At 39.0% G+C, this 144,179-nt stretch overlaps 2 protein-coding genes and 3 pseudogenes across 2 annotated transcripts; all 5 read left to right on the top strand.

Annotated features, from left to right (window-relative positions):
- Nucleotides 1–35,419: 35,419 nt before the first annotated feature.
- On the top strand, nt 35,420–37,070 carry LOC145114325 (receptor like protein 21-like). The gene is made up of 2 exons (XM_079050322.1): nt 35,420–35,861; nt 36,961–37,070. The coding sequence occupies exons 1-2, from the start codon at nt 35,420–35,422 to the stop codon at nt 37,068–37,070; spliced, it is 552 nt and encodes a 183-aa protein (XP_078906448.1).
- A 14,506-nt stretch (nt 37,071–51,576) lies between these two features.
- Nucleotides 51,577–62,558, top strand: LOC145114320 (receptor-like protein 1; annotated as a pseudogene).
- Nucleotides 62,559–63,500: 942 nt separating this feature from the next.
- Nucleotides 63,501–65,103, top strand: LOC145114312 (putative UPF0481 protein At3g02645). Its single transcript, XM_079050312.1, has one exon. The coding sequence runs from the start codon at nt 63,508–63,510 to the stop codon at nt 65,101–65,103; it is 1,596 nt and encodes a 531-aa protein (XP_078906438.1). The 5' UTR covers nt 63,501–63,507.
- A 21,831-nt stretch (nt 65,104–86,934) lies between these two features.
- On the top strand, nt 86,935–88,875 carry LOC145114305 (putative UPF0481 protein At3g02645 pseudogene; annotated as a pseudogene).
- A 21,781-nt stretch (nt 88,876–110,656) lies between these two features.
- On the top strand, nt 110,657–112,542 carry LOC145114300 (putative UPF0481 protein At3g02645 pseudogene; annotated as a pseudogene).
- The last annotated feature ends 31,637 nt before the right edge of the window (nt 112,543–144,179 follow it).

Raw genomic sequence — 144,179 nt, 5'->3', positions numbered from 1 at the left:
GACTATTCGTCATGATTTACTAAAGTTTAGTAAATATGGTTATACTTACTAGTTTAAGTATAATTCTGAAGCATTGGAAAAGTCTCGATGCATGGCAGAACGAATGAGAAGAATCAAATTAGGCAGAAAGATAAAAGTTTCTCAAATCTGAAAAGATGGGAGAATACTTTAGTATCATGTTTTGTGATCATCTTAATGATTAAAGAACCATATCACAATTGGTCTTCTAAGGACATCTTAGTGCATTTTTTATGGCTAAGAAGAGGAGTCATGAATTGTTGAAATGGTTAAATCAGGAAGATGAGTCATACTTCGTTCCAAAACAATTCTTAGAGTCATACTCCAAGGTTATAACTTGAGTGACACATCTTAAAGAAGGTTAAAACACTTGTCAAATTTAAGAGTAAAAGTGTCCTACTCTTGTACATTTGAAATTGGTAAGTTGTGATGTTTTGGATAAAACAAAGACCAACTTAGGCCAATTGTGTGAAGTGTTTGTCTTGATAAAGAATCTGCACTATCCCTTGAATATTTGACAAGAGAGTCTTATATGTCAAGAGGACAGTGGGAGTCTTAAAGGTCTTGAAAGCCTCAAGATCTAATCAAGAATAAAAACCTGTAAGTTTGACACTAGCACACGACGTGAGGTTTATAAACCTTTCGTGTTGACATATTTCTATGCCCATTCCAGTTAAAGTTGGCTTTGCATAGGAGTTCTGAAAGTTCTCAATTGGTTGCATAACAACTTGGAAGCAATGGCAGGCCCTGTACTGCCAGGTGGCAAGAAGTTAAAATTGCATAAGTTCAGTCCATATGAGTTTGGATTTGTCATTATCCTTGTCTTGTGACTATGGTTTTGACGATTCACATGGATAAGAACACATACACCATAAAATCTAAGGGTCATAAGGTTTCTCTCCGATTCATGAAAATGATGGTGAGGAAACACTTCCACCAAGTAGATTTGAAGCAGATGGCAAAAGGTCTAAACAATTGAGACTATGATTACGACATCCCTTTTCATAGTTCTGAAATTGTTTAGACACACATGCATGCTATCTAAGGAAAGGTGTATGATTTTGATAAAGTTTTATCAAAGCATCTCGTATCAGAAATCTGAACTTTGGTAAGAAAGTCAATAAAGTATTGATTTCTAGAAGTCAGCTGATTTCTGAATACATGTCAAAGCTAGTGGGAGCATAAGTGTTATGCTAATAATCATCATGTTAGTGGGAGCATGATAATTATTGTTAGTGTTGCAAGTTAGCAATGTTAATTATAGAAAACAAAAGTTTCAATTCGTGGAGTTACAGGGGTTGAAAAGTTGTTTTGCTATAATTAAGGGAGAGGAAATTATACTTCATGTCAATTCTAAAAGGCTTAGAGTGAGATTTTAAGCTTAGATTGAGATTTTAATCATCTTTAGTCAAGAATATATATATGAATTTCATGTTGAATTGGTTCAACTTAAGGAAATTCTATATATTGCGTTCTCAAAATTCGATTATGATTACGGCATCCCTCTTCATAGTCAAATTTTGAAAACATGGCAAATAGAAATATTGTAGCAAAAGGACTGGTCTAGTATCCTGTCTTTATGTGAGACATCATGAATCATGTCCCATATGCTTCAGATATAGGATCGATTGCATGTGCTATAATATTCATCCTTTCTAAAATTTTCCAAATGTCTGAGGCATTAAGAAGGGAAAAGGTCTAGAATTGGATATGACTAAAATGATTAAGCAATTGTCGAGGACAATCTGAGGTTTACCAAAGATTGGTTGCTCAGGGACAGTTGGAAGTATAGTGCTAATTTTGGAAGGACCATATTGACATATTCTGAAAAGAGGCATCTCTTGTTCAGAAGTGATAGTCAAAATGAGAATATGGAGTTGTCTCCATAGGTGGAAGTTATCTGTGTAAGATTAGAAAACTTAATGCAAGAAGCATGTTCAAAGCAATGTACTTTGAATATGAGACTTAGTTTCCATGGAGTTGATCTCCATTGGAATACCTTATAATGACTGTTGACAAGTCTTTGTGACTTTGTACATATTCATTACAGGAGGGTCAGTGCATATAAGTTTAAAATCTAAACAGATTTCGATAAATGATAGGAATTTGAAATTCTCATATTTTTCGATAAGGATTTGGGATTGTGAAATTAGAATCATTGAAATTATGTTCAATTGGTTTATTTCACAAAGTAAGGATCATTGGACAAACATAGAGTGCATACTTGGTGTATGGCAAAGCTATTGTTTAGAAAAACATAGTGTACATGCTTGGAGCATGGGACAACTAGTGTTTTTAATTAAGGTATAAAGTTGATAAAACCGAAACAATGAAATAATGAGTAATCAGTATGGTGATAAATAAAAGTGGTCTATTTATATTCATAGGGTTTGATACCATATTTGATTCATTTATTCTTGTGTTTCATTTTGCATGTTTTGACTTCCAGAATAAACTAGGTCATTCTTCCTGAATGACTAAGTTATTCAAACTATCCACAGTCAGTCATATGTTGGAAGTAGATATGAATTAAGAATGTCATGGGTTGGCTTGTAGAGGTCTAAGATGTTGGACAAAGCGGTGCTACAACACTCATGAGTGCTCATAAGTTCTGAGTATTGGATTCAACCCACGCTCATTTGAATCACTTCATGGATTTTATCACGAGTGATCATGAGATGATAATATCTTATATTCTTCAAACCTAGAGATATGAGTTGTTACTATAAGTTGGTTATACATTGATTGCGCGAAAACGCATTGGTAACTCGATGTTATAAAATGTGCCTTTGTGTATGATTCAATAAGTAGTAGAACAAGCCATATGAGTCGAAGTTTATCCATTCCTTTTACCTTTGGGATAAAAGCGATATTTGTGGGCCCCTCGATGATTTAGTGATGACACATGTGAGTGCTTGGCCAAGCCAGGACTGATCTGATTTGTTCAATCAGTCAGTCATCATAAATCGGAAATCGGGAAACAACAAATGGACAGAGAGAATGATTGATAATCCATGTCTCAGTCCATATGATATCAATACTAATTAAATAATCTTATTAATATATTATAACTTACAATATATTAACAAACCTTAAGTGTTATTTCTCTCATTATAGTCTATCCAAATGCATGATGCCATGCAACCCAAATGGACCATGCCGGGTCGGGTCAAGTCTTACCAATTATAGTTATGGACTTAGACATTAATCCAACAGTCTCCCACTTGGATAAGTCTAAAACTATTATTGCGTATGACTTCAAGAACCGACTAGCAATCGTACCTCTCAAAAGCTTCCGACTAGCAATTAGTATTGATAAGGGATCATATATTCCTCCATTCTAGATATCATATGGACTGACACATGGATTATAATCATTCTCTCCGTCCATTTGTTGTTTCCCGATTTTCGATTTATGATGACTGACTGATTGAACAAATCAAATCAGTCCTGGCTTGGCCAAGCACTCACATGTGTCATCGCTAAATCATCGAGGGGCCCACAAATATCGCTTTTATCCCGAAGGTAAAAGGAATGGATAAACTTCGACTCATATGGCTTGTTCTACTACTTGTTGAATCATACACGAAGGCACGTTTTATAACATCGAGTTACCAAATGCGTTTTCATGCAATCAATGTATAACCAACTCATAGTAACAACTCATATCTCTAGGTTTGAAGAATATAAGATATTATCGTCTCATGATCACTCGTGATAAAATCCATGAAGTGATTCAAATGAGCGCAGGTTGAATCCAAAACTCAAAACTTATGAGCACTCATGAGTGTTGTAGCACCACTTTGTCCACCAACTTGGACCTCTACAAACCAACCCATGACAGTCTTGATTCATATCTACTTCCAACATATGACCGACTGTGGATGGTTTGAATAACTTAATCATTCAGGAAGAGCGACTTAGTTATTCTGGAAGTCAAAACATGCAAAGTGAAACACAAGTATAAATGAATCAAATATGGTATCAAACCCTATGAATATAAATAAACACTTTTATTTATCACCATACTGATTACTCATTATTCATTGTTTTGGTTTTATCAACTTTATACTTGAATTAAAAACACTAGTTGTCCCATGCTCCAAGCATGTACACTATGTTTTTCTTAAACAATAGCTTTTCCATACACCAAGTATGCACTCTATGTTTGTCTATGATCCTTACTTTGTGAAATAAACCAATTGAAAATAATTTCAATGATTCTAATTTCACACTCCCAAATCCTTATCGAAAAATGTGAGAATTTCAAATTCTTATCATTTATCGAAATCTGTTTAGATTTTAAACTTATATGCACTGACCCTCCTATAATGAATATGTACAAAGTCACAAAGACTTGTCAACAGTCATTATAAGGTATTCCAATGGAGATCAACTCCATGGAAACTAAGTCTCATATTCAAAGTACATTGCTTTGAACATGCTTCTTGCATTAAGTTTTCTAATCTTACACAGATAACTTCCACCTATGGAGACAACTCCATATTCTCATTTTGACTATCACTTCTGAACAAGAGATGCCTCTTTTCAGAATATGTCAATATGGTCCTTCCAAAATTAGCACTATACTTCCAACTGTCCCTGAGCAACCAATCTTTGGTAAACCTCAGATTGTCCTCGACAATTGCTTAATCATTTTAGTCATATCCAATTCTAGACCTTTTCCCTTCTTAATGCCTCTGGGCATTTGAAAAAATTTAGAAATGACAAATATTATAGCACATGCAATCGATCCTGTACCCAAAGCAAATGGTACACGATTCATGATGTCTCACATAAAGACATGATTCTAGACCAGTCTTTTGCTACAATATTTTTATTTGCCATGTTTTCAAAATTTGACTATGGAGAGGGATGCCGTAATCATAATCGAATTTTGAGAACGCAATATATAGAATTTCCTTAAGTTGAACCAATCCAACATGAAATTCCTATATATATTCTTGACTAAAGATGATTAAGGTCTCAATCTAAGCCTTTAGAACTGAAATGAAGTATATCCTCTCCCTTAATTATAGCAAAACAACTTTTTTCAATCCCTGCAGCCTCACGAATTGAAACTTTTGTTTTCTATAATTAACATTGATAACTTGCAACACTAACAATAATTATCATGCTCCCACTAACATGATGATTATTAGCATAACACTTATGCTCCCACTAGCTTTTGACATGTATTCAGAAATCAGCTGGACTTCTAGAAATCAATACTTTATTGACTTTCTTACCAAAGTTCAGATTTCTGATACGAGATGCTTTGATAAAACTTTATCAAAATCATACACCTTTCCTTAGATAGCATGCATGTGTGTCTAAACAATTTCAGAACTATGAAAAGGGATGCCGTAATCATAGTCTCAATTGTTTAGACCTTTTGCCATCTGCTTCAAATCTACTTGGTGGAAGTGTTTCCTCACCATCATTTTCATGAATCGGAGAGAAACCTTATGACCCTTAGATTTTATGGTGTATGTGTCCTTATCCATGTGAATCGTCAAAACCATAGTCACAAGACAAGGATAATGACAAATCCAAACTCATATGGACTGAACTTATGCAATCTTAACTTCTGGCCACCTGGCAGTACAGGGCCTGCCATTGCTTCCAAGTTGTTATGCAACCAATTGAGAACTTTCAGAACTCCTATGCAAAGCCAACTTTAACTGGAATGGGCACAGAATATGTCAACACGATAGGTTATAAACCTCAAGTCGTGTGCTAGTGAAGAACCTCAGGTTTTATTCTTGATTAGTTCTTGAAATTCTTTTTAGGATCTTTAAGACTCCCACTATCCTCTTGACATATAAGATTATCTTGCCAAATATTTAAGAGATAGTGCGGATTCTTTATCAAGACAAACACTTCACATAATTGGCCTTAGTTGGTCTTTGTTTTATCCAAAACATCACAACTTACCAATTTCAAATGTACAAGAGTAGGACACTTTTACTCTTACATTTGACAAGTGTTTTAAACCTTTCTTTAAGATATGTCACTCAAGTTACAATCTTGGAGTATGACTCTAAGAATTGTTTTGGAACGAAGTATGACTCATCTTCCTGATCTAACCATTTCAACAATTCATGACTCCTCTTCTTAGTCATAAGAATGCACTAAGATGACCTTTAGAGGACTAATTGTGATATGATTTCTAAATCATTAAGATGATCACAAACATGATACTAAAGTACTCTCCCGTCTTTTCAGATTTGAGACACTTTTATCTTTCTGCCTAATTTGATTCTTCCCATTCGTTCTGCCATACATTGAGACTTTTCCAATGTTTCAGAATTATACATAAACTTGTAAGTATAACCATATTTACTAAACTTTAGTAAATCAAATAGTCTTAACGAGCTTTGTGGTGGACATGACCAGTGCACAAGAATGTGTACTCGATCCCTTTAGTCCTTCACTTGACTCACACATCCATGTGAACAAGTAATTAGTCTTGATTTTCCAATACTTGAAAGTTCTCATTCATCATACTATTCAACTTGCATGATTCCAAGTTTCGGTCCAATTGAAACTTGGGTGATGAGGAACTTTCCTGATTTGGTAAATTTAGACACTACCACAAATGAAAGAATCAAATCCATTTTCCAATATTGCTGTCAGTGGAATCATATAAGCAACAATTTTCCACAAATGCCATTATAAGGATACTTCAAATAAATAAAATTAAACAATTTTCTTTTATTTTAAAACTTTGCGGAAAAACTTATCCTTACAATCCACATGGAAAATTGTTGTTATCTATTCCTTAGCAATATATCATAAGTTCTTAAGCAACTGCTCATTCTGATGCGATCGAAATCCACCTTCGCGATCAGAATCAGCATATACTTCCTTTAAGATTTCTCTCTATTCTTTGATTCTTAAAACATCAACATGTGACCCAGTCACATCATGTAATGAGGATCTCAGAATAGAACTTAACAGAGTTAGATAATGGGTTCTACCTGATGTAGAGTCAAACTTATTGACTTTAACATCGTTAGGTAAATTTGGCAGCTTTGCAATCAACGCCCCTTCCTTTGGCAAAATAAACATATGGACCCTTTGGTAATGGGACTATCTCAGACTTAGCCTTTCTCTTTACCATTTGGTCAATCGGGTTGACTATGGCCAATCCCTTTCCATTGGGAAGAGAATGCTTTTTCTGGATTTCCAGTGTCACCATTGTCACTGTCCATAAAGTTTTTTGGAAGTTGATCTTCTAATCAAATTTGTTTTACTATCGTTCCAAATCATTGCTGATTCAGCAGCACCAAGCAAATAGATATGATCATTAAGGTTCATGTCATAGTCTGTTTCATAGTAGTCCCAAAGGAACTCACTATGTGACTTAGAAAGTGATTGAACATCCAACTTTCTCAAGACTTTGACACCCAACTCTCCCGGCTTGTCAATATGTGACTTCATATCTAAGATGTGATCACACATAGACCTTGCTTGCCATTAGGGCTTGAGTGACCTTGAACTTGTGGGTTAGGGAGAATAATTGGAGGAGGTGGAGAAAAAGAAGTATGACTTCCATGAGCCAAACTCGGGAAGTCATATTCATTAGGAAAGCTTGGTTTGGGAAGATCATTGTTGTCTAAACCAGACATCAACAATGGGAGAAATTCACGTAAAGTTGATTTAAGTCCTTAATATAACACCCAATATGATATATTAAGGCTAGGACCCAACAAACTATTTTATAACTTGGAAGAGGGATGCCGTAATCCAAGCTATAAAATATTTGAAGGTAGGTGAATGACGATTCACCAATTTCCACCAAGATAAACGAAATGTATTAGGTTTTAATTGGTTTTGAAACTCCTAGATTCTTTTGAGATTCATTGAACTTTTCAATGGCATGTTTCAATCTCGAGTGTGCCCTTCAGGTTTTGTGACTGGGATGCCGAGGATCACAAAACAAGGTGTGAAGTAACCATGCAAATATACTTGGTACCCTTAATATTTACCCCTCAATCGATGTGCCGGTTAACCACACACGCTCCAACGATACTATGATAAACATTAAGTTACCCTTTGCCTACCTTGTTAAGTCCAGGTCAGTGTGCCGGTTAACCACACACGCTCCACTAACCGCTTAAACAAAGTGCAAAGTGTAATTTTATGGATTAGCACCTTATTCACATTTTCCTAAATAACTAAGATTGGGAATTTATAAGTGTTTAGTTACTTAGTAGTTATCATTATACTTATAATGAAGGGAGAATTATAGTCCTTGTCCTACCTGTTCGGCTAACAACCCTCCACCGGTCAAGGAAGCGGTGAGTGAGAGTGGACACCCATTAAACTGCCATTTTATAGGCAGTAACCTTATACCCCCTTATAGACCGGCTTCGTGAATGAGGCCTACTAATGGTAAGACGACTTGCTCTTATACATATAATATATTAAACTTTTAATATTATAATAGTATAAGGGTGTATTTTAGACATTTAAAATACTTGGTGGTTTAATCTATTAATTAAACTAGACTTTTAATTTAATTAAATTCAAACCATATATTTATGGATTAATAATACTCTTTTAATTAAACGCTTTAATTAACTATTAATAAAGTTTATAAGAGTTAATTTGAACTATTCAACAAAACATCATAATTCCAATTATTAAACTCAAAATTAAAACCATTTAATTAATTGTTTAAGTTATGAACCCAAGAGTTTTAGAATGCAATTCTTTTTTCATAAAAAACTTTTCTCAAATTCCAAAACTTGAGGGCAAGTATTGTAATTCTTAAAAACCTTTGGATTCCATAACTTATGGAATTAATGGTGTTTTATGATGAAACTTTCCATGTTCCATAACTTAAGAACAAGTTTTGGAATTCTTTAAAACATTAACACCAAATTTTGTAACTACATAAAAACTTTGAATCAAATTTTTTTTTTTTAAAAAAAAACTTTCATATCCATAACTTATGGAAGTTTCAAAAACCCTTAAGATCACAACTTTAAAAAAAACTTTTGAGCTCCAAAATTTTATGACAAAATATGTAGCTCCTTAAAACGTTTAGATCAAACTTTTAAAACTAATAAAATAATCATATCATTTTATCTTTTACTAAATTTGACCTAATTCAACTCATATAACAAATGATTCAAATTTTACAAATAATTCGTTTTTCACAAAACAAGTAATTATCTTAAAATTTGACAAATGTCATGTTTTTTTTCCTTTTTTTTCAACTTGAAAATAAAACATTTGCATCAATATAACAGAAAACAACCCATGGCTCTGATACCACTGTTGGGTTTTGAGCATTCTAACACTCCTATGGTGTACATGCAACCCTATAAACCTTGGATCTATGTTTTCTCTATTATACATGCAAATATTAACTATTCCAAGGTTTCATCCTAACTAGCATATTATGAAGCACCTATACTACAAAGTTCTAGTTAGATGACGTACCTTTTGATGTAGCTTGATGTCTTCAAGCTTTAAGAGCTTAGCCCCAATAGTGTGGAAGCCTCAAATGGAATCACAAATCACCAAAACGCCTTGGAAGAACTTGAGAGAATATGTATGCACACTAAAATCGGCCCACTCTTATTTTCACACACTTGTACCAATTTTGTGAGCCAAAGACCCCTTTATATATTATAGAGGATTAGGGTTACATCCATGTAAACCCTAATACCCATGACCTTTCATTTACATAGGATCCATGGGTTAAAAGCTCCATGGACCATCAATGAAAGCTTAGCCCAACCTAAATGAACTTGGCCCATTCCATATATATAAGAGTCCATATTTAATTAGTTCTTTTTGATCACTTAATTAATTCTAAATTAATTCTTGATCAATACTAATTAAATAATATGATTCCATATTAATATATTAGAACTTATAATATATTAATATAAATCATAAATATACTATTCTCAAAAGACTATCCATATAAATTGTGCCGGTGAAGTGCAACCCAAATGGACCATGCCGGGTCGGGTCAATTACATACCAAATATAGTTATGGACTTAGACATTAATCCAACAATATCTTCATATGAATCAATGTTATTATGCTAGTTAGGATGAATACCTTGGAAAGTTCATATTTGCATGTATAATAGAGAAAACATAGATCCAAGGTATTTAGGGTTGCATGTACACTTAGGAGTGTTAGAATGCTCAAAACCCAACAGCATCTTGGTTTTCCAAGATAGATTTGAGGTCTGGGTATCATCAGGTCCGAGTCAAAAAGGAGGACGTGGAGAAGACCGCGTTTCGGACCCGTTATGGACATTACGAGTTCGTGGTGATGTCATTTACGCTCACCAACGCGCCAGCAGTATTTATGGACCTGATGAATCGGGTTTGCAGACCAATGCTTGATCGCACTGTTATCGTGTTTATAGATGATATCTTGGTGTATTCCAAGACCCGAGAACAGCACGAGGAGCACCTTAGGGAGTTATTAGGAGTTCTGAGACGAGAACGGATTTATGCCAAGTTCTCGAAGTGTAAGTTTTGGTTACGAGAGGTCCAGTTCCTCGGACATCTCGTTAACCAAGACGGGATTTTGGTCGACCCGGCCAAAATCGAGGCAGTCATGTAGTGGGAGGTGCCGAGATCTCCTTCAGACATCAGGAGTTTTCTAAGATTAGCAGGGTACTACCGGAGATTCATAAGAAATTTCTCCAAGATTGCAGTACCCCACACTCGTCTGACGAGGAAGGGGATGGATTTCCGGTGGGGCCCTGAGCAGCAGAGGGCGTTTAAGACCCTCCGACAGCGTTTATGCGAGGCTCCAGTTTTGACTCTCTCGAAGGGAGTTGAGGGTTTTGTGGTGTTCTGTGATGCATCCATCACATGTTTGGGAGCGGTCCTCATACAGAGAGGACGAGTGATAGCCTATCAATCGCGGCAGCTGAAGCCGCATGAGACGAGATACCCCACGCATGATATGGAGTTGGGGGCGGTGGTATTCGCTCTCAAGATTTGGAGGCATTACCTATATGGGGTCCGTTGTACCATATACACGGATCACAAGAGCTTGAGACATATCATGGATCAGCCGAACCTGAACATGAGGCAGCGGAGGTGGCTGGATGTAGTCAAGGGCTATGATTACGAGATATGTGGTGGTGGACGCTTTGAGCCGCAAGTCGGCTGGGTCTTCCACCCCAGCGATATGTATGAGGATAGCGGCGGATTCTCCGCTTGTGAGTTTGATCAGAGATGCTGAGGTCGAGGGCATGCGACCAGAGAACTGGAAGCTGGAGAGGATCAGGGTTGAGAACACCCGGTTTGTGCAGGATAGTCGGGGATTATTGACCCGATGCAGTCGGGTATGGGTTCCGATGTCTGGTGGGGTCAGATAGATATGATGAGTTTTGAGCAATTCTAACACTCCTAAGTGTACATGCAACCCTAGAAAACCTTGGATCTATGTTTGTCTAAGATACATGCAAAATACTTTCCAAGGTTCATAAACCTATCTAGCATACATGGGGAACTTTATAATATATAAGATAGCTAGAAATACATACCTTGTAGTTGTTATGATTCCTTGAAACCTTGAGAGCCTAGCACCCCAAGTGTGATGCCTCAAATGCTTCACACAACACCAAATGCTTTGGAATAACTTTGAGAGAATGTGTAACACTCTAAAAATCGGCCAAGCCCTCTTATATCTTTTTGTGTAGCCGATTTTGGTGAGTATGATGTTCTTTATATAGTGTGTCACATCTAGGGTTACACCATGTAAACCCTAATGTGACATGACTCTTCATTTCCATGACCCATGGGTTTGTAACTCCCATGGAGCCTCCAATGGGTTTAATCCAACTTGATTATCCATGGAGCCTTTTAGCCCACTATATAAGTTATGGATGATTTACATAATCAACCCATATATTTAATTAGTCATCTTTTGATCACTTAATTAATCCTAGATTAATTCTTGATCAATACTAATTAAATAATACTATTAATATATTAGAACTTATAATATATTAATACACCACAAGTGTTATTTCTCTCATTTAGTCTATCCAAATGCATGATGCCATGCAACCCAAATGGACCATGTCGGGTTGGGTCAAGTACATACCAGAAATAGTTATGGACTTAGACACCTTATCCAACAAGACAGTCATGGAGGAGGCTCATAAGTCTCACTTCTCTATTCACCCGGGGGCCACCAAGATGTACAGAGACCTGAGTTTGAGTTACTGGTGGCCATGTATGAAGCGAGAGATCGCTTGGTACGTCGAGAGGTGCTTGACCTGAGGCTCCTACTCGTCGAGTGCACGAACCTACTCGACGAGTAGGATGAGTTTTCACATGAACTAGGCGAGTCCCCCCATGGACTCGGCGAGTTCATCATGCAGACAGCAAAAAATCGACTTTTTTCACAATTTTGCATCAAGTATCAAACAAGCAAGCCTAGGCTCTGATACCACTGATGGGTTTTGAGCAATTCTAACACTCCTAAGTGTACATGCAACCCTAGAAAACCTTGGATCTATGTTTGTCTAAGATACATGCAAAATACTTTCCAAGGTTCATAAACCTATCTAGCATACATGGGGAACTTTATAATATAAAAGATAGCTAGAAATACATACCTTGTAGTTGTTATGATTCCTTGAAACCTTGAGAGCCTAGCACCCCAAGTGTGATGCCTCAAATGCTTCACACAACACCAAATGCTTTGGAATAACTTTGAGAGAATGTGTAACACTCTAAAAATCGGCCAAGCCCTCTTATATCTTTTTGTGTAGCCGATTTTGGTGAGTATGATGTTCTTTATATAGTGTGTCACATCTAGGGTTACACCATGTAAACCCTAATGTGACATGACTCTTCATTTCCATGACCCATGGGTTTGTAACTCCCATGGAGCCTCCATGGAGCATCCAATGGGTTTAATCCAACTTGATTATCCATGGAGCCTTTTAGCCCACTATATAAGTTATGGATGATTTACATAATCAACCCATATATTTAATTAGTCATCTTTTGATCACTTAATTAATCCTACATTAATTCTTGATCAATACTAATTAAATAATACTATTAATATATTAGAACTTATAATATATTAATACACCACAAGTGTTATTTCTCTCATTTAGTCTATCCAAATGCATGATGCCATGCAACCCAAATGGACCATGTCGGGTCGGGTCAAGTACATACCAGAAATAGTTATGGACTTAGACACCTTATCCAACAGTCTCCCACTTGGATAAGTCTAATAACTATAACTGCAAGTATGACTTCAGGAACCGATCAGCAATCGTAGCTCTTTTCAAGGTTTCTCGGAACTGAGAAGATGATGATATGTCATTTCAGATAAGTGATCATATAATCCTCTGTTCTAGATATCAGCCGGACAAATACATGGAACAATGTCTTACTTTTGTCCAGCAGTTTGTTTCCCGATTTCCGATTTGTTTGACATAGAACTTAATTGAACACATCAACTTAGTTCTGACCGGGCCCGGTACATGGGTTAAAACAAAATCATCAAGGGGCCCAGATATCACTTCTAATCCAAGAAGGAACAGATAAACTTTGACTCATACGCTTGTTCTACTACTTGTTAAATCACACACAATTGCACGTTCTATAACATCGAGTTACCAATGCGTTTTCGCACGATCAATGCATAACTAACTCATAGTTAACAAGTCATATCTCTAGGTTTGAAGACTTATATGATATTACCGTCTCGCGATCACTTGAGATAAATTCCATGAAGTGATACCAGCGAGCATGGGTTGAATCCAATACTCAGAACTTATGAGCACTCATGAGTGTTGAGGCCATGTCCAACATCTTAGACCTCTACAACCAACCCATGACAGTCTTACTTCATATCTACTTCCAACATATGACTGACTGTGGATAATTTGAATAATATGTAAACTCAACATAAATATTCTGGAAGTCAAAAATGCAAAAGAAATAATAGTAAACGATTGACAAAGGATAGCAACACTTTACTCATAAATAAACACAACTTTTATTCATCATCAAATGTCAATTACACTTTACATATTTCAAAATTATCTAACTACTAAAAACTAATATCATCCTTCAGCCCTATGCTCCTTGCATGCTGGAGATACTTAACCCTACCCAGTCCCTTCGTGAGGGGATCTGCCGGGTTCACATCCGATGATACCCTCTTTGCCATGAGGAGTCCTTCTTCTATACGATGTCTGATGAAATGGTATTTTCTGTCAATGTGTCTGGATCTCCCGTGATCCCTTGGTTCCTTTGCTAAGGCAACTGCACTTTCACTATCACAGAAAATCTCTATGGGCTCCGTTATAGCTGGTACAACTCCAAGGTCTCCAATGAAGTTCTTTAGCCATATAGCCTCCTTTGCTGCCTCGCTTGCCGCTATATACTCTGATTCACAAGTTGAATCAGCCACTGTCTCCTGCTTGGAACTTTTCCAAGAAATTACTCCTCCATTTAAGGTAAAGACCCAGCCCGACTGAGAGCGGAAATTATCCCTATCAGTCTGGAAGCTAGCATCACTATACCCTACAACTCTCAAGTCATCACTCCCACCAAGGGTAAGGACCCAATCCTTAGTCCTCCGCAGGTACTTGAGAATATTCTTTACCGCTGTCCAGTGAGCCTTACCAGGGTTCCCCTGATACCTGCTAACCATGCTTAAAGCAAAGGCTACATCAGGACGAGTGCAGGTCATAGCATACATGATCGAGCCTACTGTAGAAGCATAAGGTACTCGACTCATTTCTGCTATCTCAACCTCTGTACTCGGGCTCTAAGTCTTACTCAGTCTAGCGTTACTCTGGATGGGTAACTCTCCTTTCTTGGAATCTTGCATGCTGAACCTCTTCAGCACCTTCTCCAAGTATGTACTCTGACTAAGCCCAATTAGTCTTTTACTCCGGTCTCTCAGAATCCTTATCCCTAGAATATAGGCAGCTTCTCCAAGGTCCTTCATAGCGAAACACTTCCCAAGCCAGGACTTAACTTCCTGCAAGGTTGGGATGTCATTTCCTATGAGTAGTATGTCATCCACATACAATACCAAAAAGCTAACTATACTCCCACTAGCCTTGACATATACACAAGATTCATCTTCACTCCTCGAAAAGCCAAACTCTTTGACTTTCTCATCAAAGCAAAGATTCCATCTGCGAGGTGCTTGCTTTAATCCATAGATGGATTTCTCAAGCTTACACACTCTATTAGGGTACTCTGTGCTGACAAAACCCTCTGACTGGTTCATGTAAACATCTTCAACCAATTTCCCATTGAGGAAAGCGGTTTTGACATCCATTTGCCATATTTCATAGTCATGAAATGCAGCTATGGCTAACAATACTCTAATAGACTTAATCTTGGCCACTGGTGAAAAGGTCTCATCATAATCAACTCCTGGAGTTTGAGAAAAACCCTTTGCAACCAGTCGTGCCTTATAAGTGTGTACATTACCATCCATGTCGGTCTTCTTCTTGAAGATCCACTTGCACGCAACTGTCTTACGACCTGGTACATTGTCAACCAAGTCCCAGACCTGATTGTCATACATGGACTGTATCTCGCTGTCCATTTCCTCTTTCCATTTAGCAGACTCAGGGCCTGCCATGGCTTCCGCATAGCTGTTAGGTTCATCCAGACTTACCAATGTCCCATCACTGATAAGTGTCTCACCTTCCGCAGTAATATGGAACCATAGTAATGCTCAGGTACATTCCTAACCCTTGTGGAACGCCTCAGAGGTACAATTGGAGGTATAATTGGATCACCAGGAGTCTCCTCCTCAAGTCGACTGCTAGGGTTTGAGGTCCCTTCACCACTTGACTCTTGAATTTCTTTAAGGTCAATTTGCCTCCCACTGTTTCCTTGGCCTATGAACTCTCTCTCTCGAAAGACAACCCTCCTTGCTACAAAGACCACATTCTCACTAGGTCTGTAGAAGAGGTAACCAAAGGATTTTTGTGGGTAACCGATGAAAATACACCTCTCACTTCGAGGTTCGAGCTTGTCGTGAGTCTCGCGTCTCATGAAAGCCTCGCAACCCCAAATCTTGATGTGGGCTAGACTAGGAACTTTTCCAGTCCACATCTCGTGAGGTGTTTTGGCAACCTTCTTTGTAGGGACCAGATTAAGGATATGGGCAGCAGTCTCTAAGGCATACCCCCAAAATGAGATTGGTAGCGAAGCTCGACTCATCATGGAACGAACCATGTCCAACAAGTTTCGATTACGCCTCTCATCCACACCATTCAACTGCGGTGTCCTGGTAGGTGTCAATTGCGAGACAATCCCACATTCCCTAAGATAGTCGAGGAACTCTGAACTAAGATACTCACCACCACGATCGGATCGAAGCATCTTAATGTTCATGCCCAATTGATTCTCGACTTCCTGTTTAAACTCTTTAAACCTTTCAAAAGTCTCTGACTTATGCTTGATTAAGTAGACATATCCATATCTACGGTAATCATCAGTAAAAGTCAGATAATAACGATTAGCATCCCTTATGGCATGTTTTAAGGGTCCACACACATCCGTGTGTACAAGATCCAACAAACCTTCACCCCTAGCACAAGAACCTGTGAAGGGTGACTTTGTCATTTTTCCAAGTAAGCATGATTCACAACTATCATCTGACTTTAGGTCAAATGATTCCAAAACTCCATCCTTTTGGAGTTGGCCTATGCGTTTCTTGCTTACATGTCCAAGACGACAATTCCATAAAGATGCTTTATCCAAGTTTTTATCATTTGTAGAATCAATACACAACACATTATTTCCTAAATCATCTACAACAGACACAGCTTCATACACACCATCACAAGGTAATGCTTTAAAATACAACACAGTATTAAAGAAAGCATTTATTCCACCAATTTCATTATCAAAAGAAAAGGTAAAACCTTTTTTGTACAAAGCATGAAAGGAAATAACATTTCTTGCCATTTCTGGCGAATAACAACATTTATTCAAATCTAAAGTAAACCCACTACTTAGCAACAAAGTATAAACTCCAATCTTGGTGACAGGTGAAACTTTCCTATTTCCCATGATCAAGTTTATATTTCCATGCTCCACATTCTCACTTCTTCTTAGTCCCTGTAAATCAGAACAAATATGAATACCACAACCGGTATCAAGAACCCAAGAGTTAGAATAGAGTGAATTATTAGATAAGATAGTGTAAGTACCTGCATGGTTGGGTTTCACTTTCCTATCCTTCAAATCTTGTTGGTACTTTGGGCAGTTCCGCTTCCAGTGCGCCTTTTCATGGCAGTAGAAACATTCAGCCTCTTTGGGATCAGAAGAAGGTGTAACGAAACCTTTCTTGGCTCCACTTGAAGAGGAGCCATCAAGGGTCTTACCCTTGGTACCCTTCGAAGGGGTCTTCCTCTTCTTACCTTTCCCTTTCCCGATTGCCAGGACAGTTGTGGAGTTTGGAGTAGGAGTAGAAGTGGTAACAACCGACTTACCTTTAAGACCTGATTCTGCGGTCTTAAGGAGTCCCTGAAGTTTGCTGAGGGTGACTTCTTCCTTGTTCATGTGGTATGTCATGCGGAATTGATCATAACACGATGGTAAGGAGTGCAAAATGATATCTATTGCTAACTCCTCTGGGAAGTTCACATTCAGCTTCATCAGACGGTCCACATACCTTTGCATTTTCTGCATGTGGCCAGCGATGGGTTCACCATCTTTCATTCGGGTTGTTATCATGGAGGAGATGATTTCATATCGCTCTTGACGAGCACTCTGATGGTAGCGGTCCATCAAATCCTGGTGCATCTCAAAAGGATAGTAGTCCTCATAGGATTTTTGGAGCTCGGCTGTCATAGTGGCCATCATGATGCATGCCACTTTGGTAGCATCTCTTTCATGTGCCTCATATTCAGCAAACTCCTCAGGAGTAGCAGGTGGCTCAGGCACCTTAAGCTCCTTGTCAAGAACATATTCCTTGTTCTCGTATCGAGTGACCATCCTGATGTTTCTGATCCAGTCAGTGAAGTTGGTGTTGGATTAGATGTCTAAGCCCATAACTATTATTGGTATGTACTTGACCCGAGAGTAGCATGGTCCATTTGGGTTGCATATCATCAGGACAATTTGTTAGGATGGACTTTTGAGAGAAGGTTATTTATGGTTTATTAATATATTATAAGTTATAATATATTAATATGAAATCATATGTTTTAATTAGTATTGATCAAGAATTAATTTGGAATTAATTTAGTGATCAAAAGAGACTAATTAAATCTATGGGGACTAATTATGTTAATTAGTTATATTTATATGTGTTGGGCTTATGATCCATGTTGGACTAACTTTATGTATGGATACATAAAGAGTTGGGCCACATGAACCATGGATCATAAGACCCATGGGTATGGATTGGGTTATATCCATGACCCTAGAAATCCCACATATAAATACATACTTCATTGTCCAAAATAACTACCGGTGTGTTCTTGGAGTTCATGGTGGTTTTGGATGCATGGAGATTCTCTCTCAAGTTCATCTTTTGTCCATGGTGTGTTGTGATTCCACTTGAGGCTTCCACACTATTGGGGCTAAGCTCTTAAGGCTAGATACATCAAGACTTCAAGCTCCACCATAAGGTATGTTATCCTAACTAGATTCTATGACAATTGTATGCTAGTTATAGGTTTAATACCTTGGAAACACCATTGCATGTATAATTAGTGAAAACATAGATCCAAGGTATTTAGGGTTGCATGAACACCTTAGGAGTGTTAGAATGCTCAAAACCCAACAGTGGTATCAGAGCGTAGGCTTGTTTTCAATTATACTTGATGCAAACTGATTTTTCGAAGCCAAGAATCTGTCAGGACCTGAAACTCGACGAGTTCTGGAGGAAAACTCAACGAGTTCATGTATTAGAGCATGAACTCGACGAGTTCCATGAAGAACTCGACGAGTTTGTCTTCCAGAATGCATATATTTGAGTTTTTTGGCTGGAATTGGACTAGGAACATTACCATAAGCTGTTTTTGAACCTATAAACTTGTTTTTGATGTGGTAATGATCATTCTAATCCAATTCAAAAGATAATTGTCAAAAGTTTCATGTTTTGTATTAGTTTAATGTTTAGGCTAATTACATGAAAATTGTTTGATTTGAATTGTCAATGTTCATATGAGTTTAATCAAGATTATGAATATTGCTAGATATGATTGTGATAGTTGTTTTCAATCCAAATTAATCTATAATTTATTCATAAAATGTGTTTTTGTAACTTGTCCTCAAGTTACATGAAAAGTCTCATTAATGAATTTTATTAAAAACATAGGTTATGAACTTGAAAAGTCTTTTCTCCATAAATTGTTTTGTGACCTCCATAACTTGTCCTCAAGTTATGGATTTTCAAGTGTCACTTCATTAAAAGTTTTAAAAACCTATATTAAACTCATATATTATGAAATTGAAGAGTTTTGAAAAGTTTCAAAACTTGCCCTCAAGTTTTGGAATTTGGAAAGTCACCCCCATGTACACTTTAATTCCAAACCCTAGAATTTTAAAAGTTAAAAGTTCAAACTTTATGGACTTCATTAAATTAATTAAAGTGTTTAATTAAAAGAGTTAATAATTCCATAAGGACATGGTTTAAGTTTAATTAAATTAATAGTATAGTTTAATTAATAGATTAAACCACCAAGTATTTTAAATGTTTAAAATACACCCTTATACTATTATTATAATTTTAATTATATAGATATGTATAAGATAAAGTCAGTCTTACCATTAGTAGGCCTCATTCACGAAGCCGGTCTATAAGGGGGGTATAAGGTTACTGCCTATAAAATGGCAGTTTAATGGGTGTCCACTCTCACCCACCGCTTCCTTGACTGGTGGAGGGTCGTTAGCCGAACGGGTAGGAAATGACTCTAATTCTTCTTTCATTAAAAGTATAATGATAAATACTAAGTAACTAAACATTTATAAATTCCCAATCTTAGTTACTTAGGAAAATGTGAAATGGTGCTAACCCATGAAATTACACTTTGCACCTTTGTTAAGTCGTTAGTGGAGCGTGTGTGGTTAACCGGCACACTAACATGGGACTGACAATGTGTGGCAAAGGGTGACTTAAGTTTTACCATAGATCGGTGGAGCGTGTGTGGTTAACCGGCACATCGATGAGGTGATAAAATTAAGGGTACCAAGTCAATTTGCATGGTTATTCACACCTTGTTTGTGATCCTCGGCATCCCAGTCACAAACTTGAGAGGGCACAATCGAGATTCAAACATGCCATTGAAAGTTCAATGTATCTCAACGGATCTAGGAGTTTCAAATCCAATTAAAACTTAATTATATTTCGTTTTTCATGGTGGAAATTGGTAAATCGTCATTTACCTACCTTCAAATATTCTATAGCTTGGATTACGACATCCCTCTTCCAAGTTATAAAATAGTTTGTTGGGTCCTAGCCTTAATATTTCATATTGGGTGTTATGTTAAGGACTTTAAATCAACTAAACTTGAATTTCTCCCATTATAGATGTCTTGTTAAGACATCTGTGGTCTTCCCAAATCCTTAGAAACAAGCTTTCCTAATGAAGATGATATCCCAAATGGCAATCAAGGTGAAAGATCAATCCCTTTGTTGTGCATTAATGGGACTGGAAAATCATGCTTCACTTCCTCCACCTCCTCCTATTATTCTCCTTATCCCACAAGTTCAAATACTTGAAAAATTCTAAGTCACTCAATCCCTATTGGCAAGCCGGGAGAGTCGGGTGTCAAAGTCTCGAGGCAGCTGACTGTTGACTTGGTTCTTCAGTCACTCCCTGATGACAGATCATGACATGACCCTTAGTGACCTTACCTATTTGCTTGATAATGCTAAATCAGCAATGATTTGGGGCATTAATAAAGTAAATTAGATTGGAAGATCTACTTCTCGAACCCAGTTGGACATTGACAATGGTGACATTGGAAGTCCAGAAAAGCTTTCTCTTCCCAATGGAAAGGGATCAGCCATGGTCAAGTCACTTGACCTAATGGTAAAGAGAATGGCTAATTCTGGACAATCAAGTGTACCATTTCGAAAGAGTCCATATTTTCTATTGCCAAGATAAAGGGACATTGGTTGAGAAGCTGCCAATTTTACCTGAAAGATCATAAGGATGGTAAAGTCAAAAAGGGTTTGACTATACTTCAGGTAAAATCCACTATCTAACTCTATTAAGTTCTTATTTGGAGATTCTTAATACATGATGTAATGTAATTACATTTTGATGTTTTATAGAATCAAAGAAAAAGTAAGGAAGCTTAAAGAAAGAATAAGTTGATTCTGATCGCGAATAGATGGATTTCGATCGCATGGTTCGGTGATCAGAATTTTGAGCTGCTGCTTAAAGAGTTATGATAGATTGCTTAGGAATAGATAACAACATGGTTTTCATATGTATTTGCATTGTAAGGATAAATTTTCCGCAAGTTTTAAAATAAAAGAAAAGTTTTGATTTTATTTATTTTAAGTATCCTTACAATGGCATTTGTGAAAAATTATTGTTTATATGATTCCATTTGATAGCAATATTGGAAAATGAATTTGATTTTTCCATTTGTGGTAGTGTCATAATTTACCAAATAAGGAAAGGTTCTCATCACCCAAGTTTCAGTTGGATAGAAACGTAGAATCATGCAAGTTGTACTGTGTGATGAATGAGAATTTTCATCTCTGGGAAATCAAGACTAAGACCTTGTTCACATGTATGTGTGAGTCGGGTGAAGGACTAAAGGATTGGGTACACTTGGTTGTGCGCTAATCAGGTTCACCACAAAGGTCAATACGATTATTCCTTATGATTTACTAAAGTTTAGTAAATATGGTTATGCTTACAAGTTTAAGTGTAATTCTGAATCATTGGAAGAGTTACAATGATAGGCAGAACGAATGAGAAGAATCAAATTTGGCAGAAAGATAAAAGTTTCCCCAATCTGAAGAGATGGGAGAGTACTTGTGTATCTTGTTTTATGATTATCTTAGTGATTATGGAACCATATCACAATTGATCCTCTAAGGACACCTTAGTGTATTTGTTGTCTACGCAGAGGAATCGTGGATTGTGGAAATGGTTAAATCAAAAGATAAATCATACTTCGTTCCAAAATCAAATCTTAGAGTCATACTCCAAGATTAAGCCTTAAGTGACTTAATCTTTAGAAAGTTCATAACACTTGTCAAATGTAGAGTAAGATGTTTCCTATTCTTGTACATTTGAGATTGGTAAGTTGTGATGTTTTGGATAAAAACAAAGACCAACTAAGACCAATGTTGAGAACTGTTTAACTTGGTAAGAATCCGCACTAACTCTTGAATATTTGTTTTGTCAAGGAATGGTTCTTGACAAAAAGAATCTTATATGTCAAGAGGACAGTGGAAATATTGAGATATTTTCAAGAACTAATCAAGAGTTTTGTTAATCACTAGCCCCACGACTTGGGGTTTGTAACCTATTGTGTTGACACATTCTTATTTCTGTGACCATTCCAGTTAAAGTTGTCCATGCATGTGAGTTCTAAGAGTTCTCAGTTGTTTGCATAACAACCTGGAAGCAATGGTAGGCCCTTGTGCTGCCAGATGGCAAGAAATTAAGATTGAACAAGTTCAGTCCATATGAGTTTGGATTTGTCACTAATCTTGTCTTGTGATTAAGGTTATGACAAATTCACATGGATAGGAACACTTACACCATAAAATCTAAGTGTCATAAGGTTTCTCTTCGATTCATGAAAATGATGGTAAGGAAACTCTTTCACTAAGTAGATTTTGAGTAGATAGCAATTGTGAGAATGACAAAAGGTCTAAACATTATGATTACGGCATCTCTCTTCATAATTGTTTAGACACACATGTGAGCTATCTAAGGAAAGGTGTATGTTTTTGATAAAGTCTTATCAAAGCATCTCGTATCAGAAATCTGAACTTTGGTAAGAAAGTCATTAAAGTATTGATTTCTAGAAGTCCAGTTGATTTCTGGGTACATGTCAAAGCTAGTGGGAGCATAAGTGTTATGCTAGTAAGATAATAATCATTATGCTAGTGGGAGCATGATTATTATGTTAAGAATTGCAAGTTAGCAATGTTAATTATAGAAAACAAAAGGTTCAATTCGCTTTGAAAAGTTGTTTTACTATAATTAAGGGAGAGGATTTTATACTTCATTCCAATTCTACAAGTTTAGATTGAGATTTTAATCAACTTCAGTCAAGGATATATATGAATGTTATGTTGGAATGGTTCGACATAAGGAAGTTCTATATATGTTGTATTCTCAAAATTCGTTTATGACTACGGCATCCCTCTTCATAGTTCGAATTTTGAGAACATGGCAAATAAAAATTTTATAGCACGAATCGTGTCCCATATGCTTCGGGTATAGGATCGATTACATATGCTATGATATTCGTCCATTCTAAATTTTCCAAATGCTTAGGGCATTAAGAGGGAAAAAGGAATAGAACTGGATATGACTAAAATGATTAAGCAATTGTCGAGGACAATCTGAGGTTTACCAAAGATTGGTTTCTCATGGACAATTGGAAGTATAGAGATAGGACCATATTGACACATTTTGAAAATAGGCAACTCTTTTACAGAAGTGATGGTCAAAATAGGAATATGGAATTGTTTCCATAGGTGGAAGTTATTCTTTGAATCTGTGTAAGATTAGAGAACTTAATGCAAGAATTTGAGACTTCGTTGCCATGGAATTGATCTCCATTGGAATAGTTTGTAACGTTTGTTGCCAAGTCTTTGTGATTTGGGCATAGTCATTACAAGAGGATCATTGCATATAAGTTTAGAATCTAACAGATTACTGTAAATGACAAGAGTTTGGCATTCTTACATTTACAATAACGATTTGGGTTTGTGAAATATAATCATTGGAATTATGTTCAATTGATCTATTTCACAAAGTAAAGATCATAGACAAACATAGTATGCATACTTGGTGTATGGCATGACTATTGTTTGGACAAACATAGTGGGCATGCTTGGAGCATGACATGACTATTGTTTTCAATTCAAGTATAAAGTTGATAAATCGAAACATAAATAATGAGTAATCCATATGGTGCTTAGATAAAAGGTGTTTTTATTTACACTCAAAGTGTTGGGGCCATATAAGATTAGTATTATTCTTATGTTTCACTTTGCATGTTTTGACTTCCAGAATAATTGGGTCATTCTTCCCGAATGACTGAGTTATTCAAACCATCCACAGTCAGTCATATATTGGAAGTAGGTATGAATCAAGACTGTCATGAATTTGGCTTGTACGATTTGTCTAAGGTGCATTAGACATTGCAATGGTTGCTGCAACGTTCATGAGTGCTCCTGGAATAAGATTCGAGTATTGGATTAAACCCACGCTCATTTGAGTCACTTCATGGATTTTATCACGAGTGAATCATGAGACGATAATATCTTATATTCTTCAAACCTAGAGATATGAGTTGTTACTATGAGTTGGTTATACATTGATTGCACAAAAACGCATTCGGTAACTCGATGTTATAAAACATGCCTTTATGTATGATTCAACAAGTAGTAGAACAAGCCATATGAGTCGAAGTTTATTCATTCCTTTTACCTTCAGGATAAAAGCGATATGTGTGGGCCCCTCGATGATTTAGTGATGACACCCCTAAGTGCTTGGCCAAGCCTGGACTGATTTGATTTGTTCAATTAGTCGGTCGTCATAAATCAGAAATCGGGAAGCAACAAATGGACAGAGAGAATGATTTTAATCTATGTCTCAGTCCATATGATATCTAGTCTGGAGGAATATATGATCACTTATCTAATGGACGCGTCATTTGATTTGTTCAGAGTTCGACAGCGGCTTTAAGAGCTACAATTGCTAGTCGGGTTATGAAGTCGTGCTTGCAATAATAGTTTTAGACTTATCCAAGTGGGAGACTGTTGGATTAGATGTCTAAGCCCATAACTATTATTGGTATGTACTTGACCCGAGAGTAGCATGGTCCATTTGGGTTGCATATCATCAGGACAATTTGTTAGGGTGGACTTTTGAGAGAAGGTTATTTATGGTTTATTAATATATTATAAGTTATAATATATTAATATGAAATCATATGTTTTAATTAGTATTGATCAAGAATTAATTTGGAATTAATTTAGTGATCAAAAGAGACTAATTAAATCTATGGGGACTAATTATGTTAATTAGTTATATTTATATGTGTTGGGCTTATAATCCATGTTGGACTAACTTTATGTATGGATACATAAAGAGTTGGGCCACATGAACCATGGATCATAAGACCCATGGGTATGGATTTGGGTTATATCCATGACCCTAGAAATCCCACATATAAATACATACTTCATTGCCCAAAATAACTATCGGTGTGTTCTTGGAGTTCATGGTGGTTTTGGATGCATGGAGATTCTCTCTCAAGTTCATCTTTTGTCCATGGTGTGTTGTGATTCCACTTGAGGCTTCCACACTATTGGGGCTAAGCTCTTAAGGCTAGATACATCAAGACTTCAAGCTCCACCATAAGGTATGTTATCCTAACTAGATTCTATGACAATTGTATGCTAGTTATAGGTTTAATACCTTGGAAACACCATTGCATGTATAATTAGTGAAAACATAGATCCAAGGTATTTAGGGTTGCATGAACACCTTAGGAGTGTTAGAATGCTCAAAACTCAACAGTTGCATCCATCAAAGACGACTCTCCCACAAAGGTTCATGAGAGAGAAGGAGCCAGTAGGGTTCGAGCCAGGAGTAGCATTGTTGGAAGACATCTGAAAAGAAGAAAACAAGTTTAGTTTAGATATAGAAATAGTCCTTAATAAAACACCCAAATGTAATATTAAGGCTAGGATCCAATCACAATATATTATAACTTAGAAGAGGGATGCCGTAATCCAAGCTATAACATATTTGAAAGGTAGGTGAATGACGATTCACCAATTTCCACCATGAAAACGAAATATAAATTATTAGGTTTTATTTGGTTTTTAGAAATTCCTAGATTCTTTTGAGATTCATTGAACTTTTCAATGGCATGTTTCAATCTTGAGTGTGCCCTTCATGTTTTGTGACTAGGATACCGAGGATCACAAAACAAGGTGTGAAGTAACCATGCAAATTACTTGGTACCCTTAATGTTTTTCACTTAATCGATGTGCCGGTAAACCACACGCGCTCCACCGACCCTATGAAAAACCTTAAGTCACGCTTTGCCTACCTTGTTAAGTCCAAGTTAGTGTGCTGGTAAACCACACACGCTCCACCAACGACTTAAACAAAGTGCAAAGTGTAATTTCATGGATTAGCACCTTATTCACATTTTTTTCCTATAGTAACTAAGATTGGGAATTTATAAAACATTTAGTTACTTTATAATAATCATTATACTTTTTAATGAGAATTTTAAGTCACTGTCCTACCCGTTCGGCTAACGACCCTCCACCAGTCAAGGAAGCGGTGGGTGAGAGTGGACACCCATTAAGCTGCCATTTTATAGGCAACAACCTTATACCCCCCTTATACACCGGCTTCGTGAATGAGGTCTACTAACGGTAAAACGACTTGATCTTATACATATATACATATATATATATATATATATATATATATATATATATATATATATATTATTAAACTTATAATATTATAAAGTATAACGATTGAATTTTAACATTTAAAATTCTAGGGGTTGGAACTAAAGTTAATTAGGTGACTTTACATGTTCCAAAACTTGAGGGCAAGTTTTGTAACTTAACAAAACTCTTCAATTCATAACTTATGAGTTGTTAAATGAAGACTCTTCATTTTTGTAACTTGTGTGTTCTTTTAATGGTATTAACACAAAGAGACTTTTGGTTATCCATAACTTGAGGACAAGTTATGGATCCCATTAAAACACATAAAGATCATGAATTCAACATTAAACAAATTTAACATGTAATTCCTATGATCTAACAAGAACTCATAAGAACATGAATTAATCATATCAAAATTTCAAGAACATATGAACACATATAATCATGTAATTTTGATATTAGCCATTGTAAATGGATTAGAACAAACATTACACCATCTAAAACATGTTTAATAACACCAAAACAGTTTAGGGTAATGTTTCTAGTCCATTTCCAGCAGCAAAAGTCGAAAATCTGCATTCTGAGGCTCCTACTCGTCGAGTGCACGAACCTACTCGACGAGTAGGATGAGTTTTCACATGAACTAGGCGAGTCCCCCCATGGACTCGGCGAGTTCATCATGCAGACAGCAAAAAATCGACTTTTTTCACAATTTTGCATCAAGTATCAAACAAGCAAGCCTAGGCTCTGATACCACTGATGGGTTTTGAGCAATTCTAACACTCCTAAGTGTACATGCAACCCTAGAAAACCTTGGATCTATGTTTGTCTAAGATACATGCAAAATACTTTCCAAGGTTCATAAACCTATCTAGCATACATGGGGAACTTTATAATATAAAAGATAGCTAGAAATACATACCTTGTAGTTGTTATGATTCCTTGAAACCTTGAGAGCCTAGCACCCCAAGTGTGATGCCTCAAATGCTTCACACAACACCAAATGCTTTGGAATAACTTTGAGAGAATGTGTAACACTCTAAAAATCGGCCAAGCCCTCTTATATCTTTTTGTGTAGCCGATTTTGGTGAGTATGATGTTCTTTATATAGTGTGTCACATCTAGGGTTACACCATGTAAACCCTAATGTGACATGACTCTTCATTTCCATGACCCATGGGTTTGTAACTCCCATGGAGCCTCCAATGGGTTTAATCCAACTTGATTATCCATGGAGCCTTTTAGCCCACTATATAAGTTATGGATGATTTACATAATCAACCCATATATTTAATTAGTCATCTTTTGATCACTTAATTAATCCTACATTAATTCTTGATCAATACTAATTAAATAATACTATTAATATATTAGAACTTATAATATATTAATACACCACAAGTGTTATTTCTCTCATTTAGTCTATCCAAATGCATGATGCCATGCAACCCAAATGGACCATGTCGGGTTGGGTCAAGTACATACCAGAAATAGTTATGGACTTAGACACCTTATCCAACAAGACAGTCATGGAGGAGGCTCATAAGTCTCACTTCTCTATTCACCCGGGGGCCACCAAGATGTACAGAGACCTGAGTTTGAGTTACTGGTGGCCATGTATGAAGCGAGAGATCGCTTGGTACGTCGAGAGGTGCTTGACCTGTAGGATGGTCAAGGCTGAGCATCAGAGGCCGCATGGTATGCTGCAGCCCGTGGAGATTCCCATGTGGAAATGGGAACATATCACGATGGATTTCATTACCAAGATGTCGAGGACGACGAAGGGGTTTGATACTATATGGGTCATCGTGGATCGATTGACCAAGAGTGCCCATTTCGTAGCTATATGGGAGAGTTCATCGGCCAAGAAATTGGCCGACGTGTATGTTTGCGAGATCGTCTCTCGCCATGGGGTTCCGGTCTCCATTGTTTCCGACCGAGATGTTAGATTTACCTCCCGTTTCTGGCAGAAGTTCTACAAGAAACTGGGCACGCGGCTGCATTTTAGCACAACATTTCATCTGCAGACCGACGGTCAGAGCGAGCGGACCATTCAGACCCTCGAGGATATATTGAGGGCGTGTGTCATAGACTTCGGTGGGAGCTGGGATTCCCACCCACCCCTTGCAGAGTTCGCCTACAACAACATCTATCATTCCAGCATTGGCGCCCCGCCTTTCGAGCTGTTGTATGGTCGGAGATGTCGCACCCCGGTTTGTTGGGGTGACGTCGGACATAGGGTGATGGGGCGGACGGAGGTAGTCTTGCAGACTACCAAGAAGATTCAGCAGATCAGGCAGCGGCTGCAGACCGCTCAGAGTCGGCAGAAGAGTTACGCCAACAGACGTCGATATGAGTTAGAGTTCCAGGTCGGTGACATGGTACTCCAGAAGGTCTCGCCCTGGAAGGGTGTGATCCGCTTCAGGAAGAGGGGGGAATTGGGTCCCCGATACATTGGCCTGTTCAGGATCGTTGCCCGGGTTGGCAAGGTGGCATACAGGTTAGATCTACCGGAGGAGCTCAGTCGGGTCCACAATACCTTTCACGTTTCGTGATTGCGGAAGTGCATTTTGGATGAGGAGGCAGTAGTATCATTGGATGACATTCAGGTCGATGAATTCCTGAATTATGTTAAGAGGCCCGTGGCCATTCTGGAGAGGAAGGGGAAGGTTCTGTGGAACAAAGAGATGCCTTTGGTAAAGATGTAGTGGGAGCACTGAAGAGGGCCCGAGTGGACGTGGGAGCCGGAGGCGGAAATGCGGGAGCACTATCCAGGGTTGGTCACTGTAGCAGACTCCGAGGACGAAGTATAGTTCAAGTGGCGGAGAATTGTAACGCCCTGACTCTTAGGTGATAATTTTATGGATTTAATTTTCATAATTTCAAGGTCTACTCGACGAGTTGGATGCCCTGACTCGTCGAGTAGAAGCGGATTGGGCCACGTGTTTAAGTGATCTACTCGCCTAGTCCAAGATAGGACTCGACGAGTAGGAGTTGGAGGATGAAACCCAAATTTTAGGGGTTTTGCACCCTATTTAAAGGATCATAAGTCTCCTTTAGCCCCCTTACAGCCTCTTGAGAGTCCAACAAACCCTAATCCTTGTGTGTGCTTCATTCTTGTGTGTTTTAAGCTTTGGAAGGTGGATCTTAGTGAGAAGAGCTTGGAGAGCAAGTAGCTAGAAGCAAAGAACGTGTGAGGATCTGATATCTACCTCAGTTAGCATCTTTTGAAAGGTATCAAGTCGTTACCTTGACCTCATTTCCTTCTAGATCTCATTTGGTTAAAGATTAGGGCTTTTCTAGCATATTATGAAGCTATTCTTGGGTATGAGCTAAGATCTGAAGTTGTAACTTCAGATTTGAACTCTCTTTGGTCTCTAAGTCCATAAAGCTTTCAGCTTTAGCAAGTATAAACCTCTCTTTAAGTGTAAAACTCCATTACAAGCTTGGTTTTGACATTATAATACTTTAGAGCCTTGCATGCACGTAAAGTTTGCAACTTTACGTGATAAACATGCCTTGGGAAGCTGGATCTGCAATATGGAACCTTAAAATGGCTTAATAAGCATCTGAATGGATAATGGACTGAAGGGACTCGGCGAGTTGCATGGTCAACTCGGCTAGTCCGATGAAGATTGTCGTGCATGGACTTCTGCTTGGACTCGGCGAGTCAGTGGGGTGACTTGGCTAGTCAATCGGGGTTTTCCCGACTTTTGGACACGCATGGACTCAGCGAGTTGTAGGGAAAACTCAACGAGTCAGTGGGGGGATTTCACGACTACTCGAGTTTTGGAAGGACTCGACGATTCAGTGACTACTCGACGAGTCAGGTCAACATGGATTGTTGACTTTGACTTTGACCAAGGGTTGACTATTTGACTTCTGGGGCATTTTGGGAAATTAGAAACTTATGGGTATGGTTCTATGGTGAATATAGGTGGTGGAGTTTGTGGCGGTGATCCGAGAGTTTGAGCTTATCTTTCGAGTCGACAGTTGTGAGGTGAGTTATCCTCACTATACTAAAGGGTCTAAGGCACCAAGGCCGGCCCATTGGATATGATAACCAAGCAGTTGGTATTATGTTGAGTATGAGTTAGTGTTGTATGTTAGTTGTTATGCCAGTTAGGTAGATCTGTAGGACTACCTGTAGTATTATGTGATTATCTGTATGTGCATTAGTTGTGTTATATGTCGACATATTGTGTGGGATGGGTTGAGGTGATACTGCTCCGTGCGGTAACCAACAAACCTGGGAGCATTCCAGATACGAGCTGAGGGAGACTCGTACTGTGGGCTCGATGGCAATCCAGATGTGAGCTGTGGGCCCGGAAGGCAATCCAAACTCACACTGTGGGCCCAGGGGTAATCAGACTGTAAAGCTATGGACCAGTACATGGTGTTATTTGTATATGTATTTATCTGCAGTGTATCGGTATTTTGGGGGAACTCACTAAGCTTTCGGTCTTACAGTTTTCAGTTTATTGTTTCAGGTACATCAGGGGATCGCGGCAAGGCAAAGGCGTGATCGTACAGCTCCTCCTGTTTTGTTTATGTTTCTAGGAAAACTCTGATATTATACATTTTGAAAACAAAGTTTGTAATGACTTATACCCCTGTCATACATACCGGGGTGTCCGACCTACCCCTCCAGTTTATCTCAACCGGTTACGGGGACTATTTCACCCCCTACTACTACCACATAGAAACATAACATAATCATATTGTCAGACACACCGGCGTGTCTGGCCTACCCCTTGGCCCTATCGACCAGATATGGGGACTATTCCCCCTACTACCACTATCACATAACATCATATCATGAACATACTGCTAGGCATGCATGGGTACTGACTACCCCTTCGGTATCTTTCAACCGGCATCTGGGGACTATTCCACCCACTACTACTAATACATATATCAGAGCATCCTAGCACATAGAGCATATCAGATAGTTGCAAACCAGACAATTATCACAAAGACAGTTATCTCATACATAATCACCTACTGGTGGGCCGGTATTGGTGCCGTAGACCCACCTCTACTGGAAGGTAACTCACCTCACACTACTGAAGTCCCGTAGACACAATCCCAGCTGCTGGATGACAGATTCCCGAACTGTCAATATCAAAACATTACCCAATTAATAATTGGGTCCCAACACATAACCATAAGTTCTTGGAGTAACAGGCTACATTGACCCATCTTGGCTTGATTCAAGCCCAAGGCCCAATCCAAAGGCCCAAAAGCCAAACTAGGAATCAAAGCCCAACATATGGCCCAATTTTCCAAATTGGGCCCAAACCTTTACATGGTCTTATTCAAAGGCCCAACCATTTAGTCCAGTCCAAACATTTGACATTTCTAATGGTCCAATATCTCATAATCATAAAGGCCCAAACTATGGCCCATTTATGGCCCAATTTTCCAAATTGGGCCCAAACCTTCATATAGGCATTACTCTAAAGCCCATCAACATAATCTAGTCCATATGATTATTTTTGGATGGCCCATTAATAATCCAATTACCAAAGCCCAATGGAAAGGCCCAACTCAAGGCATAAGTGAAATTAGGGTTTTCACATAAAATGATGATTAGGGTTAAGTTTTCCTACTTAACCCATTAAGGACTTAATCCATTAAGTCCAATATTGACTTAGGTTGATTGTAAATGATTATTAATTAATATATTAAGTTTAGTGAATAATTCAAGTGTGGGTCCCGATTAAATTCCTAAAGTTAGGGTTTCACATAAAATGACAATTAAGGTTAAGTGTTTCTCACTTAACCCATTAAGGACTTAATCCATTAAGTCCATCACTCTACTAGATAAGTCATATGGTGTGATTGGGTGTAATTCATAATTCTATTCTAATGGCCCAAATGTGGGTCCCGATAAGTCCAAGGCCCATATATCCAAAATTAGGGTTTTCTAAACCCTAATTAGGGTTTCCAAACCAATCATAGTCTAATAGGCTCAATAACTAGGTCTTTTGATCAATTAGGGTTCATTAGGCCCATTAGGGTTTCATTAGTCCCATTAGGGTTTCGCTAGTCGGGCACCACCCACTAACACCTCGGGTAGTGGTGGTCAATGGCGGCTTACGACGGCGGCCACCACCTCACGGTGGTGGTTAGGGTTTCTAGTCCATTTTGTCCAAGCATCCAAAAAATCAACTACACGCAAGCAAAAGCACACTGCCACCCAACACGACGGTTGGTGGCGGCAGGAGGCGGCAGCCACCACTTCATGGTGGTGGTTTCGAGTTTTCTTATTATTATTCTGGCACCGGTTACAATATTACAATGAAAAATACCAAGTGGGCACACACACACTCACTAAAATACACACACACACGGTAGTACATGGTGGCAACCACCATGGCTGGCGGCCATGGTAGTCATCTTCTCAGTTTTTCTGCCATCAAACACCATGTACAACACTCTATCGGAATTAAACACGCACATAACATCAGAATATGTATATGCATCGCTAACAACGCACCACTCTCGGCCACCCCCCCCCCCCCCGCGTGGTGGCGTGAGGCAATCGAACAGAAAAGTGGCTGAGACTCACGAAGGCAGCAGTAGCGATATTTATTAAATAAACGGGGTGTTATAGATACATGCATGGAAGATCAAGATGTGGCTCTTGGCACTTGTTTGTAAGACTCGGATTTTTGCCCCGGCTTGGCAAGGAAAAACCATGTGACGGTTCATGGCATAATGGGAATTGTGAGACTATGGATAACACATAGCAATCTCTATTGTATGTATGGTATGTGGTAGTTTGGGGAACTCACTAAGCTTTGTGCTTATGGTTTTATGTTTATGGTTTCAGGTACTTCCGGTACGAAAGGGAAAGGTCCGGCGTGACTGCACATCATCCCTAGAGTTTTCACAGTGACTATTTGTGATTTTTACTCTGATGTTTAAATAATATATTCACTTTGATCGGTCTTGGAACAACTCGTTTGGATGGTTTATCTTTTTAAAAACAAAAAAAATACTATGAATTTTTGGGATGTTACACTAATGCTTGAACTTGTTGCATTCTATAGCAATTATTTTACAAATTTATAAAGTTGGAAAGTTTATCCATTTAGACCATAGTATGGACCAGATATGAGCTTTGGAGCTCTTGGAATCGTAGAAAACAACTTAATTCATCAAGTTGTTGGAATCTCAGATCCTACGGCGTGGTCATAGGTCTCCATGGCGTGGCAACTGAGCACTTCCCATATGTTTGATCACATGAGGCCACAACGTGGCCAAGGGAGGCCACAACGTGGCCAAGGAAGGCCACGACGTGGCAGTTGACTAAAGTCAACATTAGTCACTGACTTTTGGCATGGGTTGAGTTTTGGTTAAATTTCTATTTTTAGAAGGTAAACTTATGGTTTACCATGTGTGGATTGATAGGAGGTGTTTAACACCCATCTTTTGGCGGTGAGAGTTGTTAGCTGCGGTCGATGCGACATTGAGCTGGGTTTTTAGTCGGCTTTGTGGTTCAGGTGAGTCTCCTCACTGTACTTGGGGGTCAAAGGCACCATTGCCGACCCATTGGTATATGTTACATAGGAAGACCAGGGGTGGCCCCTAGAAATTGTATGAAAGACTTGGAGGTGGCTCCCGACAAATTGTATGCAAGACCAGGATTTGGACTTCTGGCAGTTATATGTAGTATGCTAGTTGTCTTTGTGATACATGCATGGAAGACCAAGATATGGCTCTTGGCACTTGCATGTAAGACTTGGGTTTTTGCCCCGGCTTGGCAAGGAAAGACCATGTTACGACTCATGGCATAATGGCAATTATGAGACTATGGATGACACATATCAATCTCTATTATATGTATATCATGTGGTATTTTGGGGAACTCACTAAGCTTTGTGCTTACGGTTTTATGTTTATGGTTTCAGGTACTTTCGGTACGAAAGAGAAATGTCCGGTTTGACTTTACATCATCCCTAGAGTTTTCGCAGTGACTATTTGTGATTTTTTACTCTGATGTTTAAATAATATATTCACTTTGATTGGTGTTGGAACAACTTGTTTGTATGGTTTATCTTTTTAAAAACAAACAAAAAAAATACTATGAATTTTTGGGATGTTACACTAATGCTTGAACTTGTTGCATTCTATAACAATTATTTTACAAATTTACAAATTTTCTTTTGTAAAAATTTTGTTTAAAACTTTTTTTTATTGTTCTTTTTTTAAAAACTTGTTTAAAACATTTTTTTAACAAAGTGTAATAAAAAAAAATACGTTAAACAGCAAAAATTGTGAGTGAAAAAGGTCGAAATAATTGTACAAATGTATAAGAAAGATATTTTTAAAAATTGTAGTTCAAGTTTAAAAGACAATAAAGACTATAAAACGTTACATAGAAGTGTAAAGAAAAATTTAAAAAGAGATTATAATACAAGTTTAAAAAGGTTGTAAAAGAAATTCAAAATAGTCTAAAAATTCAAAAATGCCTTTAAAAAGTCAACAAATGCCATGTCTTAAATGTTTAGTTAAAGGAGTGGGTGACAATGGAATAGATGGAATAGAGTTTTGTGTTGAATTTTTACCATGGACTTGATGACTTATGTGTGATAATTGACCATTAACTTGATGGCTGGCGGAGAATTATGCAATTAATATTCATACATATTCATTTCATTATTTATCAAATGTTTTCCAAGCAAAGCTAAGCAAACTAAACCTAACAGGAAGTTTAATATTGTGAGTGTCTCTACAAAGCCACCATTAGCTACTAAAATGGAATGTTGGGCTTGTAGTAAGCGTAAATCATTGCAATATTCATTGTTGATGTTGATGATGATACATATTCTAGTAGCTGGGCATACACAAGGGGATTGTGTAGAAGAGGAGAGAAAGGTACTACTGGAAATCAAAGCCTCCCATATGAAGTCTTATGATTCTGAAATTGACCATTTTCTCCCTACCTGTGTTGATTATGGCAGTAGTACACCTGGGGATGGTGGCAACAACTGTTGTGATTGGGAGACGATCAACTGCAGCACAACAACGGGGCATGTGACAGAACTCTCTTTGTACAACTTAAGAGGGGTGAAAGACGTCTACATGGATGATGAGAGCAAGTTGTGGCCATTGAATGTTTCCTTGTTTCTTCATTTTAAAGAGTTGACAAGTCTCAATTTGTCATTTGATTTTCTTGATAAAGAGATTATGAAGAAAGGTACAACGCGATTAATTGCTTTAGTATTTCTTTCACCTGGTTCCAATGCCATATTTATTCGAGTGAGCACTAATTTATGAACACAACATCCAACTAATTTATGTACACTCAAAGACGCTTCTTAGGTAACTTAGTAGCTGGATAATATTTTTCTATTTATAAAAGACTGAACACAAGTTTTTATGTGTACTTCATATCCTGCAATTCATGCTACAACTTTTTAGTATTTATCGATGTTGCTCAAAAGGTTGTCCTTTCAATATCAAAAGACTAGGATGCATGTGTTAAAAAATTTCTCTTTTGGCGGACTTGAAAGGTTGTCGAGTTTGAAGAAGTTGGAGGTACTAGACCTTAGTGGGAATCATGATATCGATAACGACATCATTCCATCATTGAGGACACTCACTTCACTCAAAATCTTGGATCTTAGCCACACTAGCTTCAATGGATACTTCTCTACCATTGGTAGGTTTGCGTCTTATTCGTTTTTCTTTATTTAGGTTATCATCATATCATGCACAAATTCTTGTTTTAAAGATACTTTTCAAATGAATTTCAGAATTTGCTGCTTTAGAGAACTTCGAGATGTTGGATCTAAGCTATGTGAGTGTAAACCTACTTAGGTGTGAACCTGCCATGAGTAGCTGCACCACCCTCTTTTGTTGACAAATGAATGCCTCCTTTGTTGACAATAACAACTAGAATTGACAGCTTCTTTATTTCACACGGTGAACACAATAAATTGTCACAGTACTTATAGTGGCTAGCTTTAGTATAAATAGAAGTTGTAATATCAGTTATAAGATACCACAAACAGAGAGTGTAGTGTGTAATACTTAGAGTGAGTATTAGAGGGTTGTTTCTTTTTCTTGTAATATTGAGTGTGTAAGCTCTTCTCTTTTGTTCTAGTTCTGAATAAAAGTGTGTTTCAACCCCAACAAGTGGTATCAGAGCTTGGTTAAGCTCCGGGGGAAGCATTCTTTGTTTTTTGGTCGAAATTTTTTTGTCTCAAAAACAATTTCGGAGTACACCGTTAGAAAGGTCTCGTTCTGAGGATTCCGAAAATATATTTTTTTTTAAATTTTTTGACCACCGGAAGGCCTCCAAATCACCGGTCAAAGTTGGTCAAATCTGCCGGAAAAGTCGCCGGAAAAACCAGGGTTCGCCGGAGAAGACGACACTGTAGCAGGTACTGTAGCAGCACTGTAGCAGTGACATCAGCAGTGACGTCAGCAGCTGACCAAAGTTCTGGAAATTGCAGTTTAGCCCCTGTTCTTCCGGAAAGTGCAATTTGGCCCCTGTTTTTCAGAAAAATTGCAATTTTGGTCCCGTTTTTCAGAAAAATTTCAATTTAGCCCCTGTTTTACTTCTGTAAAAGTTCTGTTTGCCCCCTGAACTTCTGAAAAGTTCATATTGGTCCCCATACTTCAAAATATATATATATATATATATATATATATATATATATATATATATATATATATATATATATATATATATATATATATATATATATATATATATTCTTACTCATGTATGCCCAAGTATATGCCAAGAATGACTACACCAACCTCGTCATCTTCTCAAGCCGGAGTTGAAAGTTTTCAAAGGACCGGGAAAGACGGTAGCGTTACGTTACACTATCCAATGCTCACGAAGATGAACTACGCGGTGTGGGCCATAAAAATGCGAGTGAATTTACAAGCACAAGGAGTATGGGATGTAATTAAAAATGCAGAAACGGACGAACGTAAAGATCGGATGGCTCTTGCGGCTATTTATCAAGCAATTCCAGAGGACGTACTTCTGATGTTAGCTGAGAAGGACACAGCTAAAGAAGCATGGGAAACGCTCAAGATGATGCACATGGGAGCCGATCGGGTCAAGGAGGCTAAAGCTCAAACCTTGAGAAGTGACTTCGAGATGATCCGGATGAAAGACAGTGAATCGGTAGATGATTTTTCCATGAGATTGAATACTATCGTAACTGGTATTCGATCTCTAGGTGAAAAGATTGAAGAAATTAAGGTTGTGAAGAAGTTTTTGCGAGCTGTACCGATACGATTTATACAAATCGTAACATCGATCGAGCAATTCGGAGATTTGAAGAATATAACGGTGGAAGAAGTTGTGGGTCGTCTTAAGACCCATGAAGAGAGACTTCGAAGCTATGGAGAAAAAGAAGAAGGACCTTCTCTATTGCTTACACATGCCGAGTGGGCATCTCGTTCGAAGCAAACTGGCGAGAGAAACTCGTCAAACACTTCAAGAGGACGAGGAGGACATGGTAACCGAGGCCGGGGATGAGGCCGAGGTCGTGGACGTGGCCAAGGAGGTGGACGCGAGTACAATACAAATCGGAATGACCATAATCCTTCTCGAAAGGATAAAAGTAAAATCAAATGCTTTACTTGTGAACAATTTGGTCATTATGCTTCGGAGTGTCCAAACAAGAATCGAGGTGAGGAGGCAAACCTCACTCAAGCCAATGAAGAAGAGCCTATTTTAATGATGGAAACCTCACAAGAATATGCACACAAAAAAGTGTCTCTAAGAGAGAAGATTTGTGTTAATCTTCTTGCATCGGGAGAAAGTCGAATCGAGTCTGAGGTATGGTATCTCGACAACGGTGCTAGCAATCACATGACTGGAGACCGCTCAAAGTTTCGCGAACTAGATGAGCACGTTACGGGCCATGTGAAATTTGGGGATGGTTCGACCGTCGCTATTTTGGGAAAAGGGTCGATTTTATTCGATAGCAAAAATGGCGACCAAAGACTCCTTAATGAGGTATATTTCATTCCAAGTCTAAAAAACAATATTATTAGTCTTGGAAAAATGACGGAGGAAGGGAGTCGGGTCATAATGGATGGGTCGGATCTGACATTGTTTGACAGAAACAAAACTCTACTTTTGAGAGTTAAACGATCCCCAAACCGGTTATATAAAACTCCTTTAAGGACCGGTAGACCGACTTGTCTTTTAGCAACAAAAGACGAACCAGCTTGGATATGGCATTCTAGACTCGGTCATGTTAACTTTCTCGCCTTAAAGAAGTTGTCCGAAAAGAATATGGCAATCGGAGTCCCAAAGATTGAGCACCCAAACCAAGTATGTGAAGGGTGCGTTCTTTCCAAACAAACCCGAATTCCTTTCCCGGATCATGCAGTTTTTCGGGCTCAAAAACCTCTACAACTTGTTCATGCGGACTTATGTGGTCCGATCACACCTACGTCTGTTGGAGGGAGTAAATATTTTCTCCTTTTAGTAGACGATTTTAGCCGGTGGATGTGGGTTTACATGCTATCGGAGAAGTCTCAAGCCTTGAGCGCTTTCAAACGGCTCAAGTTGATGGTTAAAAAGAATTCGGGTTATAAAATAAAGACACTTCGAACGGACCGAGGGGGAGAGTTCACTTCAAAAGAATTCTCATTATTTTGTGAAGAAAATGGTATTCAAAGGCATCTTACGACACCATATTCGCCTCAACAGAACGGAGTTGTAGAAAGGCGAAATCGGACCGTTATGGACATGGCAAGAAGTCTGCTCAAAGGTAGAAATTTTCCGGGAGAGTTTTGGGGAGAAGCGGTTAGACATGCAGTTTATCTTCTCAACCGCCTGCCAACAAAAGTACTTCCCGACAAGACGCCTTATGAAACGTGGTTTGGCAAAAAGCCCAACCTTGAACATCTAAAAGTTTTTGGTTGTGTTTCTTTTGCTAAACTTGTAGGTGGTCACTTGAAGAAGCTTGATGATCAAAGTAAGAAGATGGTGTATTTAGGTGTGGAAGATGGAACTAAAGGCAATCGTTTGTTTGATCCGCAAGACCGAAAGTTGCGAGTTAGTCGCGATGTTGTTTTTGACGAAAAAGAAGAATGGAATTGGTACAAAAACAAAGAAGAAGAGATGGCGACTCCTAAGACCTTTAACATAATTGAACCACAACCCCAAATACACCTCGAAACACCTCAAAATGACCCCGAAATCAATCTGGAACAACCAAACAGTCCAGGAATCGATGCTATCCAAGTTGGACAACCATATGCTGAATTTGACGAGCCTGAACCAGCTCCACATACTCCTGTCTCAGCCCCATTTTCTTCAACCTCGCCTCATATGGAAAGCCCTTCTAGTGAGATTGGGCCAAGGGGATTGCGTCCGTTAACCGATATTTATTCTGAAACCGAAAATGTGTTCCTTGAACCTGGAGAATTGTTGATGATTGCAGCGGATCAACCCTTGAATTTTAAAGAGGCGGTAACCTCTAAGGCATGGCAGGAGGCTATGCAAACAGAGTTGGATGCAATCGAGAAGAACAAGACATGGAAACTTACCGATTTGCCACCCGGACACAAAGCAATCGGTTTGAAATGGGTGTTTAAAGTGAAGAAAGACAACTTGGGAAAAGTGGTGAAGCATAAAGCTCGACTTGTAGCAAAAGGATTTGTACAAAAGGAAGGAGTCGACTTTGATGAAGTTTTTGCACCGGTAGCATGACTTGACACCGTAAGGCTCATTCTTGCCTTAGCAGCTCAACATGGGTGGGTTGTCCACCATCTCGATGTCAAATCGGCATTTCTCAATGGAGATATCAAAGAGGAGGTTTATGTCACCCAACCAGAAGGATATGTTGATAAAGCAAACAGTCACAAGGTGTTCAAGCTTCATAAAGCTCTTTATGGTCTACGACAAGCTCCTCGAGCTTGGAACATTCGTTTGGATAAAAGCTTAAAAAGGCTTGGTTTTACAAAAAGTTCACAAGACCCAGCTGTTTACAAAAGGAACTCAAAAGACAAAATTCTTATTGATGGTGTCTATGTTGATGACTTGATCATTACCGGGTCGAACACTAATGATGTTGTCGAATTCAAAGAACAAATGAAGAAAGAATTCGAAATGAGTGACTTGGGATTACTTTCTTACTACCTTGGAATCGAAGTTTCGCAAAAGAAGTGGGGAATATCTTTGCGACAAACGGCTTATGCAAAGAAGATTTTAGAGCAATTTGGGTTGCTGGATTGCAATCCGACAACGTCACCAATGGAACCTAAGTTGAAGGTTAAGAAGGATGAAGATGGTGAAAAAGTTGATCCAACTGAATATAGGCGAGTGGTAGGTTGTTTGAGGTACTTGACTCACACTCGACCAGACCTGTCATTTTCGGTTGGAATTGCAAGTCGTTTCATGGAGGAACCAACCACTTTGCATTTCCAAGTTGTGAAACACATCTTGCGATACGTAAAAGGAACTGTTGATTATGGAATCAACTATGGAAAAGGTCGTGAAATTGAAGATTTGGTTGGTTTTACCGATAGTGATCTTGGAGGTGACCCTGTTGATAGCAAGAGCACAAGTGGAATGATTTTCTATCTGGGAAGGAATGCGATAACTTGGCAATCCCAAAAGCAAAAGACTGTTGCTTTGTCCACGTGTGAAGCCGAGTTCATGGCAGCTACAACAGCAGCATGTCAAGCCATTTGGCTTGCTAATCTCGTGAAGGAGCTCACGGGACATCATATTATGCCTATCACCTTATATGTCGATAACAAGTCAGCAATCGCATTGATGAAAAATCCTGTGTTTCATGGTCGAAGCAAACACATTGACATTCGTTATCACTTCATACGAGAATGTGTTGAACGTGGGCAAATTATAGTGGAATATGTCAACTCGAAGGATCAACGGGCGGACATCTTTATAAAGGCTTTAGCATACGTGAAACATGGTGAAATGCGAAACATGATCGGAGTGACGAATCTCGAGCCAAGTTAGGTTTAAGGGGGAGAATGTGAGTGTAAACCTACTTGGGTGTGAACCTGCCATGAGTAGCCGCACCACCCTCTTTTGTTGACAAATGAATGCCTCCTTTGTTGACAACAACAACTAGAATTGACAGCTTCTTTATTTCACACAATGAACACAATAAATTGTCACAGTACTTATAGTGGCTAGCTTTAGTATAAATAGAAGTTGTAATATCAGTTATAAGATACCACAAACAGAGAGTGTAGTGTGTAATACTTAGAGTGAGTATTAGAGGGTTGTTTCTTTTTCTTGTAATATTGAGTGTGTAAGCTCTTCTCTTTTGTTCTAGTTCTGAATAAAAGTGTGTTTCAACCCCAACAAGCTACTGTGGCTTCAATGGTACCTTTGAGATTCCAGGTAATCAGTATCATCATAAAACCATCATGCCAATATAATATCTGTATTAGTGATAGTAACTACTACAATACACTACAATCAAGTCACTTCGTCAGATATGATAATAATTCTTGTAAGGGAAGCATAACAATATTAGAAAAATAGATATATATATATATATATATATATATATATATATATATATATATATATATATATATATATATATATATATACTCCTAAACAGCTTTGTTGTTCTATCAACCTAGAGCTTATAAATTCAACTGCTACAACTCCTAAATGTAGGTTCTGAGAGGGTTTTCGTATTGAAGAAGTTGAAAACTTTAAATCTTGCGGGCAACAGATTTAATGAAAGCGTTGTAACATCTTTAAATACCCTTTCATCGCTTACAAGCTTGGATCTTAGCAACAGTCTAATGTCAGGACCATTTCCAGCTCGAGGTATGTGCTATTCCTGTATATAGCTCTTTCCAAAGTTGTCGGGGTATCATTTGTAGACCATATGAACTTAATTGATTTTATCTTGTTTCCAATTTGGTACGATGCATGAGAACCTATATTTATAGAGTGTTTGTGGTACTGATATGAAAATTCCTGCAGAAAGAGGGACAAAGTCCAAGAAATTTAGTATACATGTCTCAATGTATATGTAATTGTAGATATCATTTTTTATCTAACAGAAGACAGAAATATTATCTTATGGTCCAAGGAGATCATCTGGTGTGGGGTCGTGCCTGTTATTTATGCCAGTGGTCATCTATGGAAGTAGTCCTTCTATCCTTAGGCAGGGGTTGCCTGCATCTTACCTTCCATTTACCTGATTCTTATGATACATGGGTATTGATATTGATATTGATCGATACATAATTGCCTATGAAATAATTTTTCATGGTCTTGGGTAGATGTTTATAATATATTAATATCACTAGTTCTATTATCTATTAAATTTACATTTAAAAAACACCAAAGTGGATGTTGATTAAACATATTGAATGTGCAATTTGATAGTAAAACATTCCTGCATCCTATACTTATATTTTCTATTAACAATTACATATATCTATCTTTCTAGCTTTTTCAGTTGTATATACTTTATGAAACTTGTAAAATAAAATATAATGTTTTATGTTTTTGATGTCAAATAAGCAGTTACTTTTCCATAACTTGGCGTCACAAAAATAGTTACACTAAAAAAATTTGGTATGTGGTAATCACATTCACTACAAAAATTGACATCACAAAAGGAAGACACATTTTGAAAATGCGTAGTTCTTGAAATTCAGTCACATTTTAAACTTAACATCATAAAACGTATTTACATTCATATATAAATTTGTTACTTCTAACTGCATCTAAGGGAAAAAAATTTAAATGCATATATGCAATTGGAAAAATATGAAAATATAGGCTACGTAGAAATCCTAATGGGCTGTGCTAAAGTAGGGGTGACATCAGGACCGAGTACTTGGAGCCAGTCCGGACACAAACCAATCTCACTGAGGATTGGCCCGGTTCCAAATATTGGGAGCCGATTGGAGTTTGGTTGGCATCTGGTTCTTGATCTTTTTCCAAGGAAACATGTTAATTTGGGGTTGTTAGTCTAGTATCATGCTGGACTTGGTGTATATTTATAATATTTAAATGTAAATTGTTGGTGTGAACTTCTAATGGAGTAATGGTTGTAATCGTCGGTTTAACTAGATACAATTTGTAAAAAAAGGTGTTAGAGTTGGAGATATTAGTCACATTAGCCTGAATGATAGTTCCCTAGCAGTGGCATGTTTTCGTCTTTTCATGCCTTCTTTTAAGTTATCATGCACAAATGTCTGTTTCAAAGATACTTACACCCTTTTCAAATGAATTTCAGAATTTGCTGCTTTAGAGAACTTGGAGACGTTGGATCTAAGCTACTGTGGCTTCGATGATACCTTTGAGATTCCAGGTAATCAGTATCATCATAAAACCATCATGCCAATATAGTCGCTTTGAATTTATACACAAATTTCCTTTTTGCAACATTACGAGACCATACATAGCAGAGGACTCTTTCATGTGTTGAAGTTTGAAATATGACCCGTTTCTTTTCTTGGGACAAAGAAAATTTGCAGTGAGGACTTGATACTTGAAAGCTAAACATTATTAAAATTAGATATGAATATATACTTGTGTATGTTCTCCTAACCTGATTTGTCTTATCAAACTAAAGCTTACAAATTCACTACTTCAATGTCTAAATGTAGGTTCTGAGAGGGTTGTCATATTGAGGAAGTTGAAAACTCTAAATCTTGCTTACAACGGATTTAATGAAAGCGTTATAACATCTCTAAGTATCCTTTCATCGCTTACAAACTTGGATCTTAGCTACAATCAAATGTCGGGATCATTTCCAGCTCAAGGTACGTGCAATGATTATAGTTTATTTGATTTAGTACAGGAGTCGGTGATGATTTTGGTGAAGGGATCTGATTTTTAATTTTGGTTTAGGGATTTAGGGTTTTGAGGAAGAAGTGAGATACACCTAAATAAGAGAATTGGCATATTTTGTTGGACCGATATTATACTCTAAGGCTACCTGTTTAGAGTGGTGTAGAAAGACTAATGAACATATAATGCTCCAAACTATATTCAAAATTGTACATCTGAAAATAACATGCATAATACATGATATGTGTTTTTCTTTCGTATTACAGAATTATCACATCTCACTAACCTGGAGGAGCTGGATTTAAGTGAAACAGGGCTCAACGGCGCACCAAATATCCAAGGTAAATGAATTCTCTTTTCTACAGCCTGTTAGAGCTTATCCTAGCCATGGTATGTTAACTTGTGAATAGTGATGAGGTTCCTGAATGTTAATGAATCCTAATTTCTTTCATAATTACAAACTTTACAAGACCATGCATGGTTTCTCTAAGATTTACCTTCCTTTAATTTTGCAGCTTGTAAGACCCTATCGAAATTGAAAAGGCTGAAGAGTATAAATCTTTCTGGAAACAATTTCAACAACAGCATCATATCATGCCTAAGTGCCTTCCCATCCCTCAAGATTCTTGATCTTACATCTTCTTTTTCATGGGGAAGTTCCTTTCCTGTCCAAGGCATGTTTATCTTAAAAGAGTCATCAATAAAGAAATCCAATACAAATATTATTTATTAGTTTCCATTTTTGCTAATTGTTTTATCAAACTGATTGATACGTCTCTGTAATTCAGAAATCTTTACTTTGCCTGATTTGGAAGTCCTCTTCTTGAGAGATAATGGTTTCAATGGAACAATACCAATGGAAGGTAATGTTCTTTCGTCGTTACTTAATTAACAACATTATTATTGGTTTAAGAAGTCATCTGAAGATGAAAGGTTAATGAGGTGGGTGGGTAAGTGGCCCAATACCTTATCTAGCTTCAACCATCAATCATATATGACTTGTAACATATCCTTTTTCATGGTTTTTGTTGAAAATTAACTGTAAATTAGTTGTGTATTAGGCTGTCAATTAGGAGTAAATCAAGGTGTATAATTTCCATGTTTAAATAGTTGCCTAGATTAATGAGATAGGCTCTAGTATAAATTAAGGCCCTATACTTCTTTATTCTGTGTGAAATACAGATCACAATCTTCTTCTGGTATCAGAGCGGTGTTATTATTCCTGCTGTGTTTCTTTTTTCTTTTCAGGCCTCTAGGGTTTTTGTGTTTCTTACCAGACCCCGGTCACCATATACTCCAAATCCTTTCGTCTTTGCTGATAAGTTATTTTCGGTTATCATACTCCTGTTACAGGCATTTCTTTTATTCTGTTTTGTTAAAACAATGTCCGGAACAAACAATATGTTCAATCTTTCTTCCTCTCCGGTTCTCTCTGCTGAAAAATTGACATGTTCTTATAATTATATGACCTGGTCATCTACTGTGGAGTTATGGTTTATTGGTCAAGGTCTTGATGATCACTTGACAAAGCAACTGAACAACATTGATGTCAAAGACCAACCCAAGTGGAAGCTGATTGACGCCTTCCTTTGTAATGCCCTCTGGAATCCTATAGATCGGACGATTGTTGCTCAATACCGATCGTATCGCTCTTGCTACGAGGTTTGGCAGAAAGCAAAGAAACTTTACTCGAATGATATCAATCGTTTATACACATTGGTCTCTAATATGAAGAAAATCATGCAACAAGAACAGGATATGCAGACCAATCTTGGGAATATAGAGACTATACGACAAGAGTTCGATGAGCTGATGCCATCCTCTACCAATCTCGAATTGCAAGAAGAGCAACATGGAAAATTCTTTGTGGTTCTTGCACTTGCAGGGTTACGTCCAGATCTTGAGTCTGTTCGTAACCAAATCTTAGCTACTCCCGGGATTCTAAATTTTGATAATGTTTTTGAGCAGCTAGTTCATATTTCAGCACCAACAAACATCACTACTGGCTCCAGCATCACTGATTCTGCAATTCTTGTTGCATCTAAGTGTAACACCGTAATTTTTCAAACAAAATTTTCATTTTAAAATCGCATACTTTTCGTAACATATTGTATAGAAATCTTGTTTATTCAAATTGCAAAACACAACTCCATTAATAAGCCAGGATCCTCAAAACATGACTCTTTCTCTGGTGTGTACAATCAAGCCGGTGCCGTCCCGCGATCCTGAGAAAACCTGAAACACATAACACATAACACTGTAAGCACAAAGCTTAGTGAGTTCCCCAAAATACCACATATAACACATATTAGCCACTCGAGGCTATAACTCTGTGGGCCCTCTGGCCCAAACTCTGTGGACCCTCTGGTCCTAACAGTGTGGACCTTCCGGTCCCAACTCTGGAATACACACAACATAAATCACATAGAAATAATGCAGTGCAACACATCACATACATAGCATACAAGATACTCTGTCACATAACTCTAACTACCACTCAAGGTAAAGTATAGTGAGAAGACTCATCTGACGAGCAGCAAGTAAAGACCCCGCTCATGAATCTCGAACTAGCCTCCACCTACACAAGGGATGAATATCTCTAAGTGATACTCTAATCACAACTCTAATGACCGAAGGCTATTCTTCCTCTCTTTCACTCTGTGAAGTGGGTAAAAGACCATTTTACCCCTCCATGGTCTCTATTACTTATGTTGATCAAAGCCCCAAAGTCAACAGAAGTCAAACTCGAGTCAACAGTCCATGTTTGACCCGACTCGCCGAGTGCACCCTTACGACTCGTCGAGTCCACCTACTTTCCTCAGAAATCTCGTGACAGTCCAGCTCAGCTCGTCAAGTTGACCCCCAACTCGTCGAGCTATCGCCTGATTCGGTTCCTCGGGACAAACCCTAACCAACTCGTCGAGTCGGCTCATCGACTCGGCGAGTTCATTCAGACTAATTGCTCATTCAGACGATTTAAGGCAGATCCATCACCCCAAACACTAGATCTACCATCCTGAGGGTCGATTGTCACGTAAAGCTGCAAGCTTTACGTTTAAACATGGCATATAAAGCTCATAATGCCAATATAACTCTAACAAGGATGATTAACCACAATAACCCTTCTATGGTTAACTAAAGCTATAATCTTTGGACTCTCTGGACCTCACAAGGTCCAGATCTGAAGCCTAGGCCTCATGAGAGACCTTATGCATACAAAGTCCCAATAATGGTGGAAGAAACCCTAATCTTCCATATCTACAAGATCTAAGCTAAATAACAAGAAAGGTGCAAGCTTTTACCTCTTACTCAAGCCCTTGCACGAAGTTACACCAGATCCACTGATTCTCTAGCTCCCTTGATGGGTGATCTCCTCTTCTCCTCAAGAGATGCACTAGTTTACTCCAAGTTTTAGCTTCTAAGACTCTCATGGCTCTCCATACCCGTTTAGGGTTTGCTCTCAAGGAAGGGTAGCCACAAATGAGGCTATAAGTTCCTTTAAATAGGTCTCAAACCCGGGAAATTAGGGTTTCTCTGCCCAGCACCTACTCGGCGAGTCCCTCCTCTGACTCGTCGAGTCCATTCATTAAAACCACGCGGAAATCTCGACTCGACTCGGCGATTCGGTTCCTCTACTCGTCGAGTCCCTCCTCAAATCTCAAGATTAACATACACCATCATGTCTCTGGAAATCCGGATGTTACACTAAGGAGGGAGGCAACCGTGGTCGAGGGAATAGAAACCGGCCCCGATGTAGTCACTGCAATAATATTGGTCATACAGTTGACCGATGCTTTCAGCTTAAGCCACCTAAGATAGCTAGTGTTTCACATGAGGGAACCATGCCAGGCAATGTGTCTATCTCTGCTGCTGATTATGAAGAACTCCTGAAACTACGAGAAGATAAACAATCTCCCATTGCTTGCATATCTCAATTATCCCCAATGGGTCATTGGGTGATTGATTCAGGTGCTACTGAACATGTGTCTGGTAACACAAATTTATTCTCTAACATTACATACTCAAATACATTGTCCCAGATTACCATGTTTAATGGCTCACAGACTAAAGCTACGGGCATTGGACAAGCCCAACCTGTGCCTTCATCATCTCTTGATGTCCTTTTTTGTACCTGGTTGTCCATTCAACCTTATTTCTGTTAGTAAACTAGCTAAAACCCCACCATATAAAGTTACATTTTTGGATGATTTGTTTCTTGTGCAGGATCGAAACACTGGGAGGACGATTGGTGTAGGATGTGAGTACCATGGGCTATACTACCTCACACCACCATCTTCACCCATAGCATGTATTGCAACTGATTCTCCTGCCATTATTCATCATCGTTTGGGACATCCTAGCCTTTCAAAGTTACAAAAATTGATACCCAGTCTTGCAAAGTTGTCTTCATTAGAGTGTGATTCTTGTCAGTTGGGAAAGCATACTCGTAATTCATTTCCTAGTCGAGTCAATAAACAGTCTGAATCTCCTTTTTCTTTAGTTCATTCAAATGTGTGGGGTCCTAGTCGTGTTACATCACATTTGGGTTTTAATTATTTTGTCACCTTCATTGATGATTACTCAAGGTGTACCTGGTTATTCTTAATGAAAAATAGATATGAATTATTTTCTATCTTGAAGTCTTTTTGTTCTGAAATTAAAACTCAATTAGGTATTCCAATACGTATCCTATGCAGTGACAATGCAAAAGAGTACTTTTCAACTCCTTTTCAATCATTCATGACCTCCGAGGGTATGCTTCATCAATCCTCATGTGCGCATACCCCACAACAAAATGGAGTGGCTGAACGGAAAATCAGACACCTGATCGAAACAACACGCACTCTCCTTCATAACAATGTTCCGCTGTATTTTTGGGGAGATGCCGTTCTCACAGCATGCTACCTAATTAATCGCATGCCTTCTTCAGTGTTAAAAAATCAAATCCCTCATTCTTTATTATTTCCTACTCAACCAATGTTTTCCCTTCCACCTCGTGTCTTTGGTTGCACATGTTTTGTCCATGATCTCACACCCGAAAAAGATAAACTACACGCAAAATCTCTCAAATGTATCTTCTTGGGTTATTCTCGAACACAAAAAGGTTACAAATGTTTCTCTCCTGATCTTGGACGACATCTCATTTGTGCTGATGTAACCTTCTTTGAAACTACCCCATTCTTCAGTCATATCGACCGTAGTAAGTGCTCTCTTGATTTTGTCCCTGAAGACGATCCACAGAACCCACCAAACTTCCACTTTGAGGATCCGATCACAAATCCAATAAATGATTCGTCACAGGGCTGGTCCATTGGTATTTCATGCTCGGGGCGAGATGAAAAAATGAATGCCCCTACATTTGTAGGGTACCTACATTTGTAGGGTACAATACACCAAACGAATATACATCATAAATGTATAAAACAGAAGTGAAATATATATTTTTTTTCATATATAACAGCCAAAATCTTGTAAAAATCACCTAAAACAACAAACTCATACACATCATAAATGAATAAAACAACAAACTCAACAGTGGCAGTAGCAGTAGCATCAAAGCAGCAGCAAAATCACACATCTATTTTGAAAAAGGTTTTGTACTTTACGGGGATAACACATAAAGGCAATGCACTTTGCATCAAAATTCCAACAGCAACAGAAATGTTATGGCCCTCCAACAATTATGAAACCACAAATAAAGGCTTTAGAAAATACCAGATCATCCTTAACTTCAGACTTTCATTAAAGCAATCCACAACAATACCAACTTGGGGAAAATAGCAACAATGGATTAGACCTTAGAGATATCATGGGCATTTTAGACAATAAGGTCATTATCTACAGGAGGAGTGATTTAATGAAAACATAAATTAAAAAAGACTCTTGTCTTCAAAAATCAAAAAATAATAAATATAAATAGTTAAATAATAAACATTAACATATTTTATATAAAAGAAGTCTTTTTCCCAATGACAATAAATAACAAAAAAAAAAAGTTTTAGTTAGTGGTTGGACAACAGTACAGATACAACTAAAGTGATAACTACAACAATTTAAATTGAATAAAAAATAGCAACATTGAGTTTCAAGAGTAAGCCAACCATATCATTATACATCCAACAATATGCATTCAACGATAGAACAACATCAAATCCAAATTTCATTATAAACCACAAAATTTCCCACAATACCCCTAACTTAGAAAACCTCCCAAAATACATAAACCTCCTGACATAAGTTGGAAACAGAGATACAAGAAGAAGGAATTGTAATCTGACTTTTTTGTTCTCTAAGATCAGTGCAACCTCAAACCTCAATCCACGAATGAAAGAAAGAATCAGAAAACCTTGGTGACTTTCATTCAACAAAGAAGAGAAGAAATAAAATAAACATCAGAAGAACCAAAAAATTTCAGAAAAAAAATAAATCGATAGAAATTAAAATCATAAGAAGGATGTTCTGGGAATAGGAGAAAAGTAAATACAACTGTTATCGTCACTACTTGTTGTGATGTCTCTCGGTATCTCGTCTCCTCGTTTTCTCCCTGTCTCTTCCTTTTCTTTGTGTGCGGCTGTGTTTTATTTTGTCTCACTATCGCTTCTTTTTTTCATACGCAAAATGGATCAAACTTAGGGCCCAAAATAATAATAGATCCTTACGAATATTCGAAGATTGATGCCCCCATGCTATACGATGCCTTGGGCCATGGCCCAGGTCGCCCTACCCACCTACCCTTGGGCCGGCCCTGATTCGTCACAACCCGTGGATCCTATCACAAGTACGCCGCCACCTTTGCGTACTTACCATCGACGTCGACCGGCCCAACTGACTGACTCTTTTTCTGATGAACATTCTTCTGAGCAGATGGCTTCACCCACAACAGAACTTGTGAGTGAGCCTGATGATACTACAAGCCTACCGGACTCACCTCCTATGCCGATCACGCCTTATGTGTTGGATCCTGATCTAGATCGTCCCGTAGCTGACTCGTAATCCTTATCCAATTTATAATTTCTTGAGCTACCATCGTTTATCTCCTTCCTATACTGCCTTTGTATCGTCTTTGTCTTCTGTTTCCACTCCTAAAAACCAAAGGGAGGCTCTTACAGACCAGTGATGGAGACAAGCAATGGTCGATGAGATGAATGCATTGCACTCTACAGGTACGTGGGATTTGGTTCCGCTTCCTCCTAGAAAATCGACAGTCGGTTGTCGTTGGGTTTATACCGTCAAAGTCAATCCTTATGGAAATATAGACCGGTTAAAAGCACGGTTGGTTGCTAAAGGCTATACGCAAGTTTATGGACTTGATTATAGTGACACGTTCTCACCGGTTGCTAAAATGGCTTCAATACGGATTTTTCTTTCCATGGCTGCCATTCATCAATGGCCTCTCTATCAGTTGGACATAAAAAATGCTTTCTTACATGGGGAGTTGCAAGAAGAGGTTTATATGGAGCAACCTCCCAGATTTGTTGCTCAGGGGAAGTCTAAATTGGTATGTCGATTGAGGCGTTCTCTCTATGGGCTTAAACAATCCCCACGAGCATGGTTTGGTCGCTTTAGCTCGGTCCTTCAAAAATTTGGTATGAAGTGGAGCGAGACTGATCATTTTGTCTTCTATCGTTGCTCATCTAACCATTGCATATATTTGGTTGTTTATGTGGATGACATCGTGATTACTGGAAATAATCAGGATGGAATTCAGAAGCTCAAGCAACATCTATTCCAACACTTTGAGACAAAAGATTTGGGAAAACTCAAGTACTTATTGGGAATAGAAGTGGCACAATCCCAACAGGGCGTCTTTATCTCCCAACGAAAGTATGCATTGGATATTTTGAAAGAAACCGATACCAAACCATACCGAATTTAAAAAAATGGTACGGTACTTGGTACTCCAAATACATGCAATTCGGGAATCGGTACCACCGGTACCGGTACTAGTACCGAAAACCGATACCATTCCCGGTACCGGTACCGGTATTATTAATTCGGTTCGGTACTCGGGATTGACTTTCAACCAAATTTGGTTTTCGGGAAATCGGGAACGGTACGGGTTGGTACCGGTTCCGTCCCACGCTCATCCCTATCAACCATAGGGTATTGCGTTTTATTGGGGGTAATCTTGTTTCATGGAAAAGCAAGAAACAATCTGTGGTTGCTTTATCAACTGCCGAAGCCGAATATCGAGCCATGGCAAAAGCAACATGTGAGCTTATATGGACGAAGCATTTCCTTGAAGAGTTGAAACTTATAAAGGTTCAACTGATGTAGTTGATATGCGACAATCAAGCTGCTCTTCATATTGCATCAAATCCGGTCTTTCATGAACGAACCAAGCACATAGAGATTGACTGCCATTTTATTCGACATAAAATTCTTTCACGGGAGATTGCTACAAGTTTTGTCAAGTCAAATGATCAACTAGCTGACATATTCACAAAGTCTCTTGCAAGGCCAAGGATTAATTATATTTGTAACAAGTTTGGAACATACAATTTGTACGCTCCAGCTTGAGGAGGAGTGTTGAAAATTAACTGTAAATCTCTAAATATTATTAAAAGAGAACCCTTAATTCACCAATGAAGCAATCAAGGCCCTTGATTGTATTTCAATCATATGATTTCCACCCTTAGATCAAATTGATGACATCATTTTTTCCAAATAGAATTCAAACGTTTAATTATAGAATCTTTAAATTTACCAATTACATTTCAAACACAATTACATTAAATTATAGAATCTTTAATTATAGAATCTATTCATATTTAATTATAGAATCTATTCATAATTTCTAAAATATATTTCACAATTCGGGCACAATTACATTTAATTATAGAATCTTTAAAATTAGTAATTATATTATTAATTGAAGCATATCATTCTATTTATATATGAGGCATCAGTTTCTCCATTTAATTATAGCCGCCCCCATCTTTCTCCTCTATTTTTTTTCTTAAACCAGAATTCCCTAATCCTCTTCTTCCTCATGTCAATGGTTGTGCTTCAATTGATGCTTTGTGTGTTTATAACAGAATGTAGCACCATGAGGTGGTTCCTTTTTGCTCATGTATTCTTCGAATTTGTGTATTACCTCTTCCTTGCATTTCCAATTATCACACCTCTGTTTTGGCTTCACACAAATCCCTACAAACTGAAGCAAGCATCTCCTTCAAGACATCTTTTGACGATCTATGCCATCATTAACCCTAATTAATATTGTTCATAATTTAATTCAATTATTTATAGTTTTTGGCTTCAAAATTCAAATCTGCTTAGTTTTTTCTTTTTAAAAAAACTCATTAAATAAACATATAAATAATTATGTTATCTTTAATATATATTAAAACAAAAATCTTATGATATCATCTGAAACAATCTGGGTCATTGATTGTATTTCAATCTTATGTTTTCCACCCTTAGATCAAATTGGTGACATCATCTTTCCCAAATGGAATGTATTTAATTCCAATAAAAGCTTTCCAATTGTCAAACAAAATTAGCTTAAATCCATTGAAATATAATGTATTTAATTTTAATTAAATTTTTTCATATTTTAAATCTTGAATTTCCGGTTATAAAGGTTTTAAAATAGTCAACTTTAAAAACATATTACTGAAAACCATTTCAATTAAGGCATTAAATATCAACCATTAATATAAATTCGTTTATATTAGCAAACCATTAATATAAAATCCATTTTATTAGGAAACCATTGATACCAAAAAATCAGATTCAAATTATCACATACATATACGATTCATCATTGAATTTGCGGCTCACATTTATTTTCGATCGTTGCTTTTCTTCAAACCTTGTCCTACAACATCATTCTTATTGTTTATCACTTCCATCATCATTCTCTGCTTCAAACCTTTATTGTTGTGCACTAGAAGGTCAGTACCTTCTTTCGCTTTTTTATATTTTTTTCGATTATTTTTTGTTCCTGTATCAAATATATGTATTCATATATATTTTGATATTCTTTGTCACAGCTTACATGAAATCGATTAACTACTTTTCTGAAACTTTTCAAAGAAATAAGAAAATATATTACGTACCTTTAATCTAGAAAAAAAAAATGTACTCTGATGGAAACCAGTTAAAACACAATATAGCAAAGTACTTTGATAGAATGGCAAATGCACCCTACCCATTTTCCTGTTTATGGTAATCAATTTTTTTGTGTATTCGTTTAGCATGATACTTCCATTTTTTATCCGAAGGGTAAATCATTAATTTAGTATGTATAATGTTCATCAGAGGGGTAAATCAGTAATTTAATTTAAACATTGATCAAATTGTGAGCTGCTACTATTTCTGTTTGTTTAATAATCTCAACCTGGTTACTGTTTTTGATTGTATATAATATCTTAAATTGTTGGCTGAATTACAGGGATTGCAATCTTGATATAGAACTCATATAATCTATTAAGATAAATATATGGTAATATCGAATGGAAAATGGAGGATAAGTATATAATAGGAATAAAGAGATATTTTTTTAGTGTTTGAATGTAAATTAATATCCTAATATGATGGTTGAATTACAACATTTCTAACTTTAAATTGAAATCATAACCGAAGGTTATTGATATTCTTGGATGGATTTTTTTAAAATGTTAAGTACGATTTTAAGGTTTAGGGGCAGAAAGGTATATTTATTTGTGATAGAATAAAGAAGGAATATTCGAATTTACCTTTTTGAAGGTATCAATAAACTCCTAAAATTATGTGATTTATTTTAATTTAATTGCAAATTAGATGCAGAAAACCTTTAAGTAAGGAAACATAAGGGCAAAAGGGTAATTCAACTTAGGAAACTAGAAAAGCATTGGGCTGGAAAAGAAATTCAACACTAGATATTGAGATGACACGTATATTAAAATGATTCTTTTAGCATGATACTTCCATTTTTTATCTGAAGGCTAAATCATTAATTTAGTATGGACTATGTTCATCAGAAGGGTAAATTGGTAATTTAATTTAAAAATGGATCGAATCAGTTGTTGCTACTATTTATGTTTGTTTGATTATCTCAACTTAGTTACTGTTTCTGACCTTATTGTCGAATATAATAACTTCATATTATACCATTTTTAGGAATGTACGTGTAAAGTACATTACGATAACAATTTTAACAGTAACTTGTTGTGATTTTTTCGTGTTGTAAATGCCTTTTAATTTATCTTTTATTCACTATTAAGGAGATAGATTTTATAAACAATTTAATCCAGAAAGGGTTAAACTATAATTATTCTAATTTGTATATGTTTCTGTACAGTAAATACAAATTTCAAAGATTGTTTTCTATGACTAACAAAATTATGTTTCTATTTTTGGAATCTCATATAACATCATTCAGTCTAGATTAAGTCAAAGAAAACAAAAATGTATAATTTTTCATATTAAATTCTTAACCTATTAACTTGGACTTGATACTCAACAACCTCTACAAACTGCAATAGTTATATGATTTTTTACAATTTATAGCAACATACTTACCATGAAAAAAGAACTTTTAATTTAAACTACAACTTAGTTTTTTATCGGTAACAATAATATACAACACTTAATATCAACATCCTTGCCAACCGGTTTCTCTAAATATTAATACATGAACCATATCAAAAGTATGCTAAGAAGTTAGAATCTAAACTAGGAATGATCTTATTTCCTTGAATATCATATTTACGGTATTATAGAATTTTTTTATGACAAAATTGCAAAAATGGTTCTTGTGGTATGCATTTTTTTGGGGTTTTAGTCCAAACCCCGACTTTTTTGGATTGATAGTCCTTTTGGACTAGTTTGTATGTAAAAATGGTCCCTGTGAAAATTGAAATGACTAAATTGCCCTCTAGATATATTTTTTTATATTTTTTCTATTTAATTTAATGTTTTATTAATAATAACATGGGCCTCTCTCTCTCTCTCTCTCCCTCTCTCTCTCTCTGGGTTTGTTTTGATAACACTCAAGAACATCATCATAGAGCACTCAAGAATATCTTCATGAACTCAAGAACATATTCCACCACCACCACCATTCGACCACCGTCCGCCATCACCACCATCCGCAACTACCACCCACCTCCATCTCCACCTAAAAGTCATCCCTGAAACAAAAAAACTATACACAACGTCTGGGTTTGTTCTTGGGTTCTCCCCTAAAACTCATTGCCAGATCTAAAGCCTCATCAAGATTTCCAGAACACACACACTTACATTCAAGAACACATTCATGAACCCCATATCTAATGAACATAAACACACACGAAATCAGATCTGATGAACAAACACACACACGAAATCTAATCCAATGTACACACACATGAAATCAGATACACTATCACACACTTACGAAATCAAATCTGATAAACACACACACACACACGAAATCAGATCCGATGAACACACTCACACACACACACATGAAATCAAATCTGATGAATACAAACACATGAAAAAAAAATCTGATGAACACACACACGATCAGATCTGATGAAGGGTTTTCAGATCGAGTTAAAGGGTTCTCGGGTTCATGTCTCTGATATCCTCGTCAGAAGACGATGAGCTCCTCCTCAGATGAGTTGCCTTCAAGTCACACACGATGGAGTCGGAGCCGTCTGTTAAAGCAAGCCCTAGCATTGCCAGAGAAATGTTTGTCTTCAAAATCTGGTCACGTCTCCGATCTCATCCCTGAAAATGAAGAATTTTTTTATGTGTTTTTGTGTGTGTTTGGAGGGGACAAAGAAGAAAAAAGGAGAAATGCTTGTCTCGAATGTTGATTTTGAGAGAGAGAGAGAGAGAGAGAGAGGTCCATTATTATTTTTTAATTGTTAAAATAATTAAATAAATAGTATTAGATTTTAAAATAATGAAAGAAAATGAAAAATAAATATCCCAAGGGTATTATAGTCATTTCAATTTTCACAGGGACTATTTTCACATACAAACTAGTCCAAAAGGACCACTAATCTAAAAAGTCGAGGTTTGAACTAAAACCCACAAAAAATGCATACCACAGGGACCATTTTTGCAGTTTTGTCTTTTTTTATTTGATTGTAGAATTAAATTGCATAATTACAATTAACATTTTTTTATTTAACTTTGTATGTAGGTATGAAACAAAATAAGTATATTTTTGAAGGAACATTGTTCAAAATAATTTGTATAATCTAAAATACATGTTAATTTAGTTCATTTCTATACTTTCCTGTAACATTGGATTTTTTTGTCATGTTACATTCAAAATATGGGTTATTAGAACAGACGCCTTAGGTGTTTGACGAAATGTCTCAAAGAATCTCACACAAGTTCTCTACGCTCACCTCACAACCAGGTATAAATTTTGGTTTTTTTTTTCTAGATTTTTAGCATCATGTGTTTTTTATGTTTGCAACTTTGTAGTGTTACATTTTTTTTTGTCTCATCCTCAGGTTTTTCTATCTCTGATAGGGCTTCATTTTTTATATTTATTGTAAACTATCGATTCAATCTATGTCACTTTGTTATGAATTTTATCAGCGTGATAAGATTCTAATAAATTGTCAATTTCTTGATCTTTTAGAAAAAGATGTTCTAACTTGATTATCATCTACGACGGTGGTATTCTATTTTGTTGATGAAGCGATCTATGATTTGGCAATGATGGTTTTTACGGATTATGTTTGGACTGATAATTGTTCTTGTCATCAAAAAAATACATCCAACAAAAAGTGAAAGACAATTTTTTAAATTAATACCATAATCTAACTTTAAAGGATCTTTTTTCAACTTTGATGGCATGTAATAGAGTTTTGGCTGAAAATTTCAATTTTGTCGGCATATAACAGGTTATGACTTAAATAATGATATTAGATATCTGGGCAATCAGGTTTTCTTCGGTTCTTAAATTATTTTGCAGAAAGTGGTCCAATTTGGTATTATTGATCTCACAAAAGGCAAGTCTCATGTCTCTTTTAGCATATCCATTGAGTTTAATAGTTTATTGTCCATATTTGTTTTAAAAAAATGTTAAATCTTGATTTAGTGAATGCAAATCAGTAGGAAGTAAAGGTGCAAGAAGAGAAAAATATTAAATATGGGATGATCATGGTTATTTCAAGCCAAAATAAAATTCTAAAGTAATAAATGCTAAATTTAAAAGATAAACACTTGTAATGCAAAATACATATTATACTTCCCAAATAAATAACCAAAAACTAACCTCATCCCCAAATAAATTACATATTAACTAACATCAATAAATTATGATTATAGTGTCTTGATTTTTAATTATACATGATAGAGAGTCGGTTAATATGTAGTCATTATTTTTATATTCGTATCGGTTCTGAACTACAAAAACTATATTCAAATAATAAAAATGAAATGTAACATATACGATGGTAATAATGCAAAAATAACCTTCGAATTTGGTTTCATACAAAAAATAGTCTAAAACTTATTTCTAAAAGCAACAAGAAATAACAATGAACTTTCAAAAAGAAATGAGAAATTGCAACGAACTTTTAAAAACTATCAAGAATGTATAATATAGGATGATAATAATGCTTAAAAACACCGAGTTTGATCTAATGCGAAAAAAGTAATTTTATATGAAAGTAGGATTGCGGTAATACTAAAAGAACCTATATGTTTTTTATCTGATGCAAAAATGGTCGAAACATACTTCTAAATTGGCAAGAAATAGCAATGAACTTTTAATTCATCTTGAATAACCATTTAATAGCTATATGTGAAAGATATGAATACTCGGCAGTTAAGACCATAGACCTTACTCAAACGTCCGCAAATGTCTTGAAGTAAGCATTCATTTTTCCATTATTTTATCATTGTCATAAAATAAAAATAAAAAATCATCATGTGTTTAAATTGTTTAATTCGTCTCATAATAACAAGTAAGTTGTGTGTCAATTATGTATTTTGACATTTTCAATAAGTCATGGGCAATATCTAAATCGAGCAAACATAAATATTTTTATATTTCTTTGTTAGAGTTTTTTTATATTTAATATTGGGGAGGGGGGGGGGGTATGTGGTTCATTTCAAATAAACATAAATAAGTTGTCAAACGTTTGATTATACTTGTGTAGATCCGTTTTTGCGCATGGTTAACTATATGTAGTTGTTTCCGGTGTCACAAGTAAAAAAGGTTTGAAGGTACTTTGTGGCGATGAAGGTCGTTCAACTAATAAAACAAAAAATGTTGTCTACAAAGAAGCCCTTCAACGACTATATATATTTACCAACCTCGGTGTATTTTATACACATTTCAATAATTCCAATAACTTTGATTTTTTTATAATTATTTTGCAATATCTATATACATTTCTATTTTATTTATGCGTTCCCCGCGTTTAACGCGGGTCATAATCTAGTTAGTTGTATATTAGGCTGTCAATTAGGAGTAAATCAAGGTGTATAATTTCCATGTTTAAATAGTTGCCTAGATTAGTGAGATAGGCTCTAGTATAAATTAAGGCCCTGTACTTCTTTATTCTGTGTGAAATACGGATCACAATCTTCTTCAGTTTTATTTAGTAACCAACATTTCTCTTGTTTCAATCCAGCTTTTGCATCTTTCCACCATCTGGAGGTTTTAGATTTGAGTGGCAACAGTTTTGTTGGGATCGTCCCATCAGCAGCATTATCTTCCTTAAGAGCTGTCTCATTCGCTTACAATTATCTTAATGGATCATTATCAGATCATGGTAAGTTATCTAAAGTATGAACATTTCAGTGTTATGATTATTTTGCAACATTACCTTTCCTCGATGGTTGATCTTTTTGAAGGCGTATAACCATGCAAATGAAAGTCATATATATTTTTGGAAGGTTAATCTTTTGTAACTTACCCTTTGAGTTTCATGGCTTACGCAGAACATTTTTTTTCTCTTGTTTGACAGGGTTATGTGAGTTGAAGAACCTCCATGAGTTGGATCTTAGTGGCAACATGCTCCATCGAACTCTGCCTCAGTGTTTGAAAATCTATCATCTCTTAAGTTGTTGGATATTTCTTCAAATCGATTATCGGGGATAATTGTGCCATCACTTGTTGCTAATCTTACATCTCTAGAGTACATTGATTTTAGTCATAACTTATTTGAAGGTTCATTCTCGTTCAGTTCCTTTGCCGATCATGTAAAGCTTGAGGTGGTTTTGTTTAGAAGTGATAATGACAGATTTGAGGTGGAAACCGAAGAGCCTATAGGTTGGATTCCAATGTTCCAGTTGAAAATCCTTGAGCTATCTAATTGTAATATGAAAATGCCTAAAGGATTTGTTATTCCTGGGTTTCTACTTCACCAGCACAAGTTACAGGAAGTAGACATGTCTCACAGCTCCTTGGAGGGACACTTCCCAAATTGGTTGATTAAAAACAACACGTATCTGGAACGTCTTGTTCTAAGGAACAACTTGTTTGTCGGTATGCCTTTGTATAGGAATGCTAATATGCTGGAGTTGGATATGTCTGGAAATCGCATGATAGGTACTATTCCTGACGATATACCAAAGTTCTTTCCCAACATAGGGCATTTGAATTTGTCCATGAATAGTTTAAGTGGTGTTATCCCATCCTCAGTCGGTGAATTGAGTGAATTATTGATGCTGGATTTATCAGACAATGAGTTATCAGGAGAAATACCAAAGGGATTCTTTACAAAAAAGTCTAGTTTGATGATCTTAAAACTATCAAGGAACAAATTGCACGGCCAGGTACTCTCAGGAAACTTAACCTGGGGCAGCCTCTATTTGGTTTACTTAGATAGCAACCATTTCACAGGGAAAATTGGAAATAAGAGCAACAAGGAAAAGCTTGAATCTCTGAAGGTTTTGGATATTAGCAATAACTTGTTTACAGGCATCATCCCTGATTGGATAGGCAACATGAGTAGCTTGTCTGAATTGGTGGTGAGAAATAATAGTTTCCAAGGCCCGTTTCCTTGTGGAGCAGCTCCATTTTCATTTCTTGATATTTCGCAAAATTCTTTCTCCGGACCCATCCCGTCCTGTTTGAATTTGCAAAATATGAAGCATCTTCTTTTGGGTTCCAACAAATTCATTGGATCAATACCCAAATCCTTTCGTAATTTGACTCAGGTTTTGACTTTGGACATTGGCAACAACTCCGTGTCAGGCAGGATTCCTACATTTCTTGGTGAATTATCCAATTTAAGAATTCTTCTTTTAAGAAAAAACAACTTGAGTGATTCCATCCCGAAGCAGTTGTGTCAATTAAGTAAAGTGAGTTTGTTAGACTTATCTGGTAACTCACTTTCTGGTTCGGTACCTAGCTGCCTTCACAATATTACTGGCCCAACCGACCTTGCTTTCTTCAAAAATGTGATGGTGAGGTATAGCCTTGATTCCTCTCCCCATTATGGGAGTATTCTATTGGGGATGCATCCTATCTACCTCAACAGTGAAGTATTGGAAACACAAGATGAAATTCAATATACAACAAAAAGGCTCTTTCTCAGCTACAAGGGTGGCATCCTTGATTACATGACAGGATTGGATCTATCTAGTAACAAACTTACAGGTGAAATTCCACAAGAACTTGGGGGGTTGAGCCAGATTCGCGCTTTAAACCTGTCTCACAATCAGCTGACTGGACCCATTCCAGTGAGCTTCTCAAATCTTGCAAATATGGAGAGCTTGGACCTTTCCTCAAATGGATTGACTGACAAAGTTCCATCAGAACTGATTCGGATCAATTTTCTATCTTTTTTCGATGTGTCTCACAACAATTTGTCGGGTAGACTCCCAGAAAGGAAAGGACAGTTTAGTACCTTTACGAAAGCGAGCTACCAAGGCAATCCACTTCTTTGTGGACCACCACTAGACAATAGATGCAGAACTCAGTTGCAGGCTTTTAAAGAAGAAAAACGCACTGAGAAATGGTATGATATCGATATGACGTGTTTCTATGGAAGTTCTAGTTCAACATGTGTTGTGTTCTTGTTGGGATTTTTTGCGCTTCTTTACATCAATCCTTACTGGCGCAGATGGTGGCTAAACTTGGTTGAAGATTGTATGTATGCATGCTGTTACTTCATTTATGATTCACTAAGAAAGCCTTGTATGATCTTCCGCAAGTAGGACCTCGTGTTACATTATAAACATCAATTTACTTTTGTATCAATCTGAATTTTTCTGTTTGATATATGTATGATGGTGATGCACAATAATACCCTAGTAGTGATTATAAGTGAATATGTTGTTGCTTGCAATCTGTTAGGAGTTAAACTCTGTACAACCTTTGTGGCTATAGTAAGATCTCAAATTTCTCACACCAATTCTCCCGTTTTATGTAAAGGTCTCTAAGATTTCGTAGCTGTTGAAGCTGCTGAGGTTTTGGAATAAATCATCTAGAAATCTTCAATCAATTAGTCTCCCACATATCAAGAGCATGTTTTCAACATTCCATCTCTCAAAACTTATGATCTGCAAAAGTCTACTCAATTAATAGGTGGCTCCCAAGTTCTATCCTGCCTAAGGCATGGTTATTTGGAAAGTTTTTGTTATGTAGTTAACTAAACAATTGAATCTGGTCTTGTTTTTACTAATTATTACTTTTCAACATTCCTATGTAGACAATGCTTGAATTGAGCAGTTGTAATTTTGTTCCATTACTATAATTGAATTGTAGGATGATGTAATTCAGTTTCAGTCTAATCATAAGCTACTCCCTTTTTTGAAATTGCAAAATTATTACCAAAAGCTAGCATATACCCATATCAGCGGACAAAAAAAGAACAGAGTTTGTTGCTGAGGAATAATAGCAGATTTTAGCTTTTTCACCCATCCTAACCAAACTATTTACCCTATTCCACTAAATAGGTGGAAGGGTACATGATATCAAAAATGGCGTTACCACTTGCATTAAATTGGACCTGAGTTAAGGTTGTAAACTAGTAATTAATTAACTGGAATATGTTACCACCTATTGATGTTTATTTCTTCATTAAACCTTATTAAACTTCATCACCTAAATTTATCTTACCTGCAAGAGAAACCACATACGACATCAAATGTTCAAAATCTCACCATGAATTCAAACTCAAATCCAATTTCCGGTGACCAGCGGTGGATCCTTACAATTCGTCAAGCCATCGATGAAGACGTAGAAGAAGATACTGATATCCCGGTGAGTATATTCAATGTCCCAATCGGCCTAGTTTCCACAAAACCTGAATGTTACATTCCACAACAAGTAGCATTAGGCCCTTACCACCATCGGCGACCCGAGCTCTATGAAATGGAAAGATACAAGCTTTCTGCTGCTAAAAGATGTCAAAAACAAATGCAAGGTAGCAATGTCAAGTTTCAACAAATTGTTGATCAGTTTGTGGTTTTAGAGCCAAAGATCAGAGCATGTTACCATAAGTATCTACATTTTGATGGTGAAACCGTAGCTTGGATGATGGCCCTTGATGTTTCTTTCTTGCTCGAGTGTCTTGATGTTTACAATATTGAAAAAGGAAGATTGATCTCACGAGTAACATCAAGAATGTCACATTTAGTTGATTTTCCATATAGAAAATTTGCGCATGATGCAATTCTTAGAGATATTGTGATGTTAGAGAATCAGATTCCAATTTTTCTTTTGGAAAAGATGTTGGAATTCAAATTCAAATCTCAATCTTCCGAATCTGCTCAGAAATATTTAACTTCGACTTTGTTAGGGTTGCATAAAGAGCTTTCGCCTTTTACGGTTGTGTATCAAGAGTGCAATCTTCACTCCAGTGAAGATTGTGCCCATGTGCTAGAGTTTCTATACCACATGATCATTGATCCCAACATCAAACAACAATGGTATGAAACAACTAATGAAGGTCACGATGAAGAACAAGTACAAGAAAGTCGACACAAATTCCAACGAATCATCAATGCCATACAGAACTTTGTTAAAAGATTGATATCTTCAGAACCCGTTAAACTTTTAGTAAATTTCCCTCTCGCGATCATTTCCAACACATCCATGGTAAGAATCTTGAAACAACAAGTATGTTATGATGAAGATAAACAAATTTCAAGCGTAGAATGTACTAGTAAACCACCATTAATGGAGGAAATCTCGATCCCTTCGGTCACCGAGCTTGTTAAAGCGGGCTTCGGATTTTCTCCCTCATCGGGTGGGATCTTGACCATTGACTTTGATAATAAGACATCTACGTTATTTCTACCCATCGTGAGTTTTGATGTAAATACAGATGTCGTATTAAGAAATCTGGTCGCTTACGAGGTATGCAAAGCATCTGGGCCGTTGATTTTGACTCGTTACATCGAGTTGATGAATGGGATTATTGATACCAAAGAAGATGTGAAGTTGCTTAGAGAAATGGGGATCATCAAGAACCGACTGAAAAGCGATGAAGAGGTTGCTAATTTGTGGAATGGAATGAGCAGGTGTGTGAGATTGACGAAGCTGCCCTTCTTGGACACGGTGATTGAAGATGTTAACAGGGTTTATGAAGGGAAATGGAGGGTTAAAATAGGGAAATTGATGAAGGTTTATGTGTTTGGTTCATGGCAGTTTCTTGTATTTGTAGCTGTGGTGATGGTCTTGTTCTTGATGTCTTTAGAGGTGACCTCTTCTATATTTAGATGTATATTTATGTTTTTTATAAGAAGTATTGTTTGATTTATTTTAGAGGAAACATGTCGATCTAAACTGGGACTCGTATATTCGGTTTCGAAGTGATCACATTTAAGTGTTTAACAACTTGACCTGGGACCATTTCGGAGTAAGGTGGTATAAAAATCTATTTATTTAATTTGTGTCAAAAATCTTAGAAAATAATCAATTCTCTTCTCTCTCTCTCAGGGGAGATATGTTGAATGTTATCGTTTTTTTTTCTTCAAAAAATGCCCAAAATATGTTACAAATGGTTGGTTTTAACACAACCCTTTATGCTAAAAAGGTTACCCCGTTAAGTTGGTTAAGTGCAATTGTGCAAACCACCTCACCCCATTTTGCTAGCAATCAAAATATTCAAATGAAACGAGATTGAACTCCACATAGAAAGCAGCACACCTCCAATTTCTAGCAATACTATTCAACAATGAGTTTCAAAACTCAATTCCAATTCTATTCTAATCGAAGCACCACCAATATGTTGAATATCTAACTCTGGAAAACATTCATTTCAGAAAAACGAATGCTAATCCAAATGGTACATAGATTTCTAGCAAGATCTTCAATGTTTTCCACATTCAAAAATCTGGCAAAACAAAAACGTTTTGCCAACTTACAAGTTCTTTGGAGGTAAACATATATGTCATTGTGCCATGTATCCCAAAAAGCTCCCCTAATTCATGATTACCACAAGAATGTGGGAAATTGGTGATATACAATGTAACTCAATTACATGATAAAGCATCATAGTTTGTCTTTTCGGCCCTAGGATAAGACCCGAAACTATCAATTCCCTCTCGAGGACCACATGTAGATATATGTGGATCCCCATATTAACTCTCCAAAAGAGTCTTTGTAGACAGGAGGGGGACTCCAACATATATATAGTCATTTATAAGACCGTGTCGCACATATGTGAGATACACTATCATTCCCCGAGTTAGACATGGATGTGCTGAACCACAGGACACGAGATGTCGGCTCTAATAACATGAAAACAAAAATTACATTTGAATCAGATTCAAAAAAAAATCCATAAAAACCAAATACAAAAACCTAATCTATACAAAACTATGTCAAAAGAAATAGATTTGGTTTGCAAACCCTCAAATGAAATAGAAAAACGCCAGTTGCACTAGGTCTGTTGTTCGGGTATACCCGTCAGGTTTCGGGTATTTTCGGGGCGGGTTTTTCAGATAAATATCAAGTGAAACTATAACCGATACTCGAACCAAATTGAATTTCGGGTATTCGGGTTTCAGGGTTGGGTCGAGTGAATTTTAAGATACCCGATTTTTTAAAAAAAATTATATAAATTTCATTATAGAAAATATAGATACATATTAGGGCTATTTTTTATTAAAACAAGTGACATGTATGTATGTATGTATGTATGTATGTATGTATGTATATATATATATATATATACACACACACACACAAAGAGAGAGAGGTAAGTTCAGTTGAGAAAATAAAAAAAGGTTGAGAATTGGTGAATTATTCTCAACCACTCATTTATTTTTGCCGCAAAAACCTCCATCGTATCGACGGAAATGGGAAAGGTATACACATGTTTTTTCCAACAAAACATGTTTCCTTAAACTATGTTAATCATTATCTTAATATATACAAAAACATAGTTTTTATCGTTTTTTAATTTTTAAGGAGCTATTTTTATCGAAAAATGATTTTAAATATATCAAAATTCATAATTTTTCTCTATAAATAGACATCTATATTGATATAGTTTTAAGATAAATTAAAATTTTTATTTTTTTTATAGTTTCAGCTATCGTTATTTATAAGTGAATAAAAATTCATCAGATTTTTACTACAGTACATTCGTTATTCACTTATGAATAAAAGAATATGATTAATTGTTTTTACAGTTTAAGTATCCATTATACTACTTATTCATATATGAATAGCAAATTAACTGTAACAAAAACCTGATAAATGTTTTATTCATATATGAATATAAAATATGACGACAACTAATACATATTTTATTCATATATAAATATAATATATGACGAAAGATGATGTAAAATATATTTGAAGTAAGAAAACTTTATTACGTGTTATATTCATATATGAACAATACTCAAACTATAAAAAAAGTTAAACATACGTTTTATTGATAAGTGAATAACGAATGTACTGTAATAAAAATCTGATGGATTTTTATTCACTTATGAATAATGAGAGCTGAAACTCTAAAAAAATAAATTTTTTATTTTATCTTAAAACCATATCAATATGGATGTCTATTTATAGAGAATCAAAAATTATGAATTTTGATATATTTAAAATAATTTTTCGATAAAAATAGCTTTCTAAAAATAAAAATAAAAAAAAATAAAAAAAAAACAAAACAAAAGAAATATGTTTTTGTGTATATTAAGGTAATGATTAGAGTAGTTTAAGGAAACATGTGTTTGGTTGGAAAACACATGTTTATCCGTTATCCATTTCCGTCAGTACGCCTAAGTGTTTTGCGGCAAAATAAATGTGTGGCTGAGAATGATTCCCTTATTCTCAACATTTTTTTTCTCAATTGAACCCTCCTATATATATATATATATATATATATATATATATATATATATATATATATATATATTACACAAAATAAAAATTATTTTTATAAATTTTTTATCATGTTTATTTTTTCTTATTTCTTAGATATTTTTGTAATATACATTAAAATCACAAGAAATTTAAGCGTTTTAAAACAACGTCAAATCATAGAATGTTTACAAAATCATTGTTTTCAAAATATTGTTCCATATCAGAGTATCTCATAGATCAAAAGTACATAAAACAGAGGATGTGTACGGTCACGTTTTCGCATTCCCGCGATCATCCGAAGTACCTGACACCACAACTAAAAACTATAAGCCAAAGCTTAGTGAGTTCCCCCGACTCGTCGAGTCCTTCCTGAACTCGAGAAGTCGTGAAATCCCCCATTGACTCGTCGAGTTTCCCTGCAACTCGCTGAGTTCATGTATGTCCAAATGTCGGGAAAACCCTACCTGACTCGCCGAGTTATCCTACTGACTCGTCGAGTCCATGCACGACAATCTTCATCAGACTCGTCGAGTTGACCATGCAACTCGTCAAGTCCCTTTAGTCCTTTCTCCATTCAGATGCTTTTTAAGCCATTCCAAAGCTCCACAACATAGATCTAAGCTCCTAAGGCATACTTCTTACGTAAAGTTGCAAATTTTACGTACATGTAAGGTGATAATGACTTAAATCAAGCTAAATAAGAGATTCTAGGCAAGGGAAATACACTATCATGCTAAAGGCTGAAACTTTATGATTATAAGTGTTGGATTAGATGTCTAAGCCCATAACTATTATTGGTATGTACTCGACCCGAGAGTAGCATGGTCCATTTGGGTTGCATATCATCAGGACAATTTGTTAGGATGGACTCTTGAGAGAAAGGTTATATATGATTCATTAATATATTATAAGTTATAATATATTAATATGAAATCATATGTTTGAATTAGTATTGATCAAGAATTAATTTGGAATTAATTTGTGATCAAAGAAGACTAATTAAATCTATGGGGACTAATTATGGTAATTAGTTATATTTATATGTGTTGGGCTTATGATCCATGTTGGACCAAGTTTATGTATGGATACATAAAGAGTTGGGTCACATGAAACATGGATCATAAAACCCATGGGTATGGATTTGGGTTATACCCATGACTCTTGAAATACCACACATATAAATACATGCATCATGACCTAAAAAATGCCACTTGTGGTTACACATGAAGTTCTTGGAGTTCATGGGTGTTTTTGGGTGCATGGAATTCTATCTCAAGTTCCACCTTTGTCCTAGGTGTGTTGTGACTTCATTTGAGGCTTCCACACTATTGGGGCTAAGCTCTTAAGGCCAAATACATCAAGACTTCAAGCTACATAAAAGGTATGTTACTCTAACTAGTATCTTATATGGTTTATGTCAAATGCATGCTAGTTATAGGTTTAATGCCTTGGAAACCATTTTCATGTATAATTAGTGAAAACATAGATCCAAGGTATTTAGGGTTGTATGTGCACCATAGGATGTTGTAGTATGCAAAACCCAACAGTGGTATCAGAGCCATGGGTTGTTTTCTGTTATATTGATGCAAATGTTTGATTTTCAAAGTTGAAAAAAAAAAGAAAAAAAACATGAAGTCTTTCAAATATTAAGATAATTACATTGTTTTGTGGAAAACTAATTATTTGTAAAATTTGAATCATTTGCTATATGAGTTGAATTATGTCAAATTTAGTAAAAGATAAAATGATATGATTATTTTATTAGTTTTAAAAGTTTGATCTAAAGAGGTTTTTTTTAAACCTCCATAAGTTATGGATATGAAAGTTTTTTAAAAAAATTGATTCAAAGTTTTTTATTGAGTTACAAAACTTGGTGTTAATGTTTTGAAGAATTCCATAACTTGTTCTTAAGTTATGGAACATGAAAAGTTTCATCATAAAACAAACATTTAACTCCATAAGTTATGGAATCCAAAAGTTTTCAAGAGTTACAAAACTTGCCCTCAAGTTTTGGAATTTGAAAAAAGTTTTTTATGAAAAAAAATTGAATTCTAAAACTCTTGGGTTCATAACTTAAACAATTAATTAAATGGTTTTAATTTTGAATTTAATAATTGAAATTATGATGTTTTGTTGAATAGTTCAAATTAACTCTTATGGACTTTATTAATAGTTAATTAAAGAGTTTAATTAAAAGAGTATTATTAAATCCATAAATATATGGTTTGAGTTTAATTAAATTAAAAGTCTAGTTTAATTAATAGATTAAACCACCAAGTATTTTAAATGTCTAAAATACACCCTTATACTATTATAATATTATAAGTTTAATATTTATATATATGTATAAGAGTAAGTCAGTCTTACCGTTAGTAAGCCTCATTCACGAAGCCGGTCTATAAGGGGGTATAAGGTTACTGCCTATAAAATGGCAGTTTAATGGGTGTCCACTCTCACCCACCGCTTCCTTGACTGGTGGAGGGTCGTTAGCCGAACGGGTAGGACAAGGACTATAATTTTCATTAAAAGTATAATTATGAATACTAAGTAACTAAACACTTATTAAATTCCCAATCTTGGTTACTTAGGAAAATGTGAATTTGGAGCTAACCCATGAAATTACACTTTGCACCTTGTTAAGCCGTTAGTGGAGCGTGTGTGGTAAACTGGCACACTAATCTGGGACTGACAATGTGTGGCAAATGGTAGCTTGATGTTAATCATAGATCAGTGGAGCGTGTGTGGTTAACCGGCACATTGATTAGGTGGTTGTAACATTAAGTGTACCAAGTTAATTTGCACGGTTATTCACTCCTTGTTTGTGATTCTCGGCATCCCAGTCACAAACTTGAAGGGCACAATCGAGATTTAAACATGCCATTGAATAGTTCAATGAATCTCAAAAGATCTAGGAGTTTCAATCCATTTAAGACCTAAAATTTCTTTTCGTTTTTCATGGCGGAAATTGGTAAATCGTCATTTACCTACCTTTAAATATTTTGTATCTTGGATTACGGCATCCCTCTTCCAAGTTATAAAATATTGTGTTGGGTCCTAGCCTTAATATTTCATATAGGGTGTTATATTAAGGACTTAAATCAACTTACTTGAATTTCTCCCATTGTAGATGTCTGGTTCAGACAACTATGATCTTCCCAAATCTCTTCGAACAAGCTTTCCTAATAAAGATGATGTCCTGCAATTAGATCATGGAAATCATACTTCTCTTCCTCCACCTCCTCCAATTATTCTCCCTAACCCACAAGTTTAAGGTCACTCAAGCCCTATTGGCAAGCAAAGTCTGTGTGTGCTCACATCTTGGAGATGAAGTCATATATAGACAGGCCGGGAGAGTTGGGTGTCAAAGTCTTGAGGAAGTTGGTTGTTGACTAGGTTCTTCAATCACTTCCTAAGTCACATAGTGAGTTCCTTTGGGACTACTATATGACAGACCATGACATGACCCTTAATGATCTTACCTATTTGCTTGATGCTGCTGAATCAACGATGATTTGGAGCACTGGTAAAGCAAATTTGATTGGAAGATCGACTTCCCAAAATTCCATGGACATTGATAATGGTAACATTGGAAATCCAGAAAAGCTTTCTCTTCCCAATGGAAATGGATTGGCCATAGTCAACTCGGTTGACCAAATGGTAAAGAGAAAGGCTAAGTCTGAGATAGTCCCGTGTACCATTCCTAAAGAGTCCATATGTTTCTATTGCCAAAGAAAGAGGCATTGGTTGCGAAGCTGCTCTATTTACCTGAAAGATCATAAGGGTGGTAAAGTCAAAAAGGTTTGACTCTACTTCGGGTAAAGTCTACTATCTAACTCTATTAAGTTCCTATTATGAGATTCTTATTACATGATGTGACTAGGTCGCATTTTGATGTTTTAAGAATCAAAGAAAAGAGAGGAAGCTTAAAAGAAGAATATGCTGATTCTGATCGCGAAGATGGATTTCAATCGCATGGTTCGGTGATCAGAATTTTGAGCTGTTACTTAAGAGTTGGGATAGATTGCCTAGGAATAAATAACAACATTGTTTTCATGTGCATTTTCATTGTAAGGATAAGTTTTTCCGCAAGTTTTAAAATAAAAGAAAAAGTTTTAATTTTATTTATTTTTAAATATCCTTACAATGGGATTTGTGAAAAATTGTTGTTTATATGATTCCATTGATAGCAATATTGGAAAATGGATTTGATTCTTTCGTTTGTGGTAGTGTCGAGAATTTTCCGAATAAGGAAAGATTCTCATCACCCAAGTTTTAGTTGGATAAAAACTTGGAATCATGCAACTTGTGTGATGAATGAGAATTTTCATCTTTGGGAAATTAAGGCTAATTCCTTGTTCACATGTATATGTAACTCAAGTGAAGGACTAGGGGATCGGGTACACTTGGTTGTGCATTGGTCAAGTCCACCACAAAGATCGATAAGACTATTCGTCATGATTTACTAAAGTTTAGTAAATATGGTTATGCTTACAAGTTTAAGTATAATTCTGAAACATTGGAAAAGTTTCAATGTATGGCAGGACGAATGAGAGGAATCAAATTAAGCAGAAAGATAAAAGTTTATCCAATCTGAAAATATGGGAGAGTACTTCAGTATCATGTTTTATGATCATCTTAATGATTAGCAAAAACCATATCACAATCGATCCTCTAAGGACATCTTAGTGCAATTGTTTGACTAAGAAGAGGAATCGTGAATTGTTGAGATGGTTAAATCAAAAGATGAATCATACTTCGTTCCAAATTAAGTCTTAGAGTAATACTCCAAGATTGTAACTCGAGTGACATAATCTTAAGAAAAGTTTAAAAACACTTATCAAACGTAGAGTAAAATGTTTTCTACTCTTGTACATTTGAAATTGGTAAGTTGTGATGTCTTGGATAAGACAAAGAACAACTAAGGCCAATTGTGTGAAGTGTTTGCCTAGATAAGAATTTGAACTAACTCTTGAATATTTGCTTTGTCAAGGAATGGTTCTTGACAAGAGAATCTTATATGTCAAGAGGTCAGTGGGAGTCTTAAAGATCTTGAAAAGTCTCAAGAACTAATCAAGGGTATTGTTTATCACTAGCACACGACTTGAGATTTATAACCAATCGTGTTGACATATTCTTGTTTCTGTGCGTATTCCAATTAAGTTGACTATGCATGTGATTTCTATGAGTTCTCAGTTGTTTGCATAACTACTTGGAAGCAATGGTAGGCCCTTGTGCTGCCAGGAGGCAAGAAGTTAAGATTGAACAAGTTCAGTTCATATGAGTTTGGATTTGTCGCTAAACTTATCTTGTGATTATGGTTATGACAGATTCACTTGGATAGGAACACATACACCATAAAATCTAAGTTTCATAAGGTTTCTCTCCGATTCATGAAAATGATGGTGAGGAAACGCTTTCACTAAGTAGAATTTAAGTAAATAGCAATTGTGATATTTGCATTCTCAAAGTCGTTAGTGGAGCGTGTGTGGTTAACCGGCACACTAACATGGACTAGTGAGAATGGCAAAAGGTCTAAACATTATAATTACGACATCCCTCTTCGTAAGTGTTTAGACACACATGTGAGCTATCTAAGGAAAGGTGTATGATTTTGATAAAGTCTTATCAAAGCATCTCGTATCAGAAATCTGAACTTTGGTAAGAAAGTCAATAAGTATTAATTTCTAGAAGTCCAGCTGATTTCTGGATACATGTCAAAGCTAGTGGGAGCATAAGTGTTATGCTAATAATTATCATGTTAGTGGGAGCATGATTATTATGTTAGGTGTTGCAAGTTAGCAATGTTAATTATAGAAAACAAAAGTGACAATTTGCAAAGTTGCAGGGTTTGGAAAGTTGTCTTGCTATAATTAAGGGAGAGAAAATTATACTTCATTCCAATTCTAAAAGCTTAGATTGTGAGTCTTTAATCAAATTTAGTCATGATTACATTATTTGCGTTCTAAAATTCGATTATGATTACGGCATCCCTTTTCATAATCTGAATTATGAGAACATGGCAAATAGAAATAGAAATATTATAGCAAAAGACTGGTCTAGTATCGTGTCATTATGTGAGACATCATGAATCGTGTCTCATATGCTTCGGATATAGGATCGATTACATGTGCTGTAATATTCATCCGTTCTAATTTTTCCAAATGCCTAGGGAATTAAGAGGGAAAATGACTAGAACTGGATATGGCTAAAATGATTAAGCAATTGTCGAGGACAATCTGAGGTTTACCAAAGATTGGTTACTCATGGATAATTGGAAGTATGGTGTAAATTTTGGAAGGACCATATTGACATATTCTGAAAAGAGGCAACTCTTGTTCAGAAGTGATAGTCAAAATGGGAATATGGAAATGTTTCCATAGGTGGAAGTTATTCGTTAAATCTGTGTAAGATTAGAAAACTTAATGCAAGAAGGATGTTCAAAGGAATGTACTTTGAATATGAGACTACGTTTCCATGGAATTGCTCTCCATTGGAATACTTTGTACTGTATGTTTCCAAGTCTTTGTGACTTTTGTGCATAGTCATTACAAGAGGATCAATGCATATAAGTTTAGAATCTAACAGATTTCGGTAAGTGGCAAGAATTTGGTATTCTTACATTTACGATAAGGATTTGGAATTGTGAAATAAGCATCATTGAAATGTTGCCAATTGATCTATTCCACAAACAAAGGACCATAGGTAAAAATAGTGTGTATGCTTGGAGCATGGGACAACTATTGTTTTGATTCGAGTATAAAGTTGATTATTCGAAACATTATACAATGAATAATGAGTAATCAATATTGCGTTTAAATAAAAGGTGTTTTATTTACTCTCACAAGTATTGGGGCCATATAGGATTAGTATTATTCTTGTGTTTCACTTTGCATGTTTTGACTTCCCGAATAACTTGGATATTCAAACCATCCACAGTCGATCATACTTTAGAAGTAGGTATTGAGGCAAGACTGTCATGAATGGGTCTGTAGTATGTCTAGATGTTTTAGACATAGCTGCAGTATTCATGAGTGATCCTGGAATAAGATTCGAGTATTGGATTAAACCCACGCTCATTTGAATCACTTCCTGGATTTTATCACGAGTGATCATGATACGATAATAACTTATATTCTTCAAACGGAGAGATATGAGTTGCAGTCTACAAATCGGTTGCACATTGATAATGTGAAAACGCACCAGTAACTTGGTGTTATAAAACACATTGTTGTGTGTGATTTGATGAGTAAATAGAGCAAGTATATGAGTCGAAGTTTATCCATTCATTTTACCCTTGGAGGTATAAAAGCGATATATGTGGGCCCCTCGATGATTTAGTGATAACAAACGTAAGTGCTCGGCCGGGCCTGGACTGATTTGATTTGTTCAATTAGTCAGTCGTCATAAATCGGAAATCGGGAAACAACAGATGGACAGAGAGAATGATTAGGGATGCAAACGGGGGCGGATATTTGCGGAGATGGCAAAACCCGCCCCCGTACCCAAACTTCAATCCCCATAACCATCCCCGTCCCCGCCCGACATAAAACCCGACAGGTTCGGGGTCAGAAATCCCCATCGGGTATGGGTAACCCGACGGATACCCATTTACTAAGAAAATCCAAAAAGGCTAGACTATATGCAAACAATTTAACAAAGTACTATGAAATATTAATTCATAAATAAATTGAAGCGAATGATAGTACAAATATGTGGTATGTTTCCTTGATACTTATAAAGGCTTCTTACGTGATTTTGTTTGTACAAGGACCAATGTGGGATGAGTTGTTACAATTTATTATTGTTTTTTACAAATTGTTACTATTCTTAGAAATCCCACATCGTCAGAAGCTTAAAACTAAAAGGTGGACAATTACAATATAAGATAGGCATTGCAGCGTAAGTTACAAAAGTTAAACTCAATGCAAACTCAATGCATTAATTAAACCTATATATAATGGGGTTTGTTAATCACTAAATTACGTTATAATATAGTTTTGTTATATATATATATATATATATATATATATATATATATATATATATATATATAATCGGGTATTAAATCGGTGGATAGTGGCATACCCGTCCCCGCCCCGTACCCGCTTCGGGTATGAAAACTAATCCCCGTACCCGCCCCGTTACCCGTCAAGGCGGGGAATCCCCGCCCCGTTAGGGTCGGGTAACCGCGGGTATCCGAATCCGCGGGTCAAAGTTGCATCCCTAAGAATGATTATGATCCATGTCTCAGTCCATATGATATCTAGAATGGAGGAATATATGATCCCTTATCTAATGGACATGTCATTGACTAGGTCAGAGTTCGACAGCGGCTTTTAAGAGCTACGATTGCTAGTCGGGATTTTGGAGTCGTACTTGCAATAATAGTTTTAGACTTATCCAAGTGGGAGACTGTTGGATTAGATGTCTAAGCCCATAACTATTATTGGTATGTACTCGACCCGAGAGTAGCATGGTCCATTTGGGTTGCGTATCATCAGGACAATTTGTTAGGATGGACTCTTGAGAGAAAGGTTATATATGATTCATTAATATATTATAAGTTATAATATATTAATATGAAATCATATGTTTGAATTAGTATTGATCAAGAATTAATTTGGAATTAATTTAGTGATCAAAGAAGACTAATTAAATCTATGGGAACTAATTATGGTAATTAGTTATATTTATATGTGTTGGGCTTATGATCCATGTTGGACCAAGTTTATGTATGGATACATAAAGAGTTGGGCCACATGAACCATGGATCATAAAACCCATGGGTATGGATTTGGGTTATACCCATGACTCTTGAAATACCACACATATAAATACATGCATCATGACCTAAAAAACGCCACGTGTGGTTACACATGAAGTTATTGGAGTTCATGGGTGTTTTTGGGTGCATGGAATTCTCTCTCAGGTTCCACCTTTTTCCTAGGTGTGTTGTGACTTCATTTGAGGCTTCCACACTATTGGGGCTAAGCTCTTAAGGCCAAATACATCAAGACTTCAAGCTACATAAAAGGTATGTTACTCTAACTAGTATCTTATATGGTTTATGTCAAATGCATGCTAGTTATAGGTTTAATGCCTTGGAAACCATTTGCATGTATAATTAGTGAAAACATAGATCCAAGGTATTTAAGGTTGTATGTGCACCATAGGATGTTGTAGTATGCAAAACCCAACAATAAGGACCAAGATGAGCCTAGATTTGAAGTTGCAACTTCAGATCTTGGTTCATCACTCGAAATGAAACACCAACATGCTAAAATGGCTCTAAAACTCAAATATAGAAGGATCTAGCTAGAAGAAGATCAAGGTAACGACTTGATACCTTCAAATGATGCTAAAATGGGGTAGACTTCAGATCCACACACGTTCCTTGCCTCAAACTTCTTGATCTTCAAGCTCCTCTCACCAAGATCCACCTTTCAAGATTAAAACACACAAGTATGGAGAGAAAACGTCGATTTAGGGTTTTTGGACTCACAAGGGGTTGTAAGGGAGGCTAATGACCCTTTAAATAGGGTGCAAAACCCCAGAAATTAGGGTTTCATCCTCCAGCTCCAACTCGTCGAGTCATATCTCCGACTCGGCGAGTTGGTTATTTAAACACGTGGCCCCAAAAGTTCCTACTCGACGAGCCAGGGCATCCAACTTGTCGAGTAGACCTTCCAAAATGAAAAATAAAGCTGTAAAATTAATACTTGGGAGTCGGGGCGTTACAATTCAGCACAAAAAGATATGAAGACTCAAGAAACATACGAGGGTTCGATGGAAGACTCAAGAAACATACGAGGTTTTTTTTTACATTAATGATCGGGATGAGGGTGAATAACATTATGAATAAGTGGATATTAACTAATGGACCCTTTATTTTTAAAATAAATTGGGTATTTTGGGTATACCTGAAACCTTATACATGTACCCTATACTCGATCTAATAAAAATTGGGTTACTTGAATACCTAATGTCACACCCCCAAACCGAAATGGCGGAAACATTCGGGGGTGGAGGACGTCATGTACAGTATCACAACAATTGCATCATAGTAATCAAAGTAAGCACAACCATTACATTGAATATATATATAAGGTATTTACATTTGTTTGATAGATAGTTTGTATACAGCAAAATATAACAAAAGAGCAAAAGACGTGACTCTATGTGCTCCGTCTTCTCAAAAGCTCACGGGAGTACCTATCTACTGATTCCCTGAGAATACAAGCGATGTTGAAAGTGTATCAACATTTAAGTTGGTGAGTTCATAAGAATGTTTTTGTAATGAAAACCTGCCATTGAATTTGTAAAAATGTTTGTATGTTTCTCAAGAAAATCCAATATTTTCCAAAATGTATGTTCGTTACCGTATTCTATAGTGGTATATGAAAATGTTAGTTAATATGCCCTTGTTACCATCAGTTGTATTGTATAGCGTTGTTTTGTATGAAAAACCCTTGTATGAAAACCCTGGTTATCACCAGTATGTATAGTAGTTTTATTACTTAAAATAAAACCATGTATTGTATTCCCTGGAATCCTCCAGTGTATTGAGTAGTAGCTCTATTAATTAAAATAAAACTAATGAAGAATGAAACCCCGTAAACTTATGGTTAGTTTATACTGTTGTGAGTTTGATATAACCATGCTTGATATGACCTAGTGACCTCTGCGACGTTCTTCAGGCGTCGGAATGGTATGATATTTGTCACGCCAGGCATGCCTGCCTAACTGTAGCTAGCAGTTTAGGTGTGGGATTGTAAGTCCCGAATAGATCTATTCACAAATCTCACGCTCTCCCTCCAAGAGACTCAGGTTATACTGTGGTAGGATTTATTCCGCACCCCGAAGGGTACAATTGAAGTAGTGCCTCACAACCATGTATTAACTAGTTTACGTGTAGTGTTGTAGTGTTCTCTTGTACTTGTAACTGTATGTATACTTGTAGAGTAAAATAATTATACTTAAATAATTATTTAGTGTTGTACTCTTGTGTTCGGCAAATAGTATCATATGCCATAAATGTAACACCCAAAAATTTCGAACCAATTTAAACTTTCAAAACATGTCAAGTTCATCAAAACATTACAACTTTGTTTTCAAAATACATTTTTATCAGAGTATTCCCAGAAACATAAACATAATAGGAGGAGCTGTACGATCATGCCTTCGCCTTGCCGCGATCCCCTGATGTACCTGAAACAATAAACTGAAACTATAAGCCCGAGAGCTTAGTGAGTTACCCCCAAAATACCGATACACATATAGTCCACATAACCATGTCACACCATGACATATCATAACAAACTGAACAGAACAACATGCAATGGGTCCACAGCTTTACAAGCTGGATTACCCCTGGGTCCTCAGTACGAGTCTGGAATGCCTACCGGGCCCTCAGCTCGTATCTGGAATACCATCGAGCCCTCAGTACGAGTCTGGAATGCCTATCGGGCCCTCAGCTCGTATCTGGAATGCTCCTGAGTCCTCAGTATGAGTCTAGAATGCCTACCGGGCCCTCAGCTCATATCTGGAATACCCTAGGGTTTGTTGGCTACCGCACGGAGCAGTACAACCTCAACCCATCCCACATAACATATCAACATGTAACAGATAATGCACATACAGGTAATCAATCAGTATCACAGGTAGTCCTACAGACCTACCCTCTAGCATATCAAACTAGCATGCATAACCAACTTATACTCAACATAATACAACTACTAGGATATCATATCTAATGGGCCGGCCTTGGTGCCTTAGACCCCTTAGTATAGTGAGGATAACTCACCTCGCAAATGTTGACCCGGAAGATAAAACCCAACTCTCAAATTACTTGGCACAGGCTCCACCACCTAATACCATAGCACAATATACTCATAAGTCCTTAACCTTATAAGGTACTCCATAACTCACTAGTCAACCCCTGCTCAAAGTCAAAGTCCTCTGTCAAGGTCAACAGTCCATGTTGACCTTACTCGCCGAGTACCCTCGGCTACTCGTCGAGTTCCTTGAAACACTATCCCACTCGCCGAGTCATCGAGGTGACTCGTCGAGTTTCTCCGATTCTCGACCAAACTCTAAGGCCACCCGTCGAGTTTTCCTTTTTGCACACGACGAACACACACACACATTCATAACTTGGGGAAAACTCATCCGACTCGCCGAGTTGTTCTTCAACTCGCCGAGTCTTATGGTGATCTTCATCAGACTCGCCGATTTGTTCATCCAACTCGTCGAGTCCACGGCCATCTTCATGTGACTCGCCGAGTCAACCTTGCGACTCGCCGAGTCCATTCAGTCCTTTTTCCATACAGACTTGTTTTGAGCCATGCAGCGGCTCCAAATAATAGATCCAAGCTTCTAGGGCATGCTTATCACGTAAAGTTGCAAACTTTACGTGCATGCATGGCTATAAGGGCTCTAAATGCATATTTTAAGTTCTTAATGGAACTTCATGCTCAAGAGGGACCTTAATCATGACCAAAACTGAAACTTTATGCTTATAGAATCCAAGGAGGGTCCAGATCTGAAGTTACAACCTCAGATCTAGCCCATAGCTCATCTTTCCGACTTAATATCTCACCAAAAACCCTAAAACTCAACCAATAGAAGAGATTCACAAAGAAAAGGCAATTTGGTTACCTCCAGAAGATGATAACTGAGATAAGAGTTGATTCCCACACTCTACTTGCTCCAATCTCCTTCTCCTCTAAGCCTTCTCCCTCCAAGGATCCTCTCTTCAAGCTTCAAACACACAATGGGCACACACACACACGTATTAGGGTTTTAAGGGGCTCTCAAAGACTGCAAAGAGGCCATAGGAGGCTTATCATTCCTTAAATAGGGTGTAAAACCACGAGATTTAGGGTTTCATCTGCCAGCTCCTACTCGTCGAGTCCCTTAGTGGACTCGTCGAGTAGGTCACTAAACACGCGTTCCAACCCCGCTGTTACTCGACGAGTAGGGCAACCAACTCGTCGAGTAGGACATTAAACCAATTAACCTTTTATTTAAATCCATACCTGGAATCGGGGCGTTACAATTCTCCCCCACTTGAACTAGACTTCGTCCTCGAAGTCTGCTGCAGCGAATAACTCCGGGTAATGCTCCCGCATTTCGGCCTCCGTCTCCCACGTCCACTCGGACCCCCTTCGATGCTTCCACTGTACTTTCACCAAAGATATCTCCTTATTCCTCATAATCTTCCTCTTCTTCTCCAAAATGGCCACAGGTCTCTCCACATAGTTCAGGCGCTCATCGACCTGAATATCATCCAGCGATACTACTGCCTCCTAGTCCATGATGCACTTTCGCAGCTGCGAAACGTGGAAAGTGTTGTGTATCTGACTAAGCTCCTCCGGCAGCTCTAGCCTGTAAGCCACCTTGCCAACCCTGGCAATGATCCTGAACGACCTAATATATCGGGGACCCAATTTTCCCCTCTTCCTGAAGCGAATCACGCCTTTCCAGGGCGAGACCCTCAGGAGTACCATGTCACCCACCTGAAATTCCAACTCAGATCGGCGTCTGTCGGCATAACTCTTCTGCCGACTCTGAGCAGTCTGCAAACGTTGTCTAACCTGCTGGATCTTTTCGGTAGTCTGCAAGACTACCTCCATACTACCCATCACTCTGTGTCCAACTTCAGCCCAACAGACCGGGGTGCGACATCTCCGCCCGTACAACAGCTCGAATGGCGGGGCGCCAAGGCTAGAATGATAGCTGTTGTTGTAGGCGAACTCCGCAAGCGGTAGGTGAGAATCCCAACTCCCACCAAAATCAATAACACACGCCCTCAACATGTCCTCGAGGGTCTGAATAGTCTGTTTGCTCTGGCCGTCTGTCTGCGGGTGGAATGCTGTGCTGAAGTGCAACCGCGTGCCCAGCTCCTCGTGAAACTTTTGCCAGAAGTGGGAGGTAAACCTGACATCCCGATTAGAGACAATGGAAACAGGAACCCCATGGCGAGACACGATCTCGCGAACGTATAATTCGGCCAATTTCTCGGCCGATGAGCTCTCCCGTATAGCTAAGAAGTGGGCACTCTTGGACAATCGATCCACGATGACCCATATAGCATCAAACCCCTTTGCCGTCCTTGGAAACTTGGTAATAAAATCCATCGTGATCTGTTCCCATTTCCACATGGGAATCTCTAGGGGCTGCAGCTTTCCATGTGGCCTCTGATGCTCGGCCTTGACCATCCTACAGGTCAAGCACCTCTCGACGTACCAAGCGATCTCTCGCTTCATGCACGGCCACCAATAGCTCAAACTCAAATCCCGGTACATCTTGGTGGCCCCCGGGTGAATAGAGAAATGAGGCTTATGAGCCTCCTCCATAACCGTCTGCCTAACCTCACCAAACATCGGAACCCAAACCCGACCGCATCGGGTCAATAGTCCCCGACTATCCTGTATGAACCGGGTATTCTCACCCTTGATTCTCTCCAGCTTCCAATTCTCCGGTCGCATGCCCTCTACCTGGGCATCTCTGATCAAACTCACAAACGGAGAATCCACCGATATCCTCATACATACCGCGGGGGTGGAAGACCCAGCTGACTTGCAGCTCAAAGCATCCGCAACCACATTCGCTTTACAAAGGTGGTAAAGGATCTCACAATCGTAGTCCTTGACTACATCCAGCCACCTGCGCTGCCTCATGTTCAGGTTCGGCTGATCCATGATATGTCTCAAGCTCTTGTGATCCGTGTAAATGGTACAGCGGACCCCATAGAGGTAATGTCTCCATATCTTGAGGGCGAACACCACCGCCCACAGCTCCAAGTCATGCGTAGGGTATCTCGTCTCATGCGGCTTCAGCTGCCGCGATGCGTAGGCTATCACTCGTCCTCTCTGCATGAGGACCTCCCCTAAACCTGTGATGGATGCATCACAGAACACCACAAAATCCTCAACTCCCTCCGGGAGTGTCAATACTGGTGCCTCACACAAACGCTGACGGAGGGTCTCAAACGCCCTCTGCTGCTTGGGGCCCCACCGGAAATCCACCCCTTTCCTCGTCAGACGAGTGAGGGGTACTGCAATCTTGGAGAAATCCCGTATGAACCTCCGGTAGTACCCTGCCAATCCCAGAAAGCTCCTAATATCTGAGGGAGATTTCGGAATCTCCCACTGCATAACCGCCTCAATTTTGGCCGGATCGACCAAAATCCCCTCCTGGTTAACGAGATGTCCAAGGAACTGGACCTCTCGTAACCAAAACTCACACTTCGAGAATTTGGCGTACAACCGTTCTCGTCTCAGAACTCCCAACAGCTCTCTCAGATGCTCCTCATGCTGCTCTCGGGTCTTGGAATACACCAAGATATCATCTATAAACACTATGACCGAGCGATCAAGCATCGGTCTGCAGACCCGATTCATCAGGTCCATGAACACCGCTGGCGCGTTGGTGAGCCCAAACGACATCACCACGAACTCGTAATGTCCATAACGAGTTCGGACGCGGTCTTCTCCACGTCCTCCTCTCTGACCCTGACCTGATGATACCCAGACCTCAAGTCTATCTTGGAAAACCAAGATGCGCCCTGTAACTGATCGAAGAGATCGTCTATCCTCGGGAGTGGGTAACGGTTCTCCACCGTCAACTTATTCAACTCCCGCTAATCAATACACATTCGGTGCGAACCGTCCTTCTTCCGGACAAAAAGTATCGGCGCTCCCCATGGAGAACTGCTAGGTCGAATGAACTGCTTGCCCAGCAGATCCTGTAGCTGCGATGACAGCTCCTGCATCTCTGGTGGTGCCAATCGGTACGGCGCCTTAGCGATAGGGGCCGCACCTGGCACCAGGTCGATCCTGAACTCGACCTGCCTCTCCGGAGGTATCCCTGGCAACTCCTCCGGAAACACATCTGCGAACTCCCTGACCACCGGTACATCGGAAATCGAAATCTGATCCCTGACTCGTGTATCTACCACATACGCTAGATAACCCGCACACCCGTGCTGAATGTACTGCCGAGCCCTGGCAGCTGAACAAAATCCTGATCCCACTCTGGTGCCCTCGCCATATACAATCAGTTCTCCCCCTCTTGGGGTTCGAACTACCACTCTCTGGCCCTCGCAATCAATCATAGCACCGAACCGACTGAGCCAATCCATGCCCACAATCACGCACACCTCCCCCATGGGGATCAGCATCAAATCTATCAGAAAGGACACCCCGAAAATCTCCAAGTCACATCCTCTATAAACTGAAGAAGCAGAAACCCCGTGCTCGTTGGCGATAGACACTCACAACGGACACTCTAGCTCGCCCACAGGCGCACTGAACTCCCTACTAAATGACTGAGATACGAAGGAACGACTCGCCCCCGAGTCAAATAAGACCAAAGCAGGCAAGGAGTTTACTAAAAACGTACCTAATCACAGGTACAACAGATAAGCATACAACAGATATAGGAAACGAGATAAAAGATAGAAACATACCAGCCACCACATCTGGTGCTGCCCTGGCCTCCTCTGCTGTAAGCTGAAATGCGCGTCCCTGAGCCTTCGGAGGCTCTGCTCTGCCCTGCCTCCCATCGGTAATCCTCAACGTAGTCGGCGCAGGAGCCTGTGTCGGCTTGGCGGCAAGTAGTGGACATTTGGCCCTCATGTGACCAACCTGATCGCAGTGATAGCACAACCTCATACCCTGAACTGGGGCGGCCTAGCGACAGTCCTTCGCGTAATGCCCCTCCTTGCCACACTTGTGGCATCCACTCCCAACTCGACACACACCAGAATGACCCTTGCCACACTTCCCACAAGTGCGGCTCTGTTGACCCCCGGTCCTAGTATCAGCGGTCTTAGACCGCTTCGGCGCCGGCTGAGAATGTGTCGGGGCCTGCCGCTGTTCTCTCAACTGCTGCTCAATCTCCAACTCACGCCGTCTGGCGGCCTCCTGCAACTCTAGAAGAGTATCACATCGCTGGGTAGACACAAACTGACGGATATCCGTCTTGAGCATGCTCAGATAACGGGTCATCTGAGCCTGCTCTGAAGCAAACTCCAGGCAAAACATCGCCCTCTCAGTGAACATCTGGGTGATCTCCGTCACCGACTCCCCATCCTGTCTCAAACTCAGAAACTCCTGTGCCTATCGCTCCCGCTCAACCCATGGAATGTAACGGGCGCGGAACATATCCCTGAACTGCTCCCAAGTAACAGCAGTTCTCTGATCATCAGTGTACGACCCAGTCGCAAGTCTCCACCAGTCCTTGGCCACAGAACTAAGCAGGTTCAGAGCACACCTGACCTTCTGGTCAGCAGGACACGAGCAGGTGAAGAAAAACCCCTCCACGTCTGAAATCCATCTCATGGCCTTGATGGGATCCTACGTCCCATCAAAAGTAGGGGGCTTCGTGTTATCGAAGTCCCTGTACTGAAAACCTCTACCAACTCCTCCTCCTGCCGCGGATACATCTGATGCAGCTGTTGCGGCGGCTGTCTCTGCAAGGGCTGCATAGCGCTCATCAAAATACTCCACCATGGCGGTCTTAATCGACCCGAACATCTCCGGTAACTGAGCCCGGAATGCAGCAGCAACCTCATCATGCAGGATCTCTCGAATCCTGGCATCCAACTCCTCTGTACCCATCTGCACCACCGGCTCAGGTGCTATCGGCCCCTCCTGGCCTCTGTCCCCGGATCCTGATCCCGAACCGGATCCAGCCACGAAGCGCCTCGTCATCACCCTTCTAAAACATACCACAAGATATCAGATAATCCATATAAATCACTGGGAACCAACTCCCTACTAACCCTAGGGATTGTGACTTACTTGACACGCGTATAGGTCCTGTGCTTTCAGTAGTATGGGCCCCTACTACCTTCCACACCTACCCATATTTGTCTCAAGTATCACCACAACACCCTAACAATATACACAACATGGCAAGCGCTCAATCCTCACTCCTAGAGGAATGCTAAATATCTCATAACTGGCCTCACCAAAAACCCTAAAACTCAACCAATGGAAGAGATTCATAAAGAAAAGGCAATTTGGTTACCTCCAGAAGATGATAACTGAGATAAGAGTTGATTCCCACACTCTACTTGCTCCAATCTCCTTCTCCTCTAAGCCTTCTCCCTCCAAGGATCCTCTCTTCAAGCTTCAAACACACAATGGGCACACACACACACGTATTAGGGTTTTAAGGGGCTCTCAAAGACTGCAAAGAGGCCATAGGAGGCTTATCATTCCTTAAATAGGGTGTAAAACCACGAGATTTAGGGTTTCATCTGCCAGCTCCTACTCGTCGAGTCCCTTAGTGGACTCGTCGAGTAGGTCACTAAACACGCGTTCCAACCCCGCTGCTACTCGACGAGTAGGGCAACCAACTCGTCGAGTAGGACATTAAACCAATTAACCTTTTATTTAAATCCATACCTGGAATCGGGGCGTTACAATAAACTACATCTATCATAGTTTATATATTTGTTAATGTATAAGCTCTGAAAGTGATAAAAACGTGTGTTGAATCCCAAGCTATACCTATTATAGTTTGCATGTATGTTATGTATTCGATTCACGTATAGTTCTGAAAACTTTGCAATTATGGTTGTAGTTGAAAACTTCCCTTATGCTCAGCATGTTAAAAGGGATAAAATATCTAAATATTTTATAAAAAGGTAGTGATCTCTTGGTTGTATCAATCGCATAAGTTTTAATTCTGTTGAAATCCTTTGTATAAGAACACAAAAATTTCCATGTGTTTGGCTTGTATTCTCCCCCTTAAAACGTTGAAAATAGTAAAAGCGTAGGGGTATGAACTCACAGTGGGTTATGTGCACGTGCTCGACAGCAAAAACCGGAAAGATGACCCTCGAGTTTGAGTACGCGGAATTAACGGTATCATAATGATAATTTAACACATAATTGTATTTTAAATTAGCGAAACCATTAATTTTAGTGTTGGAAAACACTTATTTATGGGTTAGGAATGTTATCGAGACTTGTTTGAAGTGGGAAAAGAGGGTTTTCGGCCCAGGTTCACGGTCCAAGGCTGTTTGCGGTTGGGATCCAGGGTTTACGGCCGTGAACAGGGTTTGCGGTCGTGAAAAAGTTTGCGACTGTGAACTGTTTGCGGATGTGAACAGGTTTGCAGCCCTTGAAGATATGAAGGTTGTTCTTGGTGTTCTTTGTGAAAAACTTGAAGATTTGAAGGTTTGATCCTGATGATATGAATGTTCTTCGGAGGTTCTTGTGAGCAATTTGAGAGAGTTTTTGGGTGAAAAAGATGAAAAATGAGAAATCTCTCCGGGAAAAACCTTTATACCGGTCGGATGTGCGGTCGGAATTGGGTTTGCGGCAGTAAACGGGTTTGCGGCCCAAGCGTTTACAGCCCAAGGGTTTACGGCCGTAAACGCCTGGCTGGACGAGTTTGGCTGATTTTTCGAGGGAAAATTTGATTTTTCGAGCGATTTTGGTTCCGACACTTATATAAATTTTATTTATATAGTTTAAATGATTTTCTAACCCTTATGAACTTAACGGGAAAAGCGAAATTTGGAAATTTATTTAACGGGAACATGACTTTTGTTGACTGAAAAGATTCGGGTTGTCACATCATCCCCCCGATAGAGGGAATTTCGTCCCGAAATTCAAATATAGAATACAATCATGGACTAGGAGTTATCAGGAGAAATACCAAAGGGAATTTCCACAAAACCTGAATGTTACATTCCACAACAAGTAGCATTAGGCCCTTACCACCATCGGCGACCCGAGCTCTATGAAATGGAAAGATACAAGCTTTCTGCTGCTAAAAGATGTCAAAAACAAATGCAAGGTAGCAATGTCAAGTTTCAACAAATTGTTGATCAGTTTGTGGTTTTAGAGCCAAAGATCAGAGCATGTTACCATAAGTATCTACATTTTGATGGTGAAACCGTAGCTTGGATGATGGCCCTTGATGTTTCTTTCTTGCTCGAGTGTCTTGATGTTTACAATATTGAAAAAGGAAGATTGATCTCACGAGTAACATCAAGAATGTCACATTTAGTTGATTTTCCATATAGAAAATTTGCGCATGATGCAATTCTTAGAGATATTGTGATGTTAGAGAATCAGATTCCAATTTTTCTTTTGGAAAAGATGTTGGAATTCAAATTCAAATCTCAATCTTCCGAATCTGCTCAGAAATATTTAACTTCGACTTTGTTAGGGTTGCATAAAGAGCTTTCGCCTTTTACGGTTGTGTATCAAGAGTGCAATCTTCACTCCAGTGAAGATTGTGCCCATGTGCTAGAGTTTCTATACCACATGATCATTGATCCCAACATCAAACAACAATGGTATGAAACAACTAATGAAGGTCACGATGAAGAACAAGTACAAGAAAGTCGACACAAATTCCAACGAATCATCAATGCCATACAGAACTTTGTTAAAAGATTGATATCTTCAGAACCCGTTAAACTTTTAGTAAATTTCCCTCTCGCGATCATTTCCAACACATCCATGGTAAGAATCTTGAAACAACAAGTATGTTATGATGAAGATAAACAAATTTCAAGCGTAGAATGTACTAGTAAACCACCATTAATGGAGGAAATCTCGATCCCTTCGGTCACCGAGCTTGTTAAAGCGGGCTTCGGATTTTCTCCCTCATCGGGTGGGATCTTGACCATTGACTTTGATAATAAGACATCTACGTTATTTCTACCCATCGTGAGTTTTGATGTAAATACAGATGTCGTATTAAGAAATCTGGTCGCTTACGAGGTATGCAAAGCATCTGGGCCGTTGATTTTGACTCGTTACATCGAGTTGATGAATGGGATTATTGATACCAAAGAAGATGTGAAGTTGCTTAGAGAAATGGGGATCATCAAGAACCGACTGAAAAGCGATGAAGAGGTTGCTAATTTGTGGAATGGAATGAGCAGGTGTGTGAGATTGACGAAGCTGCCCTTCTTGGACACGGTGATTGAAGATGTTAACAGGGTTTATGAAGGGAAATGGAGGGTTAAAATAGGGAAATTGTTGAAGGTTTATGTGTTTGGTTCATGGCAGTTTCTTGTATTTGTAGCTGTGGTGATGGTCTTGTTCTTGATGTCTTTAGAGGTGACCTCTTCTATATTTAGATGTATATTTATGTTTTTTATAAGAAGTATTGTTTGATTTATTTTAGAGGAAACATGTCGATCTAAACTGGGACTCGTATATTCGGTTTTGAAGTGATCACATTTAAGTGTTTAACAACTTGACCTGGGACCATTTCGGAGTAAGGTGGTATAAAAATCTATTTATTTAATTTGTGTCAAAAATCTTAGAAAATAATCAATTCTCTTCTCTCTCTCTCAGGGGAGATATGTTGAATGTTATCGTTTTTTTTTCTTCAAAAAATGCCCAAAATATGTTACAAATGGTTGGTTTTAACACAACCCTTTATGCTAAAAAGGTTACCCCGTTAAGTTGGTTAAGTGCAATTGTGCAAACCACCTCACCCCATTTTGCTAGCAATCAAAATATTCAAATGAAACGAGATTGAACTCCACATAGAAAGCAGCACACCTCCAATTTCTAGCAATACTATTCAACAATGAGTTTCAAAACTCAATTCCAATTCTATTCTAATCGAAGCACCACCAATATGTTGAATATCTAACTCTGGAAAACATTCATTTCAGAAAAACGAATGCTAATCCAAATGGTACATAGATTTCTAGCAAGATCTTCAATGTTTTCCACATTCAAAAATCTGGCAAAACAAAAACGTTTTGCCAACTTACAAGTTCTTTGGAGGTAAACATATATGTCATTGTGCCATGTATCCCAAAAAGCTCCCCTAATTCATGATTACCACAAGAATGTGGGAAATTGGTGATATACAATGTAACTCAATTACATGATAAAGCATCATAGTTTGTCTTTTCGGCCCTAGGATAAGACCCGAAACTATCAATTCCCTCTCGAGGACCACATGTAGATATATGTGGATCCCCATATTAACTCTCCAAAAGAGTCTTTGTAGACAGGAGGGGGACTCCAACATATATATAGTCATTTATAAGACCGTGTCGCACATATGTGAGATACACTATCATTCCCCGAGTTAGACATGGATGTGCTGAACCACAGGACACGAGATGTCGGCTCTAATAACATGAAAACAAAAATTACATTTGAATCAGATTAAAAAAAAAATCCATAAAAACCAAATACAAAAACCTAATCTATACAAAACTATGTCAAAAGAAATAGATTTGGTTTGCAAACCCTCAAATGAAATAGAAAAACGCCAGTTGCACTAGGTCTGTTGTTCGGGTATACCCGTCAGGTTTCGGGTATTTTCGGGGCGGGTTTTTCAGATAAATATCAAGTGAAACTATAACCGATACTCGAACCAAATTGAATTTCGGGTATTCGGGTTTCAGGGTTGGGTCGAGTGAATTTTAAGATACCCGATTTTTTAAAAAAAAATTATATAAATTTCATTATAGAAAATATAGATACATATTAGGGCTATTTTTTATTAAAACAAGTGACATGTATGTATGTATGTATGTATGTATGTATATATATATATATATATATATATATATATACACACACACACAAAGAGAGAGAGAGGTAAGTTCAGTTGAGAAAATAAAAAAAGGTTGAGAATTGGTGAATTATTCTCAACCACTCATTTATTTTTGCCGCAAAAACCTCCATCGTATCGACGGAAATGGGAAAGGTATACACATGTTTTTTCCAACAAAACATGTTTCCTTAAACTATGTTAATCATTATCTTAATATATACAAAAACATAGTTTTTATCGTTTTTTAATTTTTAAGGAGCTATTTTTATCGAAAAATGATTTTAAATATATCAAAATTCATAATTTTTCTCTATAAATAGACATCTATATTGATATAGTTTTAAGATAAATTAAAATTTTTATTTTTTTTTATAGTTTCAGCTATCGTTATTTATAAGTGAATAAAAATTCATCAGATTTTTACTACAGTACATTCGTTATTCACTTATGAATAAAAGAATATGATTAATTGTTTTTACAGTTTAAGTATCCATTATACTACTTATTCATATATGAATAGCAAATTAACTGTAACAAAAACCTGATAAATGTTTTATTCATATATGAATATAAAATATGACGACAACTAATACATATTTTATTCATATATAAATATAATATATGACGAAAGATGATGTAAAATATATTTGAAGTAAGAAAACTTTATTACGTGTTATATTCATATATGAACAATACTCAAACTATAAAAAAAGTTAAACATACGTTTTATTGATAAGTGAATAACGAATGTACTGTAATAAAAATCTGATGGATTTTTATTCACTTATGAATAATGAGAGCTGAAACTCTAAAAAAAAATAAATTTTTTATTTTATCTTAAAACCATATCAATATGGATGTCTATTTATAGAGAATCAAAAATTATGAATTTTGATATATTTAAAATAATTTTTCGATAAAAATAGCTTTCTAAAAATAAAAATAAAAAAAAATAAAAAAAAACAAAACAAAAGAAATATGTTTTTGTGTATATTAAGGTAATGATTAGAGTAGTTTAAGGAAACATGTGTTTGGTTGGAAAACACATGTTTATCCGTTATCCATTTCCGTCAGTACGCCTAAGTGTTTTGCGGCAAAATAAATGTGTGGCTGAGAATGATTCCCTTATTCTCAACATTTTTTTTCTCAATTGAACCCTCCTATATATATATATATATATATATATATATATATATATATATATATATATTACAAAAAATAAAAATTATTTTTATAAATTTTTTATCATGTTTATTTTTTCTTATTTCTTAGATATTTTTGTAATATACATTAAAATCACAAGAAATTTAAGCGTTTTAAAACAACGTCAAATCATAGAATGTTTACAAAATCATTGTTTTCAAAATATTGTTCCATATCAGAGTATCTCATAGATCAAAAGTACATAAAACAGAGGATGTGTACGGTCACGTTTTCGCATTCCCGCGATCATCCGAAGTACCTGACACCACAACTAAAAACTATAAGCCAAAGCTTAGTGAGTTCCCCCGACTCGTCGAGTCCTTCCTGAACTCGAGAAGTCGTGAAATCCCCCATTGACTCGTCGAGTTTCCCTGCAACTCGCTGAGTTCATGTATGTCCAAATGTCGGGAAAACCCTACCTGACTCGCCGAGTTATCCTACTGACTCGTCGAGTCCATGCACGACAATCTTCATCAGACTCGTCGAGTTGACCATGCAACTCGTCAAGTCCCTTTAGTCCTTTCTCCATTCAGATGCTTTTTAAGCCATTCCAAAGCTCCACAACATAGATCTAAGCTCCTAAGGCATACTTCTTACGTAAAGTTGCAAATTTTACGTACATGTAAGGTGATAATGACTTAAATCAAGCTAAATAAGAGATTCTAGGCAAGGGAAATACACTATCATGCTAAAGGCTGAAACTTTATGATTATAAGTGTTGGATTAGATGTCTAAGCCCATAACTATTATTGGTATGTACTCGACCCGAGAGTAGCATGGTCCATTTGGGTTGCATATCATCAGGACAATTTGTTAGGATGGACTCTTGAGAGAAAGGTTATATATGATTCATTAATATATTATAAGTTATAATATATTAATATGAAATCATATGTTTGAATTAGTATTGATCAAGAATTAATTTGGAATTAATTTGTGATCAAAGAAGACTAATTAAATCTATGGGGACTAATTATGGTAATTAGTTATATTTATATGTGTTGGGCTTATGATCCATGTTGGACCAAGTTTATGTATGGATACATAAATAGTTGGGTCACATGAAACATGGATCATAAAACCCATGGGTATGGATTTGGGTTATACCCATGACTCTTGAAATACCACACATATAAATACATGCATCATGACCTAAAAAATGCCACTTGTGGTTACACATGAAGTTCTTGGAGTTCATGGGTGTTTTTGGGTGCATGGAATTCTATCTCAAGTTCCACCTTTGTCCTAGGTGTGTTGTGACTTCATTTGAGGCTTCCACACTATTGGGGCTAAGCTCTTAAGGCCAAATACATCAAGACTTCAAGCTACATAAAAGGTATGTTACTCTAACTAGTATCTTATATGGTTTATGTCAAATGCATGCTAGTTATAGGTTTAATGCCTTGGAAACCATTTTCATGTATAATTAGTGAAAACATAGATCCAAGGTATTTAGGGTTGTATGTGCACCATAGGATGTTGTAGTATGCAAAACCCAACAGTGGTATCAGAGCCATGGGTTGTTTTCTGTTATATTGATGCAAATGTTTGATTTTCAAAGTTGAAAAAAAAAGAAAAAAAACATGAAGTCTTTCAAATATTAAGATAATTACATTGTTTTGTGGAAAACTAATTATTTGTAAAATTTGAATCATTTGCTATATGAGTTGAATTATGTCAAATTTAGTAAAAGATAAAATGATATGATTATTTTATTAGTTTTAAAAGTTTGATCTAAAGAGGTTTTTTTTTAAACCTCCATAAGTTATGGATATGAAAGTTTTTTAAAAAAATTGATTCAAAGTTTTTTATTGAGTTACAAAACTTGGTGTTAATGTTTTGAAGAATTCCATAACTTGTTCTTAAGTTATGGAACATGAAAAGTTTCATCATAAAAAAAACATTTAACTCCATAAGTTATGGAATCCAAAAGTTTTCAAGAGTTACAAAACTTGCCCTCAAGTTTTGGAATTTGAAAAAAGTTTTTTATGAAAAAAAATTGAATTCTAAAACTCTTGGGTTCATAACTTAAACAATTAATTAAATGGTTTTAATTTTGAATTTAATAATTGAAATTATGATGTTTTGTTGAATAGTTCAAATTAACTCTTATGGACTTTATTAATAGTTAATTAAAGAGTTTAATTAAAAGAGTATTATTAAATCCATAAATATATGGTTTGAGTTTAATTAAATTAAAAGTCTAGTTTAATTAATAGATTAAACCACCAAGTATTTTAAATGTCTAAAATACACCCTTATACTATTATAATATTATAAGTTTAATATTTATATATATGTATAAGAGTAAGTCAGTCTTACCGTTAGTAAGCCTCATTCACGAAGCCGGTCTATAAGGGGGTATAAGGTTACTGCCTATAAAATGGCAGTTTAATGGGTGTCCACTCTCACCCACCGCTTCCTTGACTGGTGGAGGGTCGTTAGCCGAACGGGTAGGACAAGGACTATAATTTTCATTAAAAGTATAATTATGAATACTAAGTAACTAAACACTTATTAAATTCCCAATCTTGGTTACTTAGGAAAATGTGAATTTGGAGCTAACCCATGAAATTACACTTTGCACCTTGTTAAGCCGTTAGTGGAGCGTGTGTGGTAAACTGGCACACTAATCTGGGACTGACAATGTGTGGCAAATGGTAGCTTGATGTTAATCATAGATCAGTGGAGCGTGTGTGGTTAACCGGCACATTGATTAGGTGGTTGTAACATTAAGTGTACCAAGTTAATTTGCACGGTTATTCACTCCTTGTTTGTGATTCTCGGCATCCCAGTCACAAACTTGAAGGGCACAATCGAGATTTAAACATGCCATTGAATAGTTCAATGAATCTCAAAAGATCTAGGAGTTTCAATCCATTTAAGACCTAAAATTTCTTTTCGTTTTTCATGGCGGAAATTGGTAAATCGTCATTTACCTACCTTTAAATATTTTGTATCTTGGATTACGGCATCCCTCTTCCAAGTTATAAAATATTGTGTTGGGTCCTAGCCTTAATATTTCATATAGGGTGTTATATTAAGGACTTAAATCAACTTACTTGAATTTCTCCCATTGTAGATGTCTGGTTCAGACAACTATGATCTTCCCAAATCTCTTCGAACAAGCTTTCCTAATAAAGATGATGTCCTGCAATTAGATCATGGAAATCATACTTCTCTTCCTCCACCTCCTCCAATTATTCTCCCTAACCCACAAGTTTAAGGTCACTCAAGCCCTATTGGCAAGCAAAGTCTGTGTGTGCTCACATCTTGGAGATGAAGTCATATATAGACAGGCCGGGAGAGTTGGGTGTCAAAGTCTTGAGGAAGTTGGTTGTTGACTAGGTTCTTCAATCACTTCCTAAGTCACATAGTGAGTTCCTTTGGGACTACTATATGACAGACCATGACATGACCCTTAATGATCTTACCTATTTGCTTGATGCTGCTGAATCAACGATGATTTGGAGCACTGGTAAAGCAAATTTGATTGGAAGATCGACTTCCCAAAATTCCATGGACATTGATAATGGTAACATTGGAAATCCAGAAAAGCTTTCTCTTCCCAATGGAAATGGATTGGCCATAGTCAACTCGGTTGACCAAATGGTAAAGAGAAAGGCTAAGTCTGAGATAGTCCCGTGTACCATTCCTAAAGAGTCCATATGTTTCTATTGCCAAAGAAAGAGGCATTGGTTGCGAAGCTGCTCTATTTACCTGAAAGATCATAAGGGTGGTAAAGTCAAAAAGGTTTGACTCTACTTCGGGTAAAGTCTACTATCTAACTCTATTAAGTTCCTATTATGAGATTCTTATTACATGATGTGACTAGGTCGCATTTTGATGTTTTAAGAATCAAAGAAAAGAGAGGAAGCTTAAAAGAAGAATATGCTGATTCTGATCGCGAAGATGGATTTCAATCGCATGGTTCGGTGATCAGAATTTTGAGCTGTTACTTAAGAGTTGGGATAGATTGCCTAGGAATAAATAACAACATTGTTTTCATGTGCATTTTCATTGTAAGGATAAGTTTTTCCGCAAGTTTTAAAATAAAAGAAAAAGTTTTAATTTTATTTATTTTTAAATATCCTTACAATGGGATTTGTGAAAAATTGTTGTTTATATGATTCCATTGATAGCAATATTGGAAAATGGATTTGATTCTTTCGTTTGTGGTAGTGTCGAGAATTTTCCGAATAAGGAAAGATTCTCATCACCCAAGTTTTAGTTGGATAAAAACTTGGAATCATGCAACTTGTGTGATGAATGAGAATTTTCATCTTTGGGAAATTAAGGCTAATTCCTTGTTCACATGTATATGTAACTCAAGTGAAGGACTAGGGGATCGGGTACACTTGGTTGTGCATTGGTCAAGTCCACCACAAAGATCGATAAGACTATTCGTCATGATTTACTAAAGTTTAGTAAATATGGTTATGCTTACAAGTTTAAGTATAATTCTGAAACATTGGAAAAGTTTCAATGTATGGCAGGACGAATGAGAGGAATCAAATTAAGCAGAAAGATAAAAGTTTATCCAATCTGAAAATATGGGAGAGTACTTCAGTATCATGTTTTATGATCATCTTAATGATTAGCAAAAACCATATCACAATCGATCCTCTAAGGACATCTTAGTGCAATTGTTTGACTAAGAAGAGGAATCGTGAATTGTTGAGATGGTTAAATCAAAAGATGAATCATACTTCGTTCCAAATTAAGTCTTAGAGTAATACTCCAAGATTGTAACTCGAGTGACATAATCTTAAGAAAAGTTTAAAAACACTTATCAAACGTAGAGTAAAATGTTTTCTACTCTTGTACATTTGAAATTGGTAAGTTGTGATGTCTTGGATAAGACAAAGAACAACTAAGGCCAATTGTGTGAAGTGTTTGCCTAGATAAGAATTTGAACTAACTCTTGAATATTTGCTTTGTCAAGGAATGGTTCTTGACAAGAGAATCTTATATGTCAAGAGGTCAGTGGGAGTCTTAAAGATCTTGAAAAGTCTCAAGAACTAATCAAGGGTATTGTTTATCACTAGCACACGACTTGAGATTTATAACCAATCGTGTTGACATATTCTTGTTTCTGTGCGTATTCCAATTAAGTTGACTATGCATGTGATTTCTATGAGTTCTCAGTTGTTTGCATAACTACTTGGAAGCAATGGTAGGCCCTTGTGCTGCCAGGAGGCAAGAAGTTAAGATTGAACAAGTTCAGTTCATATGAGTTTGGATTTGTCGCTAAACTTATCTTGTGATTATGGTTATGACAGATTCACTTGGATAGGAACACATACACCATAAAATCTAAGTTTCATAAGGTTTCTCTCCGATTCATGAAAATGATGGTGAGGAAACGCTTTCACTAAGTAGAATTTAAGTAAATAGCAATTGTGATATTTGCATTCTCAAAGTCGTTAGTGGAGCGTGTGTGGTTAACCGGCACACTAACATGGACTAGTGAGAATGGCAAAAGGTCTAAACATTATAATTACGACATCCCTCTTCGTAAGTGTTTAGACACACATGTGAGCTATCTAAGGAAAGGTGTATGATTTTGATAAAGTCTTATCAAAGCATCTCGTATCAGAAATCTGAACTTTGGTAAGAAAGTCAATAAGTATTAATTTCTAGAAGTCCAGCTGATTTCTGGATACATGTCAAAGCTAGTGGGAGCATAAGTGTTATGCTAATAATTATCATGTTAGTGGGAGCATGATTATTATGTTAGGTGTTGCAAGTTAGCAATGTTAATTATAGAAAACAAAAGTGACAATTTGCAAAGTTGCAGGGTTTGGAAAGTTGTCTTGCTATAATTAAGGGAGAGAAAATTATACTTCATTCCAATTCTAAAAGCTTAGATTGTGAGTCTTTAATCAAATTTAGTCATGATTACATTATTTGCGTTCTAAAATTCGATTATGATTACGGCATCCCTTTTCATAATCTGAATTATGAGAACATGGCAAATAGAAATAGAAATATTATAGCAAAAGACTGGTCTAGTATCGTGTCATTATGTGAGACATCATGAATCGTGTCTCATATGCTTCGGATATAGGATCGATTACATGTGCTGTAATATTCATCCGTTCTAATTTTTCCAAATGCCTAGGGAATTAAGAGGGAAAATGACTAGAACTGGATATGGCTAAAATGATTAAGCAATTGTCGAGGACAATCTGAGGTTTACCAAAGATTGGTTACTCATGGATAATTGGAAGTATGGTGTAAATTTTGGAAGGACCATATTGACATATTCTGAAAAGAGGCAACTCTTGTTCAGAAGTGATAGTCAAAATGGGAATATGGAAATGTTTCCATAGGTGGAAGTTATTCGTTAAATCTGTGTAAGATTAGAAAACTTAATGCAAGAAGGATGTTCAAAGGAATGTACTTTGAATATGAGACTACGTTTCCATGGAATTGCTCTCCATTGGAATACTTTGTACTGTATGTTTCCAAGTCTTTGTGACTTTTGTGCATAGTCATTACAAGAGGATCAATGCATATAAGTTTAGAATCTAACAGATTTCGGTAAGTGGCAAGAATTTGGTATTCTTACATTTACGATAAGGATTTGGAATTGTGAAATAAGCATCATTGAAATGTTGCCAATTGATCTATTCCACAAACAAAGGACCATAGGTAAAAATAGTGTGTATGCTTGGAGCATGGGACAACTATTGTTTTGATTCGAGTATAAAGTTGATTATTCGAAACATTATACAATGAATAATGAGTAATCAATATTGCGTTTAAATAAAAGGTGTTTTATTTACTCTCACAAGTATTGGGGCCATATAGGATTAGTATTATTCTTGTGTTTCACTTTGCATGTTTTGACTTCCCGAATAACTTGGATATTCAAACCATCCACAGTCGATCATACTTTAGAAGTAGGTATTGAGGCAAGACTGTCATGAATGGGTCTGTAGTATGTCTAGATGTTTTAGACATAGCTGCAGTATTCATGAGTGATCCTGGAATAAGATTCGAGTATTGGATTAAACCCACGCTCATTTGAATCACTTCCTGGATTTTATCACGAGTGATCATGATACGATAATAACTTATATTCTTCAAACGGAGAGATATGAGTTGCAGTCTACAAATCGGTTGCACATTGATAATGTGAAAACGCACCAGTAACTTGGTGTTATAAAACACATTGTTGTGTGTGATTTGATGAGTAAATAGAGCAAGTATATGAGTCGAAGTTTATCCATTCATTTTACCCTTGGAGGTATAAAAGCGATATATGTGGGCCCCTCGATGATTTAGTGATAACAAACGTAAGTGCTCGGCCGGGCCTGGACTGATTTGATTTGTTCAATTAGTCAGTCGTCATAAATCGGAAATCGGGAAACAACAGATGGACAGAGAGAATGATTAGGGATGCAAACGGGGGCGGATATTTGCGGAGATGGCAAAACCCGCCCCCGTACCCAAACTTCAATCCCCATAACCATCCCCGTCCCCGCCCGACATAAAACCCGACAGGTTCGGGGTCAGAAATCCCCATCGGGTATGGGTAACCCGACGGATACCCATTTACTAAGAAAATCCAAAAAGGCTAGACTATATGCAAACAATTTAACAAAGTACTATGAAATATTAATTCATAAATAAATTGAAGCGAATGATAGTACAAATATGTGGTATGTTTCCTTGATACTTATAAAGGCTTCTTACGTGATTTTGTTTGTACAAGGACCAATGTGGGATGAGTTGTTACAATTTATTATTGTTTTTTACAAATTGTTACTATTCTTAGAAATCCCACATCGTCAGAAGCTTAAAACTAAAAGGTGGACAATTACAATATAAGATAGGCATTGCAGCGTAAGTTACAAAAGTTAAACTCAATGCAAACTCAATGCATTAATTAAACCTATATATAATGGGGTTTGTTAATCACTAAATTACGTTATAATATAGTTTTGTTATATATATATATATATATATATATATATATATATATATATATATATATATATATATAATCGGGTATTAAATCGGTGGATAGTGGCATACCCGTCCCCGCCCCGTACCCGCTTCGGGTATGAAAACTAATCCCCGTACCCGCCCCGTTACCCGTCAAGGCGGGGAATCCCCGCCCCGTTAGGGTCGGGTAACCGCGGGTATCCGAATCCGCGGGTCAAAGTTGCATCCCTAAGAATGATTATGATCCATGTCTCAGTCCATATGATATCTAGAATGGAGGAATATATGATCCCTTATCTAATGGACATGTCATTGACTAGGTCAGAGTTTGACAGCGGCTTTTAAGAGCTACGATTGCTAGTCGGGATTTTGGAGTCGTACTTGCAATAATAGTTTTAGACTTATCCAAGTGGGAGACTGTTGGATTAGATGTCTAAGCCCATAACTATTATTGGTATGTACTCGACCCGAGAGTAGCATGGTCCATTTGGGTTGCGTATCATCAGGACAATTTGTTAGGATGGACTCTTGAGAGAAAGGTTATATATGATTCATTAATATATTATAAGTTATAATATATTAATATGAAATCATATGTTTGAATTAGTATTGATCAAGAATTAATTTGGAATTAATTTAGTGATCAAAGAAGACTAATTAAATCTATGGGAACTAATTATGGTAATTAGTTATATTTATATGTGTTGGGCTTATGATCCATGTTGGACCAAGTTTATGTATGGATACATAAAGAGTTGGGCCACATGAACCATGGATCATAAAACCCATGGGTATGGATTTGGGTTATACCCATGACTCTTGAAATACCACACATATAAATACATGCATCATGACCTAAAAAACGCCACGTGTGGTTACACATGAAGTTATTGGAGTTCATGGGTGTTTTTGGGTGCATGGAATTCTCTCTCAGGTTCCACCTTTTTCCTAGGTGTGTTGTGACTTCATTTGAGGCTTCCACACTATTGGGGCTAAGCTCTTAAGGCCAAATACATCAAGACTTCAAGCTACATAAAAGGTATGTTACTCTAACTAGTATCTTATATGGTTTATGTCAAATGCATGCTAGTTATAGGTTTAATGCCTTGGAAACCATTTGCATGTATAATTAGTGAAAACATAGATCCAAGGTATTTAAGGTTGTATGTGCACCATAGGATGTTGTAGTATGCAAAACCCAACAATAAGGACCAAGATGAGCCTAGATTTGAAGTTGCAACTTCAGATCTTGGTTCATCACTCGAAATGAAACACCAACATGCTAAAATGGCTCTAAAACTCAAATATAGAAGGATCTAGCTAGAAGAAGATCAAGGTAACGACTTGATACCTTCAAATGATGCTAAAATGGGGTAGACTTCAGATCCACACACGTTCCTTGCCTCAAACTTCTTGATCTTCAAGCTCCTCTCACCAAGATCCACCTTTCAAGATTAAAACACACAAGTATGGAGAGAAAACGTCGATTTAGGGTTTTTGGACTCACAAGGGGTTGTAAGGGAGGCTAATGACCCTTTAAATAGGGTGCAAAACCCCAGAAATTAGGGTTTCATCCTCCAGCTCCAACTCGTCGAGTCATATCTCCGACTCGGCGAGTTGGTTATTTAAACACGTGGCCCCAAAAGTTCCTACTCGACGAGCCAGGGCATCCAACTTGTCGAGTAGACCTTCCAAAATGAAAAATAAAGCTGTAAAATTAATACTTGGGAGTCGGGGCGTTACAATTCAGCACAAAAAGATATGAAGACTCAAGAAACATACGAGGGTTCGATGGAAGACTCAAGAAACATACGAGGTTTTTTTTTACATTAATGATCGGGATGAGGGTGAATAACATTATGAATAAGTGGATATTAACTAATGGACCCTTTATTTTTAAAATAAATTGGGTATTTTGGGTATACCTGAAACCTTATACATGTACCCTATACTCGATCTAATAAAAATTGGGTTACTTGAATACCTAATGTCACACCCCCAAACCGAAATGGCGGAAACATTCGGGGGTGGAGGACGTCATGTACAGTATCACAACAATTGCATCATAGTAATCAAAGTAAGCACAACCATTACATTGAATATATATAAGGTATTTACATTTGTTTGATAGATAGTTTGTATACAGCAAAATATAACAAAAGAGCAAAAGACGTGACTCTATGTGCTCCGTCTTCTCAAAAGCTCACGGGAGTACCTATCTACTGATTCCCTGAGAATACAAGCGATGTTGAAAGTGTATCAACATTTAAGTTGGTGAGTTCATAAGAATGTTTTTGTAATGAAAACCTGCCATTGAATTTGTAAAAATGTTTGTATGTTTCTCAAGAAAATCCAATATTTTCCAAAATGTATGTTCGTTACCGTATTCTATAGTGGTATATGAAAATGTTAGTTAATATGCCCTTGTTACCATCAGTTGTATTGTATAGCGTTGTTTTGTATGAAAAACCCTTGTATGAAAACCCTGGTTATCACCAGTATGTATAGTAGTTTTATTACTTAAAATAAAACCATGTATTGTATTCCCTGGAATCCTCCAGTGTATTGAGTAGTAGCTCTATTAATTAAAATAAAACTAATGAAGAATGAAACCCCGTAAACTTATGGTTAGTTTATACTGTTGTGAGTTTGATATAACCATGCTTGATATGACCTAGTGACCTCTGCGACGTTCTTCAGGCGTCGGAATGGTATGATATTTGTCACGCCAGGCATGCCTGCCTAACTGTAGCTAGCAGTTTAGGTGTGGGATTGTAAGTCCCGAATAGATCTATTCACAAATCTCACGCTCTCCCTCCAAGAGACTCAGGTTATACTGTGGTAGGATTTATTCCGCACCCCGAAGGGTACAATTGAAGTAGTGCCTCACAACCCTGTATTAACTAGTTTACGTGTAGTGTTGTAGTGTTCTCTTGTACTTGTAACTGTATGTATACTTGTAGAGTAAAATAATTATACTTAAATAATTATTTAGTGTTGTACTCTTGTGTTCGGCAAATAGTATCATATGCCATAAATGTAACACCCAAAAATTTCGAACCAATTTAAACTTTCAAAACATGTCAAGTTCATCAAAACATTACAACTTTGTTTTCAAAATACATTTTTATCAGAGTATTCCCAGAAACATAAACATAATAGGAGGAGCTGTACGATCATGCCTTCGCCTTGCCGCGATCCCCTGATGTACCTGAAACAATAAACTGAAACTATAAGCCCGAGAGCTTAGTGAGTTACCCCCAAAATACCGATACACATATAGTCCACATAACCATGTCACACCATGACATATCATAACAAACTGAACAGAACAACATGCAATGGGTCCACAGCTTTACAAGCTGGATTACCCCTGGGTCCTCAGTACGAGTCTGGAATGCCTACCGGGCCCTCAGCTCGTATCTGGAATACCATCGAGCCCTCAGTACGAGTCTGGAATGCCTATCGGGCCCTCAGCTCGTATCTGGAATGCTCCTGAGTCCTTAGTATGAGTCTAGAATGCCTACCGGGCCCTCAGCTCATATCTGGAATACCCTAGGGTTTGTTGGCTACCGCACGGAGCAGTACAACCTCAACCCATCCCACATAACATATCAACATGTAACAGATAATGCACATACAGGTAATCAATCAGTATCACAGGTAGTCCTACAGACCTACCCTCTAGCATATCAAACTAGCATGCATAACCAACTTATACTCAACATAATACAACTACTAGGATATCATATCTAATGGGCCGGCCTTGGTGCCTTAGACCCCTTAGTATAGTGAGGATAACTCACCTCGCAAATGTTGACCCGGAAGATAAAACCCAACTCTCAAATTACTTGGCACAGGCTCCACCACCTAATACCATAGCACAATATACTCATAAGTCCTTAACCTTATAAGGTACTCCATAACTCACTAGTCAACCCCTGCTCAAAGTCAAAGTCCTCAGTCAAGGTCAACAGTCCATGTTGACCTTACTCGCCGAGTACCCTCGGCTACTCGTCGAGTTCCTTGAAACACTATCCCACTCGCCGAGTCATCGAGGTGACTCGTCGAGTTTCTCCGATTCTCGACCAAACTCTAAGGCCACCCGTCGAGTTTTCCTTTTTGCACACGACGAACACACACACACATTCATAACTTGGGGAAAACTCATCCGACTCGCCGAGTTGTTCTTCAACTCGCCGAGTCTTATGGTGATCTTCATCAGACTCGCCGATTTGTTCATCCAACTCGTCGAGTCCACGGCCATCTTCATGTGACTCGCCGAGTCAACCTTGCGACTCGCCGAGTCCATTCAGTCCTTTTTCCATACAGACTTGTTTTGAGCCATGCAGCGGCTCCAAATCACAGATCCAAGCTTCTAGGGCATGCTTATCACGTAAAGTTGCAAACTTTACGTGCATGCATGGCTATAAGGGCTCTAAATGCATATTTTAAGTTCTTAATGGAACTTCATGCTCAAGAGGGACCTTAATCATGACCAAAACTGAAACTTTATGCTTATAGAATCCAAGGAGGGTCCAGATCTGAAGTTACAACCTCAGATCTAGCCCATAGCTCATCTTTCCGACTTAATATCTCACCAAAAACCCTAAAACTCAACCAATAGAAGAGATTCACAAAGAAAAGGCAATTTGGTTACCTCCAGAAGATGATAACTGAGATAAGAGTTGATTCCCACACTCTACTTGCTCCAATCTCCTTCTCCTCTAAGCCTTCTCCCTCCAAGGATCCTCTCTTCAAGCTTCAAACACACAATGGGCACACACACACACGTATTAGGGTTTTAAGGGGCTCTCAAAGACTGCAAAGAGGCCATAGGAGGCTTATCATTCCTTAAATAGGGTGTAAAACCACGAGATTTAGGGTTTCATCTGCCAGCTCCTACTCGTCGAGTCCCTTAGTGGACTCGTCGAGTAGGTCACTAAACACGCGTTCCAACCCCGCTGTTACTCGACGAGTAGGGCAACCAACTCGTCGAGTAGGACATTAAACCAATTAACCTTTTATTTAAATCCATACCTGGAATCGGGGCGTTACAATTCTCCCCCACTTGAACTAGACTTCGTCCTCGAAGTCTGCTGCAGCGAATAACTCCGGGTAATGCTCCCGCATTTCGGCCTCCGTCTCCCACGTCCACTCGGACCCCCTTCGATGCTTCCACTGTACTTTCACCAAAGATATCTCCTTATTCCTCATAATCTTCCTCTTCTTCTCCAAAATGGCCACAGGTCTCTCCACATAGTTCAGGCGCTCATCGACCTGAATATCATCCAGCGATACTACTGCCTCCTGGTCCATGATGCACTTTCGCAGCTGCGAAACGTGGAAAGTGTTGTGTATCTGACTAAGCTCCTCCGGCAGCTCTAGCCTGTAAGCCACCTTGCCAACCCTGGCAATGATCCTGAACGGCCCAATATATCGGGGACCCAATTTTCCCCTCTTCCTGAAGCGAATCACGCCTTTCCAGGGCGAGACCCTCAGGAGTACCATGTCACCCACCTGAAATTCCAACTCAGATCGGCGTCTGTCGGCATAACTCTTCTGCCGACTCTGAGCAGTCTGCAAACGTTGTCTAACCTGCTGGATCTTTTCGGTAGTCTGCAAGACTACCTCCATACTACCCATCACTCTGTGTCCAACTTCAGCCCAACAGACCGGGGTGCGACATCTATGCCCGTACAACAGCTCGAATGGCGGGGCGCCAAGGCTAGAATGATAGCTGTTGTTGTAGGCGAACTCCGCAAGCGGTAGGTGAGAATCCCAACTCCCACCAAAATCAATAACACACGCCCTCAACATGTCCTCGAGGGTCTGAATAGTCTGTTTGCTCTGGCCGTCTGTCTGCGGGTGGAATGCTGTGCTGAAGTGCAACCGCGTGCCCAGCTCCTCGTGAAACTTTTGCCAGAAGTGGGAGGTAAACCTGACATCCCGATCAGAGACAATGGAAACAGGAACCCCATGGCGAGACACGATCTCGCGAACGTATAATTCGGCCAATTTCTCGGCCGATGAGCTCTCCCGTATAGCTAAGAAGTGGGCACTCTTGGACAATCGATCCACGATGACCCATATAGCATCAAACCCCTTTGCCGTCCTTGGAAACTTGGTAATAAAATCCATCGTGATCTGTTCCCATTTCCACATGGGAATCTCTAGGGGCTGCAGCTTTCCATGTGGCCTCTGATGCTCGGCCTTGACCATCCTACAGGTCAAGCACCTCTCGACGTACCAAGCGATCTCTCGCTTCATGCACGGCCACCAATAGCTCAAACTCAAATCTCGGTACATCTTGGTGGCCCCCGGGTGAATAGAGAAATGAGGCTTATGAGCCTCCTCCATAACCGTCTGCCTAACCTCACCAAACATCGGAACCCAAACCCGACCGCATCGGGTCAATAGTCCCCGACTATCCTGTATGAACCGGGTATTCTCACCCTTGATTCTCTCCAGCTTCCAATTCTCCGGTCGCATGCCCTCTACCTGGGCATCTCTGATCAAACTCACAAACGGAGAATCCACCGCTATCCTCATACATACCGCAGGGGTGGAAGACCCAGCTGACTTGCAGCTCAAAGCATCCGCAACCACATTCGCTTTACAAAGGTGGTAAAGGATCTCACAATCGTAGTCCTTGACTACATCCAGCCACCTGCACTGCCTCATGTTCAGGTTCGGCTGATCCATGATATGTCTCAAGCTCTTGTGGTCCGTGTAAATGGTACAGCGGACCCCATAGAGGTAATGTCTCCATATCTTGAGGGCGAACACCACCGCCCACAGCTCCAAGTCATGCGTAGGGTATCTCGTCTCATGCGGCTTCAGCTGCCGCGATGCGTAGGCTATCACTCGTCCTCTCTGCATGAGGACCTCCCCTAAACCTGTGATGGATGCATCACAGAACACCACAAAATCCTCAACTCCCTCCGGGAGTGTCAATACTGGTGCCTCACACAAACGCTGACGGAGGGTCTCAAACGCCCTCTGCTGCTTGGGGCCCCACCGGAAATCCACCCCTTTCCTCGTCAGACAAGTGAGGGGTACTGCAATCTTGGAGAAATCCCGTATGAACCTCCGGTAGTACCCTGCCAATCCCAGAAAGCTCCTAATATCTGAGGGAGATTTCGGAATCTCCCACTGCATAACCGCCTCGATTTTGGCCGGATCGACCAAAATCCCCTCCTGGTTAACGAGATGTCCAAGGAACTGGACCTCTCGTAACCAAAACTCACACTTCGAGAATTTGGCGTACAACCGTTCTCGTCTCAGAACTCCCAACAGCTCTCTCAGATGCTCCTCATGCTGCTCTCGGGTCTTGGAATACACCAAGATATCATCTATAAACACTATGACCGAGCGATCAAGCATCGGTCTGCAGACCCGATTCATCAGGTCCATGAACACCGCTGGCGCGTTGGTGAGCCCAAACGACATCACCACGAACTCGTAATGTCCATAACGAGTTCGGACGCGGTCTTCTCCACGTCCTCCTCTCTGACCCTGACCTGATGATACCCAGACCTCAAGTCTATCTTGGAAAACCAAGATGCGCCCTGTAACTGATCGAAGAGATCGTCTATCCTCGGGAGTGGGTAACGGTTCTCCACCGTCAACTTATTCAACTCCCGCTAATCAATACACATTCGGTGCGAACCGTCCTTCTTCCGGACAAAAAGTATCGGCGCTCCCCATGGAGAACTGCTAGGTCGAATGAACTGCTTGCCCAGCAGATCCTGTAGCTGCGATGACAGCTCCTGCATCTCTGGTGGTGCCAATCGGTACGGCGCCTTAGCGATAGGGGCCGCACCTGGCACCAGGTCGATCCTGAACTCGACCTGCCTCTCCGGAGGTATCCCTGGCAACTCCTCCGGAAACACATCTGCGAACTCCCTGACCACCGGTACATCGGAAATCGAAATCTGATCCCTGACTCGCGTATCTACCACATACGCTAGATAACCCGCACACCCGTGCTGAATGTACTGCCGAGCCCTGGCAGCTGAACAAAATCCTGATCCCACTCTGGTGCCCTCGCCATATACAATCAGTTCTCCCCCTCTTGGGGTTCGAACTACCACTCTCTGGCCCTCGCAATCAATCATAGCACCGAACCGACTGAGCCAATCCATGCCCACAATCACGCACACCTCCCCCATGGGGATCAGCATCAAATCTATCAGAAAGGACACCCCGAAAATCTCCAAGTCACATCCTCTATAAACTGAAGAAGCAGAAACCCCGTGCTCGTTGGCGATAGACACTCACAACGGACACTCTAGCTCGCCCACAGGCGCACTGAACTCCCTACTAAATGACTGAGATACGAAGGAACGACTCGCCCCCGAGTCAAATAAGACCAAAGCAGGCAAGGAGTTTACTAAAAACGTACCTAATCACAGGTACAACAGATAAGCATACAACAGATATAGGAAACGAGATAAAAGATAGAAACATACCAGCCACCACATCTGGTGCTGCCCTGGCCTCCTCTGCTGTAAGCTGAAATGCGCGTCCCTGAGCCTTCGGAGGCTCTGCTCTGCCCTGCCTCCCATCGGTAATCCTCAACGTAGTCGGCGCAGGAGCCTGTGTCGGCTTGGCGGCAAGTAGTGGACATTTGGCCCTCATGTGACCAACCTGATCGTAGTGATAGCACAACCTCATACCCTGAACTGGGGCGGCCTAGCGACAGTCCTTCGCGTAATGCCCCTCCTTGCCACACTTGTGGCATCCACTCCCAACTCGACACACACCAGAATGACCCTTGCCACACTTCCCACAAGTGCGGCTCTGTTGACCCCCGGTCCTAGTATCAGCGGTCTTAGACCGCTTCGGCGCCGGCTGAGAATGTGTCGGGGCCTGCCGCTGTTCTCTCAACTGCTGCTCAATCTCCAACTCACGCCGCCTAGCGGCCTCCTGCAACTCTAGAAGAGTATCACATCGCTGGGTAGACACAAACTGACGGATATCCGTCTTGAGCATGCTCAGATAACGGGTCATCTGAGCCTGCTCTGAAGCAAACTCCAGGCAAAACATCGCCCTCTCAGTGAACATCTGGGTGATCTCCGTCACCGACTCCCCATCCTGTCTCAAACTCAGAAACTCCTGTGCCTATCGCTCCCGCTCAACCCGTGGAATGTAACGGGCGCGGAACATATCCCTGAACTGCTCCCAAGTAACAGCAGTTCTCTGATCATCAGTGTACGACCCAGTCGCAAGTCTCCACCAGTCCTTGGCCCCATAACTAAGCAGGTTCAGAGCACACCTGACCTTCTGGTCAGCAGGACACGAGCAGGTGAAGAAAAACCCCTCCACGTCTGAAATCCATCTCATGGCCTTGATGGGATCCTGCGTCCCATCAAAAGTAGGGGGCTTCGTCTTATCGAAGTCCCTGTACTGAAAACCTCTACCAACTCCTCCTCCTGCCGCGGATACATCTAATGCAGCTGTTGCGACGGCTGTCTCTGCAAGGGCTGCATAGCGCTCATCAAAATACTCCACCATGGCGGTCTTAATCGACCCGAACATCTCCGGTAACTGAGCCCGGAATGCAGCAGCAACCTCATCATGCAGGATCTCTCGAATCCTGGCATCCAACTCCTCTGTACCCATCTGCACCACCGGCTCAGGTGCTATCGGCCCCTCCTGGCCTCTGTCCCCGGATCCTGATCCCGAACCGGATCCAGCCACGAAGCGCCTCGTCATCACCCTTCTAAAACATACCACAAGATATCAGATAATCCATATAAATCACTGGGAACCAACTCCCTACTAACCCTAGGGATTGTGACTTACTTGACACGCGTATAGGTCCTGTGCTTTCAGTAGTATGGGCCCCTACTACCTTCCACACCTACCCATATTTGTCTCAAGTATCACCACAACACCCTAACAATATACACAACATGGCAAGCGCTCAATCCTCACTCCTAGAGGAATGATAAATATCTCATAACTGGCCTCACCAAAAACCCTAAAACTCAACCAATGGAAGAGATTCATAAAGAAAAGGCAATTTGGTTACCTCCAGAAGATGATAACTGAGATAAGAGTTGATTCCCACACTCTACTTGCTCCAATCTCCTTCTCCTCTAAGCCTTCTCCCTCCAAGGATCCTCTCTTCAAGCTTCAAACACACAATGGGCACACACACACACGTATTAGGGTTTTAAGGGGGTCTCAAAGACTGCAAAGAGGCCATAGGAGGCTTATCATTCCTTAAATAGGGTGTAAAACCACGAGATTTAGGGTTTCATCTGCCAGCTCCTACTCGTCGAGTCCCTTAGTGGACTCGTCGAGTAGGTCACTAAACACGCGTTCCAACCCCGCTGCTACTCGACGAGTAGGGCAACCAACTCGTCGAGTAGGACATTAAACCAATTAACCTTTTATTTAAATCCATACCTGGAATCGGGGCGTTACAATAAACTACATCTATCATAGTTTATATATTTGTTAATGTATAAGCTCTGAAAGTGATAAAAACGTGTGTTGAATCCCAAGCTATACCTATTATAGTTTGCATGTATGTTATGTATTCGATTCACGTATAGTTCTGAAAACTTTGCAATTATGGTTGTAGTTGAAAACTTCCCTTATGCTCAGCATGTTAAAAGGGATAAAATATCTAAATATTTTATAAAAAGGTAGTGATCTCTTGGTTGTATCAATCGCATAAGTTTTAATTCTGTTGAAATCCTTTGTATAAGAACACAAAAATTTCCATGTGTTTGGCTTGTATTCTCCCCCTTAAAACGTTGAAAATAGTAAAAGCGTAGGGGTATGAACTCACAGTGGGTTATGTGCACGTGCTCGACAACAAAAACCGGAAAGATGACCCTCGAGTTGGAGTACGCGGAATTAACGGTATCATAATGATAATTTAACACATAATTGTATTTTAAATTAGCGAAACCATTAATTTTAGTGTTGGAAAACACTTATTTATGGGTTAGGAATGTTATCGAGACTTGTTTGAAGTGGGAAAAGAGGGTTTTCGGCCCAGGTTCACGGTCCAAGGCTGTTTGCGGTTGGGATCCAGGGTTTACAGCCGTGAACAGGGTTTGCGGTCGTGAAAAAGTTTGCGACTGTGAACTGTTTGCGGATGTGAACAGGTTTGCAGCCCTTGAAGATATGAAGGTTGTTCTTGGTGTTCTTTGTGAAAAACTTGAAGATTTGAAGGTTTGATCCTGATGATATGAATGTTCTTCGGAGGTTCTTGTGAGCAATTTGAGAGAGTTTTTGGGTGAAAAAGATGAAAAATGAGAAATCTCTCCGGGAAAAACCTTTATACCGGTCGGATGTGCGGTCGGAATTGGGTTTGCGGCAGTAAACGGGTTTGCGGCCCAAGCGTTTACAGCCCAAGGGTTTACGGCCGTAAACGCCTGGCTGGACGAGTTTGGCTGATTTTTTGAGGGAAAACTTGATTTTTCGAGCGATTTTGGTTCCGACACTTATATAAATTTTATTTATATAGTTTAAATGATTTTCTAACCCTTATGAACTTAACGGGAAAAGCGAAATTTGGAAATTTATTTAACGGGAACATGACTTTTGTTGACTGAAAAGATTCGGGTTGTCACATCATCCCCCCGATAGAGGGAATTTCGTCCCGAAATTCAAATATAGAATACAATCATGGACTAGGAGTTATCAGGAGAAATACCAAAGGGAATTTCCACAAAACCTGAATGTTACATTCCACAACAAGTAGCATTAGGCCCTTACCACCATCGGCGACCCGAGCTCTATGAAATGGAAAGATACAAGCTTTCTGCTGCTAAAAGATGTCAAAAACAAATGCAAGGTAGCAATGTCAAGTTTCAACAAATTGTTGATCAGTTTGTGGTTTTAGAGCCAAAGATCAGAGCATGTTACCATAAGTATCTACATTTTGATGGTGAAACCGTAGCTTGGATGATGGCCCTTGATGTTTCTTTCTTGCTCGAGTGTCTTGATGTTTACAATATTGAAAAAGGAAGATTGATCTCACGAGTAACATCAAGAATGTCACATTTAGTTGATTTTCCATATAGAAAATTTGCGCATGATGCAATTCTTAGAGATATTGTGATGTTAGAGAATCAGATTCCAATTTTTCTTTTGGAAAAGATGTTGGAATTCAAATTCAAATCTCAATCTTCCGAATCTGCTCAGAAATATTTAACTTCGACTTTGTTAGGGTTGCATAAAGAGCTTTCGCCTTTTACGGTTGTGTATCAAGAGTGCAATCTTCACTCCAGTGAAGATTGTGCCCATGTGCTAGAGTTTCTATACCACATGATCATTGATCCCAACATCAAACAACAATGGTATGAAACAACTAATGAAGGTCATGATGAAGAACAAGTACAAGAAAGTCGACACAAATTCCAACGAATCATCAATGCCATACAGAACTTTGTTAAAAGATTGATATCTTCAGAACCCGTTAAACTTTTAGTAAATTTCCCTCTCGCGATCATTTCCAACACATCCATGGTAAGAATCTTGAAACAACAAGTATGTTATGATGAAGATAAACAAATTTCAAGCGTAGAATGTACTAGTAAACCACCATTAATGGAGGAAATCTCGATCCCTTCGGTCACCGAGCTTGTTAAAGCGGGCTTCGGATTTTCTCCCTCATCGGGTGGGATCTTGACCATTGACTTTGATAATAAGACATCTACGTTATTTCTACCCATCGTGAGTTTTGATGTAAATACAGATGTCGTATTAAGAAATCTGGTCGCTTACGAGGTATGCAAAGCATCTGGGCCGTTGATTTTGACTCGTTACATCGAGTTGATGAATGGGATTATTGATACCAAAGAAGATGTGAAGTTGCTTAGAGAAATGGGGATCATCAAGAACCGACTGAAAAGCGATGAAGAGGTTGCTAATTTGTGGAATGGAATGAGCAGGTGTGTGAGATTGACGAAGCTGCCCTTCTTGGACACGGTGATTGAAGATGTTAACAGGGTTTATGAAGGGAAATGGAGGGTTAAAATAGGGAAATTGATGAAGGTTTATGTGTTTGGTTCATGGCAGTTTCTTGTATTTGTAGCTGTGGTGATGGTCTTGTTCTTGATGTCTTTAGAGGTGACCTCTTCTATATTTAGATGTATATTTATGTTTTTTATAAGAAGTATTGTTTGATTTATTTTAGAGGAAACATGTCGATCTAAACTGGGACTCGTATATTCGGTTTCGAAGTGATCACATTTAAGTGTTTAACAACTTGACCTGGGACCATTTCGGAGTAAGGTGGTATAAAAATCTATTTATTTAATTTGTGTCAAAAATCTTAGAAAATAATCAATTCTCTTCTCTCTCTCTCAGGGGAGATATGTTGAATGTTATCGTTTTTTTTTCTTCAAAAAATGCCCAAAATATGTTACAAATGGTTGGTTTTAACACAACCCTTTATGCTAAAAAGGTTACCCCGTTAAGTTGGTTAAGTGCAATTGTGCAAACCACCTCACCCCATTTTGCTAGCAATCAAAATATTCAAATGAAACGAGATTGAACTCCACATAGAAAGCAGCACACCTCCAATTTCTAGCAATACTATTCAATAATGAGTTTCAAAACTCAATTCCAATTCTATTCTAATCGAAGCACCACCAATATGTTGAATATCTAACTCTGGAAAACATTCATTTCAGAAAAACGAATGCTAATCCAAATGGTACATAGATTTCTAGCAAGATCTTCAATGTTTTCCACATTCAAAAATCTGGCAAAACAAAAACGTTTTGCCAACTTACAAGTTCTTTGGAGGTAAACATATATGTCATTGTGCCATGTATCCCAAAAAGCTCCCCTAATTCATGATTACCACAAGAATGTGGGAAATTGGTGATATACAATGTAACTCAATTACATGATAAAGCATCATAGTTTGTCTTTTCGGCCCTAGGATAAGACCCGAAACTATCAATTCCCTCTCGAGGACCACATGTAGATATATGTGGATCCCCATATTAACTCTCCAAAAGAGTCTTTGTAGACAGGAGGGGGACTCCAACATATATATAGTCATTTATAAGACCGTGTCGCACATATGTGAGATACACTATCATTCCCCGAGTTAGACATGGATGTGCTGAACCACAGGACACGAGATGTCGGCTCTAATAACATGAAAACAAAAATTACATTTGAATCAGATTCAAAAAAAAATCCATAAAAACCAAATACAAAAACCTAATCTATACAAAACTATGTCAAAAGAAATAGATTTGGTTTGCAAACCCTCAAATGAAATAGAAAAACGCCAGTTGCACTAGGTCTGTTGTTCGGGTATACCCGTCAGGTTTCGGGTATTTTCGGGGCGGGTTTTTCAGATAAATATCAAGTGAAACTATAACCGATACTCGAACCAAATTGAATTTCGGGTATTCGGGTTTCAGGGTTGGGTCGAGTGAATTTTAAGATACCCGATTTTTTAAAAAAAATTATATAAATTTCATTATAGAAAATATAGATACATATTAGGGCTATTTTTTATTAAAACAAGTGACATGTATGTATGTATGTATGTATGTATGTATGTATGTATATATATATATATATATACACACACACACACACAAAGAGAGAGAGGTAAGTTCAGTTGAGAAAATAAAAAAAGGTTGAGAATTGGTGAATTATTCTCAACCACTCATTTATTTTTGCCGCAAAAACCTCCATCGTATCGACGGAAATGGGAAAGGTATACACATGTTTTTTCCAACAAAACATGTTTCCTTAAACTATGTTAATCATTATCTTAATATATACAAAAACATAGTTTTTATCGTTTTTTAATTTTTAAGGAGCTATTTTTATCGAAAAATGATTTTAAATATATCAAAATTCATAATTTTTCTCTATAAATAGACATCTATATTGATATAGTTTTAAGATAAATTAAAATTTTTATTTTTTTTATAGTTTCAGCTATCGTTATTTATAAGTGAATAAAAATTCATCAGATTTTTACTACAGTACATTCGTTATTCACTTATGAATAAAAGAATATGATTAATTGTTTTTACAGTTTAAGTATCCATTATACTACTTATTCATATATGAATAGCAAATTAACTGTAACAAAAACCTGATAAATGTTTTATTCATATATGAATATAAAATATGACGACAACTAATACATATTTTATTCATATATAAATATAATATATGACGAAAGATGATGTAAAATATATTTGAAGTAAGAAAACTTTATTACGTGTTATATTCATATATGAACAATACTCAAACTATAAAAAAAGTTAAACATACGTTTTATTGATAAGTGAATAACGAATGTACTGTAATAAAAATCTGATGGATTTTTATTCACTTATGAATAATGAGAGCTGAAACTCTAAAAAAATAAATTTTTTATTTTATCTTAAAACCATATCAATATGGATGTCTATTTATAGAGAATCAAAAATTATGAATTTTGATATATTTAAAATAATTTTTCGATAAAAATAGCTTTCTAAAAATAAAAATAAAAAAAAATAAAAAAAAAACAAAACAAAAGAAATATGTTTTTGTGTATATTAAGGTAATGATTAGAGTAGTTTAAGGAAACATGTGTTTGGTTGGAAAACACATGTTTATCCGTTATCCATTTCCGTCAGTACGCCTAAGTGTTTTGCGGCAAAATAAATGTGTGGCTGAGAATGATTCCCTTATTCTCAACATTTTTTTTCTCAATTGAACCCTCCTATATATATATATATATATATATATATATATATATATATATTACACAAAATAAAAATTATTTTTATAAATTTTTTATCATGTTTATTTTTTCTTATTTCTTAGATATTTTTGTAATATACATTAAAATCACAAGAAATTTAAGCGTTTTAAAACAACGTCAAATCATAGAATGTTTACAAAATCATTGTTTTCAAAATATTGTTCCATATCAGAGTATCTCATAGATCAAAAGTACATAAAACAGAGGATGTGTACGGTCACGTTTTCGCATTCCCGCGATCATCCGAAGTACCTGACACCACAACTAAAAACTATAAGCCAAAGCTTAGTGAGTTCCCCCGACTCGTCGAGTCCTTCCTGAACTCGAGAAGTCGTGAAATCCCCCATTGACTCGTCGAGTTTCCCTGCAACTCGCTGAGTTCATGTATGTCCAAATGTCGGGAAAACCCTACCTGACTCGCCGAGTTATCCTACTGACTCGTCGAGTCCATGCACGACAATCTTCATCAGACTCGTCGAGTTGACCATGCAACTCGTCAAGTCCCTTTAGTCCTTTCTCCATTCAGATGCTTTTTAAGCCATTCCAAAGCTCCACAACATAGATCTAAGCTCCTAAGGCATACTTCTTACGTAAAGTTGCAAATTTTACGTACATGTAAGGTGATAATGACTTAAATCAAGCTAAATAAGAGATTCTAGGCAAGGGAAATACACTATCATGCTAAAGGCTGAAACTTTATGATTATAAGTGTTGGATTAGATGTCTAAGCCCATAACTATTATTGGTATGTACTCGACCCGAGAGTAGCATGGTCCATTTGGGTTGCATATCATCAGGACAATTTGTTAGGATGGACTCTTGAGAGAAAGGTTATATATGATTCATTAATATATTATAAGTTATAATATATTAATATGAAATCATATGTTTGAATTAGTATTGATCAAGAATTAATTTGGAATTAATTTGTGATCAAAGAAGACTAATTAAATCTATGGGGACTAATTATGGTAATTAGTTATATTTATATGTGTTGGGCTTATGATCCATGTTGGACCAAGTTTATGTATGGATACATAAAGAGTTGGGTCACATGAAACATGGATCATAAAACCCATGGGTATGGATTTGGGTTATACCCATGACTCTTGAAATACCACACATATAAATACATGCATCATGACCTAAAAAATGCCACTTGTGGTTACACATGAAGTTCTTGGAGTTCATGGGTGTTTTTGGGTGCATGGAATTCTATCTCAAGTTCCACCTTTGTCCTAGGTGTGTTGTGACTTCATTTGAGGCTTCCACACTATTGGGGCTAAGCTCTTAAGGCCAAATACATCAAGACTTCAAGCTACATAAAAGGTATGTTACTCTAACTAGTATCTTATATGGTTTATGTCAAATGCATGCTAGTTATAGGTTTAATGCCTTGGAAACCATTTTCATGTATAATTAGTGAAAACATAGATCCAAGGTATTTAGGGTTGTATGTGCACCATAGGATGTTGTAGTATGCAAAACCCAACAGTGGTATCAGAGCCATGGGTTGTTTTCTGTTATATTGATGCAAATGTTTGATTTTCAAAGTTGAAAAAAAAAAGAAAAAAAACATGAAGTCTTTCAAATATTAAGATAATTACATTGTTTTGTGGAAAACTAATTATTTGTAAAATTTGAATCATTTGCTATATGAGTTGAATTATGTCAAATTTAGTAAAAGATAAAATGATATGATTATTTTATTAGTTTTAAAAGTTTGATCTAAAGAGGTTTTTTTTTTAAACCTCCATAAGTTATGGATATGAAAGTTTTTTAAAAAAATTGATTCAAAGTTTTTTATTGAGTTACAAAACTTGGTGTTAATGTTTTGAAGAATTCCATAACTTGTTCTTAAGTTATGGAACATGAAAAGTTTCATCATAAAACAAACATTTAACTCCATAAGTTATGGAATCCAAAAGTTTTCAAGAGTTACAAAACTTGCCCTCAAGTTTTGGAATTTGAAAAAAGTTTTTTATGAAAAAAAATTGAATTCTAAAACTCTTGGGTTCATAACTTAAACAATTAATTAAATGGTTTTAATTTTGAATTTAATAATTGAAATTATGATGTTTTGTTGAATAGTTCAAATTAACTCTTATGGACTTTATTAATAGTTAATTAAAGAGTTTAATTAAAAGAGTATTATTAAATCCATAAATATATGGTTTGAGTTTAATTAAATTAAAAGTCTAGTTTAATTAATAGATTAAACCACCAAGTATTTTAAATGTCTAAAATACACCCTTATACTATTATAATATTATAAGTATAATATTTATATATATGTATAAGAGTAAGTCAGTCTTACCGTTAGTAAGCCTCATTCACGAAGCCGGTCTATAAGGGGGTATAAGGTTACTGCCTATAAAATAGCAGTTTAATGGGTGTCCACTCTCACCCACCGCTTCCTTGACTGGTGGAGGGTCGTTAGCCGAACGGGTAGGACAAGGACTATAATTTTCATTAAAAGTATAATTATGAATACTAAGTAACTAAACACTTATTAAATTCCCAATCTTGGTTACTTAGGAAAATGTGAATTTGGAGCTAACCCATGAAATTACACTTTGCACCTTGTTAAGCCGTTAGTGGAGCGTGTGTGGTAAACTGGCACACTAATCTGGGACTGACAATGTGTGGCAAATGGTAGCTTGATGTTAATCATAGATCAGTGGAGCGTGTGTGGTTAACCGGCACATTGATTAGGTGGTTGTAACATTAAGTCTACCAAGTTAATTTGCATGGTTATTCACTCCTTGTTTGTGATTCTCGGCATCCCAGTCACAAACTTGAAGGGCACAATCGAGATTTAAACATGCCATTGAATAGTTCAATGAATCTCAAAAGATCTAGGAGTTTCAATCCATTTAAGACCTAAAATTTCTTTTCGTTTTTCATGGCGGAAATTGGTAAATCGTCATTTACCTACCTTCAAATATTTTGTATCTTGGATTACGGCATCCCTCTTCCAAGTTATAAAATATTGTGTTGGGTCCTAGCCTTAATATTTCATATAGGGTGTTATATTAAGGACTTAAATCAACTTACTTGAATTTCTCCCATTGTAGATGTCTGGTTCAGACAACTATGATCTTCCCAAATCTCTTCGAACAAGCTTTCCTAATAAAGATGATGTCCTGCGATTAGATCATGGAAATCATACTTCTCTTCCTCCACCTCCTCCAATTATTCTCCCTAACCCACAAGTTTAAGGTCACTCAAGCCTTATTGGCAAGCAAAGTCTGTGTGTGCTCACATCTTGGAGATGAAGTCATATATAGACAGGCCGGGAGAGTTGGGTGTCAAAGTCTTGAGGAAGTTGGTTGTTGACTAGGTTCTTCAATCACTTCCTAAGTCACATAGTGAGTTCCTTTGGGACTACTATATGACAGACCATGACATGACCCTTAATGATCTTACCTATTTGCTTGATGCTGCTGAATCAACGATGATTTGGAGCACTGGTAAAGCAAATTTGATTGGAAGATCGACTTCCCAAAATTCCATGGACATTGATAATGGTAACATTGGAAATCCAGAAAAGCTTTCTCTTCCCAATGGAAATGGATTGGCCATAGTCAACTCGATTGACCAAATGGTAAAGAGAAAGGCTAAGTCTGAGATAGTCCCGTGTACCATTCCTAAAGAGTCCATATGTTTCTATTGCCAAAGAAAGGGGCATTGGTTGCGAAGCTGCTCTATTTACCTGAAAGATCATAAGGGTGGTAAAGTCAAAAAGGTTTGACTCTACTTCGGGTAAAGTCCACTATCTAACTCTATTAAGTTCCTATTATGAGATTCTTATTACATGATGTGACTAGGTCGCATTTTGATGTTTTAAGAATCAAAGAAAAGAGAGGAAGCTTAAAAGAAGAATATGCTGATTCTGATCGTGAAGATGGATTTCAATCGCATGGTTCGGTGATCAGAATTTTGAGCTGTTACTTAAGAGTTGGGATAGATTGCCTAGGAATAAATAACAACATTGTTTTCATGTGCATTTTCATTGTAAGGATAAGTTTTTCCGCAAGTTTTAAAATAAAAGAAAAAGTTTTAATTTTATTTATTTTTAAATATCCTTACAATGGGATTTGTGAAAAATTGTTGTTTATATGATTCCATTGATAGCAATATTGGAAAATGGATTTGATTCTTTCGTTTGTGGTAGTGTCGAGAATTTTCCGAATAAGGAAAGATTCTCATCACCCAAGTTTCAGTTGGATAAAAACTTGGAATCATGCAACTTGTGTGATGAATGAGAATTTTCATCTTTGGGAAATTAAGGCTAATTCCTTGTTCACATGTATATGTGAGTCAAGTGAAGGACTAGGGGATCGGGTACACTTGGTTGTGCATTGGTCAAGTCCACCACAAAGATCGATAAGACTATTCGTCATGATTTACTAAAGTTTAGTAAATATGGTTATGCTTACAAGTTTAAGTATAATTCTGAAACATTGGAAAAGTTTCAATGTATGGCAGGACGAATGAGAGGAATCAAATTAAGCAGAAAGATAAAAGTTTATCCAATCTGAAAATATGGGAGAGTACTTCAGTATCATGTTTTATGATCATCTTAATGATTAGCAAAAACCATATCACAATCGATCCTCTAAGGACATCTTAGTGCAATTGTTTGACTAAGAAGAGGAATCGTGAATTGTTGAGATGGTTAAATCAAAAGATGAATCATACTTCGTTCCAAATTAAGTCTTAGAGTAATACTCCAAGATTGTAACTCGAGTGACATAATCTTAAGAAAAGTTTAAAAACACTTATCAAACGTAGAGTAAAATGTTTTCTACTCTTGTACATTTGAAATTGGTAAGTTGTGATGTCTTGGATAAGACAAAGAACAACTAAGGCCAATTGTGTGAAGTGTTTGCCTAGATAAGAATTTGAACTAACTCTTGAATATTTGCTTTGTCAAGGAATGGTTCTTGACAAGAGAATCTTATATGTCAAGAGGTCAGTGGGAGTCTTAAAGATCTTGAAAAGTCTCAAGAACTAATCAAGGGTATTGTTTATCACTAGCACACGACTTGAGATTTATAACCAATCGTGTTGACATATTCTTGTTTCTGTGCGTATTCCAATTAAGTTGACTATGCATGTGATTTCTATGAGTTCTCAGTTGTTTGCATAACTACTTGGAAGCAATGGTAGGCCCTTGTGCTGCCAGGAGGCAAGAAGTTAAGATTGAACAAGTTCAGTTCATATGAGTTTGGATTTGTCGCTAAACTTATCTTGTGATTATGGTTATGACAGATTCACTTGGATAGGAACACATACACCATAAAATCTAAGTTTCATAAGGTTTCTCTCCGATTCATGAAAATGATGGTGAGGAAACGCTTTCACTAAGTAGAATTTAAGTAAATAGCAATTGTGATATTTGCATTCTCAAAGTCGTTAGTGGAGCGTGTGTGGTTAACCGGCACACTAACATGGACTAGTGAGAATGGCAAAAGGTCTAAACATTATAATTACGGCATCCCTCTTCGTAAGTGTTTAGACACACATGTGAGCTATCTAAGGAAAGGTGTATGATTTTGATAAAGTCTTATCAAAGCATCTCGTATCAGAAATCTGAACTTTGGTAAGAAAGTCAATAAGTATTGATTTCTAGAAGTCCAGCTGATTTCTGGATACATGTCAAAGCTAGTGGGAGCATAAGTGTTATGCTAATAATTATCATGTTAGTGGGAGCATGATTATTATGTTAGGTGTTGCAAGTTAGCAATGTTAATTATAGAAAACAAAAGTGACAATTTGCAAAGTTGCAGGGTTTGGAAAGTTGTCTTGCTATAATTAAGGGAGAGAAAATTATACTTCATTCCAATTCTAAAAGCTTAGATTGTGAGTCTTTAATCAAATTTAGTCATGATTACATTATTTGCGTTCTAAAATTCGATTATGATTACGGCATCCCTTTTCATAATCTGAATTATGAGAACATGGCAAATAGAAATAGAAATATTATAGCAAAAGACTGGTCTAGTATCGTGTCATTATGTGAGACATCATGAATCGTGTCTCATATGCTTCGGATATAGGATCGATTACATGTGCTGTAATATTCATCCGTTCTAATTTTTCCAAATGCCTAGGGAATTAAGAGGGAAAATGACTAGAACTGGATATGGCTAAAATGATTAAGCAATTGTCGAGGACAATCTGAGGTTTACCAAAGATTGGTTACTCATGGATAATTGGAAGTATGGTGTAAATTTTGGAAGGACCATATTGACATATTCTGAAAAGAGGCAACTCTTGTTCAGAAGTGATAGTCAAAATGGGAATATGGAAATGTTTCCATAGGTGGAAGTTATTCGTTAAATCTGTGTAAGATTAGAAAACTTAATGCAAGAAGGATGTTCAAAGGAATGTACTTTGAATATGAGACTACGTTTCCATGGAATTGCTCTCCATTGGAATACTTTGTACTGTATGTTTCCAAGTCTTTGTGACTTTTGTGCATAGTCATTACAAGAGGATCAATGCATATAAGTTTAGAATCTAACAGATTTCGGTAAGTGGCAAGAATTTGGTATTCTTACATTTACGATAAGGATTTGGAATTGTGAAATAAGCATCATTGAAATGTTGCCAATTGATCTATTCCACAAACAAAGGACCATAGGTAAAAATAGTGTGTATGCTTGGAGCATGGGACAACTATTGTTTTGATTCAAGTATAAAGTTGATTATTCGAAACATTATACAATGAATAATGAGTAATCAATATGGCGTTTAAATAAAAGGTGTTTTATTTACTCTCACAAGTATTGGGGCCATATAGGATTAGTATTATTCTTGTGTTTCACTTTGCATGTTTTGACTTCCCGAATAACTTGGATATTCAAACCATCCACAGTCGATCATACTTTAGAAGTAGGTATTGAGGCAAGACTGTCATGAATGGGTCTGTAGTATGTCTAGATGTTTTAGACATAGCTGCAGTATTCATGAGTGATCCTGGAATAAGATTCGAGTATTGGATTAAACCCACGCTCATTTGAATCACTTCCTGGATTTTATCACGAGTGATCATGATACGATAATAACTTATATTCTTCAAACGGAGAGATATGAGTTGCAGTCTACAAATCGGTTGCACATTGATAATGTGAAAACGCACCAGTAACTTGGTGTTATAAAACACATTGTTGTGTGTGATTTGATGAGTAAATAGAGCAAGTATATGAGTCGAAGTTTATCCATTCATTTTACCCTTGGAGGTATAAAAGCGATATATGTGGGCCCCTCGATGATTTAGTGATAACAAACGTAAGTGCTCGGCCGGGCCTGGACTGATTTGATTTGTTCAATTAGTCAGTCGTCATAAATCGGAAATCGGGAAACAACAGATGGACAGAGAGAATGATTAGGGATGCAAACGGGGGCGGATATTTGCGGAGATGGCAAAACCCGCCCCCGTACCCAAACTTCAATCCCCATAACCATCCCCGTCCCCGCCCGACATAAAACCCGACAGGTTCGGGGTCAGAAATCCCCATCGGGTATGGGTAACCCGACGGATACCCATTTACTAAGAAAATCCAAAAAGGCTAGACTATATGCAAACAATTTAACAAAGTACTATGAAATATTAATTCATAAATAAATTGAAGCGAATGATAGTACAAATATGTGGTATGTTTCCTTGATACTTATAAAGGCTTCTTACGTGATTTTGTTTGTACAAGGACCAATGTGGGATGAGTTGTTACAATTTATTATTGTTTTTTACAAATTGTTACTATTCTTAGAAATCCCACATCGTCAGAAGCTTAAAACTAAAAGGTGGACAATTACAATATAAGATAGGCATTGCAGCGTAAGTTACAAAAGTTAAACTCAATGCAAACTCAATGCATTAATTAAACCTATATATAATGGGGTTTGTTAATCACTAAATTACGTTATAATATAGTTTTGTTATATATATATATATATATATATATATATATATATATATATAATCGGGTATTAAATCGGTGGATAGTGGCATACCCGTCCCCGCCCCGTACCCGCTTCGGGTATGAAAACTAATCCCCGTACCCGCCCCGTTACCCGTCAAGGCGGGGAATCCCCGCCCCGTTAGGGTCGGGTAACCGCGGGTATCCGAATCCGCGGGTCAAAGTTGCATCCCTAAGAATGATTATGATCCATGTCTCAGTCCATATGATATCTAGAATGGAGGAATATATGATCCCTTATCTAATGGACATGTCATTGACTAGGTCAGAGTTCGACAGCGGCTTTTAAGAGCTACGATTGCTAGTCGGGATTTTGGAGTCGTACTTGTAATAATAGTTTTAGACTTATCCAAGTGGGAGACTGTTGGATTAGATGTCTAAGCCCATAACTATTATTGGTATGTACTCGACCCGAGAGTAGCATGGTCCATTTGGGTTGCGTATCATCAGGACAATTTGTTAGGATGGACTCTTGAGAGAAAGGTTATATATGATTCATTAATATATTATAAGTTATAATATATTAATATGAAATAATATGTTTGAATTAGTATTGATCAAGAATTAATTTGGAATTAATTTAGTGATCAAAGAAGACTAATTAAATCTATGGGAACTAATTATGGTAATTAGTTATATTTATATGTGTTGGGCTTATGATCCATGTTGGACCAAGTTTATGTATGGATACATAAAGAGTTGGGCCACATGAACCATGGATCATAAAACCCATGGGTATGGATTTGGGTTATACCCATGACTCTTGAAATACCACACATATAAATACATGCATCATGACCTAAAAAACGCCACGTGTGGTTACACATGAAGTTATTGGAGTTCATGGGTGTTTTTGGGTGCGTGGAATTCTCTCTCAGGTTCCACCTTTGTCCTAGGTGTGTTGTGACTTCATTTGAGGCTTCCACACTATTGGGGCTAAGCTCTTAAGGCCAAATACATCAAGACTTCAACCTACATAAAAGGTATGTTACTCTAACTAGTATCTTATATGGTTGATGTCAAATGCATGCTAGTTATAGGTTTAATGCCTTGGAAACCATTTGCATGTATAATTAGTGAAAACATAGATCCAAGGTATTTAAGGTTGTATGTGCACCATAGGATGTTGTAGTATGCAAAACCCAACAATAAGGACCAAGATGAGCCTAGATTTGAAGTTGCAACTTCAGATCTTGGTTCATCACTCGAAATGAAACACCAACATGCTAAAATGGCTCTAAAACTCAAATATAGAAGGATCTAGCTAGAAGAAGATCAAGGTAACGACTTGATACCTTCAAATGATGCTAAAATGGGGTAGACTTCAGATCCACACACGTTCCTTGCCTCAAACTTCTTGATCTTCAAGCTCCTCTCACCAAGATCCACCTTTCAAGATTAAAACACACAAGTATGGAGAGAAAACGTCGATTTAGGGTTTTTGGACTCACAAGGGGTTGTAAGGGAGGCTAATGACCCTTTAAATAGGGTGCAAAACCCCAGAAATTAGGGTTTCATCCTCCAGCTCCAACTCGTCGAGTCATATCTCCGACTCGGCGAGTTGGTTATTTAAACACGTGGCCCCAAAAGTTCCTACTCGACGAGCCAGGGCATCCAACTCGTCGAGTAGACCTTCCAAAATGAAAAATAAAGCTGTAAAATTAATACTTGGGAGTCGGGGCGTTACAATTCAGCACAAAAAGATATGAAGACTCAAGAAACATACGAGGGTTCGATGGAAGACTCAAGAAACATACGAGGTTTTTTTTTACATTAATGATCGGGATGAGGGTGAATAACATTATGAATAAGTGGATATTAACTAATGGACCCTTTATTTTTAAAATAAATTGGGTATTTTGGGTATACCTGAAACCTTATACATGTACCCTATACTCGATCTAATAAAAATTGGGTTACTTGAATACCTAATGTCACACCCCCAAACCGAAACGGCGGAAACATTCGGGGGTGGAGGACGTCATGTACAGTATCACAACAATTGCATCATAGTAATCAAAGTAAGCACAACCATTACATTGAATATATATAAGGTATTTACATTTGTTTGATAGATAGTTTGTATACAGCAAAATATAACAAAAGAGCAAAAGACGTGACTCTATGTGCTCCGTCTTCTCAAAAGCTCACGGGAGTACCTATCTACTGATTCCCTGAGAATACAAGCGATGTTGAAAGTGTATCAACATTTAAGTTGGTGAGTTCATAAGAATGTTTTTGTAATGAAAACCTGCCATTGAATTTGTAAAAATGTTTGTATGTTTCTCAAGAAAATCCAATATTTTCCAAAATGTATGTTCGTTACCGTATTCTATAGTGGTATATGAAAATGTTAGTTAATATGCCCTTGTTACCATCAGTTGTATTGTATAGCGTTGTTTTGTATGAAAAACCCTTGTATGAAAACCCTGGTTATCACCAGTATGTATAGTAGTTTTATTACTTAAAATAAAACCATGTATTGTATTCCCTGGAATCCTCCAGTGTATTGAGTAGTAGCTCTATTAATTAAAATAAAACTAATGAAGAATGAAACCCCGTAAACTTATGGTTAGTTTATACTGTTGTGAGTTTGATATAACCATGCTTGATATGACCTAGTGACCTCTGCGACGTTCTTCAGGCGTCGGAATGGTATGATATTTGTCACGCCAGGCATGCCTGCCTAACTGTAGCTAGCAGTTTAGGTGTGGGATTGTAAGTCCCGAATAGATCTATTCACAAATCTCACGCTCTCCCTCCAAGAGACTCAGGTTATACTGTGGTAGGATTTATTCCGCACCCCGAAGGGTACAATTGAAGTAGTGCCTCACAACCCTGTATTAACTAGTTTACGTGTAGTGTTGTAGTGTTCTCTTGTACTTGTAACTGTATGTATACTTGTAGAGTAAAATAATTATACTTAAATAATTATTTAGTGTTGTACTCTTGTGTTCGGCAAATAGTATCATATGCCATAAATGTAACACCCAAAAATTTCGAACCAATTTAAACTTTCAAAACATGTCAAGTTCATCAAAACATTACAACTTTGTTTTCAAAATACATTTTTATCAGAGTATTCCCAGAAACATAAACATAATAGGAGGAGCTGTACGATCATGCCTTCGCCTTGCCGCGATCCCCTGATGTACCTGAAACAATAAACTGAAACTATAAGCCCGAGAGCTTAGTGAGTTACCCCCAAAATACCGATACACATATAGTCCACATAACCATGTCACACCATGACATATCATAACAAACTGAACAGAACAACATGCAATGGGTCCACAGCTTTACAAGCTGGATTACCCCTGGGTCCACAGTACGAGTCTGGAATGCCTACCGGGCCCTCAGCTCGTATCTGGAATACCATCGAGCCCTCAGTACGAGTCTGGAATGCCTATCGGGCCCTCAGCTCGTATCTGGAATGCTCCTGAGTCCTCAGTATGAGTCTAGAATGCCTACCGGGCCCTCAGCTCATATCTGGAATACCCTAGGGTTTGTTGGCTACCGCACGGAGCAGTACAACCTCAACCCATCCCACATAACATATCAACATGTAACAGATAATGCACATACAGGTAATCAATCAGTATCACAGGTAGTCCTACAGACCTACCCTCTAGCATATCAAACTAGCATGCATAACCAACTTATACTCAACATAATACAACTACTATGATATCATATCTAATGGGCCGGCCTTGGTGCCTTAGACCCCTTAGTATAGTGAGGATAACTCACCTCGCAAATGTTGACCCGGAAGATAAAACCCAACTCTCAAATTACTTGGCACAGGCTCCACCACCTAATACCATAGCACAATATACTCATAAGTCCTTAACCTTATAAGGTACTCCATAACTCACTAGTCAACCCCTGCTCAAAGTCAAAGTCCTCAGTCAAGGTCAACAGTCCATGTTGACCTTACTCGCCGAGTACCCTCGGCTACTCGTCGAGTTCCTTGAAACACTATCCCACTCGCCGAGTCATCGAGGTGACTCGTCGAGTTTCTCCGATTCTCGACCAAACTCTAAGGCCACCCGTCGAGTTTTCCTTTTTGCACACGACGAACACACACACACATTCATAACTTGGGGAAAACTCATCCGACTCGCCGAGTTGTTCTTCAACTCGCCGAGTCTTATGGTGATCTTCATCAGACTCGCCGATTTGTTCATCCAACTCGTCGAGTCCACGGCCATCTTCATGTGACTCGCCGAGTCAACCTTGCGACTCGCCGAGTCCATTCAGTCCTTTTTCCATACAGACTTGTTTTGAGCCATGCAGCGGCTCCAAATCACAGATCCAAGCTTCTAGGGCATGCTTATCACGTAAAGTTGCAAACTTTACGTGCATGCATGGCTATAAGGGCTCTAAATGCATATTTTAAGTTCTTAATGGAACTTCATGCTCAAGAGGGACCTTAATCATGACCAAAACTGAAACTTTATGCTTATAGAATCCAAGGAGGGTCCAGATCTGAAGTTACAACCTCAGATCTAGCCCATAGCTCATCTTTCCGACTTAATATCTCACCAAAAACCCTAAAACTCAACCAATAGAAGAGATTCACAAAGAAAAGGCAATTTGGTTACCTCCAGAAGATGATAACTGAGATAAGAGTTGATTCCCACACTCTACTTGCTCCAATCTCCTTCTCCTCTAAGCCTTCTCCCTCCAAGGATCCTCTCTTCAAGCTTCAAACACACAATGGGCACACACACACACGTATTAGGGTTTTAAGGGGCTCTCAAAGACTGCAAAGAGGCCATAGGAGGCTTATCATTCCTTAAATAGGGTGTAAAACCACGAGATTTAGGGTTTCATCTGCCAGCTCCTACTCGTCGAGTCCCTTAGTGGACTCGTCGAGTAGGTCACTAAACACGCGTTCCAACCCCGCTGCTACTCGACGAGTAGGGCAACCAACTCGTCGAGTAGGACATTAAACCAATTAACCTTTTATTTAAATCCATACCTGGAATCGGGGCGTTACAATTCTCCCCCACTTGAACTAGACTTCGTCCTCGAAGTCTGCTGCAGCGAATAACTCCGGGTAATGCTCCCGCATTTCGGCCTCCGTCTCCCACGTCCACTCGGACCCCCTTCGATGCTTCCACTGTACTTTCACCAAAGATATCTCCTTATTCCTCATAATCTTCCTCTTCTTCTCCAAAATGGCCACAGGTCTCTCCACATAGTTCAGGCGCTCATCGACCTGAATATCATCCAGCGATACTACTGCCTCCTGGTCCATGATGCACTTTCGCAGCTGCGAAACGTGGAAAGTGTTGTGTATCTGACTAAGCTCCTCCGGCAGCTCTAGCCTGTAAGCCACCTTGCCAACCCTGGCAATGATCCTGAACGGCCCAATATATCGGGGACCCAATTTTCCCCTCTTCCTGAAGCGAATCACGCCTTTCCAGGGCGAGACCCTCAGGAGTACCATGTCACCCACCTGAAATTCCAACTCAGATCGGCGTCTGTCGGCATAACTCTTCTGCCGACTCTGAGCAGTCTGCAAACGTTGTCTAACCTGCTGGATCTTTTCGGTAGTCTGCAAGACTACCTCCATACTACCCATCACTCTGTGTCCAACTTCAGCCCAACAGACCGGGGTGCGACATCTCCGCCCGTACAACAGCTCGAATGGCGGGGCGCCAAGGCTAGAATGATAGCTGTTGTTGTAGGCGAACTCCGCAAGCGGTAGGTGAGAATCCCAACTCCCACCAAAATCAATAACACACGCCCTCAACATGTCCTCGAGGGTCTGAATAGTCTGTTTGCTCTGGCCGTCTGTCTGCGGGTGGAATGTTGTGCTGAAGTGCAACCGCGTGCCCAGCTCCTCGTGAAACTTTTGCCAGAAGTGGGAGGTAAACCTGACATCCCGATCAGAGACAATGGAAACAGGAACCCCATGGCGAGACACGATCTCGCGAACGTATAATTCGGCCAATTTCTCGGCCGATGAGCTCTCCCGTATAGCTAAGAAGTGGGCACTCTTGGACAATCGATCCACGATGACCCATATAGCATCAAACCCCTTTGCCGTCCTTGGAAACTTGGTAATAAAATCCATCGTGATCTGTTCCCATTTCCACATGGGAATCTCTAGGGGCTGCAGCTTTCCATGTGGCCTCTGATGCTCGGCCTTGACCATCCTACAGGTCAAGCACCTCTCGACGTACCAAGCGATCTCTCGCTTCATGCACGGCCACCAATAGCTCAAACTCAAATCCCGGTACATCTTGGTGGCCCCCGGGTGAATAGAGAAATGAGGCTTATGAGCCTCCTCCATAACCGTCTGCCTAACCTCACCAAACATCGGAACCCAAACCCGACCGCATCGGGTCAATAGTCCCCGACTATCCTGTATGAACCGGGTATTCTCACCCTTGATTCTCTCCAGCTTCCAATTCTCCGGTCGCATGCCCTCTACCTGGGCATCTCTGATCAAACTCACAAACGGAGAATCCACCGCTATCCTCATACATACCGCGGGGGTGGAAGACCCAGCTGACTTGCAGCTCAAAGCATCCGCAACCACATTCGCTTTACAAAGGTGGTAAAGGATCTCACAATCGTAGTCCTTGACTACATCCAGCCACCTGCGCTGCCTCATGTTCAGGTTCGGCTGATCCATGATATGTCTCAAGCTCTTGTGATCCGTGTAAATGGTACAGCGGACCCCATAGAGGTAATGTCTCCATATCTTGAGGGCGAACACCACCACCCACAGCTCCAAGTCATGCGTAGGGTATCTCGTCTCATGCGGCTTCAGCTGCCGCGATGCGTAGGCTATCACTCGTCCTCTCTGCATGAGGACCTCCCCTAAACCTGTGATGGATGCATCACAGAACACCACAAAATCCTCAACTCCCTCCGGGAGTGTCAATACTGGTGCCTCACACAAACGCTGACGGAGGGTCTCAAACGCCCTCTGCTGCTTGGGGCCCCACCGAAAATCCACCCCTTTCCTCGTCAGACGAGTGAGGGGTACTGCAATCTTGTAGAAATCCCGTATGAACCTCCGGTAGTACCCTGCCAATCCCAGAAAGCTCCTAATATCTGAGGGAGATTTCGGAATCTCCCACTGCATAACCGCCTCGATTTTGGCCGGATCGACCAAAATCCCCTCCTGGTTAACGAGATGTCCAAGGAACTGGACCTCTCGTAACCAAAACTCACACTTCGAGAATTTGGCGTACAACCGTTCTCGTCTCAGAACTCCCAACAGCTCTCTCAGATGCTCCTCATGCTGCTCTCGGGTCTTGGAATACACCAAGATATCATCTATAAACACTATGACCGAGCGATCAAGCATCGGTCTGCAGACCCGATTCATCAGGTCCATGAACATCGCTGGCGCGTTGGTGAGCCCAAACGGCATCACCAAGAACTCGTAATGTCCATAACGAGTTCGGACGCGGTCTTCTCCACGTCCTCCTCTCTGACCCTGACCTGATGATACCCAGACCTCAAGTCTATCTTGGAAAACCAAGATGCGCCCTGTAACTGATCGAAGAGATCGTCTATCCTCGGGAGTGGGTAACGGTTCTCCACCGTCAACTTATTCAACTCCCGCTAATCAATACACATTCGGTGCGAACCGTCCTTCTTCCGGACAAAAAGTATCGGCGCTCCCCATGGACAACTGCTAGGTCGAATGAACTGCTTGCCCAGCAGATCCTGTAGCTGCGATGACAGCTCCTGCATCTCTGGTGGTGCCAATCGGTACGGCGCCTTAGCGATAGGGGCCGCACCTGGCACCAGGTCGATCCTGAACTCGACCTGCCTCTCCGGAGGTATCCCTGGCAACTCCTCCGGAAACACATCTGCGAACTCCCTGACCACCGGTACATCGGAAATCGAAATATGATCCCTGACTCGCGTATCTACCACATACGCTAGATAACCCGCACACCCGTGCTGAATGTACTGCCGAGCCCTGGCAGCTGAACAAAATCCTGATCCCACTCTGGTGCCCTCGCCATATACAATCAGTTCTCCCCCTCTTGGGGTTCGAACTACCACTCTCTGGCCCTCGCAATCAATCATAGCACCGAACCGACTGAGCCAATCCATGCCCACAATCACGCACACCTCCCCCATGGGGATCAGCATCAAATCTATCAGAAAGGACACCCCGAAAATCTCCAAGTCACATCCTCTATAAACTGAAGAAGCAGAAACCCCGTGCTCGTTGGCGATAGACACTCACAACGGACACTCTAGCTCGCCCACAGGCGCACTGAACTCCCTACTAAATGACTGAGATACGAAGGAACGACTCGCCCCCGAGTCAAATAAGACCAAAGCAGGCAAGGAGTTTACTAACAACGTACCTAATCACAGGTACAACAGATAAGCATACAACAGATATAGGAAACGAGATAAAAGATAGAAACATACCAGCCACCACATCTGGTGCTGCCCTGGCCTCCTCTGCTGTAAGCTGAAATGCGCGTCCCTGAGCCTTCGGAGGCTCTGCTCTGCCCTGCCTCCCATCGGTAATCCTCAACGTAGTCGGCGCAGGAGCCTGTGTCGGCTTGGCGGCAAGTAGTGGACATTTGGCCCTCATGTGACCAACCTGATCGCAGTGATAGCACAACCTCATACCCTGAACTGGGGCGGCCTAGCGACAGTCCTTCGCGTAATGCCCCTCCTTGCCACACTTGTGGCATCCACTCCCAACTCGACACACACCAGAATGACCCTTGCCACACTTCCCACAAGTGCGGCTCTGTTGACCCCCGGTCCTAGTATCAGCGGTCTTAGACCGCTTCGGCGCCGGCTGAGAATGTGTCGGGGCCTGCCGCTGTTCTCTCAACTGCTGCTCAATCTCCAACTCACGCCGTCTGGCGGCCTCCTGCAACTCTAGAAGAGTATCACATCGCTGGGTAGACACAAACTGACGGATATCCGTCTTGAGCATGCTCAGATAACGGGTCATCTGAGCCTGCTCTGAAGCAAACTCCAGGCAAAACATCGCCCTCTCAGTGAACATCTGGGTGATCTCCGTCACCGACTCCCCATCCTGTCTCAAACTCAGAAACTCTTGTGCCTATCGCTCCCGCTCAACCCGTGGAATGTAACGGGCGCGGAACATATCCCTGAACTGCTCCCAAGTAACAGCAGTTCTCTGATCATCAGTGTACGACCCAGTCGCAAGTCTCCACCAGTCCTTGGCCCCAGAACTAAGCAGGTTCAGAGCACACCTGACCTTCTGGTCAGCAGGACACGAGCAGGTGAAGAAAAACCCCTCCACGTCTGAAATCCATCTCATGGCCTTGATGGGATCCTGCGTCCCATCAAAAGTAGGGGGCTTCGTGTTATCGAAGTCCCTGTACTGAAAACCTCTACCAACTCCTCCTCCTGCCGCGGATACATCTGATGCAGCTGTTGCGGCGGCTGTCTCTGCAAGGGCTGCATAGCGCTCATCAAAATACTCCACCATGGCGGTCTTAATCGACCCGAACATCTCCGGTAACTGAGCCCGGAATGCAGCAGCAACCTCATCATGCAGGATCTCTCGAATCCTGGCATCCAACTCCTCTGTACCCATCTGCACCACCGGCTCAGGTGCTATCGGCCCCTCCTGGCCTCTGTCCCCGGATCCTGATCCCGAACCGGATCCAGCCACGAAGCGCCTCGTCATCACCCTTCTAAAACATACCACAAGATATCAGATAATCCATATAAATCACTGGGAACCAACTCCCTACTAACCCTAGGGATTGTGACTTACTTGACACGCGTATAGGTCCTGTGCTTTCAGTAGTATGGGCCCCTACTACCTTCCACACCTACCCATATTTGTCTCAAGTATCACCACAACACCCTAACAATATACACAACATGGCAAGCGCTCAATCCTCACTCCTAGAGGAATGCTAAATATCTCATAACTGGCCTCACCAAAAACCCTAAAACTCAACCAATGGAAGAGATTCATAAAGAAAAGGCAATTTGGTTACCTCCAGAAGATGATAACTGAGATAAGAGTTGATTCCCACACTCTACTTGCTCCAATCTCCTTCTCCTCTAAGCCTTCTCCCTCCAAGGATCCTCTCTTCAAGCTTCAAACACACAATGGGCACACACACACGTATTAGGGTTTTAAGGGGGTCTCAAAGACTGCAAAGAGGCCATAGGAGGCTTATCATTCCTTAAATAGGGTGTAAAACCACGAGATTTAGGGTTTCATCTGCCAGCTCCTACTCGTCGAGTCCCTTAGTGGACTCGTCGAGTAGGTCACTAAACACGCGTTCCAACCCCGCTGCTACTCGACGAGTAGGGCAACCAACTCGTCGAGTAGGACATTAAACCAATTAACCTTTTATTTAAATCCATACCTGGAATCGGGGCGTTACAATAAACTACATCTATCATAGTTTATATATTTGTTAATGTATAAGCTCTGAAAGTGATAAAAACGTGTGTTGAATCCCAAGCTATACCTATTATAGTTTGCATGTATGTTATGTATTCGATTCACGTATAGTTCTGAAAACTTTGCAATTATGGTTGTAGTTGAAAACTTCCCTTATGCTCAGCATGTTAAAAGGGATAAAATATCTAAATATTTTATAAAAAGGTAGTGATCTCTTGGTTGTATCAATCGCATAAGTTTTAATTCTGTTGAAATCATTTGTATAAGAACACAAAAATTTCCATGTGTTTGGCTTGTATTCTCCCCCTTAAAACGTTGAAAATAGTAAAAGCGTAGGGGTATGAACTCACAGTGGGTTATGTGCACGTGCTCGACAGCAAAAACCGGAAAGATGACCCTCGAGTTGGAGTACGCGGAATTAACGGTATCATAATGATAATTTAACACATAATTGTATTTTAAATTAGCGAAACCATTAATTTTAGTGTTGGAAAACACTTATTTATGGGTTAGGAATGTTATCGAGACTTGTTTGAAGTGGGAAAAGAGGGTTTTCGGCCCAGGTTCACGGTCCAAGGCTGTTTGCGGTTGGGATCCAGGGTTTACGGCCGTGAACAGGGTTTGCGGTCGTGAAAAAGTTTGCGACTGTGAACTGTTTGCGGATGTGAACAGGTTTGCAGCCCTTGAAGATATGAAGGTTGTTCTTGGTGTTCTTTGTGAAAAACTTGAAGATTTGAAGGTTTGATCCTGATGATATGAATGTTCTTCGGAGGTTCTTGTGAGCAATTTGAGAGAGTTTTTGGGTGAAAAAGATGAAAAATGAGAAATCTCTCCGGGAAAAACCTTTATACCGGTCGGATGTGCGGTCGGAATTGGGTTTGCGGCAGTAAACGGGTTTGCGGCCCAAGCGTTTACAGCCCAAGGGTTTACGGCCGTAAACGCCTGGCTGGACGAGTTTGGCTGATTTTTCGAGGGAAAACTTGATTTTTCGAGCGATTTTGGTTCCGACACTTATATAAATTTTATTTATATAGTTTAAATGATTTTCTAACCCTTATGAACTTAACGGGAAAAGCGAAATTCGGAAATTTATTTAACGGGAACATGACTTTTGTTGACTGAAAAGATTCGGGTTGTCACATCATCCCCCCGATAGAGGGAATTTCGTCCCGAAATTCAAATATAGAATACAATCATGGACTAGGAAAAAGATGCGGGTACTTCTATTGCATTTGATCTTCTCACTCCCAAGTAAATTCAGGTCCCCGCTTGGCATTCCAGCGAACCTTCACTATCGGTATGCGACTTTGCTTTGTTCGTTTGACTTCCCGATCCATGATTTCGACTGGTTCTTCCACAAAGTTAAGGTTCTTGTTGACCTCGATTTCATCGAGTGGGATTACAAGGGTTTCGTCGGATAGACACTTTTTAAGATTCGATACGTGGAAGACAGGATGAATGTTGCTAAGCTCTTGGGGCAACCGGAGTTTGTAAGCTATGGGGCCGATCCTTACGAGGATCTCGAATGGCCCAATGTATCTTGGATTTAACTTTCCACGCTTTCCAAAGCATATCATGCCCTTCCAGGGTGAGACCTTCAACAGAATGCGGTCACCAACCTAGAACTTCAAGGGTTATCGTCTTCTGTCGGCGTAGCTCTTTTGTCTATCTCTGGTGGCTTTCAGTCGTTCTCGGATTTGCACGATCTTTTCGGTGGTTTCTCGGATAATCTCTGGGCCAGTGAGAGTGCTGTCGGGGACTTGTCCCTTAGCTAGCTATGTGTCACCTACTTCAGCCCAGCACAGAGGGGATCTGCACTTACGGCCATAGAGGGCTTCGAACAGAGCAGCCTTGATACTGGTGTGATAGCTGTTGTTGTAGGAAAACTCGATCAGGGGCAAATGAGTGTCCCACGACTTGCCAAAATCTATAACACTCGCTCTCAACATGTATTCCAGCGTTTGAATGGTTCTCTCACTCAGCCCATCGGTTTGTGGATGGTAAGTTGTGCTCATATCCAGCTTAGTTCCAAGAGCCTTCTGCAGTGACTGCCAAAATCTCGAGGTGAATCTGCTATCTTGATCAGAGATAATGGACACAGGCACACCATGTATGTAACATCCCGACCGTCAGATATCATTAATTTTCCTTTTAGATTTCATGTTTAAGGTCTACTCGACGAGTTGACGCTATGACTCATCGAGTAGCAGCGGGCCAGGACACGTCAATTAATGAGTGACTCGTCGAGTCGGCATGGGGGACTCGACGAGTAGGAGCTGGTAGTGGAAACCCTAAATTTCAGGGTTTTTGCACCCTATATATTGGACCATTAGCGCCTCCCACTGTCCTCTATCACCCCTTGAGAGCCAGAAACCCTAATTTCTGTGAGTGTGAGCTTGGAGTGTGCTTTGGAGCTTTGAGAAGTAATTTTTGTGAAGGAAACTTGTAGATCAAGAGGCTAGCATCAAGGATTTCGTGTGGATCCAGAGTCTACTTCAGTTTGGGCACGCCTTGGAGGTAATAAGCTGTTACCTCGACCTCTTTTCTTCCTAAATCATTTATATGTGGAGGCTAGGGCTTTCTTTAGTTATTCATTAAGGGATTTTAGTTTGGGAGCTAGATCTGAAGCTGAAACTTCAGATCTGAACCTCTTTTGAGTCCTAAGTCCATAAAGTTTCCAGCTCTTGCAAGGATGAGACTCTCCTAAGGTGTAAAGCTCCATTAGAAGCTTAGATTGGTCATTTAGAGTCTCTAGGGCCTTGCATGCACGTAAAGTTTGCAACTTTACGTGATAAACATGCCTTAGAAGCTTAGATCTGTAATATGGAGCCGCTGCATGGCTTAAAAAGCATCTGTATGGATGAAGGACTGAAGGGACTCGGCGAGTCGCAAGGTCGACTCGGCGAGCCACATGAAGATGGCCATGTACTCGACGAGTTGGGTGAACAACTCGGCGAGTCCGTTGAAGATTGCCTTGAACTCGGCGAGTAGTTCGAAGACTCGGCGAGTCGGCTAGGGTTTCTCCCAATTCTTGGACACGTATAAACTCGGCGAGTTAAAGGGGAACTCGACGAGCCAATCAAGGATTTCACGACTTCTAGAGTTCAGGAAGAACTCGATGAGTCGGTGAACTACACTCGACGAGTCGAGTCAACATGGACTGTTGACTTTGACTGTTGACTTTGACTTTGACCAAGAGTTGACCAGTTGACTTCTGAGGGTATTTTGGTAATTTGGAAACTTATGAAAAAGGGTTTTATGGTAGCTATAGGTGGGAGAGTTCGTGTGGGTGATCCGGGTGTCGAGCTTTCTAGTTTCAGACGACAGTTGCAAGGTGAGTTATCCTCACTATACTAAAGGGTCTAAGGCACCAAGGCCGGCCCATTTGATATGTTATCTTGAGCTGTGTTAGATGCTGAGTATGACTGAGAATTAGATGCTAGTAGATATGCCTGTTAGGTAGGTCTGTAGGACTACCGGTGATGTTATATGATTATTGCATGCTCGATTCTTATGATATATGTGTTTGTTATATGGAATGGGTTGAGGTTGTACTGCTTCGTGCGGTAGCCAACAAACCCTAGGAGTATTCCAGTTACGGGCTAAGGGAGACTCGTACTGTGGGCTCGGGAGCATTCCACTTACGGGCTGAGGGAGACTCGTACTGTGGGCTCGGGGGTATTACAGTCTGTAGGGCTGTGGACCCGTTATGTGCTGTTTTGTTCAGTTTATTATGATATGATTGTGTGGACTATATGTGTATCGGTATTTTGGGGGTAACTCACTAAGCTTTCGGGCTTACAGTTTCAGTTTATTGTTTCAGGTACATCAGGGGATCGCGGCAAGGCGAAGGCATGATCGTACAGCTCCTCACTTTATGTTTATGTTTCTGGGATACACTCTGATAAATAATATTTTGAAAACAAAGTTGTAATGTTTGACGAATTTGATGTGTTTTTGAAAGTTTAAATTTGCTTGAAATTTTCGGGTGTTACAAGTTGGTATCAGAGCCTTGGTTTGAGTGAATTATAGGAACATCCGTGTGAATCCAATCTCAAATCAAGGAAAGGTTTTCAAAATAATTTCTAAAATGGTTTTCAAAATAAATAAAGGAGGATGCAGGGTGTACGATCAGCCGGAGCCAGTAAGTAGAACCCAAAATACCATACAGTTATTTGATTATGTATTATGTTAGAACAGCATGCTAGTACTAGGCTAAGGATCTTCAGGAATTGCATGATAGAATTGTCTGATTACATGATACCTGCTAGCCTAGGGTTTCTTTTATATGAGATTGACATCATTATTGCAGCTGCTTAGTGTATGCATCACGGTTATACATAATTAAGATCTTATAGCCTGAGAATGTTTGATTTGGCCTTATGTTCTGTTCTTGTTTGATTGGGAGCTTAGGGTAGGATTGGATATTTGAAAGTCTATAGGGTCCAGCGTTATGTATGACTAGCATGCACTAGTGCTGTAGGGTTGGTGGAAGTTTCATGGATGGAAGTGTGGTATAAGACCAATAAGTCAGCTATGAGATATTTAGCATTCCTCTAGGAGTGAGGACTGAGCGCTCGCCATGTTATGTATTCAGTTAGGGCATTTTGGTGATACTTGAGGCAAATATGGGTAGGTGTGGAAGGTAGTATTGGGCCCGTACTGCTGAAAGCACAGGACCCATACGCGTAGCAAGGAAGTCACAATCCCTAGGGTTTGGGTTGGGAGTTGGTTCCCTGATATTATATGGTTATATGATTGTTTTAATGGTGTGTTTCAGTATGGCGATCACGAGACGTTTCACTAGATCCGGGTCAGGATCAGGGGAAGGAGATGCGATCCAGGAGGGGCAACCAGCACCAGAGCCTGTGGTGCAGATGGGTATAGATGAGTTGGATGCCAGGATCCGAGAGATTCTGCATGATGAGGTTGCTGCTATGTTACGGGCTCAGCTACCGGAGATGTTTCGTTCTATTAAGACTGCCATGGTCGAGTACTTCGACGAGCGATACGCAGCCCTAGCAGAGACGGCTGCCGCTGCAGCCACTACGGCTGTAACAGCGGCAGGAGGAGGAGGCGCCAGCCGGGCTTTCCAGTACAGGGACTTCGACAACACGAAGCCCCCTACTTTTGATGGGACTCAGGACCCCATCAAGGCCATGAGGTGGATTTCTGACGTGGAAGGGTGCTTCTTCACTTGCTCATGTCCTACTGACCAGAGGGTCAAGTGTGCCCTCAACTTGCTGAGGCTTGGGGCCAAGGACTGGTGGAGATTGACTACAGGATCTTACTCTGATGAGCAGAGAGCTGCGGTTACGTGGGAGCAGTTCCGGGACATGTTCTATGCTCGATACATTCCGCGGGTCGAGCGGGAACGATTGGCGCAAGAATTTCTGAGTTTGAGACAGGATGGGGAGTCGGTGACGGAGATCACCCGTATGTTCACTGAGCGGGCGATGTTCTACCCAGAGTTTGCTTCCGAGCAGTCTCACATGACCCGTTATCTGAGTATGCTCAAGACTGATATCTGACAGTTTGTATCTACCAAGCGATGTGATACTCTTCTGGAGTTGCAGGAGACCGCCAGACGGCGGGAGTTAGAGATTGAGCTGCAGCTGAGGGAGCAGCGGCCGGCCCCGGCACAGTCGCAGCCGGCGCCGAAGCGGTCTAAGACCGCTGATTTGAGGTCTGGGAGTCAGCAGAGCCGCTCTTGTGGGAAGTGCGGCAGGGTTCATTCCGGGATTTGTCGAGCCAGTAGTGGGTGCCACAGGTGTGGCAAGGAGGGGCACTATGCGAAGGATTGTCGCCAGGCCGCTCCGATTCCGAGTATGAAGTTATGTTACCATTGTGATCAGGTCGGCCATTAGAAGACCAACTGCCCGTTACTCGCCGCCAATCCGGCGCAGGCTCCATCCCCGGCTACATTAAGGATTACAGATGGGAGACAGGGTAGGGCGGAGCCCCCGAGGGCTCAGGGGCGTGCTTTTCAGCTGACGGCCGAGGAGGCCAGGACAGCACCAGATGTGGTTGCTGGTATGTTTTTATCCCTTGTTTTGATTATAATGTTTGTATTATGCTTATCTGTCATATCTGTGGTTAGGTACATGTTTAGTGAACTCTCTTCCTGCTTTGGTTTTGTTTGACTCGGGGGCGAGTCGGTCCTTTGTATCTCGGGTTTTTAGTAGGGAGTTCAGTGTGACAGCAGGTGAGCTTGAGTGCTCGTTGCAGGTTTCTATTGCTAATGAGCACGGGGTCACAGCTTCGTCGGTTCATCGAGGCTGTGTACTAGAGATCTTCGGGGTGCCTTTTCCGATAGATTTGATTCCGATTCCTATGGGAGATGTTTGCGTGATTGTGGGAATGGATTGGCTTAGTCAGTTTGGAGCCATGATAGATTGCGAGGGCCAGCGGGTGGTGGTTCGAACCCCAAGTGGGGGAGAACTAGTTATTTACGGCTAGGGCACCAGAGTTGGATCAGGGTTTTGTTCGGCTGCCAGGGCTCGACAGTACATTCAACATGGGTGTGCAGGTTACTTAGCGTATGTGGTGGATACGCGGGTTAGGGATCAGACTCCGGTTTCAGAGGTTCCAGTGGTTTGGGAGTTTGTCGATGTATTCCCGGAGGAGTTGCCCGGAGTGCCTCCTCAGAGGCAGGTCGAGTTCAGGATCGAGTTAATGCCAGGTGCGGCCCCTATCGCTAAGGCGCCGTACCGATTGGCACCGCCAGAGATGCAGGAGTTGTCATCCCAGTTACAGGAGCTGCTGGGCAAGCAGTTCATTCGCCCGAGCAGTTCTCCCTAGGGAGCACCGATTCTTTTCGTCAAAAAGAAGGATGGGTCGCACCGGATGTGCGTTGACTACCGGGAGTTGACAAGTTAACGGTGAAGAACCGTTATCCACTCCCGAGGATAGATGATCTTTTCGATCAATTGCAGGGTGCGTCATGGTTTTCCAAGATAGACTTGAGGTCTGGGTATCATCAGGTCAGGGTCAGAGAGGAGGACGTGGAGAAGACCGTGTTTCGGACTCGTTATGGTCATTACGAGTTCGTGGTGATGCCGTTTGGGCTCACCAATGCGCCAGCAGTATTCATGGACCTGATGAATTGGGTCTGCAGACTGATGCTGGATCGCTTGGTCATCGTGTTTATAGATGATATCTTGGTGTATTCCAATACTCGAGAGCAGCACGAGGAGCATTTGCGGGAGTTACTAGGAATTCTGAGACGGGAATGGCTGTATGCTAAGTTCTCGAAGTGTGAGTTTTGGTTACGAGAGGTCCAGTTCCTCGGACACCTCGTTAACCAGGAGGGGATTTTGGTCGATCCGGCCAAAATTGAGGCGGTTATGCAGTGGGAGGTTCCGAAATCTCCCTCGTACATCAGGAGCTTTTTGGGATTAGCGGGATACTACCGGAGATTCATTCAGGATTTCTCCAAGATTGTGGTACCCCTCACTCGTCTGACGAGGAAAGGGGTGGATTTCCGGTGGGGCCCTGAGCAGCAGAGGGCATTTGAGACCCTCCGACATCGATTGTGCGAGGCCCCAGTCTTGACACTCCCGGAGGGAGTTGAGGATTTTGTGGTGTTCTGTGATGCATCCATCACAGGTTTGGGAGTGGTCCTCATGCAGAGAGGGCGAGTAATAGCTTATGCGTCGCGGCAGTTGAAGTCGCTTGATACGAGATACCCTACGCATGACTTGGAGCTGGGAGCGGTGGTGTTCGCCCTCAAGATATGGAGACATTATCTTTATGGGGTCCGCTGTACCATTTACACGGATCACAAGAGCTTGAGACATATCATGGATCAGTCGAACCTGAACATGAGGCAGCACAGGTGGATGGATGTAGTCAAGGAGTACGATTGCGAGATCCTTTACCACCCTGGTAAAGAGAATGTGGTTGCGGATGCTTTGAGCCGCAAGTCAGCTGGGTCTTCCACTCCAGCGGTATGTATGAGGATAGCAGTGGACTCTCCGCTTGTCAGTCTGATCAAAGATGCCCAGGTTGAGGGCATGCGACCGGAGAATTGGAAGCTGGAGAGGATCAAGGGTGAGAATACCCGGTTTGAGCAGGATAGTCGGGGATTATTGACCCAATGCGGTCGCGTTTGGGTTCTGATTTCTGGTGGGGTTAGGCAGACGGTTATGGAGGAGGCTCATAAGTCTCACTTCTCTATTCACCCGGGGGCCACCAAGATGTACCGGGATTTGAGTTTGAGCTATTGATGGCCATGCATGAAGCGCGAGATCGCTTGGTACGTCGAGAGGTGCTTGACATGTAGGATGGTAAAGGCTGAGCATCAGAGGCCGCATGGCAAACTGCAGCCCCTGGAGATTCCCATGTGGAAATGGGAACAGATCACGATGGACTTTATCACCAAGCTGTCGAGGACGGCGAAGGGGTTTGATGCCAGTTGGGTCATCGTGGATCGATTGACCAAGAGTGCCCATTTCTTGGCCATACGGGAGAGTTCATCGGCCGAGAAGTTGGCCGACGTGTACGTCCGCGAGATCGTGGCTCGCCATGGGGTTCCGGTCTCCATTGTCTCCGACCGGGATGTTAGATTTACCTCCTGTTTCTGGCAAAAGTTCCACGAGGAACTGGGCACGCGGTTGCATTTCAGCATAGCATTCCATCCGCAGACTGATGGTCAGAGCGAGCGGACCATTCAGATCCTCGAGGATATGTTGAGGGCGTGTGTCATTGATTTTGGTGGGAGCTAGGATTCCCACCTACCGCTTGCAGAGTTCGCCTACAACAACAGCTATCATTCCAGCATTTGCGCCCCGCCATTCGAGCTGTTGTACGGGCGGCGATGTCGCACACCGATTTGTTAGGGTGAGGTTGGTCACAGGGTGATGGGTAGGACGGAGGTGGTCTTGCAGACTACCGAGAAGATTCAGCAGATTAGGCAGCGGCTGCAGACCGCTCAGAGTTGGCAGAAGAGTTACGCCGACCGGCGCTGATCCGAGCTAGAGTTGCAGGTCGGTGACATGGTACTCCTGAAGGTCTCGCCCTGGAAGGGTGTGATCCGCTTCAGGAAGAGGGGAAAATTGGGTCCCCGATATATTGGGCCGTTCAGGATCATTGCCAGGGTTGGCAAGGTGGCTTACAGGTTAGAGCTGTCGGAAGAGCTTAGTCGGATCCACAGCACTTTCCACGTTTCGCAGCTGCGAAAGTGCATCATGGATCGGGAGGCGGTGGTGTCGTTGGATGATATTCAGGTCGATGAGCGTCTGAATTACGTGGAAAGGCATGTGGTCGTACTGGAGAGAAAGGTGAAGATTCTGAGGAACAAGTGTTGGATAAGGTGTCTAAGTCCATAACTTATTTGGTATATACTTGACCCGACCCGGCATGGTCCATTTGGGTTGCACTTCACCCAAACTGTTTATGGATAATTTTATGAGAATTGTATACTTACGATCTATTAATATATTATAAGTTATAATATATTAATATAAAGTCATGTTATTTAATTAGTTTTAATCTTGAATTAATTATGAATTGATTTAGTGATTAAAAGGAAGACTAATTAAATCATGGGCTATTATATTTACATGGTGTGGGCTAATACTCATTTGTTAATGGGCTAAGCTTATATGGAAGTCCATGGATGATCCATGGAGCTTTTAACCCATGGATCCTTGGAAAGGAAAAGACATGGGTTATTAGGGTTTCACCCTAACCATGCACACTATATAAACAAGCTCATGTTGCATGAAATACTACACTAATGTGTGTGTAAGTGTGGTGGCCAAAATCAAGAGTTAGTATACTCTCTCATACATTTTCCAAGTTTGTGGTGATTTGTGATTTCCATTTGAGGCATTCACATTATTGGTGCTTGGCTCTCAAACTCCAAGGAATCAACAATCAACAAAAGGTATGTAATTCATCTAGTACTTTTATGGTTAAAAGTACCCCATGCCATGCTAGATAGGTTATAAACCTTGGAAAATAATATTTTGCATGTATCTTAGACAAACATAGATCCAAGGTTTAATAGGGTTGCATGTACACTTAGGAAGTGTTAGAATGCTCAAAACCCAACAGTGGTGTCAGAGCCTAGGCTTGTTTGTTTGATACTTGATGCAAAATAGTGATAAAAAGTCGATTTTTTGTTGTCTGACTGATGAACTCGCCGAGTCCATGGGGGGACTCGCCAAGTTCATGTGTAAACTCATCCTACTCGCCGAGTAGGTTCGTGCACTCGGCGAGTAGGAGCCTCAAAATGCAGATTTTCGACTTTTGCTGCTGGAAATGGACTAGAAACAATACCCTAAACTGTTTTGGTGTTTTAAAACTTGTTTTAGTTGGTGTAATGGTTGTTCTAATCCATTTACAATAGCTTATATCAAAATTTGATGCTTTGTATGTGTTCATATAATTCTTGAAACTTTGATGATCATGTTCATGTTCTTATGAATTTAGAAGATGATAGGAATTATTTGCTGAATTGTTTAGGATTAATTCTTGATCATTTATGTGTTTTAATGGAGTCCATAATTTGTCCTCAAGTTATGGATATCCAAAGGTCACTTCTTTTAAACACACATTTAAAACACATAAGTTACATAAAATGAAGAGTCTTCCTTTTTATGAACCTTTAATTCATAAGTTATGAAATGAAAAGTTT

This window comes from Lactuca virosa, chromosome 1 (genome assembly GCF_052849685.1).
Source record: "Lactuca virosa cultivar CGN04683 chromosome 1, Lactuca_virosa_CGN04683_v6, whole genome shotgun sequence".
NCBI lineage: Eukaryota > Viridiplantae > Streptophyta > Magnoliopsida > Asterales > Asteraceae > Lactuca > Lactuca virosa.
Note: the sequence above shows the minus strand (reverse complement) of the source record. Positions and strands in the feature narration are given on the sequence as shown.

Coding starts and splice junctions, on each gene's coding strand:
- LOC145114325 (XM_079050322.1), top strand. CDS start 35,420: ATGGAATGTTGGGCTTGTAGTAAGCGTAAATCATTGCAATATTCATTG. Junction 35,862..36,960: donor TAAAGAGATTATGAAGAAAG/GTACAACGCGAT, acceptor GACCACCGGAAG/GCCTCCAAATCACCGGTCAA.
- LOC145114312 (XM_079050312.1), top strand. CDS start 63,508: ATGAATTCAAACTCAAATCCAATTTCCGGTGACCAGCGGTGGATCCTT.